At 53.5% G+C, this 121,896-nt stretch overlaps 9 protein-coding genes across 20 annotated transcripts; 6 read left to right on the plus strand and 3 right to left on the minus strand.

Moving 5' to 3' along the window:
* Positions 1-7,762: 7,762 nt before the first annotated feature.
* Positions 7,763-15,160, plus strand: CSF3R (colony stimulating factor 3 receptor). Of its 2 annotated transcripts, none has more exons than XM_075773836.1 (16): positions 7,763-7,906; positions 8,830-8,925; positions 9,247-9,546; positions 9,873-9,996; positions 10,115-10,284; positions 11,058-11,212; positions 11,470-11,623; positions 11,736-11,818; positions 11,906-12,131; positions 12,420-12,608; positions 12,873-12,974; positions 13,293-13,439; positions 13,652-13,792; positions 13,922-14,012; positions 14,245-14,326; positions 14,492-15,160. In XM_075773836.1, the coding sequence occupies exons 2-16, from the start codon at positions 8,856-8,858 to the stop codon at positions 14,996-14,998; spliced, it is 2,541 nt and encodes an 846-aa protein (XP_075629951.1). In that variant the 5' UTR covers positions 7,763-7,906; positions 8,830-8,855; the 3' UTR covers positions 14,999-15,160. The 2 variants fall into 2 exon arrangements, with proteins under 2 accessions (XP_075629951.1, XP_075629952.1); XM_075773837.1 differs by having other exon boundaries at positions 7,769-7,906; positions 8,830-8,922.
* A 141-nt stretch (positions 15,161-15,301) lies between these two features.
* On the plus strand, positions 15,302-22,970 carry MRPS15 (mitochondrial ribosomal protein S15). The gene is made up of 8 exons (XM_075773838.1): positions 15,302-15,465; positions 16,702-16,764; positions 17,583-17,658; positions 18,732-18,780; positions 19,577-19,661; positions 20,567-20,625; positions 21,865-22,056; positions 22,791-22,970. Exons 1-8 carry the CDS (start codon positions 15,375-15,377, stop codon positions 22,908-22,910), a joined length of 735 nt encoding a protein of 244 aa, XP_075629953.1. The 5' UTR covers positions 15,302-15,374; the 3' UTR covers positions 22,911-22,970.
* A 741-nt stretch (positions 22,971-23,711) lies between these two features.
* On the plus strand, positions 23,712-35,329 carry OSCP1 (organic solute carrier partner 1). Of its 2 annotated transcripts, XM_075773750.1 has the most exons (11): positions 23,712-23,910; positions 25,721-25,750; positions 29,443-29,597; positions 30,285-30,452; positions 31,095-31,175; positions 31,742-31,845; positions 32,207-32,335; positions 32,889-32,958; positions 33,655-33,794; positions 34,530-34,593; positions 35,190-35,329. In XM_075773750.1, exons 1-11 carry the CDS (start codon positions 23,799-23,801, stop codon positions 35,304-35,306), a joined length of 1,170 nt encoding a protein of 389 aa, XP_075629865.1. In that variant the 5' UTR covers positions 23,712-23,798; the 3' UTR covers positions 35,307-35,329. The 2 variants fall into 2 exon arrangements, with proteins under 2 accessions (XP_075629865.1, XP_075629866.1); XM_075773751.1 differs by lacking the exon at positions 25,721-25,750 and having other exon boundaries at positions 23,715-23,910.
* LSM10 (LSM10, U7 small nuclear RNA associated) lies at positions 34,533-36,532 on the plus strand. 3 transcript variants are annotated; one of them, XM_075773753.1, is made up of 2 exons: positions 34,533-34,593; positions 35,935-36,532. In XM_075773753.1, the coding sequence occupies exon 2, from the start codon at positions 35,942-35,944 to the stop codon at positions 36,311-36,313; it is 372 nt and encodes a 123-aa protein (XP_075629868.1). In that variant the 5' UTR covers positions 34,533-34,593; positions 35,935-35,941; the 3' UTR covers positions 36,314-36,532. The 3 variants fall into 3 exon arrangements, with proteins under 3 accessions (XP_075629868.1, XP_075629867.1, XP_075629869.1); XM_075773752.1 differs by lacking the exon at positions 34,533-34,593 and adding an exon at positions 35,422-35,458; XM_075773754.1 differs by lacking the exon at positions 34,533-34,593 and adding an exon at positions 35,551-35,569.
* A 1,314-nt stretch (positions 36,533-37,846) lies between these two features.
* STK40 (serine/threonine kinase 40) lies at positions 37,847-62,094 on the plus strand. 2 transcript variants are annotated; one of them, XM_075773861.1, is made up of 12 exons: positions 37,852-37,985; positions 44,891-45,003; positions 47,029-47,148; positions 48,139-48,224; positions 48,721-48,864; positions 49,796-50,023; positions 50,874-50,926; positions 53,900-54,015; positions 57,196-57,340; positions 57,710-57,829; positions 58,843-58,927; positions 59,723-62,094. In XM_075773861.1, exons 3-12 carry the CDS (start codon positions 47,037-47,039, stop codon positions 59,939-59,941), a joined length of 1,308 nt encoding a protein of 435 aa, XP_075629976.1. In that variant the 5' UTR covers positions 37,852-37,985; positions 44,891-45,003; positions 47,029-47,036; the 3' UTR covers positions 59,942-62,094. The 2 variants fall into 2 exon arrangements, with proteins under 2 accessions (XP_075629975.1, XP_075629976.1); XM_075773860.1 differs by lacking the exon at positions 44,891-45,003 and having other exon boundaries at positions 37,847-37,985.
* A 175-nt stretch (positions 62,095-62,269) lies between these two features.
* On the plus strand, positions 62,270-66,077 carry EVA1B (eva-1 homolog B). Of its 4 annotated transcripts, none has more exons than XM_075773867.1 (4): positions 62,270-62,387; positions 63,082-63,135; positions 65,060-65,176; positions 65,286-66,075. In XM_075773867.1, exons 3-4 carry the CDS (start codon positions 65,110-65,112, stop codon positions 65,696-65,698), a joined length of 480 nt encoding a protein of 159 aa, XP_075629982.1. In that variant the 5' UTR covers positions 62,270-62,387; positions 63,082-63,135; positions 65,060-65,109; the 3' UTR covers positions 65,699-66,075. The 4 variants fall into 4 exon arrangements, with proteins under 4 accessions (XP_075629982.1, XP_075629983.1, XP_075629984.1 ...); XM_075773869.1 differs by lacking the exon at positions 62,270-62,387 and adding an exon at positions 63,764-63,774 and having other exon boundaries at positions 63,029-63,095; positions 65,044-65,176; positions 65,286-66,077; XM_075773868.1 differs by lacking the exon at positions 62,270-62,387 and having other exon boundaries at positions 62,890-63,131; positions 65,286-66,077.
* A 923-nt stretch (positions 66,078-67,000) lies between these two features.
* LOC142604802 (SH3 domain-containing kinase-binding protein 1-like) lies at positions 67,001-69,998 on the minus strand. The gene is made up of 7 exons (XM_075773871.1): positions 69,738-69,998; positions 68,595-68,636; positions 68,256-68,367; positions 68,053-68,114; positions 67,654-67,975; positions 67,478-67,541; positions 67,001-67,402 (listed from the first exon to the last, which is right to left on the minus strand). The coding sequence occupies exons 3-7, from the start codon at positions 68,345-68,347 to the stop codon at positions 67,364-67,366; spliced, it is 579 nt and encodes a 192-aa protein (XP_075629986.1). The 5' UTR covers positions 68,348-68,367; positions 68,595-68,636; positions 69,738-69,998; the 3' UTR covers positions 67,001-67,363.
* Positions 69,999-71,584: 1,586 nt separating this feature from the next.
* THRAP3 (thyroid hormone receptor associated protein 3) lies at positions 71,585-104,766 on the minus strand. 3 transcript variants are annotated; one of them, XM_075774154.1, is made up of 13 exons: positions 104,646-104,766; positions 99,671-99,736; positions 94,021-94,106; positions 87,498-87,659; positions 82,603-83,508; positions 80,411-81,151; positions 79,309-79,481; positions 78,752-78,863; positions 78,455-78,539; positions 75,901-76,085; positions 75,106-75,298; positions 74,319-74,465; positions 71,585-73,136 (listed from the first exon to the last, which is right to left on the minus strand). In XM_075774154.1, exons 4-13 carry the CDS (start codon positions 87,632-87,634, stop codon positions 72,915-72,917), a joined length of 2,901 nt encoding a protein of 966 aa, XP_075630269.1. In that variant the 5' UTR covers positions 87,635-87,659; positions 94,021-94,106; positions 99,671-99,736; positions 104,646-104,766; the 3' UTR covers positions 71,585-72,914. The 3 variants fall into 3 exon arrangements, with proteins under 3 accessions (XP_075630269.1, XP_075630267.1, XP_075630268.1); XM_075774152.1 differs by having other exon boundaries at positions 74,319-74,468; positions 104,646-104,765; XM_075774153.1 differs by lacking the exon at positions 104,646-104,766 and adding an exon at positions 103,627-104,407 and having other exon boundaries at positions 74,319-74,468.
* Positions 104,767-105,453: 687 nt separating this feature from the next.
* MAP7D1 (MAP7 domain containing 1) lies at positions 105,454-121,314 on the minus strand. Of its 2 annotated transcripts, XM_075773812.1 has the most exons (18): positions 121,076-121,314; positions 113,676-114,311; positions 113,465-113,533; positions 112,612-112,775; positions 112,173-112,287; positions 110,454-110,564; positions 108,818-108,940; positions 108,524-108,666; positions 108,268-108,401; positions 107,911-108,170; positions 107,660-107,834; positions 107,434-107,593; positions 107,060-107,164; positions 106,881-106,934; positions 106,715-106,772; positions 106,458-106,575; positions 106,177-106,382; positions 105,454-106,092 (listed from the first exon to the last, which is right to left on the minus strand). In XM_075773812.1, the coding sequence occupies exons 1-18, from the start codon at positions 121,260-121,262 to the stop codon at positions 106,082-106,084; spliced, it is 2,829 nt and encodes a 942-aa protein (XP_075629927.1). In that variant the 5' UTR covers positions 121,263-121,314; the 3' UTR covers positions 105,454-106,081. The 2 variants fall into 2 exon arrangements, with proteins under 2 accessions (XP_075629927.1, XP_075629928.1); XM_075773813.1 differs by lacking the exon at positions 110,454-110,564 and having other exon boundaries at positions 121,076-121,313.
* Positions 121,315-121,896: the final 582 nt, after the last annotated feature.

Here is a 121,896-nt window from a genome sequence, read left to right on the forward strand (position 1 = left end):
TGCTGACCTGCTTGGGTGAGGATGCTGGGACCTTGCTGTGCCCTCATGGGAGGGGCAGCCCACCCAAAGCATCGCCCCTGTCCCAGGTGATCCCAGCTCCATCCTCAGTTTGGGTCTGACTTGCAAGAGGACAAAGTAGTGGTTTATTTCAGGAGTTTCCCTGGATGTCCCTTCCTCTGTGACAGCCTCCCTCCAGGTCAGTGCCCTGTTCTGGTGATTTATTTTGGCTGGTAACACACGTGCCACGCAGCACATTGATTTCCAGACACATGCATGTGCAGCTCCCAATGGGACACTGAACAAGCTCCCTGTGCATTTTGCTCTACGTTCCCTGCTGCCTGCTCTCGTTGCTGTAAAATGGGTGACGGCAGCAGGATTTGCCCCAGCAATGCCGAGAGATGGCCGTTCCACTTGGGAGAAGATCACCCGACAATTGCACGGTCCCTGTGGGTGCCCTCGCCCCCATCCTGCCCTGTTTGCCTTGCAGGGCTGCTGGCAGGCAGCGTGCGGTTTCTGTGCAGGCAGGGATTTTGCCAAGGGATCCGGGCGCAGCAGCGAGCGCTGGCTGGGCTCAGCACGTGCTGCCGGGCAAGCGCTGACGTTGCCCCTGATTGCCATCAGCCCCCCACCGCAGCGTGCAGTTGTGTCGGCTCCCGCCAGCCCCGTGGTCAGTGCAGTTAACAACCTTTTTAAAAATTGACTCCCTGGGAACATGTTATTCCAGGATTCCAGCCATTAAGGGCTTGTTAATATTTATGAAATAATTAATAGATGCACCTATGTTCTTTAATAACTCATTTAAAATTGTGCTATGAAGTGCAATCTGCTCAGAGGAGGTAACGCGCATTCTGCAGTAGAGTAGCTAGGAGCATGGAGGGGCTGTTAATTATGTATTAAACATACACATATATATTACACAAAGTTATGAAAAACTAAAGGCATTTAATTTAAGAAATAATGAGGCAAGTTCTGCTACCTGGAGACCTGTTTTAAAGAGCCAACTGGCTTTGGAGCTCTCTCCAAGGAAAACCATTCCCAGGGGGCACCTGGCCCCATTGCGGTGGGGCAGGCAGGGCCCCCCGCGGGTCTCTGCCGAGGCCGCCCGGTGCCGCTGTGCACGCGTGGTGTACACACACATACACACAAAGCTTTGCAGGAGCTTTTTGGACAGCGGCTCCTCTCCATCAGCATGAGATGCTCTTTACTCCGGGGACCCACGTGCAGCCGTCCCCACGCGTGGGCTGAGGGTCCCTGGAGCTGCAGCGTGCCGGGCTGGAGGCACCAGCAGTGAGCACGCGCTTCTACCCAAACAGTGATCTATATTTTCAATTTTCCAAAAGATTATGTTTTCATCTTAAAAGATGTTGTCTCTTGTTTTTTGACCTGAATAAAGTGAGAGATAATAGAATCCAGATGAAATATATATCTATATTAATCTTACACAGAAAGAGCTTTCTCTGAGCTTCCAGGTGCTGCAGCAGGAGTGGATCCGGTGTGTAATCAGACGGCCACCTTTATCTGAGCAATTTCCACTCTGCTTTAACAGGATTAAGTGCTGCTGTGGGATACAGCCACCCCTAGTGTGCAGCCTGCCGGCGCAGAGCGGGGAGCCCGTCCAGGTATGATGGCGTGTAAAACCTCGAGGGTGCATGTTCCCACGCACGCGGCCATGGGGGGTGCGCGCGTGACCCTGCCACCTCCGGCCACCCAAAGGTGACACTGGGGGGTTGACGGCAGCTCTGCCTCCAGGCTGGGGCCCCGCGGGGTGATGCTGCGCTGAGCAGGGTGATGCTGCGCTGAGCAGGGTGATGCTGTCTCAGCACTTGGAGGGCACTTTCAAGGTGGTTTTTGGAGCAGAGAAAGCTGCTGGGAGCTCGGCGGGGGCTGCCCCATCCCCAGCTGGGTTAGATCCTAACTGCCTTCTCAGTGCAGGAGAGAGGGTTCACATTGCCTTGTGTCTGCTCAGGTTCCTCCTGCAATTTGCATTTCAAAGCATCTCCTGCCTGTCCTACCTGGGCAGAGTGTCCCGGATGGGCAGGCTGTCGTGCAGGCGCTCCCATCCCCACAGGTGGTCGGGGCGAGGGGCACCCCGCACCCATCGCAGGCACCCTTTCCTGCCGGGGACGGCCTTGGCTCCCCCAGCCCCAGAGCAGAGCCAGGCATGGCGGTGGCTCCGGCCAGCAGCGAGCTGCAGCCGCCTCCTTCACCAACTGGGAGGGGGAGAAATTGGATTCAGAAGCAGCGAATGCAGTTCCCCAGAATGGATGTACATTTTCATTATACTTATATGCTGAGTAATTGGTGGTAATACAAGAGATATGGGCAGTATCATTATAGACCAGGCTATGCTGGAGATGTATTATCATCATCTGTCATTATCTGGGCTTCCTTGTGGCTGCTAAAATTGTAGAACATGATTTTAATAACCCTGGAAGGCAAGAATCATTTTTCTTTTGTCACTTAACAACTTGGCCTCATTCACTGATACCTTTAAATAAGAAGGGGGGGATTAATTTCTAGTGGAATAAATGCAGACCTGGTTGTTTTCTTCTCTCTTCATTTGTAAAGGTGCCCCAGCGAAGCCTGACAGCTTTCAAGGAAATTGCAGATAATGGGGGCAGGCCATCAGCGTGGTGCAGGGTGCACAGGAGCACCCAGAGGCGGACGATGCTGACGACCATGCCAGCCCTGGGGCCCTCGCCTCGAGCTCCTCGCTGACGAGCAAAGAAACGCAGCGGCAGCCCCGTCCGGGCTGTGGCATCGTGCCCCTGGGCAGAGCACTGCCGGCTGCTGGAAAGCACAGTGTGAGCCCAGGAGGGTTTTCCCAGGCTCGGCCGAGGACTGAGCAGGCGCCAGTTCCAGCGGGACCGTTGCAGGTGCCTGTGGCATCCCCGGAGCTGCCTCGGCCGCTGCACTCGGGGCAGCACGATGACCCGTGGGACCCCGGCGCTGCAGAGGTGTCCCCGGAGAACTGCCCTTCCCAAGCCCCGGGAGGCAGCTCCATCCAGCAGCCCGGGGTGGGGATCGGTGGCGGAGCCCCCGGCTTGCTGCCTCCTTGGGGCCACCTCCCTCCGCTGAGTCCCCCCGTGAAACAGGTAGAAGGAAGCGAACCAAGGGGAGAGATAAGGGCAGGGAGACCGGCTCAGCACCGCCTCGACTCCCTCTGCTGCAGACTCATGGCAAAAGTGGATCGAAGGGGAAAGACCTTAATCCATCTCGCCAGAAAAGCCTAGTGAAATTAATTGGAATTGGCAGAAAACAAGCCAGCCCAGGCGTGTGACAACAGCAGCGGAGGTGACGTCCCTGGCACGCTGCTCCTGGGATAAGGCCTGTCCTGCCGCAGGGAGGGGGTGGCCCCAGCCTGGTTTGTAGCTTTGGTCCCTGTCCCCATGCCCAGAGCACTTGGCTGCGGTGACTCCGGCAGCGGGGGCTCGACTCTGCACAGGCTTCCTGGCAGGCTGCACGGCATGCCGCGGTGCCGGGGGCTCGCCGGCGGGGACGGTCCAGGCACCCCAACCCCTCGGTCTCCCCTCGCAGGGCACAAACACGGCTGGTTTTCAGGAGCCGGAGGAGCTGCGTCACTCCTGACCCGCGTGGACACCGTCGGGGTTCGCGAGTTTGAGAGTGTTTCATTTGTTACTCCCCTTGGCTGTGGAAAAAGCCAGCAGCAGGAGAGGGACAAATCAAATTACAAGCCAGCTAATGAAAATAATGGGGAATAAAGCACTTTTGGAGGCTGCTTGGTTGGATTCCTATTTCCGTGTGTCACTGGATTTAAATCAGTGATGTTTATAGCCCTGGAGAAGGAGTCATTTAATTGCCCTTTGTGATTAGCTGCAACTCAATTGACCATGAATTTCTTGCTCTTGCAGACCTGAGCCTTTTGCAGATGAGAGGTGGCCGGCTCCGAGCTGGGCTCCAGCCCCACGGCTGCTCCCACCCCCCCCTTGCTGGAGCTCCCAAAGCCCTCCCGGCCCTTGCAGCTTTCCAAGCGTAAAAGGGACGGGGGATGCCGAGGGTGGTCCCGCAGAGCGCAGCCGGGATGGTGTATTTATACAGTGGGAGCAAGCGGGGATCTGTTGGGAGGGGTTTGCCCCGTTCCCTGCAACGGTCCGGCCGCTCCGACTGCGAGCGGCTGTCAGCGCCTGCCTGGGCTAACGGCCTCCCTTTGCAGCTATTGACTCTGAGTAAATAATCTCCAGCTATATTTTTCTCCCGATAAAAGCTGGTTTTTTTCTATTATTGTCAGGGGTGTTTATTAGAGCAGAAAAATAATCGCGCTGTGCTCGCAGCCTGATTGCTGGGAAGTGTCAGAAGTCAGGCGTGCAGCCCTGGCAGCTGGGATCAAACGTGCTGCTGGGTGCTGCGGTCGTGGGGGGGTGAGGGTGCAGGGGCGGCACGAAAATCCCCCTGCCCGGCTGGTTTGATGAGGGGCAGCATCGAAGGGAAATTTCTTTTCAGCAATGGTAGAGGGAGAAGACGCTCTGCACGTCTGAGCTCTGGAGCGTCTCGGCAAAAGGGAGTGGGAATTTCCAGGAGTGTCGGGGGATCAGGGGCTGGTACAGGACTCGACCATCAGACACGGAGAGGTTCCTCTGCTGCAGACACCCACGACAGAGCCAGTAATTTAGGGACATGCCAGTTTTACGTGGTCCCAGGGAAGATGTCTCCCCCATCCAACCGAAGGACCGCTTTCCCACGCTGGAGCTGCAGCCCCTTGGCATCCTTTTGGCACCTCGCAGATTAGAGATGAATAATGGCAGGCAGCACAGGCAGCTGTCTGCCCCTCTCGCCCTGTCCTCCCCCTCCCTGTGCCCACCAGGGACTCCCCAGATCCCTGCAACACAGAAAATTAATCCTCCTGCCTCATTAATTACAGTAATGTGTCAGGAGCCTTGTTCAAGGTCAGCCTCTCAGCCCTCTGTAATCAATTCTCTCCAATTTGCAGCCGCCGCGCTGGGGAGGAGCTGGGTGGCAGCAGCGGGAACGAGCACCATGGGTGTCCCCAGTGCCCCCCGGGGACCGGGTGACTGGAGCCTGCGGGCACAGGAGGGTCCCGGCCAGGTTCCCCTCCCCAGGGCAGCTCTGTGTTGGCAGCCTGGGCTCCCTGTGTCCCATCGTGTCCCCCCCCCCCCGTGCTGCCATCCCGAGCCGAGGGTCTCCTCCCTGTCACCTGGGCGGTTTGGCCTGGAGCCCTCTGCTCCCTCCCCATTGCTGATGGCTGAACAAGGCGGTTTGTTTGAATTAATCATGTTGGATGGCAATTAAACAGCTCTCCTTATCTGTTAGTGGCTGCAGCAGGCTTTGCACTTAGATCTTGCACCTTACATGACTGGCAATATTTTATTTTTTTAGGGAAGAAAAGAAGAAAGGGAAGATCTCTTTTGGGAGGCCAGTTCTTGCTGACAGCTGAGCTGATACAAACCGGTAATGTACTTTATTCTGCTTAATAGCAATGATCGGCCCAGCAGGGATTAAATCAGAGGTGCTGATAACACGCCTGGGAAACGGAGACATCCCTGCCTGTGGCCTCCAGTGCTACCTGTGGATTGCGACTAGAGCGGCCCGAGGGGTCTGGCCATGCCGCTGGGCTGCTGCCCGGTGCCATCGGTCCCTGTCCCACGCGCTGCAACCCGGGAAAAGCCCTGTGGCCGCTTCCCCTTTTGCCTTCCCCCTCGTCAGGCGGCCCTGGGCGGAGGGCGGGGGGGTCTCTTGCGCCATGGGCTGGGAGCCCACTGCCCCGCCGCTCACCCCAAAACGTGCCCCATCCGGGCCACGAGCGCCCACCCTCCCTCCAGCCTGCGCTCCCCGGTCTGTCCCGTGTGGCCCCGTGTCACCACCTGCCTCTGCACCGTCACAGCCTCATCCCGCGGGACCCTCCGTCCCAGCCAGCTCTCACACCTCCCCCTCCCCACGCATCCTCCTGCCCAGCCCCTCCGTGGCCGCTCCGCCGCGCTGGCCGGGACCCCGTGGCTCGGGCTGTGGGTGCCCTGCAGGGATGGTGCCCTGCCTCTTGTCCCCTGTCCCATCCCAGGGACGGGATCTGTGGGCTTGTGAGAGTGACTCAGGGCCGAAGGGGAACCAAGAGCTGGTAACGGCAGCAATGTACTGTCATGGGCGCACGTCTGCCCCATCCCTGATCTCGGGAAGGGGCCGCTGCCCCGGGTGCAGAACAGGGAGCCGTGCCGAGAGCCGTGCGCCGACAGTTTGGCTCGGAGACTCCTCAGGGACAAACCCTTTCCCTGCGGAGCACGGGCGAGGTGAGCCCGGGGGCAGGCGTGCAAGGGGGTGGGATGCACGGTCCCCTCCGCACACCAGGATGTGGGATCCCATCGCACGTACCCCGTGGCGGGGCCCCATCGGTGGCGCAGGGAGGGCAGCGCTTGTTTGTGTCCAGCTGGGCGTTTGCAGCTCCGCTGCCCTCCTGTTCCCACGGAGATGCCCACGTCGCCATGGCTACCTGCGGATATTCCTGCTCCGGCTGGTAAACAGCCTGCAAGCCACGCTTCCGTCCCAAAATACTGGGGGTTGCTACACCCCAGGGAAATGTTGCAAGGGCAGCTCCCCCACCCCAGGCCAGCGGCTGTGGGAATCGGCCCCGTGCCCCAGCCCGGGGAGACGTGCCCCCACACCGCCCCTGCGAGCAGCCCAGCCGCTCCGGGCAGGGGGCTGCGGCCCCGGGCTGGGGAGTTTTGGTGGAAAAACCTTTGCTCAGACTGTCAGGCCATCTCCCTCCGGCCAGCAGCCCGGCTCTGCGGGTGGCGATGCTGGGAGCACATCTCCCCTGGGCTGTTCTCCCACGGTCGCGGGCCACCCTGTCCGCTGGGGTGTCGGGGTGGCCTCGCAGTTGTTTGGAGCATGGGGTTGCGTGAGTGCTGGGTAATGCACCGCTGGAGGTGAAACACGTGCTACAAATCCCGTAGTAAACAGCTGTTTGCACAACAGCTGCCTCCATGGTGAAGGCTGCGAGTGCGTCACGGGTTGGGCAATCCCTGTTTACCCCCATGTTCCAGTCCCATCTTGCGGGACGCAGGGTTCCCAGCAGTGCCAGCTTGGCACGGGTGGGCAGAGCTGCCCGTCATCCCAGCAGTGAGCCCCCCAGGGTGCCTGGGCAGGGCCCTGGGCAAAAGGCCGCTGGAAAAACCCGGGTTAATGGTCGTTATGGGGAGGTACCAGCGGGAAGGTCGGGTCTTGGGTTGCCCTTGGGGCATCTCACAGGGCCCCTCGTTCTGGGGCGAGCTGGACTGTGTGGTGGGACCACGGACAACTTGGGCCAAACGGGGCTTCACAGGGCAGCCCTGCCCAGGGCCGGGCTTTAGGAGATAGCCCAGGCCTGGCTGCAAGGGGCAGCGGTGCTGTCCCGGGACCGGGGCCAGGAGAGGGCTGGAGGATGGGAGGATGAGCCCAGTGCCCTGTGGTGAGCGCCCAGTGAGAACACGGGGCTGGGCTGGGGGATGCAATCCACGCTGGAAGCCACAGCTGGGTTTGCTTCCTGCCCTCTGAGTCCCACATCCCGCAGCCCGTGTTCCCCTGCTGTCCCCCCCCAGCCCAGCCCTGTGGCCCCAGAGCAGTCGCAGCAAGGAGCCGGCTGTGCCACATCCCGACTGTGCCACGTCCTGGCTGCCGGAGCGGGCAGGGTGGGAGGCTGGGTGCTGCTCCCCACCGCTGGATGTGTGTGTGCTGCTGGGCTTTCCTTCCTGCGGCGAGCGAGGCGGTCACAGCCTTCAGGGAAGTGTTTTGCAATCACCTTCTTCAGAGAGTCACAGCAATTAACGGCACTGTTTTTGAGGAACTAACGGTGAAAGCAGCATGTTAGCAAACGGGCTGAGCACGGCAAGCTGCTGGGAGCCAGAGGCCGGTGCTCGGAGCGGGTGGTGAGCAGCGGCCAGACGTACCAGGCACGGAGGTGAGGTGGGATGGAGGCGAGGTGGGATGGAGGGAGGTGGGATGGGGCATAGAGTGCTTGAGTCCGGCTGAGCACCCTGCCTGTGGCTGTGTAAGCTGCTCTGTCCTGTCCCCTACCTGCGACAGCCGCATGTGCCAGGTGCTCGGGGGTGGCTGCTCCCCCATTTCCCACAATTGAGTCCCTCGTCTTCCTCTAGATGTTGGCTCAGGGGGGAGAGCAGCTGTGGGCACCCATGGGTGGGTGCAGCATGGGCAGCCCCTCCGGTGACAAGTGCCTGGCACCACCGAGGATGCAGCTGGGACTGACCCGGGGCAGAGGGTGAGCCGGCGGCCAGGCAGGACAGAGGCAGCCGCTGCTCCCGGGGCCGTTCCCCGCAGCAGGAAGGGGGTGCAGCGGGGGGGGGGGGGGCAGCACAGAGGAGGGGGTGAAGGCAAGACCCCGAGGCCCCACAGCTCTGGCCAGCCCCGCTGCGCTGCCGTCGTTCATTTGTTTCCCCCTTTCAGCTTATCAGCCCTCTATGGCCCCAAGCCCCAGCGCTAACCCTCCCCGAAACCGCAAATCTCTGCCCGGCAGAGGCTGAAGATACCTGAGATAAAATCAGCCCGTGCCTGTGGCCAGCGACGGGGCGTTGCGCCCCAGGATCGGGGTGCACGGGGCCAAGAGCCGGTGGCAGGTTGTGCCGCAGGGGCCCTCGCCTCACCGCTGCGCTTTTCCACGCCAGCGCCTGCGGCAGCGCTGGCTGCCGAGCCCGGGGGCGGAGGTGTCAGCAGTGCAGAAGGGCTGCGGGGGAGAGGCTGCCTCTGACGGCAAAAGGACATTTTGCTCCAGGAAGCATCAGTGACAGTGGCAACACGGCCCCTCCAGCCCGCCTCATCCCCAGCCCCTTCCCGACCCGCCAGGACCAGCTGCTTTCTCCATTCCAGGTGATGCCCAAGCCACGGAGGAGATCATGGCCAGGCGCAGTGCCGGGACGCCCTTCCTGCTGCGGCTCTCCCTGCTCCTGCTCCTCTGCCCGGGTGGTGAGTGGGGCCCGTCCTGTCCCGCAGCGGCGTGCCCCGCGCCGCCCCTGTGCACCCAGCGCCCATCCTGACCGGCCGGGGCCGTGGAGCGCAGGGGCTGCTGCGGGCGGGCTGGAGCACAAGCGGTGCGGTGGGAGCTGGCAGGATGGGGCCCGGCGCGTGCCGGCAGGCTTGCCCAACGCCCGGCTCTTCCTCTCCAGTGGCTGTGGGGCCCGTCTAAGGGAAGAGGCACTTGACCCTCTGTCCTGCCTGGGTGCCAAGGAGCTGAGATGGCTTCGTCACGGCCGTGCCCTGGATGTGACACATTTTTCCTGCCTGCAGGGACCCTGGGCTGTGCCTCGGTGGCTGTGGGCTCATCCGTCGTGCCCCTGGGTTCGGCTGTCACGGCATCCTGCGCCATCCGAAGCGAGCTCTGCCGCGGCTTGGAGCAGAGAAAGGTCCGGATCACCTGGATGCTGGACAACGAGCCCATGGCCGGGAGCCAGCACAAGGACCCAGGGGGCATGGAGGTGTCCAACCTCACCCTGCCCCAGTTCAACCGCACGCAGGCCAAGCTGTGGTGCTGGGTGGAGTGGAACGGGACCAAGCAGCGCGTTGGCATGGCCGAGATCAGGGCTGGCTGTAAGTCTGCTGCCACCACGGGTCACCCATGGGTGCACACGTGCACTTGACAGAGGTGCAGCCTGGCACCGGGGTTCCCACGTCTCCTCCCCAACACACATCTACCCCAGCGAGATGGGCAAAGCCGCCGGGGCGGGAGCAGCAGCCGAGGCCGATGGCCGATGGAGGCTGTTTTGGGGCTCTGCCCGGCCACGTCTCAGCACACCGGTGCCCAGCGGGCAGGCGGTGGGGCAGGGCAGGTTTGGGGAGCGGTGGTGGGGCAGCGGGGCTCTGCGCAGCCAGGACAGGCGCTTCGCTCAGGCTCTTCCCCGGCCACTCTCTCCCAGACCCGCCTGCCAAACCCTTCAACCTCAGCTGCGTCCTGAACCTCAGCGACTATGGGCTGACGTGCCAGTGGGAGCAGGGAGCCAACAGCCACCTCCCCACCAACATCGTGCTGAAGTGTGCCACGTAAGCCTTGGGGGGTGACACGGTCCCCGGTGTCTGGCCCTCACCCTCTGCCAAACCATGTGGCAAGCCTCCTCCTCCACCGGAGGGTCCCCCTGAGCCCCCCCCCCCTCTGCCACAGGAGCAGAGCCCAGGCGGTGACAGGCTGCACCCCGCAAGGCGGCCGCAGCCGCTGCACGGTGCCACGCCAGCTGCTCCAGCTCTACCGGGAAATGGAGATCTGGGTGTCTGCCACCAACGCGCTGGGCACGGCCGAGTCGGAGCATCTCTGCATCGACCCCATGGATGTCGGTGAGTGGCAGCCGGAGCCGCCTGCCTCACGCAGAGGTCAGGGGCTGGGGAAACTCATCAGCAGTGCGAGAGGGATATTAGAGTGCCATTAAAGCACGTCGGGCTTTTAGGTCATATTTTACGGGCAGGTTCCCGTGATAAATGGCTTGCCGGGATGAATAGGTGCCAAAGCCACATTACAGATTGAGCAGCGTGTGCCGGCGGGTTATGAGCCGCCGGTTGACCTGCTGCACTCTACAACTCTCTCCAGCAATTGATTACCCATTTATTCAGGAGTTCTATTAATAATATATCCAGCTCCTATAAACTATTTATAAAAGGAACCTTCCCAGACGGTGCGACTCGTCCTCCCTGCTCCGCACCCAGGGAAGGGCTGCCCACAACCAGCTGAGCCCTCCCATGGCCGCACTGGGCTCTCACCCCCTGGCAGACCCAAACGTGTGGCTTTCCTGGCCGTGTACCGGACCCCGGGTCCCGCAGGATCTTTTTCCTACATAGGCATTAACCTGGCCCGGAGCCCGGGCTGCAGAGCAGTGCCGGTGCTGTGCTTCCAAGCATCACCCTGTGCCCGGGGCACGCACTGCCTCCCATCCCCTGCCACAAGCTGTTCTAAATGTTTCGGAGTGGTTTCTCCCCACCCTCACCTTGGGGTCCGGGCAGGCCAGCACCCTGGCTGCGGCTCATGGTGTTAACAACGTCCCCGTGCGAGGCTGTGGCCCTGCGCACCGCCTGTCACCGCGTCTCTCCAGCTTTCTCCCTGGCTCTTCCTCCAGCCAAGCTGGACCCCCCGGCCCTGCAGAGCGTCCAGTCCATCCCCTTCCAGACCGACTGCGTCACCCTGGCCTGGGAGGTGGCCCGCAGCAACGCGCACATGGAGCTGCAGTGCGAGCTGCGCTACCGGGTGTCCGAGGACCCCGCCTGGACGCTGGTGAGCGATGATGGGGCAGCGGCACCGGGGAGGGCGAGCGAACAGGAGCCAGGACCCTCCCCTCTGCTCCGAGCTCTGCCAGGTCTTCTGCAATGGCAGCGGCAGGGGTGCCCGCATGGGGGGTGGGCAGCAAGGTGCCCCCTCACATGCCCTGTGCAGCACCCACACCGGGGTTGGGCCCTGCGCTGCCTGCGCCCCTGCAGCCGGCCCCTGCTCGAGGCAGGAGCCAGCACAGCCCTCGCTCTGGCTGCCACCAGGTCACCGGCATCGTCGGCCAGGCCGGCACCACACAGTGCTGCGGCTTCCTCTTCGGCACACGGTACCACTTCCAGATGCGGTGCCGGCGGAGCTCGGCACGGGGCTACTGGAGCGAGTGGAGCCCAGGCAGGAACTACACCACCCATGAGAAAGGTGGGTGTGGAGTCACTCAGGGGGTCCCCTCTGCCCGGCCAGGCAGCACAGCCGCAGTGGCGTGGCCACGCTCGCCCCTCTCAGCTCCCTGCCCGCCCTTCTCCCGTTGCAGCCCCCACGGGGAAGCTGGACGCGTGGTGGAGTGCTCAGCCAGCCGGGGCGGCCGGGCAGCTGGAGGTGCAGCTGCGCTGGAAGGTGAGCACGGGCAGGGGTGGGGGCACGGGGGCTGCTGGGGCATCACCCCGGGGACCGAGCACCCCCGCACACCCTGCCTGTGCCCAGGCCCCACGGCGGCAGGAAGCAAACGGACGAGTGCTGGGCTACCACGTCACCCTGAGCCCCAGGAGGAGGGGCAAAGACCCCCCCAAGGACCCCTCCACCATCTGCAACACCACCCACACCCAGTGCAACTTCTCCGTGACGGCAGGGACCAGGAGGGTCTATCTCTCAGCCTACAATGCCGCCGGCGAGTCTGCAGCAACCGAGGTCATGCTCCTGGAGAGGAAAGGTGAGGGCAGTGCAGACCTCCTGGGTCCAAAACCTCCACGTGCCCCCCACTGGGGCTCTGCACACACACCCCCCAGCACCTCCATGAGCTCTCAAACTGGGTGCTGCTCCCTCACCCTGCCATGGGGGAGACACCTCCCTGAGTTTGCGACTGGGGGGCTCCCGAGCAGGCTGCCCACGGGCTGCACAGCCAGGGTGAGGAGCAGGGCAGGTGCCTGGGCAGGGGCTGGGGGTGATGCGGTGGGGATGCTCCCCTCTCCTGTCATCCCCGCTGGTTGTCTCCATGCAGGGCAGCCCCTGGCCAGGCTGCGGGCCGTACCCAGGGGTGAGCGCAGCCTCTGGGTGCGCTGGGAGGCACCGCCGGCCCCAGCAGTTGCTTACGTCCTGGAGTGGCAGCGGGTGTCCTCGGAGCCCGGCTGCTGCAGCACCCGCTGGCAGATGGAGCGTGACGGGGCTGCCACCACGGCCCTCATCCAGGGTAAGCCGGGGGCTGCTGGGGGGTCCCTGCCCTCCTGGTCGGCTGTGTGGGAGGGTTCGTACCAGAGGGCTGGCACCCCTCCTGACTGCCCCAGCACCAAACCCTGCCCTGCGCCCACGCCACACCCTCCCCCCTTCCTCTGGATCCACCCCCGGGGTACGACACAGGGCAGGCGGGCTGGGGCTGCGGGGCAGGCGCAGGGCAGCCAGGGGTTCTTGGCAGCCAGAGCCCTGAACCCCTCACCCACCCTGCTCTCTGTTGCAGATGGCATTGAGCCTTTCCAGCGGTACAACATCTCAGTGTACCCGCTCTACAAGGACTTCATCGGGGCACCCATCCACACCGCAGCCTACTCCAAGCAGAAGGGTATGTGTGCTCCCAGCAGCCGCCCTCGGGGCCCCGGGGGCTCGTCCCACACCACCAAGCCTTTGCCTTTCGAAAAGGAAAGCCAGCCTTCCTCCCACATGCCCCTAATTCAAGGGCTGTGCAGAATTGCTCAGCCCACTGGGCTGGGTCTTGGCTCACCCCCGAAGGTGCTCTCAGCTGGACCGAGCCCCACAGGGCCGGGCCTGACACCCACACCTCAGGAGCAGCACTCAGCACTCAGCGCATCCCCCCGCTGGTCCCTCACCCTGAGGCAGTGGTTCTGCACAGCGCCTGGTCACTTGTCCTGCTCCGTTTCAGCACCATCCTACGCCCCGAAGCTCCATCTGAAGAGCATCGGCAAGTCGGATGCTGAGCTGTGCTGGGAGCCGGTGCCCGTTGAGATGCAGAATGGTTTTATCACCAGCTACACCATCTTCTGGGCCAACAGCACCGCGGAAGTGTCCAGTGAGTCCTGCCCGTGCCACCACCGGCCCTGCCCTCCGTCCCACCTCGATGCGTTGGGTGGGGACATCTGCAGACTCCGAGCCCTCAGAGAGGGTCAGGGGGTGTGTGGGTCCCATGCGGGCCCCTTGCCAGCAGAGACACAAGGGGCCGTGCTGGTGAGGGGCAACTGCAGAGCAGCCCCTGCCGTGCCAACAGCCCCCGCATTTCCCCAGGCGCCACCGTGAATCCCTCTCTCAGCTCCTTCGTCATCCGGGAGCTGAAGCCATCGACCCTGTACAAAGTGCACATCATGGCATCCACGGCTGCCGGCGGCACCAATGGCACCAGCCTGACCCTGGTGACCATGGTGCTAGGTGAGGGGGTGCAGCCACCCGGGGGGTGCAGGGATGGGAGGGGACCCGCCAGACCAGCCCTGTGGTACAGAACGGCCCCAGGTGCCCCACCACAGTTCCCTGTGACCTTCCCCCCTGCCCATTTTCCAGATGACATTGAAATCCAGTTCCTCTTCCTGACCCTGGCGCTGATCTTTGTCCTGCTTATACTTTTGCTCATCTGCTTCCAGAAGAACGGGCGGTGAGTACCGAGAGCCGCTGTGGGCTGGACCGGCCCTGCAGCGGGCTGGGCTGCCCTGGGAGTCCCTGTCCCCAGTGGCCGCGGTGGCCCTGGCCACAGCCCCGCTGCTGGAGGGACGGGGTAGACGTGGGGAGCGGTGCCGTCCCTCCACGAGCTCGGCAGGAGCAAGGCCAGCCCCAAGGCTGCCGGTTTCAGGCCTCCTCGCTGAGTCTCCTCGTCCTGTGGCCGCCAGGGTGAAGCAGCAGTTCTGGCCCAGCGTCCCCGACCCCGCCAACAGCAGCCTGGGCAAGTGGGTGCCAGCAGAGCTGCAGCAGGTGAGACCTGGACGGCTGCTCCCCCGGCCCCTGCTCCCCACCCGGGCACCGCTCGGCACGGGGGACACGGCACCCGGGGTGCAAGGCCACGCTGGGGTGGGGAATGGGGAACAGGGGTGCAGGGAGCTTCCCTCGTGTGGTGCTGACCGCACTGCCTTCCCCCAGGAGCCTCTGCGGGTCGCCGGTGTGAGGGAGCCCGGCCTGGCGACCATTTCTACCGTCACAGTGCTCGAAAGGGCGGCGGGGAAGCTGCCGTCCGCCTGGGGCAAGGAGCTTTCCACCGAGACCACCGGCACCTTCCCGGCCCTGCCCCAGCCCTACGTGCGGCAGGAGGCACCGCGCACGCCGGGCCGCGGCTGGGCCGCAACGGAGCCACGCCAAGGCCCCGGCGGGAGCGGGGAGGCCGTCCAGTACGCGCGGGTGGTGGGCGACGGGTACAAGGGCCAGCAGCACGCCCCGCCTCGCCTCTACCTGCGCTCCAGCTCCACACAGCCCCTGCTCGACCCCAGCCCCAGCCCCAAGCCCTACGAGAACCTCTGGTTCCCCGGGGCAGAGCCTCACGGCTGCCCAGCGGATGGGGGCTGCCCCGAGGAGCTGCCCGCCACCTTCCCCCTGCTGCAGGGCCTCCGCATCAGCGGGATTGAAGAGCTCCACGACTGCCGGACGTTTTAGCGCCGGGGGCCGGGCAGCGCTAACGGACCCAGCCCCGGGGCCTGCGGGTGGCCCGGGCCGGGCCTGGCGCCGCCCGACGGGGGCCCGGCTCCCTCGGCCGGTGACTGTGTGCGTCCCCTCCCGCCTCCCTCTCTTCTGCCGCAATAAACGGGGACGCGCTGAGAACGGCCCAGGACGCCTCTGCGGCGGGACGAGCCCGGGGCGGCCGACGGGGAGCGACCCCCCGGCCGGGGCTCGGGGTGGCGGGGAGTGCCCGACCCGCGTCCCGCCCATCGACGCGCTCGGCGCTCGGCCTCTTCGCCCTGGCTCGGCGCTCGGCTGTTGTGCCTGGGCAAGATGGCGGCGTCCGTGGCGGCGGGGCCGTGAGGGCCGGGCGATGCTGGCGCTACGGACGGTGCTGGGCCGCTGCCTGGCGGGGCCGGCCCGCCGGGGGGCCGCCGTCCTGGGGAGCGGCGGTGGCGGGGCCGGTGAGGCACGGGGGGGGAGCTCGGGCCGTACCAGAGAGGGTCTGGGAAGGAGGGTGGAAGGGGAAGCGGGGCCCGGCGAAGGAAGAGGCGGCCGGGCGGGGGGACCGGAGCCGAGGACGGACGGGGGAGAAGGGGCGGTCTCGGTGTCGGGGTTGGCCGGGGGCAAGGCGGAAGGAGCCTGAGGCGGCCTTGAGAGGGGGCAGGGGGCTGGGTGACCGTGGGGTGCTGCTGGGGAGGCCGGGCGCGGGCACGACCCCGGGGCGTCCCTCAAGGCCCCAGAGAAGGGTGGCGGGGCGGGGCTGGGCCCCCGGGCCGGGGCAGCCTGGAGCACGGGCCAGGGCGAGGGTGGCTAGCCCCGAGTGTGCCCGCTGCCCCTGGCCTGCACACGGTGGGCACCCGGTGGAGCAGCTCAGAGGCCGGGGCTCTCGGGCAAAGGTGCTGCGAGTGGGGCCAAGGTGCGGGCTGGAGGCCTGGTGTGGCTTCTGCACGTGCTGTTACTGCACCGTGAGCACGGGACGGCGTGCGGAGCCCTGCGCTCACCGCGTGTGCCGACAGCCTGTGCGCAGCTCTGGTGCCTGACAGGTCCAGGGCGCAGCTCACGTGCTTCTCGGCCGGTTCCGTTTGCATACAGGTACGTGGACTGGCAAAGTCTGTACTCGAAAACGTGTTTGAGGCACAGGTGAATAATCTGAAGCAGGTATTGATTCCACTAGCAGGGGCCTTGAAAGAACAGTTGGAAGAGTTTGTTCTTGAAAGGTCAAAGAACGGCTCAATTTAGGCTGCTGAGGAATATTCTCATCTGTACCAAGCTGTGTCAGTCGAAGGTTGTCTCTAAGTCTTGCTGCCCCTGTGCTCTGCTGCTGGGGTAGTCCAGAGCAGCCTAACTCATACATGAAACTACTTGAATGAGGTCATCAGTTTAAACCCTCTAAATGAACACAGTTCTCTCTGCTCGGTGCCTGTAATGTCTTCCTGCTGCTCTATTCTTCCCATCGTTTGGGTCCATATCACCCTGAAGCAGCACAGCTTCGCCCATTTGTTTTAGTACCCATGTGAGAACCAACCACACTGAACTGTTCCGCATTCCTTTGGGACAAAAGACCTGACTGGCCACTGATCACCTTGGAGTCTAGGTACTCTGACCAGCTTTCTAGTACAGACTGAGCAGAATTTGATGTGTACGTAGCTAAAAAAGTGCATACAAGTCTGATAAATCTTTTGCTTTTTTCCATCAAGCTTGCACTCCCTTTATCCAGACAGCCAGATGTTACGCCAGACCTGTGAGAAGGAAGAGGAAAGGTATGTCAGGATTAACGGGACCACGTGGCAAAATGTTTTACTGTTGACATTACCAGAGTTCTACCCTAATGCCACAAGAAGAGAGGGTATTTGGAGAAATTAGTGGGTTTCACTTTTAAGATACAGAGCTCATCATGAGAAGAGAGGAAATACAATCCCTGCTGCGGGGTTCTGCAGTCCTTGATGGGTAATCACAAGGGTGAGGGAACCAGAATCTTCTTGGTAGTGCCAAATGATGTAATGAGGGGCAGTGGTCCCACCTAGCAGCTCAGAGGTGTTCCAGCTGGACACAAAAGGAAAAAGGGGTTCACTGGGAAGGCAGCGCAACGTGGGAACGCGCTTCACAGAGGGGCTGTGGAATATCCATCCCCAGAGGTTTTCAAGGGTTTGCTAGGCAAAGAAGTGGTGACAGTCCCACTTTAAAGGGGAGATTGGACTAGAAACTTCATAAGGTCCCTTTGTCAATCTTTTTGTGGTTCTGTGCTTCTAGAAATAATTCCTTGTAAGCTCAAAAGTTACTCAGAAAATTCAGCAGCTCATGAATGTGTGGGAATTACTAATTAACATTAGCAAGAGATCACTGATCTTGGTGGACAATACACCATGTTGTAATTCCGGAGTGCTGAAGGCAAGAGACAAGACCTAATTTTACTCACTCAATTCCTGTCATCTCAGTGTGATCTCTTAAGTTCTTCCTTCCTGTTTGGAGCACGTGGTCTATTTTCTTTGCAACTTGTTTCCTCTGATCTAGTTTGTAAGCACGTTCAGAGCTCTGACTTTGTACTGCTCTCCCTCAAGTGTTAATCTTCTCTTTGTAGACATCCCCAGCCATTTGGATGATCTTCCTCCCACAATGCTGAAGAAAGATTATGCCAATGTCCCAATAATAAATAGGTATGATACAGGGAAAGGGTATGACTGTTCTCTTCAGAGATTTGTATCTTACACACTGACCTGGTTTCGGCTGGGATAGAGTTAATGTTCTTGTTTTGTATATTCTATTATCATTATTATTATTATTATTTTACTTTTCTGTTATATTGAACTGTCTTTAACTCAACCCACGAGTTTTACCCTTTTTTCCCCAATTCTCTCCCCCATCCCACTGTGGGGGGAGTGAGCGATTCGCTGTGTGGGTGTTTTAGCTGCCAGCCGGGTTAAACCGTTACACACAAGCAACCACACTACATGGAAGCTGTCACCTGCTCAGTAATTAATTAATGCTCTGTGGCCACTGGTATGCAATTTAGCACAAAAATTGCAGAGTCGTTTTGAAAGTCAAATTTGCAAAAGCAGTCACTGATTAAGGTTATGTAAGATTTTTTTTTAACTTAATGTAGGATTAAGTGCTGGTTGCCCACATCTTCTGTAGACTTTGTGGTCCACGGAAAAAAGAAATACTCTTGAAATGCTAGAAATAATCTTCTTGGAAATAATCTATGTCTGTCTTGAACTCCAGTGCTAGAGAGTGTGTAGTTAACAACTCCAAATGAATGGCTGCTTCTGAAATTTGGACCTAGAGTTTGGCAGTTTTATGCTTTGATTCTGGAACTGCTCTTGTGTGGTGCATGGAGAGCCTCCAGTGGCGTAACTGAGACTTTCACAGATCTTTGAAGGTGCCAGTCTTAAAATTTATTATTTTGTCCTTGCGCAATTACGTGGGGGTTAATCTTCAGCACCCAATTTGCACATACTGTTTTTGGAAGTGATAAGACTTCATCATCATTTGAAATCACAGTACTTCCCATGGCACTACTTGATGCTTCTGTAATCTGAGCCATGATTTTTCTTAGGAATGCAAGAGACGGTTTATGGCTGACAAGTATGGGAGGGGAGGAGAGTTGCTGTAAATTTGTAGAGTAAATTGAGGTTGAGAAAAGTTAATATGTTCTGAAAACCCAACCTGATTTCTGTTGTTAAATATGCTTGGTTTCTGGTTTCTAAACTAATCTGCAATCTCCTTGCAGCGTTGACGATGTAGTGAAAAGACTATTGTCACTGGAAATGGCAAGCCAGGTTAGTTTCATTCTACTTGCATAAAAAAAACTTGAAGGTTTAGTGAGCACATTTGTGTAAGATTTGTCTATATTGTGAAATGCCCTTCACTTTATTTTTAAGTGTTGCTCAGTGTCTGCAAATCTGGGGCTATTAAATACATGAGAGTGAGAAGTCTTGTATGCTCTTAAAATTTATCATGCAGTCTTCTTTATAATAATAATTGAATAGTAAAATAAGAGAAGAAAACATTAGGCAATCACAGGGGCGATGAGCTGTGTTATGTTACTGCTGATGGCTGGCCTCTGTTCCAGAAAATAGGACACTGGACAGCAGATGTTCTTCAAATTACTTTTACTTTTTGTATGCCCAGAAAACCAAGCAAATTGTAACGTAGCACAAAAATCTTACCATTTCTTGCTGCTTACCACTTCAGCTCAGAAAGATGTGAAAAGTAAAGGCTGCTGCCATGTGAGATCAGCTTCAGTTCTCTCTTCCACCCCTGAGAGCAGCGGGGCCTCTTCAATACCCTTCTTCTGTGATCTTGGGAAGAAGGGTGTGCCTGGACTCGGTTTGAACAATGATGAATCTGTGTTCTGCTGAGATCTTTTTGTGCTGCTTCCCCGCTGTACTCTGAGCACTGTCCTGCAAGCAGTAGGTCCTTTTTTGCAGCACTCTTTACACCTTTTGTGATGGACATTGAGTAAAGCTATTAATTACAAAGCCTTTATCTGGTGGGCATTTGGGAAGACAGCCGGGGTGTCTCAGACCTTTAGCATTATTGAGAAAGTAACAAGCCGTTTTCTGTTATCCACAGAAGGAGAAGATGAAAATAAAGACACAGCAGCTGGTGGAGAAGGTCAGGAGGTCTCCCAACGACAATGGCTCCTTTGAAGTGCAAGGTAAGTTAAAAAAGTAGAAAGATATTGTTGGCAGATGATACATCTCTGCTTTTATTCAGCCATTCCCACCCCAGCACTTAGTTTCCTGTGTTGGGTAGGAGAATCTCCTTCAGGAGAGCACCTGGGAGGCAAGTAGCTGCAGTATGTCCGGGAGAACGTGTTCAGGGTTTGGGAGCGCTGCAGAGGCAGCGTGCGGCCTGACTGGCAGGTGTCTGTGAGGATGATTTCCAAATTCCTACTCCATATCCACCCTCCAAAGGCAGCACGTGCGTTGTTATGCCTGAAGTGCTTACGTGACGTGAAGCGTTGCGCTGCATTCATTACCAAAATGAACTACTCGATTTAGTCATGGAGCCCACGTTTCCCTCTGCATCAGAGAGCTCTGGCTGAAGCGCGATGTCAGGACAGCGCAGAGATGAAGGCCACACTGCCATTTACCAAGATGCACTCCTTGATCTTTAATAAAGGCGTTCAGTTTCTCAGGATGCCACCAGTGTCTTTCTCCAAAGCCTGAAATCACAAAGAGCTGGTTGCTGCTTTTAGAAAGAACGCTTAGTTTGTGTCTGTTCCTCCAAAGCTTAAACCAAGGGAAGTGCAATGAATGTAAAGTCACCAGTGAGCTCAAGAGGCATTTTACAGATAAATTCATACGATCTGTTGTTAAAATTTTAACCTCTAATTAAGCAGCTTCATAATAGTAATAGTTCTGACTGGCTTATGGAGGTTATATTTTGTGGTTTGTTTTGCCTTTATTCAGAGGGCTGCGGGGTAATATTTGCTGTGGTGCAGTGGGTACCCCTAAGAGCGGCAGTCCTCAGCTGCCAGTTCGAAGGGAATGCAAATGGTGCTGTCTCACCCTGGGAAGCTGCAGCTTTCACACGGCTTCTTATGTCTGTTCTTTATAGTTGCTATGTTGACTGCCAAGATACGCACTTACGAGGAACATCTTCAGAGGCATCCCAAGGTAACTATCAGTAATCTGAGCCCACACGTCTGAGACAGCAGCTGTTCAGGTTGTTTTCTCAGTTTAGAACAAAAGGATTTTAATTCTGGGGATTATGGCTTTCCTAAGAAGGTTTATAAAATAGTTATAACTGTTCCCTGGTGCCAGTCTGGGAAACTGCTGGTTCAGTCACAGCTATGTTCTCACCAGCTGGAATGCGGAGTGTTTTTTTGTTGAGGTTTGGTTTTTTGTTGGGTTTTTTTTGCTAGATTGGTGGAAATGGCTGAGCAGTTATCTTTGAATGGAGATTAGCTAAATTGATCCTTGCTGCAGATGTGCCTTCACTGCTTAGTTTCCAATGTAATTAATGTTACCACTTCAGCAGCTGTATTCTCTCTTCGTTCTGCCTATAAAAATCTTTAGTGGAGAGGACTGCGTTCATGTCATAATGACCACTTCCCCACCTAAAGCTACCTGGGTTCAGAGCCCAAATTTGAAACATCACAACTATGAGTTTATGAACAATATAGATTACAGATGCTTTATGCAGTGTAAAAGGTGGGAAATGGATTCATCAACTGCATTTGAAAAAAAGTGCATAATTATTTTTTAATCAAAAGCTTGAAGAGTAAACCAGAATAGAATTCAGTTTCTGTAAGAATCCAGAAGTTGTACCAAATGTTTCAGGTTTTTTTTCAACTTTTTGCAGTTACTCGGATGAAGCCTGCTTTTTACACAAATTGTATAGGATAGGGAAATTTCGCCCGTGGGTGATTGCCCTGAATGCCATGGCTCTAGCTACGCATATTCTCTTCCAAAGAACAACCCAAACGGTCAGATAGAGCCCAGTCATGGTTTATTTTCACATTTAATTTCTGGAAAAATAAAGGTAAATGCATCTGTGTTATTTCTGGAAAAATACATTTCAGGGAAGCAGAGATTTTAGCCAGTAGACCTTCCCTCCAGTCTTTGCCTCCACCGCCTGAAACTGCGTACGAGTTGAAAACAGTCTTCAGGGCTGGGGGAGGAAGGTGCAGGCACGGAATGAAGAAAGCAATTTCAGTGAAAAGCAAATTAAGTTTTCTCGGATCTCCTTGTAGTGACCTAATGTGCTTGCAGTATCTGCCAAGAAAAATTGTTCTAAGATACTGTCCTTAACCTTATTGTTTCCTTTCAGCCAGAATCTGGTCTATTCTAAGTAATTTATTGGAATGGAAGTATAATCTGTCTGCAATCTAGTGAACGTTAAGTCCTTTGCAGGATAAAAATAACCGTCGTCGCATGCTGATGGCTGTAGATCGCCGGAAGAAACTCCTTTCCTATCTTCGCCGTGTCCGCTATGACACCTTTGAAAATACCTGCAAGCAGCTGAATATCCAGTACACCCTACCCCCTCCCTACTCCAAGAGGATAACCAAGCGCTGGGTTGTGAAGAAGGCTTTCTGCCGCAAGGTATGGGGCAATCTGGAGAGAGCGCCATGTAGCTGGAGTAGGAAAAAATCCCTTTATAGAAGGGCACAATTAAGACAGTTAGAAAAGGCTGATGGGTAAGTCCTTTTAATCCATGCTTTGAATTTGAGGAGACAATGATAATGTCTGTAGAGAAATGCATGAGCTCAGCAAAGAGCTCCAGGGAGCAGTTATGTACTGGGCAGTGACACATATGCTGTGCTTCAGAACGTCAGGTTGTGCTGCTAGTTTGCTCAGAAATGTACGATTCAAACCAGCTTTCCTTCAAAGCCTGGCATGGGAACTAATATGAGACACAATTAAGTCTGATGGCAGCTTTGGAACAGAAATGTGGGTCCGCCCACTGCCTGCTCTCATTTGCTCTCCATACGTTGGTGTAACTGCTGTGCGGGATACGTCGCGGTAGAACTGAGCAGAGTCAAAAAGCTGGACGTGCCTTCAGTCTGTAAATACCGAATTTCAGTCCAGTGAAATGATGACCAAAAGACCAGGTAGCTGCGATGGAATACCTCCAAACAGCACCTGAAACAGGGCTGGCTGGAGGTCCAGAGGAAGCGCAGGGGAAGGAGTTGCCTTGCTGCGCGGCACGTCTCCTGGCCTCCGCTGCAGGAGCCGGGGTCCGTGCTGTGTGCAGCAGCAAGTGGCGGCGGAGCAGCTCCGCTCAGCAGCGGGTGGCTTTGTCTCTCCCCTTCTCTCACCTCCTTGTGCTCCTGCAGGTGTTTCAGGAGGTGCGGAAGCTGAAAGCGCCAGAGAGACTGAAGCAGAGAAGGGAGTGGCAAGCAAGAGCGAGAGCTGCGAAGGAGAAGGAGGCGCAGCGCGAGGGGACGGCCGTGTAGCGGCGCGTCAAGGCTGACACGGCTGGTCTCTAACAATAAATAACTACCTAAAGACCCAAAGCCTCTTTGCTTCTGTGCATGCGTGGTCTGCGCCACGGTGAGCACCCGGAAAAGCACAGTGAGTGGTTTAAAGTGATTTAGAAGTTTAGTTTAAAGCCGACGTGCTGGACTGCGCGGTGAGCGGTTCGATACTCGGCAGCGTTCGGCAGGAGTCTGGGCTGTGGGATGACAAATGAGGAGAGAGAACGAGGTGAAACGCGGCTCGTTTGGAACCGGAGCAGCCCTGACAGTAGCTCCAAGAGCCATCCCTTCTCGCAGGAAAACGCAGGTTGATTCTGAGTTCTGCAGCTGTAGAAATCGTGTTAATAGTCTGTAATTTCCCAGCAGACTTACGCGTTCGTATTCGTTCTCAGGCGGTCGTCCCTCTCTCTAACTCGGCGATTTTGCGTTACACCAGACCGCTGGTGATGGTGACCAAAAGAGAATCACCAACGTGATTTGGGGTTCCTTCCCCCGAGGTGCTGTGAGCTGCGGCACACGCCGTTACCCAGCGAGGCTGCAGGCAGCGCCCGCCTCCTTTTTCTTGTATCACAATTATTTTCATCGTTTCCTAATAAATTTTTTTACTCTTTCTCGCCCCCCCCCCCCGGAACGTAGGAAACCGGTAGCGTAACACTTGCCCCGGAGGTGCCGAGGGCCGGGCCGAGCTCACGCCGCTCCGCTCGCCCTCGCACGCGCACTGGGATCTCCACACCTGCGCGCACGCGCCGTGGCGTGTGCACGCGCCGGGGCGGGGCTTACACGCGAGCCTCGTCCCGCGGCCGGCCAAGACGGCGCCTCCCGATTGGTCCCTCGGCTGCCCGGCAACGGCGGGGGTCGGCGGTCGCCATGTCGGCGCGGACGCTGCCGCTGCTGTTCCTCAACCTGGGCGGGGAGATGCTGTACATCCTGGACCAGCGCCTCCGCGCCCAGAGCATCCCCGGGGAGAAGGCCCGCAAAGGTGAGCGGCGGGCGGCCGGAGCCGGTCTGCGACGGGGGTTGCACCCCCACACACACACACCCCCCTACCGCCGTCCCCGCGGGGGTCGCTCCGGTCGTCGGGGTTCCCGTGGCCTGTCCGTGCCGTGCGGGGCCTTTCCCCGCGGCCGGGGCACCCCGCCGGGCTGAGTGCGGGGCCGTATCCCCGGGAACCCGCTCCCGCGGCGTGGGGGCCGCCCTGGCGGTGCCGAGCGGGGCGCCGGGAAGTGGCGGGCGGGGGGGGGGGGGGGGGGGGGCGATGTCGAGGTGGCCCTGAGGGACGGGGGTGCCGGTGCCCGGGCAGGGCTCTCCTCCCTCCCCCGGCAAAGAGCCCTCCCTGACACACCGCGACGGCCCGCTGGCCTCTGGTGCGGGTTCTCTGGCGGTAACCCCGCGGTGCTGGCACGGAGCGGCGCTTGGAAAGTGGCGGCATCGCAGGGTCTGTCGTCGAGGGGAGTCTGGGGCCGGTGGTGTCCTCAGCAGGGTTTAACGGTGACCATTCATCGCGTGTGGTTTTTTCCTGTCTGAGATTTGAAGTAAAAGCCTGTTGAGTTAATCGGCTCGCACGAAGTTTCTGTGGTAATAACTGCCTGAAGGTATTACTGAAGCTAATTTGCGAAACGCAGACGGCAAAGGTAGAAGTTGAAATACGTTTTGGTGTTTCTGTACTTGCTTCAGAGGTTAGAGCTTCAGAAATACACTTTTGGAATCGAAATAGCTCAGGATTTGAGTGTCTCAATCCAGGTCCTGAGCCGTTCTAGGAAGACCAGATTGCTTTGCAATCCAAAGTAGTTTCCAGGAATAATTTTGTAAAGCCTATGCAGAAGAAGCATATGCAATTAAGAAAAAACTCCAAATGAGATAAATATGGCTCCTAAAACCCTTGTCCAGCTTTTATAAAAATCTATCAAGTCTAGCATTTTGTCAAAATTATTGTAAAAGTGGAGCCCTGTGCGTTCACGTGCGTGCAGAAAAAGTCCAGTTTACAGCTGAGTGCCCCTTTGTTTGCCACTTTTAAAAGCAAAGCCATTTTCAATTATAACTTCTTGCAGCTTTCTGTCATGGGATGGGGAAGGAAGCTTTAGTATTATGTAATGAAAAATCAACTCAATGTTAACTCAGTATTGAAGAGGTTGTTACATTTTTCCCTTCTGCCTATCCAATATGAAGAGGTGCTAAACAATAGCAAAGGTTTCACTACAGCAGTGCGATTTTTAATTATTCACGTGGGTCTTCAGAGAATGAGCTGACAGAAAGTTACTTCTGTTCATAGAGGTCTAAGTTTAGAGCTTAAACTAAATTAGCCATACTTGGTGGAACGTCTCACCAGGAGAGTTAGATGTGTACTACTTTATCCGCACATGAATTTTATCTTCCAAAAAATCAGGTGTTAATTTTACTGAGATGTGGTTTCGTTCATGCTGAGGCGTTTGTTAATGCTTAACACTGTTCACTCAAATATTCTATGCTTGTAAGTGCAAAAAACAGCTGAAAATTTCCCAAGCTAAATGCAAAACATGCTAAGATTCAATCAAGGGTAAAATGTTATCTCCATTGAAACAACAAGATTTTTTCCAAGGGCAGGGCAAGGTTTCATCTTTTGTGTGCTCATTGAAAGTGAAAGATGTCAAGTACCAGAAGAGTTCCTTCTTGTTAAGTGCTGAATGCTGATGAGAAAAACCAAAGTCCATTAGTTAGATTTTTTATTTTTTTTAGTTTATTTCTTTTATTCTCCTTGAAACTATTGTTCTTACTTCTTGAACTGATGTTTTTGTTTTATATGCTTCGTGTAGATGAATGGACAGATGTGGACAGGAAACGAGGTACTGTAATCTGCTAGCTGCATGCAGTAGACGACACCACTACATGCACACATGAGGCTCATCGTACGTGAACACACTGTATGCTGTTCCTGCAGCCTTCTAGTCGTAGTCTCAAAGATGAATAATAATACTCACCTGTTCATTAAAATGCACTTAACTGTAGAGCTTAGAAAAAATAGACAGTATCTCAAAATCATATGGCTTCAAAAATAAGTTGCTAATTTAACCAAGACTATAAATAGATCAAAACTTTTTTGTCATAGCAGTCTTTCTAGCCAAAATGATATTTGTATTTTTCTGGCATTGTATTAATACAAGCAAATAATTGCGTGAGCACCATGAAGGTTGTTTTTCTGCTTAAATGCAGGAATATTATGTATACTGCATTTTTCTAAAATTTTTTCTAATCCATTGCTTAGGGTTTTGACAGGTGAACTCCAGGAAAGATTTAAGGCATTTCCATCCTAGCTGCTCATCCATCTCTGCTGGTGGTCACCACCCTTGCAGCAGAGGAATCACAGAGGAGCAGGTGCCCACACTTCAGCCCGGCTCATCTTGGCTGACGTTATCCCTGAAGGCGGGTTTGAGCTGAGCCATCAGGTTGGCAGTGGAGCAGCTGAGGTGTGAGCGTGCATTTCCTTCTGGACTCTGCCTTGAAATGGGAGCCTCCAGCAAAGGGGTGTGGTAAGGAGCTGGAGGAGGAAATAAATCTTTTAAACTTTCTCAGGTTTTTTGCTAGGTGAACACGAGTAGAATTTCCAGTGTCTTTTTGAGCAGCCCTCTTTTAAGAGAGATCAGGGTTATGATTCATGTTTTTCAAAATAAGCATCATTTGTAGGTTTTGAATATTTACTGAAGGTAAATACTGATACCCTGGAGTTTGCCCTGGCTTTATTTTTTGCTACCATTATGTGCTGTTTCCAAGAACATGTTTTTGCAGCTTTTAATATCTCTTAGAAGTCTAAAAGATTCTGTATTCCTCTTTTGTCACATCCAAAATGATGACGAGTTGTAGGAAGGCCCGCTTTATCATATGTAGATGGTAGCAGCAGAGATGCAGATCCCATGGTGACCAATTGGCTTCTCTTGTGAGAGAAAACAGTTTGCCTATGCATGCCGCTCAGGGCGATCTCTGAAGAGTTACATAGAGTAAGCAGCCGAGTCTGTTGCTGATGAAGCCATGACAAGGCGGCTTCGCCTGCCTTTGACCTTGTTACAGACTATAAACCTATTGCAAGTGGAATGGGTGACTGTTTTGAACTCGTAACATTCCCTCTGCTGCCTTGAATGTCCTCTGAGAAGCATGAGCACAATCCAGGCGTAAAGACTCCAGTCTCATGTCATGCATCTGAGCCATGTTGCGCGACAGCGTGCCAGACGCTGGAATGTGTCTGTCGCCAGTGACATGGCGCACGTAGGCAAAACCCACCATAAATCCTCAGCTTCTCTTCTGTCCATTGCATTGTCTATACTTGGTTTCCCTCTCCCCATCCCAGTTGATGAAACCCCTCTGCTAAATTGCTTTTATGCTGTGTTGCTTGGCGTGCCATTTTCCCTGAGCTAACGCTCCTTTCTTTGTTATTTTCCGTTGTTAGAATGGTGTAAATACCTCCCTAGGGACTACATGTGCTCTGAGATCTCTTTGCCGTGTCGTTATCAAACATACCATGTGAGATTTGCCCTTTACCATGATTTTTTAATGTCTTTCTCAGTTCTTTTTATAGCCAATACAAGAGGTTTTAATTTCAGAAGATAATTTATATAAGGCTGGGTGCGCAGTTAACGCAGATCGTCCGATTCCATTGTGACTATCTACCAGCCACAGTCAGTGTACTGGGACATTGTCTCCTGACAGTTGTGGTTATTAGCGACTCTCCAAAGACAGAGGAGAAGCCTTTGTGCGGACAACATACACAAACAACTTAAAAATATTTTTCTTGGTAGCAGTATCAGGCAAAAGTTCTTCTTTTTGATGTAATTGATTAATTGCAAAATGAAATCTATACTACTATATTCTAACACTAATACACTTGCTTTTCTCCGCTGAAGAAGGTGAGGATTTTTGCCTCAGCCTGCAAGTAGGGATTTTTTTTTTTTTGGACAGCTTATTTGAAAAGAAGGGAGGAGGAGCAGGGATTTTTTTCCCATTTGTAATTAGGTATATTTGTAATCCATGCTGCTCAGCAGCTGAGCTGAGATCTGTCTGTATTGTTTGCATACTTAAACAGGAGCTAGTGAGCCCCGTTAGGTACGGTGCCATGGATGCTGAAACGTGTGGGTCACCAGGGATGTACACCAGTGTAGGGGAAAACCTGTAAACATCAGGTTTAAGCAGGGAGAGAGAATCTCATCAGAAGGCACCTGCCCTCAGGAAAACAGCTCTCCGTGTCCAGGTGCCTACAGCATGCCCAGCAATGTTCCCCACAGAGTTAATCATCTAAGAAAAAGTGAAGTGACTGGGACATTAACTTTCTTTTAGCTGTTTGTGTAGCTTCAGTGTGACAGTTGTGAAAAGCCAGGTGTCTAACCCACCAATGAGCAATTATAGCAGCATTTCAAATAGCTAATCACTACCACTATGTGGATGTTCACTTCTTCTTTTCTTTTCTTTTCTTTTCTTTTTTTGTTTTTATTACTTCCTCTGAGATTTTTCGAATCCGTAAGAATCAGCTGGCATTATGAGCTTCAGTAACAGTCATCTGCTTAGGAAAATTCATGCCTGTACAGTAATCTGTGTGAATTGAAATTTTTATTTAACATTTTTTGATAGAGAAATAAATGCTTGTTTATGATAACTCTGTAGAACGTATCAGGTATATAATAAAAGTATCAGATCCAGCACGAAAGCTAAGATGCTGCATCTGTTTGAATCACTGCAAAATGTTTTCTATCTTCTTTGCATTAAAAGCTCAATAACCAGAGCACAGCACTTATACTCAGCACTCCTGATCTTCACCTAGTCTTGAGTAAGTCACATAACAATTCCATGCCTAAATTTACACATGAAAGAAATGAAGCACGTCTAAGGAAGTTTAGCGTTCTTCGCTTTTGAACTGCCATAGTATCTGCAGATGTTGCAGTGTAAGAGCCCTGAACAGCCTGACACAGTGTTGTAAATGCTTCCTTAAATACTTGTCAGTGTTAATCTGTTTGAAACAAATACTTCATGGAGCCTTGAATCATTCAGGAGCTTCTGTTTAGAAGGAAAAATAGTGTCAAAGGGTAAAAAGAGAACAGGCATAGTCAGCTAGCTATAGTTTGCAAAAATCTAGTGTGATGCAAACCAGTCTTCCCAGGGAGCAGAACTGTAGCTTTTATAGATCATACGTGTCAGAGTGCCCTATAAACAAAATTATTTAAAAACTGAAAAGTGCTAGCCATAGCTATAAAAACAAGGCAACAAAACCAGTCTTATTCCCACAGGAAAATGGGGTTTGTTGTCTACAGCTCAAGTAGCATTTCTGCCCCTGGGGAGAGTCAGCAGGAATCGTGCTCTCGCTTAGACCTGGGTGGGATTGAGACAAATGTTGACATAAGAAGCGATGTTCCTCCTCCTTTTTTCTTTTGTGGCAATGTACCTAGTTTTCACAGGTAAACATTCATGTCAGTCCTCACAGCTGTCAGTGTCCAAGTTCTTGTCGGATGAGTGTGCTGTTTCTGAAGCAAAAAACAGAGACTCTTTGTCTTTGCAGTTATGAATGACATCATCACAACCATGTTCAATAAAAAATTTATGGAAGAGCTGTTTAAACCACAGGAACTCTATTCCAAGAAAGCTCTGCGAACAGTGTACGACCGGCTCGCTCATGCTTCGATCATGAGGCTGAACCAGGCAAGCATGGACAAGGTAAAAGACCACCTGCCCAGCCCTGACTGTGCTGTGCTTCCCTGCCACCGCTCACCAGTTTCTGAGTGCGGTAATTAGTAGGTGGCTTTACGTCACTGTAATTTTGAAGCATTCCGTAAGAGCCCTCTTTCCATTTGCTTTCTTTGTAAAAATTGTCCTCAGCCAAGGAAGTTTTGGGGAAATCCGTGCTGGTATCAGATACTTCAGAACTAAGTATTTCTGTTTTAATAGCTAACTGGTTGGTTTTAAGAAGTTCAGTTATCAGATTTTTTTATTTATATTAAAAATATATCCATATGTGGGTGTGTATAAATACATGTATTTCTATATTGATGCTCCCTGTTTTGCAGTTGCAGGGGTTAGAATTTTGACTGCAAACAGTATACCCAGCAGATGATTTTGGAAAAAATTGTAGGAACTGGATTACCTGTGAGAGCTCTGCCCGGGTGTCAGTGGTCTTGAAACTGGCAGTAGTTTTAAAGGCAGTTGGAAAGACCAGCAGGAGGGCTGACAATGTGATTGCAGATGTCTTATTTTTTTAGGAAACAAAGCTAAAATGGTTCTTCTTACCATAGGCAGGCACTAGCCTAAGTGTCTAAATCCCTTTCTACATCAACATGAAATTGCCTAAGCGATGTCTCTCGCTCTATTGTGACAGAACCAAAATTTCCCCGTGTTGCTTTGCAGCTGTATGACCTTATGACTATGGCTTTCAAATACCAAGTGCTGCTGTGCCCTCGGCCCAAAGACATTCTGCTGGTCACATTCAATCACCTGGACGCGATCAAGGATTTCGTACGTGATTCTCCTGGCATTCTGAACCAGGTGGACGAAACTTTCCGACAGCTGATTGAAGTAAGAATCCTTAGAAAAATGGTGGGACACGTTGTTTGAGTTTTGGTTCTGCGGGGTTTTTTTAATCTTTCAAAGCTAATCCTAGAGACCTAATACTACCTCAGTAAGTGCCATATCAAGTGTGGAGGTTGACCTGTTCTCAACCTCAGAGAACCATCCAAATAACCTTCCCCTCTTTTTAACCAGAGGGAAACAAATTGGCCTCCTGGTTAGCAACTTTTGCTCATCTAACTGCTGTAATTCTTTGGACAAAGAATGTGAGTGTCCCATTGAAAGGGAACTGGGTTCATAAAATGTTAAAAGTTCTGGGAAGTCAGGAAATGTTTCCAAAGGGCTTCTGGAGAGGGAGATGTCCACAAGTCAAGTGTTATTTTTCTACTGGCCCAGTTTAAATCAATACGTTGCTTATTCAGCCTGATCAAAGTCTCCACTGACTTCAGCAGAAATTAAATCAGACCGTTAGTCACAGATAATAATTGCTGATAATGACCAGCAGCCCCCCCTTATATAATTTCTGCTTCCCCTGCCACACACGTACCATTTTTGGCTAGCAGTATTCTGATATGCCTGTTTCCACCTTTATCTGGTGGGACACAGTACACTCGCAAAGCCTTACATGATGTTTTTTTTTTTCTTTTCCAGACGTACAGCTGTCTTTCTGCGGGTGAATTTCAGCTCATCAGGCAAACCCTTCTCATTTTTTTTCAGGACATGCACATAAGGGTAAGAGCCCAATACAACTAGTCAGTAGAACAGAAGGGAGTTTGTGGCTAGAACACGAAGGTGTCTTGTCATAATTGCACTGTAAGTTTAGGGTTGTCACTTATGTTTTTCAGTCATCTTGATGTGCTTGCAATGTCAATCTTCAGAATTTTACAAATTGACGACATTGACTACAGTAATACTCAATTCTAAAATGTTATGAAAGAAGGAATATCTACTAGTATGGATTTGCTAGTTGATAAATATGGTTTTCCTTTTAGTAGAAACTTGATATGAAACTGAGAACCTGGGCTTGAAGTCATGGGGTGTGATACTCTAAATAAATTGATCATACTCAAGGGCATAAACAGTACACTTTTTCGGTAATGTTCCATCAGTGTGCCCATCCTCTGGACCACAGTTCTACATTACTGGCTTTGGCCTGTATCGTAGTCTCCATATATACATCAAAATCTTTAGGAAACCAATCGCCATCTAGGCAGGAAGGCTGCAAGGTCAGACTTCAAAGAATTCGGATCGGAAGATACGTAATTGATTTTTCTAGAAGGTGGAATATTCTTTTGCAGGTCTCTATCTTTCTGAAGGATAAAGTGCAAAACTCTAATGGTCACTTTGTGCTGCCAATATCAGGGCCTGTTCCTTGGGGTACCGAAGTTCCAGGGCTCATCAGGTGAGTTCTGAACTGCTGCCTATATGTTTGCGGTGCCTTGCACGTATGGCTGCTCACGAAGGAACAGTCAGTCCCAGAGGTCTGATAGGAATCGAGCTAGAACTGTCACTCATGTTGCATGGATAGCTGAACCTCCAGTAAGCACTATTTAAAGGGCAGGATTTGGGACTAAGTCACGCAGCAATTAAATACTAAGCTGTTTCTGGCATTCTGTAAATTAGCTATTAGTCTATCTAAATTAGATCCATTTACCAACATACAGAATAGGGGTTTATTCCCATTTCTCTTGTACAGTAAGCAGAGGAAATACTGAAAATCAGTAGTACTACTAAATATATTTCAATAATGACTTGTTTTTAAGGATGTTTAATCGCAGTGGAGATGAAGTTAAAAGAACTGAGTTCACCACTGATGGAAATTATGTTACTCCACAAAGGGAAGGATCTTTTGATCTTTATGGAGACAGAGTCCTCAAACTTGGAACGAATATGTAAGTAGTTTTTGTCCTACACAGAAACATGAAGTAAATGTTGATGCTTGTGGATTTGTTCAGAAGCACATCTTCAGCATTGTGTATTTATTTTTGCCTCTTTCACTATTATCAGCTTGATTTCTTTATGAAGAGATGGCCTGAAACAGAACACGTGTGGATAGATGTGTATAAAGAGCTGTGGTAAAGAGCAAAAGTTTGATTTATGTCTACAGTAGAGCTGAGTAAAGTGTTCTCGCCTGGTACTGCATATCCTGTGAAATGTAATGTAATTTCAACTGTGTTCAAGAAATCCTTTCTTTTTTCCATGTTTGTCTTATGTAATTTTTCTGTTCACAGAGTCAGAGAAAGCAGTGTTCTTTCTTACAGCTTTGTCACTCATATGTTTAATGCCTCAATACTCCACAGAAGTGAACTGTAACTTCTCATTTCAGTAATTTACAGTCTTCACAAAAATATCCTGAAATCATATTTACATCCTGTACTGCTCCTTCCAGTTCCTGTATCACATACAAGTAACAGGTTGCTCTTCCTCATTTGTTCTTCTCCCTAGGTACAGTGTTAGTCGGCCAGTAGAGACACACATGTCAGGATCATCCAAAAACTTGGCATCCCATGCAAAGGTCAGTGGTGTTCTGTTCCTGTCACTGGTTAACTGGCTAACTAGTCTGATTCAGAGTCTTGCAGCCATTCACACATGGTGGCAGCGTTTCCTTTGAGCAGTTTCACCACATCCACCAGATTTTACATCCTGCTTCCCTTGGCTCTTAATAGATGGGGACACTGAATGAAACACCCACACCCATCATCTCCACATCATTTACTATACAGTTGCACTATCTTCCCCTTTGTTTCCTTGAGAAAGGAGATGAACAATAACCATCATTTTAGTCTACACTTATGGGATAAATTTGGGGGAACCTGTTCACTTCTCCTCAGAGCCTCGTCTGATCTTCCATGGTCCTCCTTGAGCTAGGGGAAGGGCACGTTGTCTTAAAGAATCTTACACACAGGCTTATGCAATGGTGTACTTGCTTCCTATTTTAATCTCTTCAGAAAACAGAAAGCTGGTTCTACAGATTTCTCAGCTGTTCAATTTAGCTGGAAAATTATCTTGTCCTGGGTCTATAAATTCAAGCAACCATTTTAAATATATAGCTGATAATTACTAGTTATCTGCACAATCTGTACCAGTAACAATGCAGAAATGTATTTATATTGCTCTGAAGAACATTTATGTAATATCAGAAAACACAAAGTTATTGCAGCCCTCATCTCCCCAGTAACCTGACCAACGAACCCACTGCTGTTTTCTACAGGAGAATATAACCCCTAACCCTCTTGCTAAAGAAGAACTGAACTTTTTGGCCAGGCTGCTGGGAGGTCTGGAGGTCAAGAAACCTGGTGGCAGCGAGACAGGATTCCGACTGAATTTGTTCACAACTGATGAGGAGGAAGAGTATGCTCGAGTCCTTCTTGGTCTGGGGTTTGTGATGTAGTGCTACCTGGACAGCCCTGGAGACTAAGCCTGGCCCCTAACAGCTTTGGGGACAAAATAGCATGTTTTAGCGTGGTGGTGTTCTGCCGCATATGGTCCCGACAGGAAGAAAAGAGGAGCCATTTCCCTGGCTTGACCTTTTAAGGCTGTCGGCAAGGAGAGCCATTTCCCTTACTGGTGGGTGGCTCCTGTGACGCACAGCACGGCTTCGTGTTCCCTCCAAGTGACACTGGCGGGCAGTAGCAGGTGACGATCTCTGCGTGGTTCTGTCCCGTGGAAGAGACGTGCCTTCAGCCCTTTTAGCACTCTTCTCCCCCAAATGCATCTACATATTTAAGATAAGAATATAACCGATGGAGGTGATGAGCCTCACAGGCTTGAACAGCGTAGCCCACTTCTGGCAGGGAGCACAAGGGTAATGAGGTTTTTTGTTAGGTGATTTCTGTGGAATGCTTTTACCTGCTTTTAATCTCAACTACAGGGATAGTCCCACTGTTCTACACTTAGCATTAAAAAAAAAAAAAAAAATCTAAGGCAGGGCAAAGTCTCCAACCTGGGGCCAATACATTAATTTCCCTAGTAGGAAGAGGGATGGTGTCCAAACTTTATGCCTACAGAAGCCTCACGAAATGTGATTTTTGTAATTCACTTGTTTGTCTCATGACATTAAGCACTCTTTTCGTGTTTTTAATCAAGACACGCGGCATTGACTAGACCAGAGGAGTTATCTTACAAGGTTATCAACATAGAAGCCACGCAGGTACGTACAACGCGTTTCAGATCTTTGATTCTCATCGTTCCTGCCTTGCTGAGTTTTACCTAGAGTAGTAACTTTAAAAATACATTTTTTCCTATTTCAGTTAATCTCATAAATAAGTAATGGCAGTATTTCCTGCCAAACCTGTGGATTGGTGACTGTTTAATAAGAGAACTTGAAACCTGACAAAATTAGAGCAAGTTTTTAGCTGCATAGGATGGAAAACTGTTACCGCATCATTTGCCTGCTGTGGTTACAGCCTAACGCCTGCAGCCCTTCTTAAAGGGGTTCACGGGCACCAGCTGGCATTGGGCACATCCCAGTATCCCCAGTGTGTCCCAGTACAGGCCCACACTAGCAGGTACTGGGGTATGTCCCAGTACAGGCCCATGTTAGCGGGCAATGGGGCACGTCCCAGTTTTCCCCAGTACAGGCCCACATTAGCGGGCAATGGGGTGCATCCCAGTATCCCCCAGTACGTCCCAGTACAGGCCCACGTTAGCGGGCGGTGGGGCCCGTCCCAGTACCGCAGCGCAGGCCCAGGCTAGCCGGCAGCCGTCCCGCGGCAGGCGGGCTGAGGCGCGGTGTCTCTCCCGCAGGAGCCGGGGCGGCGGGCGGAGCTCTCCCGCATCCTGGGGGAGCTGGAGGTGGCGGAGCCGCGTCCGGCGAGCTCCGCGAAGGGCGAGGACCTGCTGGCGCTGATGGACGGGCTCTGAGCGACATTAAAGGCCTGCGCACAGCCCGGCTGCGAGCGGCTGCGGGCGGGGCCGGGGCCGGGGCCGGGGCCGGGGCCGGGGGGGGGGCGGGCGGGGCGCAGTGCGCAGGCGGGGCCGCCCCTTCCTGCCGCCGGGCGAGCGCGGGCGGGCGGGTGAGTGTGCAAGGGGAGGAGCGGCACCGGCACGCGCCCGTGCAAGGGAGGGGAGCGGGCGGGATGCGTGTGCAAGGGGCGGAGCGGCGCGCGAGGGAAGGGCGGCAGCGCGTGAGTGTGCAAGGGGAGGAGGCAGCGGGCGCAGTGGTGTGCGGGGGGGGCGGGCGGGTGGACAGCGTGTGGGTGAGTGTGCAAAGGCGGGAGGATTGTTTGTGCGCGAGTGACTGGTGGGAGGGGGTGGTGTGCAAGTGAGCGTGCAAGGGGAGGAGGAGGAGGAGGCAGCGAGCACAGCGGTGTGCAGGGGGGCACGTGGAGAACGCGAGGGACTTGGGAGAGGGGCACCATGCGGGTGAGCGTGTTGAGGGGTGGTGTGTGCGCATATGAGCGTGCAAGGTGAGGAGGGTGGGTTTCCCAGCCGTGCGGAGGCAGGCGCCCAGCCGGGGCGCAGCATGGCGTCTCCCTCTTCCCTGCCGCAGCCGCGCGATGGAGGTCAGTCACTCGGTCAAGGAGCGCACCATCGCTGAGAACAGCCTGGTCATCCTGCTGCAGGGCCTGCATGGCCACGTCACCACCGTGGACCTCCGCGACGAGAGCACGGCCACGGGGCGTGTCACCAACGTGGACGCCTTCATGAACATGCGTCTGGCCGAGGTGACCTTCACAGACAGGCAGGGCACGGCATCCCACCTGGACGAGCTCTTTGTGACCGGCAGAAACGTCCGCTACGTCCACATCCCTGACGAGGTGGACATCAGGGCCACCATCGAGCGGCAGCTCCAGGCCATTCACAGGGTCCGCTACTTTGGGGGCCGCGACAAGGGCAGGAAGGAGTTTCCTCGCACCAAGCACAAGTGAGCCCCCGGTGTTGCCTGCAGCCCTGCCCGCAGCCCTGCCCGCAGCCAGGCCAGGATGGACCTGCCCCTGTGATGGGACTGCCAGCTGCCTCCGTACCTCGCCCCAGATGTGCCACCCGGAACTTGGGGCTCTGCTGCGCCCCTGGCTGGTGCCTGCGGGGGGAGCAGGGTTGTTCTTTTTTAATGAATAACCCCGCTTAAAAGGGTCTCTGATCTCTCAGCTCGTTTCCTGTTCCGTTAGCACCTCGTCATGTCCCTCCTCCAATAGCCAAACAAAGCTCTTTTAGCCAAAGCCATGGCCCGGCTTTGCTGCTTGGGCACAGCCTCCTGCAGCCGTCGTGCTGCCCACAGCTTTGCTTGCTCCTGCTCAGAGTCTGGGCCCCGGCTGCTGCCGGCGTCACTGCCTGCGGGAGCCCGAGACACTGGTCCTGAGCTGGGGAGGGGGCCGGTGGTGGTCTGTCCTCTTGGCTTCCTGCTAGGCAGCCACCATTCTGAAAGTGTTTAACGGGAAGAGGGTGAGACAAACGTCCATCCAGAGCAGGGCTGAGCTGGGAGGGGAAGGGGGGAGCACCATCTGCCTGGAAAAGGTGGGGGACACAGGGACTGCTGCTGCTGCCGGCTCCTCCGCCACCCTTCCCCAAAGCTCTGCAGCGCTTCCTCAGCCCACCACGCTTCTGCCGAAAGCGCTGCGCAGTCAACGGCCGGCTTCACCCTGTTTCTGCAGGGTCGCTTTGTTATCCGATGCTGTCTGGCTGCCTCCAAGATGGAGCTCGGCGGCTCCGGCCCGTGTGTGCAGTTTGCGTGGCGCTGGGCCTGGGCACCTCGCTGGAGCGGTCAGCACCTCGGGGGCAGCCCCCAGAGCCTCGCCGCTGCTTCGCTCTCCCTCGAACAGCCGCTCGGGTGGAGCCCGGGGGGATGTTGAAGAGCTCACACGTAACAAACTGCGTGTGAGCAGGGACAGCGCGTCCCACGGCCACCGGAGCCGGGGATGCCTTCAGCCGCGGTGTTTGCCTGGGCACCGGGGAGGCCGCTCAGGCAGGCGGCTCTCGGGGAGGTGCCGTGGACTCGCTTCCTGCTCAGGCGATGTGCCCGGTGACCGGAGCGCTGGCACGGGAGTTGTGAGGCCTGGCCCGCGGGGGTGGCTGGGCAGCAGAGTGCCCGGTCCCGGCCTGGGCCCCGCCGGTGGCTCCGGGGCTTTGTGGGCGGGGCTCGCCGGGAAAGCACCCGCCTTTCCACCAATCACGGCGCGTTCGAATCTCCCGCCCGCACACCAACCCTCTTGGCGTCCAGCGCCGGCCGGAACGGGAGCCAATCGGCGGAGGGAGTCATCCCGCCTCAGCCAATCAGCCTTCGCTTCTTTCCTGCTTTTCGTCTCCGCGCCTCAACCAATCAAAGTCTGCCACAAGTATTCCCGCCCAGCCCCCAGGTTCTCGCCCAATCAAAGCCGGTGCTGGCTCATCCGGCCAATCAGCGCCCCTCCCTTCTCTGCGGCCCCGCCGCCATTTCTGCGGCGGCGCGGCGGCCGCCAGGAGGCGGGATGGCGGCGGCGGGGGGCGGTGGCGCGTGCGTCACTTCCGTTGTCAGGTGGCCGCCGCCGCGGAGCGGAGCGGAGGCCGCGGCCGGGCGTGGGGCTGCGGGAGGCGCCGGCGGCCGCGCCGGCCCCGGGGCCATGGGTGAGCGGGGACGGGCGGGCGAGCTGGGGCTCGGGGCCGGTCCCGCCGTGCGAGGGGGTGGGCGGCCCGGGCACCGCGGCCGGGAGGCGCCGCCGACAGCCGCGTCCGTGCGGGGCTGGGCCAGGCGCTACGGGCGGCCGCTTCGTTCTTACTAAATCTGCACCGGGCCCCGGTGGAGGTTTCGCCGCGTGGTCCCGGGCCGGCACCCCGCGGGTGCCCGGTCGTCCCGCGGGGCCTCAGGGGCAGCGCCTCTCCCGGCGGCCTGTCCCAGCGCGGCGGGGACCGTCAGACCGGCTGGCAGGGCCACGACCGGCCGGTGGAACCCGTCCGCTGCCGGTAGTTCGAGAGGGGCCCGGCTGAGGCCTCGGGAGAGACCGCGCTCCCTGCCCTGGCCCGCCGGTGGCGGGTGCGATGGCCTCGGACCGCCGTGAGGGCCCCCGGGGCGTGTCAGCGCGGGGCCGCTCGGGGAAGCGTTGCCCGGCCGGTCTGTGTGCTCCCGGTGCACCGGCCGCGGGTGGGATTTTGCGTGGCGGGGCGTGTGTGCGCGGGTGGGGTTAACAACGGCGCTTGGCGAGCTCCTCTGGAGTTCTGCCCGTACCCCGGTGGGGTTGGGGCTTCGCTGGCAGCGTAGCTGGTTCTGCGGCGCACGGACGGGCTCGGCGCTCGCGTTTGGTCCGGATTTTGCTTTCAGGCTGGGCAGGGGGTTCTTAATTTAGTAGTTTCGGACTTCTGAGGAGGAGTCTCGTGTGTCAGCGGTGAGTAGTCGAAGGTCGTATCTTCCAGTGAGAATGAGTAAGATCATCAAGTACTACAACCTGCCTCGTCCTCTCTGCGTGAGCTCACCCGAAGAAGAAGAGGAGGAGGAGGCGGCACGCTTTGGGATTCCCTGTGTTCAGAACCCATTTCTGTTGGCTGTGGCCTGCGGGAGCTTCGCTGCCGCAATACGCGGGAGCGTTAAAGGTCTCGCGCTGCTGCTGGAGGAGCCCGTGGCACCGCGTCCCCCTGACACGAGGGGTTTGGGGCTCGGCTCGTTCTGGCCAACTGCTCCCTCCTCCTGCCCTGGCTGTGGATGTGAATGCGCTGCGCTGCTGCTGATTCAGTTCTTTGCTAGTTTAGAATCTTAATGTGTAGGCTGAACACCTCCCGCTATGTATAGGTGTGCTAGGTGTCTTAGGCTCTGGTCTCGGGCTGTATTCCCGTGTCTGGAGGGAGGTAGAGAAGTTGGAGCAGAGGCCAGTGCCCGGAGTGGTGGAGCTGAGCTACTGCGCCTCCGCTGCCTGCCTGCTGCGGGACAACAGGCTCCCTTCGGGGCAGGAGGACACGAGCTGGGTGCAGGTGGACGGTGGTTGGGTTTGTGGGGTGTAAATTGAGGGACAGGGCAGAGGAACACTTACCTGCTGCTGGGCAGTGGCCCTGGGCTGGTAGCGGTTGGGATGCAGGACGTGTTTCCCCTGTGCTGGAGTGTTTGTGCTACATCCTTTTATTGTTTCTCTGTGGCATCTGCACTGATGGTTTGGTCACATAATCGCATTACTTAAAAGCACCCTCGTGTTCAGCTGCTTTTCATCCTCAGGATATTACAGAATCATCTCCTTTTGAAACCACACAGAGGGAAGCCTTGTCAGCACTTAGCTGCAGTTTGATTAAGGACAGCCCTATTGATTTTGCCTGAACTGCCCACTGCGCTTAGCCAAAGTAAGAGATGTGTTATCTGTCTGCAGAGGCACAGCGGTGCTCCAGACTTGCATGATGTGTGCTTCGCTTGTGTAGACCCGCAGAAGCTCCGTGCCCATTGTAATTTTCTATGTGAAGTGTTCTTTTTCTGGTAGTCAGGTACACGTTTGTGAACTTATGGTGTCTGTCAATGTGCTTTCACGCTACAAATGATGGTAACGTTAGCGTGACAGTACCTGTAGATAACTTAAATATATTTCTGTTTATCTAGTTAGGACTAGATGACTAGATTATCGTTAAAAACAGCAGCCACACCTTACTGTAAAGAAAGTGTCAGCACGTGTGTGAGTCATGCGATAATCTTTGTGCGCATGAGGAAAGTCCTGCTGCAATGGATTTATGGAATATTAAGTGTACATAGTAACATAAGCCATAAAAGAAGTAGTCTTGTAATACAAAACACATCTCACCTGATGGTGACTTTAAAGGCAGTGACTGCCTGACTTCACAGGAGCAGCCCAGGGGCTGGGAACTCGTGTGCTGGGCTCTGTGCTGGGAGAGCGACGCAGTCTGGGGTGCTGTCAGAGTGCTGCAGTGGGATTTGCAGGCTCTTCTCCTCTGCCGTGCCCTGCTGTAGGTGCCCCTGCCATGAGGATGTTGGGCAGAGCGGGGATTTTTTCTGCTGGATGTGTCCTGTGCTTCAGTTTGAAAGGCTTAAGCTGAAGCTGGTGTTTATGTAACCAAACAGGGAACTCCCAGAGATGAGTCCTTGGCTATCTCATGTGTTGATGCATCAGAAGGGCTTAAAGAAAGCCCAGCTTGTTGCTTGCTTGCACTGTAATTACATTGCTGGAATCCTGTGCTTCAGAGTTTCCCTGGCTGCCTGGGGGGGGCCAGGAGGGAATTTGCTTTCCCTGATGTATGATTTGGCCTGTGGAAGCCTTTTTTGTCACTGAGAAGCTGGAGACTGGCCGCAGCCAACTGTGGGATGTAGGCAAGGTGTACTGGGGTTCCTTTTACCACTACAGCCTCTCAGGTGCTGGCTGCGCCTTGCTCACATACCTGGGATTAAACTCATCGGCAGGTTGGGCTGAGGAAGGAGGTTTCCTAGTGGGTCGGTTCAGTAGGGGCTGCCGGAGGCATTCGTGTCCCCCAGCTTGCGAAGCGCGGCTTGCTCGGTGAGCTCATACTTTACCAGGTGCCTTCCGATGGCATGGGGGTGCCCCAGCGCCTTGTGCTGTGCCCACGCCTCGGGATTCTTCCTTCTCCTTTGGACAGAGAAACTCTTCGTCTGGTTTTGAGCTAACTCCTCGCTTAGGGAGGAAGCTTGAATGAGTCTCCGCACGTTTCCAAGAAATCTCTGAGTCAAGGCTCCTCTGTTTCTGGAGAAGGCTTGCCTTCCCGGAAGGGCTCACACAGTGGTACACGGGTTGCGCTGGTGGCTCTGAGTCATCTGATGGCCTGGTTTGTTTTTTTTATTGTTACTTCTCTTACAGAACAGTTAAACTTCCAAAGCTTTTGGTAGAGTTAATGTTCCTGTACAGTGAATCCACCACAGTGCGTTGCAGAGGGAGGGGAGCCCACCTTGCCTGCACCAGCTGCTGCTGCTCCTTCCCACACCCCTGCCTTGCTCGGGATTTGCCCAGCCAATGTTCCCTGTAATCCCCCAGCCAGTGACTCCTCCACAGGCCTGGCTGATCCGAACTCCGCCTGTTCTCAGGGAAGCTTTTCCAATGGGAATTGAGTCTCTGTCCCTGGGAGCACTGATGACTCGGGTCTGAGCTGTCCCTAGCCAAGTTTGCCTGGAGAAGGCGTGTGGCAACGCTCCGGGATTGCTGCTTCTCGCAGTGATACCAACCTGCTTGTTCCCGTGCCAGAAGCCAGGCCATACTTGAGGTTTTACTCATTTAATATTAGCATTCATGTATGTTTTTAGGTCATGTCCAACAACGCTTCTCGTGAGCTGGAATTTGCGATGAGCCAGGCTTAAGTGTGAACTTTGATTAATTGTTACTGATAAAGACTGCCCAGCGTGTTGTTTAGATGGTAAGATGTGCAGCCTAATATTGCTCATTCGAATGAATTTTTTAGCTTTGTTTTTGCAAAAGCTGAGGCCAGCTCTGGGCTGTCACTGGTGATGGCTGAGTGGACGGGGCAGATGGAACAAGAGCCTTTGCACCGGCTCTCCAGCTTCGACTCAAATGCTGCAGCATTTGGCTTCCAGAAGAGAAAGCTGGGCAGAAATGCTGCTGCGTTGGGTGGCAGGTATTTTCCCATCCGGGGTGAGAGATAAATCGTCGAGTAGAGAGCAGTGCCGTGCTTCCCTGGGCAGCTGAGCACCCAGCGGGCCTGCTTGCGGTGCCACCTCTCTGCCGCGGAGGTTTTGAGCCTGATGACGAAGCCCGTGGGGAGCAGTGATTCATTTGTCCTGTGCGCACGCCCGAGCTGGCAGCCCTGCCTGCGACTCCCGCGCAGCCCCGTCTTGTTTCCACCTGCAGCGTTTCCAGGTCAGGAGCGACAGGCAGGTTTCAGGTCAGGGGTGCTGGTGGCAGGGTGAGCGGGAGCAGCCGCAGCACAGCTCCTTCGGTGGCCTGGGAGATGCTCCTGAGGCACCTGGGCTCACAGAGGCAGGCTTCCTTTACCAGTGCGAGCTCGTTGCTGAAGGAGCTTGTCCTCGATAGCCCTGAACTTCCAGCAGACACTGGTGGGCTCCGTCATCTGCTGCAGCTCCCCCCCGTTGCCATACTTGCAGAGACCAGTCGCTTGTAGCAGCGGGGTAGGATGCTTTGGGGTTCCCAGTCATCACACTAGAAAGTGTAAATACCAACTAATTTGGTTTGTCCCCTTGTTGCAAGATAAATCAACAGAAAGTGTTGCGGAGGTTGTATCAGCTGCTCCAGTGTCTTAGGTAGTTTCTGTGCTGCTGAGTAATCCTGTTAACGCCCCAAAGGTACTTTTTTTTTTTCCTGCTCCAGCTATTAGCTGTGGCTGCTGGACTGCAGGACCTGCTGGTTCTTTAGTCTGAGATGAAAAGGTCGGTTTCCTCCTCTCTTGTTTTTCTTTGTTGTTATGCTGGGCACTGGAACATCATGCAGCAATTCGGGAATTAGACCATTTCCTTAAGCTACGTAATTAAAAGACATTACGCCTAGGTCTCCGAATTATTTGATTAATAATTCTATTAGAGTTGTAACTAGCACAGTAAGAAGCTTTAGACACTTCTCCAGTAAGATGTTTGATATATTGCATGCATCGCATTAAAATCGTTAAGTAATGAATTTTTGTGCTAGACTTGTGACTTCATTGTCTGTGTGAAAGAAACCATTTGTGTTACAGATGGTGGGACAGGGAGCGGGGGTGGTTTGATTCAGTTTGTGCAATTTGGGTTTTGAGGCTGGGGGCGGTGAACCCACCACATCAGTATCTGATGTCCCTGTCTCTAGGATGGAGTGCTTTAAGGGATAAGTGGGTTTGTTCTGGTTCTCTGCAGAAATGCTGGATGCTCTCTCTCTCGAGACTGATCCTGCTGATGTTAAAATGATTATTTTTTTTTTCAGTCTTAAGAATTGGAAAGTCCCGGCTGTCTGTGGGGCTGCCTGCAGACAGAGGCTTTGCTGCAGGGGCCGGGGGATGCTCTTTGCCCTTATGAGACTCACCACCTCTCATGGAAAGGTTCTAAATTCTCAACTTTGGGCTATTTTAAATCTCAGCTGTGCTGCAGTGTAACCAGTTTGTGTGCGGGACTCTGCTTACTGCTTATTTGTCTTCCCCTTATTGTGTGCGAGGAGGAAATCCTTGTGCGATGCAGTAATCCCTCTTGTGTGCTCTGAGCAAGCCTGTCCTGGGAGGGCTCAGCCGCGCCGGTGGCAGTAGCAGCAGGACGGTGGCAGTGGCAGCAGGACGTGGGGAAGCGGCTCATTTGCTGTTCGAATGCTGGAGTAGCAGAGATGCTGCCGGTGTCCCTTGAGCCGAGCCGCGCAAGGCTGGCGGGGCTCAGAGAAACCCAAAGTGCTCATGTGCGAACCCTCTGGGTGCTGCTGAGGGCCCCTGAGGGTTTTGGTGGCTCAGCTGCCCTCGGGGTGCAGCCCGAGCAGCCCGGACTGAGTAGGGAGATTGGGTGGACAGTGCCCCGAGTGGCACGGGATTGTCTCCAATAGTTGAGTACCCATTTATGTTGGTGGTGTTCTCGCTTGCTCTTACAAATATTCTGTGCTGCAGCTGCGATGCTGAAGTCAGTGAATGTCCTTTAAGCAGCGGTAGGGTTGGGACACCTCCGCTCGCTCTCAGCGCCGGGACGACTCATACCGAAAGTGCTGGCTAGCGGGTGAGCGGGCTGCTGCGCACCATCGGCACGGGTCTGCCTGGCTGGGGCGTCCTGTTTATCAAAGTATCGATAGCTTCAGTACTCTAATTGAGAAGGATCCTCAGCAGTCTTTGCAGATCCCCAGGGCCAGGTGATAATACCGCGTTGTGTTTTGGGTGGTGTTGGGCGTTTGGCTCCTGCACCCCAAATGTTCCTTTTGCATTTTTAAGTTGATCTAACTGGATAGTGGTAAAGTAAGCCAGCGTGGATTAACAAATGTGTAACGCGTGCAGTATCTGAGGGTTAAACTTGAAGCATTTCCACTTTTAAATGGGACCAGGTGAACTATTAAGCAGTGCTGAATTTGAATTGAGTTAGTTTGATTATTTTTTTAGAGGCTGAATATAAATTTTAAAGAGAAATTAAACTGCAGTGGGGATTTAATAAGAATAAAACTCAATGTATTCTCCTTTGCCTTTCATTCTGTTCAAGTCCAAACTTTAAGCGTTAACTCTTACTGTGATTAACAGTTGTTTCCGGTGGTGAAGATTTTGTTGTGGCACTATTGCTAACTTGGGTGTATTTAAAATACTGTTAAAAACAGGCAAGTTAGTACCGTGTGGTGGAGGTTAAAACGGAGAACATGTTTGTTTCTGCTCTGCAGGCCTGTCTTGCATCACAAAATGCCTTTTGAGACCGTTGACGCTTGTGTTTGTCTTGCTGCGCAGGGCCATGGTCTGTGACTCTTTGGGGCCTGAACTTCAAGAGCCCTTTTATTCTCTCACGTGATATCAGGAGCTTCAGGCCTTTTCTAAGCCAAAATAAACACAGATGTTTCAAGCTGCAGAACTTTTGGTGCATACCACGTTATCGTAATCAAGAATAATCCAGAACCACAGCATCAAGTGTATCTCGTTTCACATTACAGAGTCCTCGACCTTTCGACCATCCAGCCTTCTCCAAGGTGATGACTACTGTCTCCTGAGACGTTGGAAAACCTAGTTTGGAAGAAGAGTAAAGATACTGTAGATGCTGAACTACGTGAGTCCTCAGATTATTTTGTTTACGATAACGCCGTTTGCACCAGCAATTCCTATCCAGCTTGGATTGCACAACGGTCATTATCTCAGAGTTTCTGTGCAGTGGGGTTTCTCCAGTGGAAATCTTACTCATACATTTCCAGCAGGGATGATGATGTTGCAAGAAGTAGAGAATTTTATAAGGTACAATCAAATATTAGGTCAGGGATGCGGAATGAGCAGAACAAGGAGCGTGTGTGGCTCACAGCTTTGTTCTGTTCAGCTCGCTGGGCCAGGTGACACTTCTGTGTCGGAGATCTGAGTGGCTGGTAGGAGACGGTAGTGCAGGGATGCAAAGTCTGCTGCAAGACTTCGCAGCTTATCTCTGTTGTTATCTCTGATCTTGGTGACAGGTAGTGCTAGATGAATTAATGCAGTGAGATCACTCCTGTGTCCACAGAAAGGGTGGGACTGCCAGAGGGTAAACTTCATTCAAAGTGTGGTGATTTATCAGTCTCTTATGTGGTGAAACACTGGGACTTTTTAAAAACAAGTAAGTACAGCCCAAAAATATTTTCCCAGTCTGCTGTAGTAACCTCTTAGGGAAGACTACCAGGGCTTGGTTTTGACTTGCTCAGAGTAAGAAAATGGGTCTGTGTTTAGTTCCTCCTCTCCACCACCCCTCTCAAAAAAAGTAAAAATCTTTGAAATATTAGAGCACGAGCATTAATGTCTAGATATTTGTGGAAGTCTTTGAAACTCTTCCAAGAGGTAAAGGTGAAGAGGAGGTGTATTGGGAAGAAAATTGCGGTTTGATGGAGCGGATTTCTGCTCGTAGTGAGCATGCAGCGTGTGAAGGCTGGCCTGGCAGCAGACATAAGAAGTTCTGTTCCTGCTGAACTGAAACAAGACTTTCCTTTGGGGAAGAAGGGTTTTAGTCGCAGAGGCTTGGATTTATTTAGCCTTTTAGGTATTGGTTCAATGCCACCTCAGATTTTCTTTTTAGATTTCTGAGCAAATGTAAATGCATGTTGGAAATCAGATTTTCTGCAATACCTGAATAAGCAGGAGTTAGTTAAGCTTTTAGTTGTTTGCACTGACTTGTAGTGGTGTGTGGACTTGGATGCAAAGCATGAGATTTGCATTTAATAGATTAAATTGTTCTTTGCACGGAGTAGTAGTGCAAGAGAGCACACGTACTGGCACCACAGTGTTTCCTTTCATTGGCGTATCCGTTAAAGGCAGGTAATAGTGTGTTAAACCCAAACAAAGCATTGCTTCCTGCACCTGGAGACTGATGTGACAGTTTTATATGCTCGACTCAAATTTCAGCTGCGTTGGATGTAGATAGATGGAGACGAAATAAAAAGATTAGAGGCTAAAGAGGTACAAAGGGGTGGGGGGGGGGAGACTTATTTTAGGACTAAAAATACATTTTTGAAAAATCATTGTTAAATTAAGTGAATCTCACGATAACTAGCATGTTTTAATCTTCAATGCCCTTGTTGGAAAAGGTGAAAGCTATTGTTCATTTTTATGCTCAGTTAGTTTTGTGTGTTCTCGGCTGTTTGAGGAACAGATTTGAGCCTTCTGAGCTGCTCGGTGAGCTGGCTGCAACGCCTGGTGGGAAGTCTTCGGTGAAGGATCGATCCCACAAAAGTCCAGGCGCTCAATCAGAAATAGACATCCATACAGACAGATAACTTCAGCATTTTCTTTCAGAGTTTTTTGGAATATGTTAATTTGCAAACTTGTTTTTGCTGTAAAACAAGCTTTAATTATTTTGACTTGTTCCCAGTATGTGTTTCAAACAACTGTTTTAGGAAATGTTGCTTTGAATAATGAGGCTGATTTATACCTTCAGAAATGCATTAAGCCTCCAACCCACAACTGGTCTATCAGTAGTGAGCCATAGCTTTTTTGTAGAAACACAAGTAGGCAGAGACACGAGTGCGTCAGTAGGTGAAAGCCTTCCAGTACGAAATAAGGGATAGTATAAGAAATTAACTCTGTTGCTCATCAAATGTGATCTTCTTTCTTTTTCAAGAGCCAAGGATGAAGCGGCGAGCATCAGACAGAGGAGCTGGGGAAACATCCACTAAGGCAAAAGCTCTTTGTACAGGGATTTCTGGAAATAACGCCAAGAGAGCGGGCCCTTTCATACTAGGTAAGCAGGGAGGGTTTTCTTCTTCAGTTTTCAAGGTAGCTACTGATTGCAAAACTGAAAATAAAAGGCACTGTAAAATGAGGTGAAGCAGATGTGTAATTTAGCGTCTTACCTCAGAGCACAATTTGCTTGATGTAGCAGAGCAGTAGCTCTTGGAGCTTCAGCAGCTAGGCAAGCTGAGGAGATTTGTAATATTAATACAGCACGGCAGGCACGGCTTTTAAGATAAATATGAGCCCTTGCTTTTACCCCTTTTTTTAATTTGTTTTTTAAACTACATTCTTAAACTTTGTTAAAGAGCAAATTAATTCAGGGGACTCTTTGGTTAGAGCTCTGAGGACCCTGCTTGCCTGGAATATGCTGTCAAATCAGCCTGTAGGCACCTTAACAATGGAGTAGTGGTCATTGTAAGTGGTATGTGCCAAGGTAAGGCCACTCTGCTACCTTGAGAGTTGCTAGAAGAGTTGTTAGTTCAAACTAGTTATATAAATGTCAAAAACATGGACTTCACAGTGGAAACCAATGGATAATTGATTGGCAGCTGATTGATTTAAACTGAAGAGTGGAGACTGTGTGTTAACTTGAAATTTGGGCCAATCTGTGTACCTGAGCAGTCCCTGCAGAGGTGGCAGTTGGGTTCAGAGGTGTGGTAACAGCAGTTGCCATGGGTGTTGCTAGTAAATGCAAAAGCTGTATGGTTCAGGCATGCAGAAATTTGAATTTCTGAAAAAGGCTGTGCCACGTGTGGCCTTTTGTTAAATGTTTCTCCAGTGAACAAATGAAACATTGTCATAAAAGGTCTCAGAGTTCAATACCATCTTTTTTCTTTAGATAGTAATTTGTGGAAACACATTTAGTCTCCTGGAAAAAAAAAAAAAGGAACTTAGTTTAAACTGATGTAAACTGTGTGACACTTGCATACTGATGTAACCCCGAATTAGTCATTGCTGCTTAAAGGAAAACAAGTCTGTTTTTGCTTTGTGCTGTTAGGTCCACGTTTAGGTAACTCCCCTGTGCCAAGTATCGTTCAGTGTTTGGCAAGAAAGGATGGGACAGATGACTTTTATCAGCTAAAGGTAAGCAAACTGCAGGGCTTCCACATCTTCAGGGCTCTTTAATGTTAGGTCTTGTGCCAGAGACACTTGCAGCAGTGTGTGGTGTAGGCTGAACAGTGCGCTGTCGGAAACGGCTGCTGGAACTTCCCCTCGGCGGGGCAGTTCTGCCAGGCGTAGATCTGGTGTCGAGATTAGCCCTGCGATGGGGCCTCTGTGGCTGCTGTGCTGCTCTCCTGGAGCCCTCTGATCTGTTCTGCTGTGCCTGAAATGGGGGTGGACCCAGCAGGAAAAATCACCTGGGATATTTGCAGAAAGCCACCTGAGCAGCTTTTCTGTGTTAATCAAGCTCATGCTATGCATTCTGCACAGATGTTACCTCAGACAGGTTTGTGGCAAGTATGCAAACATCAGAGCAATTACATCAGCTGTTAAACATGTGTGAATACCTAAAATGAGAGAGGTTTGGGGCGTTTTGGTTTTTCTGGGAACCATAAAGGTCTTTTCCCTTTTCCTGAAGATTCTCACCTTAGAAGAAAGGGGTGATAAAGGAATAGAAACCCAGGAGGAACGACAGGGCAAGATGCTGCTGCACACAGAGTATTCTCTCCTCTCCCTGCTCCACAACCAGGAAGGAGTGGTTCATCATCATGGGCTCTTTCAGGTACAGCTGGTCACCATCCAGGTTGGGAGAATGCCAGTAATCGCTATTGGCTTGAACTGCTTTTGTTTAATGTACACTTCGTGCTGACCCTGTTCTTGTGTGTAAAGAATTACCAGCACACTGCTGAGATTAACTGCTGCTGCTTCAACAAGCAAGTTTGTGGCAGGGGCTTTGGAGAGTTAAGTGGGATGTAACGGGGTTTGGCAAGTGTGAGAACGTTCGAAGACAGGTGTTCGGTAGCTTCCCCTTCAAACAGGACAATAGTCGCTTCACTGGCAAATGAATTTGTGCCCATAGAGCACCCTTAAGAACTGAATTTGTGCTTTCCAGTCTCTGTACTGATTTATGATGACTTGTAAGATGGGACAAATTGCCAAGAAACTGTTGAGTGAATTGTGTTGCTGTTAATGCCTTCAGAGCTGTTTATGGATGAGATGGGTTGATAGGAGTTACTGGTTTGGATGTTGGTACTGCCTTGCTGGTTAAATTTTGTCAACACTTTTCACATGAGGCCATCTGTACTATATCTTAAATAAGCCAGATGTCCAACTCAGCTGTGTCCTGTTTAATGTTATGGAAGAACTGCTAATTGTGTCTTAAGATTTCTGTTCTCATTAATGTGTTGGATCCCTAGTATTCAGAGTTTGTATGACTGTAGAGATTCTCTAGGCTTTATCTAAAGGTGTCTCTGGGATATAAACAGTATCAGTGCTGACTTAGCCATATAACCATAGACTTTCTCTGGCTTCTTAAGTAGAGAGCATGTATCTTCTTTTTGAGATCCCAACTCAGGGCAAAGATCAAGCACTATGATTGCATTTGCTTATTTTGAGCTCACCAGGTAGTTAGTTATCCTCCAGTGCTCTGTATGTAAGTACATATGTCCAGGTAGCTTCCGTGAACTATTGCTCATTTGTTTGCCTCCCTGTAGGACCGAGCTTGTGAAATTATAGAAGATCTAGAAGCCAACAGAATGGTCAGAAAAATGAAGAAGCGCATTTGTCTTGTGTTAGACTGTCTCTGTGCTCATGATTTCAGTGACAAAACAGCAGATCTGATCAATCTGCAGCATTATGTCATTAAAGAGAAAAGACTCAGTGAGCGGGAGACGGTAGTGATATTTTATGATGTGGTACGAGTGGTAGAAGCGTTACATAAGGTAAGATCTTTGTTATCCCTTTCAGTGCTGGAAGGCTTAGTTTTCCCACGTTAGTATAATAGATGTTGTAAAACTTCCTTGTGCAGGCAGTGGCAAGGTTACAGAGGAGGGATGGTTCAGCTGTTTCCCCATAACAGTGTTCTGCGTAAGACCTCGTGCCCCAAGCCATAAGAGCGTTCCCTTCCTTTCCCTTTTCCTCAAGTTTCCTGATGTTAATGTAGCATTTGTTGACTGTGGAGAGGGGCCAGCTAGAGTAAATGCAGATCAGGTGAATTACAGTGTTACTAACCTCAGAAAGGGGTGGTCGAAGAGAAGAGCGGAGGCTAATCAAATGCAGGAAGCACTTCAAGCTATTTCCTTTTGAAGCAAAATAAATCGCAATGTAAGAATTGATTTCTGAGATCAGAACCTCAAGCTACAAGTTTGAGATCAATGCAGGAGAAATTATTCTAACAAAAATAGATTCTGCCAATGTTTGACTTTTACCCTGTGACAAGGGCCACCCATCCTTCCTTGGCAGAGCGGTGAAGCATATATCTTCTGAGGGAATGCTCATCATAGTGATCTTACTGAGCCTGGACACTTAAGTTTCAGGTCTCTTAATTTCAATCAAGTCTGTCTGTGTGGTCAAAGCAGCAAATCTGCTTGTTCTGTCCTTCTGACCAGAATCGAAAATGAAGTGCACAAAGTGCCAAGGATGCAACTGGACTTGAATCCCTGATCTGGGTTATTTCTGAGAATGCGGATGACATGATTTCAAAAGATACTTAATGCTTTCGTCCAAGTATCGAATCTATACTGCTATAACAAATATGCTTTTGTTCATGTTATACAATTATATATTTTACAGAAAAATATTGTGCACAGAGACTTGAAACTAGGAAACATGGTGCTAAACAAAAGGTAAGTCTGCTGGAGAGCTGCTCTTCTGGCAGTTGTCTTTATCTTTCTTCCCTGAAGCAGGTTTCTGTTAGAAACGCAGCTGAAGGCAGCACTTGTTGAGAGTGCTGTCGTGTGAGAAGGGTGGGGGAAATGGAAGCAGCTGTGCAAAAATGCAAATCCAGTTCAAAGTTTATATGAGTTAATCTCCAAAAAAAGAATTGAGTCCAAACCTAGGTAGTTCAACTCTTCACCAAGCTTAGTGACCTAATATCAGCGCTTCTTTTTGGATTCTAACTTCTGAAAACTAAATTTCATAAAAATTCAGAAACCTGCAAGAGAAATGCTTATTTTTTATGTATATATAAAAAACTGAAATGTGGTAAGTGGTTCTGTTCACATAACTCACTTTCTGTCGTGCTAAAGGAATTCCCAGTGCTGCAGTCTGTACTATAATCACAGCAGTGTTAAATCTTTGACTGTTACGCTGCTGTGTTTTTGCTAGCAGTAAAATATTTACTTATCTAAACAAAAGTTCTTCTGTCTAGTTTGTATTTGTGCTTGAAATAGCTTCCTTGTTCCCATTAGCTGGTTTGATGGAAGCTTCAGTTTATAACGCGCTGATGTCCAATGTGTCTTGGACGCTGTGCAGACCCGGAGCAGAGTGAACGGCATCAGTGGGGCCTGAGTTCAGCTCGAGTGAGAGGCAGCTGGTGGTAGTGTGCCCTTTGCTTGGTGGCTCCTTGGAGTTGTTTTAGTTGTCTTGGGTTACGTAGTGACTTAGTTGGGAAGCTAGTTCCAGTTCAGATGCTCTGCTGTGTCCTTTGGTATTACATTACTGGCTAAATATTTTGCGCTAACTTTAAGAATGAGTGGAATTCATTGTCTTTGTCTGGTCTTCTGTGGAATGAACAAAAAAAACTGGAAGGCTTTAGGTCTGCAGGCTTCCAGAGTCTGCACAAAGCGTGCAGGTTCACCGTGGTCACAGCTTGCTCTCTTCTCCCCCCCTCTAATACTGTTTGAAAGCAAGCAGATTTTACCTACTGAGGTTGAACTTCTCGGTGTTCTCACACAGCAGCTGGTGGTTTTCAGGGCCACCCGTAGATTGTGTAAAGTTGTTTCTATAGAGCTACTTTAAAATAAATCTCTTTATTTTCTGCTTGTTTCTTTGATTCTTCTTCTTGCTAGGAAGAGGTAGACAAAGGTTGCTGCTTTAAAGCATCCACCCAGCGCTTCCCTTCTTTTCTGGGCAAAGCGTGCAGTGGAGCATCCCACTGATAGAGCTGCACACAGAGGCCCCCACTAGCAGGAAGGGGGGAGGTATTTGAAGCTTTGTGAACACACTTGCCAAAGTAATGCTTTGTATTACATGCTATGTTTTTGCTTTTTACTAGCAAGCCTACTTTGGAGAGGAAAAACTGTAGCCTCTACAGCAGTGAGTCATGTGAAAGGGTGGGTGAGGCGTAAGAATAGATCACCATGGAGAGGACCAGTGACTTGGGCTGATCAGAAATGTTTGTTCTGTTCCAGCCACGCTGACAAAAGACCCAGGTCTTTTCTGTCGATGGGGGAGTGAAATTATCACTGCGAAGTCCTCATCAGGCACATTACACCCTGGGCTGGTGAAGATCCCTCAGACATTGCCCCCTGCAAGACGCGGACGTTAAAGCCTTGCAAATTTTCCAATTAGCCAGCGCAGTAGTTGGATGATTACAGATTAGATCAGATTTCGGTGACTAAATAAAACCAAGCAACCCTGAACATTTTAGTGTCCTTTAGAACACTTAGTCTTTTAAACCTTTAACAAATCCTGCAAATTGTTATTCAGCCAGGGAAGTCTCTTGACAGTTGGAGCTAATGCTTCTTAAACACAAGTCTGCCTGTCTTAATAATCAACTCTCCATTGCCAACCCACACTTGGTTTTATTTCACTTGTCTGTTAGATTTGCTAGAAATACTTCTTGGTTATTTTGACTGATTTAATTCATGCTCTCAGGCTCTAGTTGTGTAATACTTTTCAAGGATATAGAAATCTTCTAGACAGTGTTTTTCTGCTCAGCCCTTAAGTTGTACGTTAAAATCCAAAGTACCTGAGTGACATGATAGATTTAATGTGGTAGTAATTTTGTAATGAGCTCACTTTCCCTGGAAAAAAATCATTAATTGGAGCTGGCAATACCATAAGGAAGTAGGGGTATCTTAATAAAGAAGTTGCGTGTACCTGCAGTTCTCACCTTTTCTGAAATACTCAAATGCAGGAGGTTTTTTGGACGTGGATTTCTCTGTTTTGTGTACTTGCATGTGCAGAATAGTCCTGCAGATCAGGTAAAACTGCCACGGGGCTTCTGCTGTGGAACTGCTGGGTAACGCAGAAGTGGTTGTACTGAATCTGATCAAAGGTCCTGTAGCTCATCTGCTTGTGATGCCTAAGCAAACAGTGCACGAAGCACGATCATGGGGCAGCCCTTCTGTTGGGCATTTTCCTTTGGCTTCCAGAAAATACTATGTGGAGAAGATGCCTTCAGAGATGGTAGTTGAGAAGCGTGGCGGAGAATCTGCTGTTAAAATATACTGCCCTACAATGCTCAGCAAGCACAGAAGTGCAGATCCTGGTGCTGCTGATGCCTGTGGGGTGCTGTGCTGCTGGCCAGCATGCTCCTAGGGAGGCTGGCCAAAAGGTGGCTGTGTGGCTACAAGGTGGGCAGGTTACGTGAGCACCCTGTGCCTACGGCCACGCTTACACGTGCTACTCAAGTTGAATGTAGACATTGTCCATAGCTGTAAAAAAGATTCTCTTACTCCCCCTGTAAGAGTCTTGCAAGCCATGTCCCATCAGGACAGAGTTGATCTTATAGCCCTGCTGGTGTTTTCCCAGCACTTCGAGCTTCCCAAAAAGCCCCATGGACACACACCTCTGTTTTGGTGTTAACTTCCTCTGTGCTGTCTGGCTCGTGCCGGATGACCCGTGTTCACTGATGTCTTCTTGATTCTCCCCAGGACTCATCGAATAACCATAACAAACTTCTGTCTCGGAAAGCACCTCGTGAGTGAAGATGACCTGCTGAAAGACCAGCGAGGGAGCCCTGCCTACATCAGCCCAGACGTGCTTAGTGGTAGGCAATCCCCTTCAGCCCTCAGTGGGAGTTCACAGCCCCCACGCTTAACCCTTGTTTCATTTATTTGTGGCTCTTGACAATAAGTGACAACCACCTAGTTTTGTTCCCATATGTAACCTACCTTCTGAGAGCCTCTTAATTAGGGTCCAATTATGAGACTTAGTCTGTTTTTTCCACTTGGGAAAGTATGGAGGGAAGGAGCAAGTGTAACTTTTTTCTTAAGACTAGTCTGAACTTCAAAGCTAACTAAAAGCTCCCTGCCTGTTCCTAAGTAAGTCTGACTGCAGACGAGATCTTCAGTTTCCCACGTCTGAATCTTGTTCACTTAAGCTGTAGGTAAATCCCTAGGCCTAAGAGGCAATCGGTCCAAATCCCACCATGATGTCAGTTTATTCCAGGCCATACACTAAGAGGAGCAGTTGCTGCAGCTGCTGCTTGCTTCCAGAAGGGAACAGCTTTTAATCTGGGCAGCTTCTCTCAGTCAGAGAGAGGAGTTACTTAAAAATAAAGGAATGATCACACCAGGCCAGATTTGCAGTCTGTTCGGGCTGTGTCTTGTCTCCAGCAGAGGACTTAAGCAGAAGTCTCTGAAGAACAGCTTTGTTCTGCAGAGAACAAACAGGACACAAACAGTGTCCTCCCACCTTTTAACTGTTTCCAGTGCATGGGACTTTCAGAAACAGATGTGGTTTCTGTCTAGCTGCTTCAGGAAGCTTCTCCTCAATGAACTCTGCTACTATGCTAGCCTTTGTGCTGGCAGTAGCTGAGCAGGCAGTGATGGAGGCATCGCTTTGGGGGGGTTGAGGGGTTTTTTTTCTGTCATCCAGGTGAGCTTGACTAGAGTGGTGAAAGGTGCATTTACAGTTGGGACTCTGCATCTGAAGCATCTCTCCGTGCATTAGCTCATGTTGCAGAGTACTCCTTGTGAGCACAGATTATTAAAATTCCCTTTGGATGGAGCTGAGCTGCAGGGGTGGTCCAAGATCCCCCCTAATGCATCCCACCTGCCGAGGGCTGTCCATCTGCTGGGCTGGGCAGCATTAGGATGATGGGAAACTGCTTAAAACTGTGGACTGTGGGTCATCAGCACCAACTGTTTTCTGGACAGTTGGCAGTACGTTGGGCACCACCACTTGCTGGTGTGTGTATAGCCAGTGTGAAAGGCAGAGTCCTCACCAGTCTGTTGCATTTGTTTGTGAGGGTAATTTCTGGAATACTGAAAACACCTCTGCTGAAGATTGGAGCTACTCATTTATGGTATCCTGAGCTATTGAATTTCAGAAATGCCCTCAGAGGGAGCTAGTCTTGGTATGTCCAGACCGACCCAGTGGACTCCCCTCAGTAAGTTTGTTGTCAAGTTTACATGCAGCAGCAATAAGTGTAGTTGAGTTCTTCCGTCGTGATCTGCCAGGCAGGTTTGAGACTGCTTCCCTTCTGGGCAGGACTAAGCCAGGAAGGGAACAGAGGCAGCCAGGGAGGTGGAACGTGTGTTTTTTCGCAGGCCTTTCCTGTTCCGCAGGATATCCTGAGGCCCCTGTAATCAGATGGATGATAGGAGCCAATTGCTCTGTAGGAGCTTGGAGCAGTTGTAGCTCAAGTGGCTGGTAAAGGCTGTGTGGAGCTGCTCCTTCCAGCTCGTCTGGGGAACTGTTCTGTCAGGAACTTCAGCCCTGTTACTCTCCCCGCCAGCACAGCTTGACTGCAAGCGCCCATGTTTCTTCTAACGGCTCTCTTGTTGGTGGGTTGACTGGGCCGTCTGTAGGTCACACCGTTGGCACTGAACTGGCTGTCTTTGCTGACTTCTCTGACAGCTGAGGCTGTTCAAGACCCTGCAAGGAGCAGCCTCAGGTACAGGACTGCATCCTGCTGTAGCACCACCTGGGCTGACCTTTGGGTGCCATTGCACTGCGCTCCGGCTCTGATGTCTCTGCAGTTAGCTCTTCCCCACAGGGCATCTATGCAGCCCCATCCTGTGCTCTTGAAAATGCTGTTCCAAAATGGCTCAGTCTGTAGTTCCCCTCCAAGCATCGAGGGAAAAGTTACTTGAGGACATTCCAGGCTTCACCACCACCTTCAGACTCTGAGCATCCCTCTGTCTGTATTGCTGATACTCCTGTGCAAGAGGAAGATAAAATGCCTGAAGAATTAATCATTGTTTTAGGTCTCCAGGAGAAGCTGTCTTCTTCTAAGACATGGCTTGCATCTTACGGCTGCTGAAATGTCACAGCAGGAAAAGCTGGAGGAGGAGGGAGAGGTGCCTTTTTTTGAGCATATAAAGCAAAGAATAATTAGTACAAATAACAAATGCTGCAGCAGTGACTCACTGCGTGAGTCAGAGGAAGTCATTCCCTCAGTCCTATGCTGTGGTACAGCACTGGAGTTTAATTTTTTGATCCTCATGCACGCTGCTGTTTGATTTATTGTGTAAGGGGCTTTAAAGCAGTGTTTCCATCGAGCAAATCCCAGGGCGTGCCGAGGCTGCAGCAGCTTTCAGGGAAGCACCTTCCCGTGCCCTCCATGGCTTCACGGCAGGCTCCAGTGCTGTCTGCTGGCTCCATTCCGGAGGCAGAGTCCCACCTTGATGGGCTCAATCTGAGCCAGGTGTGGAGGGTCTTAGTCTGCACTTCCATGCAAATCTCTGGTGCAGCCAGTGGTGAGGTTGGGGTTAGTCTTGGACCACTCTTTGCCTGAGGAGCACTTACTCTTCTCAGTGTTTCTTTCCTGCCTCCCCGTGCTCACTGGCCCTTAAGTTCTCTTCTTCTTTGACCCGGACTCGCAGCGAGGTGCATCTGTGGAGCCTGCGAGGCTCAGGGGCTGCCAGCGGCAAGTCTGCAGGGATGGCGAAGGGGAGAGTAGTGAGCTCCAGCACAGGAGCAGTAGTTCCGATTACACGATGCTTTTGGGTCACCTCAGGGCCATTCAGCAGGGATAGCCCTGCTCTGTAGGGAAAGGGAAGACGCCTGTGTGGAGATGAACAATGTGCTTATTCACAACGGGTGCACCTTTGAAAGAGGTTCATAGTGTCTTGCAGTAGGAGGTCTTGAGCGGTTTTGATTAATGCTTAGACGAAAGGATCACATGCAGAGGTTGCTTCAGTGCCTTTACTGCTGGTGGTGGGCCGCAGAGGTGAGCGGTGTCGTGAAGCCTGTTGCTTTTGTCTCCCCTTGCTCCCTGCAGGACGGCCGTACCGTGGAAAACCCAGTGACATGTGGGCGCTGGGCGTGGTGCTCTTCACCATGCTCTATGGCCAGTTCCCCTTCTACGACAGCATACCTCAGGAGCTTTTCCGCAAAATCAAGGCTGCTGAGTACACCATCCCTGAGTGAGTACAGCCTGTCCCGGGGAGGCCCTTCTCTTAGTGCCTGTGCGGGCGGTGCTCTGGGCCATACTGGGACAGCCGGAGCTGGAGGGGCTTCAATCAAAGCCCCTGAGGGTCGCAGCAGTAATGAGACCAAAGACTGTGTGCAGTAAACACCGAGGAAGGAGTAGCAGAGCTGGGACATCTTGTGCAAAGGTGAGAGAGGCCCCGTGCTGCAGGGACAGAGAATCGACCTCCCGACTAATTCTGGGGTCTGTCATTCAGAGCAGCGGTGGCTCCTCTAGTTCCTGAGCTGGGCTCCCAGCATGTCCGTCCTGCTGCTGCGTCTGCCCACCTTGTGCACTCGGGCTCACCGCGCGTTCTCTCTCCCAGGGATGGACGGGTCTCGGAAAACACTGTGTGCTTGATCCGAAAACTGCTGGTCTTGGATCCGCAGCAGCGTCTGACAGCTTCTGAAGTGCTGGATTCTCTCAGCTCCATCATAGCATCATGGTATGTGCAAGTGGAGAGACAGTAACATGGCGTCTCTGGCCACAGGCTGTGTTATTCCAGCTGCAGCCAGCAGACTGCTGCCAAACAGGACACCGGAGGATGATCTGAGGGAACTGCAAAAAAGCCTTTAAATCCTGTCTCTCAACCATTGGTGTCTGCTGATGGATACAGCCAGAGTGGCCTGTACAAATGCTTGTCATTGAGGCCAAGGTTGGAGTCTGTAAAGCAACAGCGTTACAAAAGAGTACTGGGGTACAGAGGGACCTTTGCTGCTGCGCTGCCCCTTGTGTTCCCAGATCTGATTTTTAAAGAAAGTCTAATGGTCAGGAATATCTTACATGTACAAACAGACGCGGCCGAATGCAGACGCTTCCTGCAAGCCTGTGGTTAGCACTGCATTACCCGTTCAGTAAAAGCAGGCACGAGATCTCTAGAGGGGAAGAGCAGGCAGTGCCATTGCAGGTGGGAACACTACACGTGCAGGGTGGGGATGCCCTTTGAGGGGGGCAGGACTGGCATGAACCCACTGGGATGAAATTCCAGTAGCATACTCCAGCAGAAATGGATCCTGGTGATGTTTGCTTGGTGCAGCCCTCTCTTGTCAGCCCCATGACCTTCTGTCTGTGCTGCGCAGCATGCCTGGGCAAAGTTCTTGTGCTGCCTGTTGAGTCAGCAGTGAAGTCTGTGATTGTTGGAGCTGTGGCTGTTTTCTCTCCTACCTATGCAAGAGTTACAGTTCCACATCCTGTTTTTTTATAAAAAAAACCAAAACAAAAACAAGCAAAAAAACCCCACCAGCTCTGGGGATTTTGACATGATTTCATACCAGGGAAGTTGAATTTGGAATAGCATCCTTTAGCAGCAGTAGCTGGTGTGGCATCCAGACAGCGCTGTGCCACACTGTGGTGGCCAGCCATGGTAAGCCAGGCAGGATTACCCTGGCCAGGCTGGTGGGTGAGGGTGGGTGAATGGGGGCTGAGCTCCAGGTGCCTGATGCTGTGCTTTCCCCCCAGGCAGTCCATGTCCTCGCTGAGTGGCCCTTTGCAAGTGGTGCCAGACATCGATGACCAAGTGGCTAACCCTGAACACCCCCAAGAGGTAGGCTTTCCTACTTTCCTTTCCCTAGAACTGCTTTTCTGTGCCCCCGTGCTAAGTCTGTCTTTAGTGGAAAGAGATGGCAGCCCCTGTGGCCCCGAGCTGGGGAGGGGAGGCTGGCAAGGACCCAGCTGTGGCTGCCGCTCTGCGAGGTGGCCGAGGCCCTTGCAGTCCTGTGCAGCGGAAGGAAAGGCTCATGCTGCTGGGACCGGGACTCACATCCAGCTGGCCGTGCTGCCTGGAAGTGAGCTTGACAGCCATGGAGCTGGCCCAGGGGCAGTTGCTGCTCTCCGAGCAGCGCTCACTCCCTTGCACGCAGCTGAGAGCTCACACGTGCTGGGAGAGCTGGGAGGAGGTAGCGGTGTTGGCTCAGGCTCCTGGTGAGTTCTGCGATGGGAGCGAACATCCTGTTTTCTTGCCAGTGTATTTTGTGTTGGAAATGGTGGCCAGTGACCTCACTGCCTGGGGACGGCCTTGTAAGAGCTTTTGCCTGCGATGCTGTAGTTGGTGTTGCCATCAGAAATCCCTCCGCAGCGCTTGGGGGGGATGTGAGAGCTGGGGTCAAACAGCTGCAGCCCCTGAATATCTGGCAGGGTTGGTATGAGCTGCGTCAGGACAGAGCCACTGAGGTTTCCAGACCTCTGTTCCTGGTGGCACTGGTGAGTCCTGCCTGTACGTCTGGCAGCAGGTTCGGTGCTTGCATTAAGCTCCAGTTATCCCATGGTAGCTCGGGACCATCGGAGGGGAGCTGTGGGACCATTGCTTGTTGCTGTGGCTCTGATGGGGTGCTTCTTGCAGGTGAAGGTGACGGAGGAGTGCTCGCAGTATGAGTTTGAGAACTACATGAGGCAGCAGCTGCTCTTGGCCGAGGAGAAGAACACCTTGCATGAGGCCAAGAGCTTCCTACAGAAGCGGCAGTTTGGGAACATCCCCCCCGTGCGACGCCTGGGCCATGACGCCCAGCCCATGAACCCTTTGGACGCAGCTATCCTGGCCCAGAGGTACCTTCGGAAGTAGCTTCCCACACATCTGAGAGCACAAGCACCATCCTGCAGTCTGCCTTTCACGTCGCCTACTACAGCGCAACAGCAATACCAGTGTCCCGTGATGGAGAATAATGTAGCAATTCTTCTGAGCTCTGTTCAGGGACACACTCACACTCGCTCTGGAGGGAGAAGACTTTTGAAAAAGCTAGTTTTGGAAGCAGCAACTTCTTGGCATCTTCTGGAATCTGTTTTTTAAATCGAAGCCTCGATGACTAATCTGCTTTTAATCATGACTGTAATCTACCTCTCTTGTCTTTTTAACCATGCTGTTATCTGGATCGAGCAAAGCCTGTGGGAAAGGAGAAGACTACCAAGGGTGAAGCTGGTTTGCTGGCACAAGAGTTGCGGCTGTGCAGTATGGAGAGTCGGCTGATTGCATTCGCTCCATATGGTTTGAATAAGCTTAGATTTATCAGGGTTTCTCGAAAGGAAGAATTTCTTGAAACCTCCCACTTCCCTTCATCTGCATCAAATCTTTTTCTGTCCCTATCGTGCCACCTGGTTTGGCTGTGGTGTCAGCCCTCCGTGGCCGTGTGTGGGCTGCAGTGTGCCGAGGCCTTCACGAGCAGCACAAACAGCTGCCCGGCTACCCGGTGTCACCGGGGGCTGCCTGGAGAGCCCGGCCACCGCCACGGGCAAGGGTCATTCTTGCAGGCGATCGCTGCAAAGATCGGATCTTGTCCGTGGTTCAAAGGTTTTGCAGGACTTGGCCTGGTGTGGCCTCTGACCTCTTTCCCACCTTTCACTGATTCTTTTAGTTTCATTAAGAATATATGATTTAATCTTATTTTTCAGTAGCTTATCTAAGGTGCAGTTAAAATTGCATTAATTCTGATTTAGCATTTTCACACTTCAGTTGTGGTACAGATATAATATATGAGTTATAATGTGAAAAAGCTTCCCAAAATAATCTGCCTAGAATTAGGAAGGGGCTGGCTGAAGTCTCTACTGTATTTGTTCCCTAGCTTATCTTGCCATCCCAGCCTTGCCACACGAACCTGGGGCTGCTGCCGCTGTCCCCGCGTGGCGCTGAGGCGGGAGAAGGATGTCCCGGTTTGTCACCTAATGTGCCACTGGAAGAGCGTTTGCCTGTGCTTGAGAACAGGAACGATTGTTTCTGAGCCTCATTTTGTGAACTGGATGCCTGTCTTGCCAGATAAACTGTTCTCTCACAGAGGTGCTGGGCCTTGCCGTGCCCCAGCCAGGGCGGCAGCTCTCCGGCAGCTCCAGCATCGCGCTCTCCTGCCAGCTTCAGGCTGGGCACAAGGAAATTCATGAGCAGTGACAGGAACGGTGGCCGTGGCCTTGGCTGTGGGTGCTGGCCCTGCTTTTTGGGGTCAGCTCTCCCCCCCAGCAGGTGCAGGTAGGGAGTGAGTAGCAGATGTAGTTGTAGCATGTTGCCTTCTCGTGCCCTGGGCTGGGGCAGCGGACTGTGTCTAGCCTGGGCCAACGTAGCGGTGTCTTTGTGGGGACTTAGGGATTGACCTGAAACTCCTGGGCAGCATCGGGCATTATGTCCTGCCTGCAAACTCGCTAAAGCCGCTTGGCAGCGGGCGGGCAGGGAATTGTGAACACTAATACAGACTAGAACAGTTGCACCAACCCCAGCCAGCTGAGCCAGTAGCCTCAAGTCTTAGCCTTATTTATTTTAAAGATGGCAGGTCTGTGCCTGTCCGTCCCCCCCCCCCCCCGGTGCCACCAGCAGCAGAGCAGGGACCTGGTGAGCACCCTTGGGCCCTGACCCCCCAGCTGGGCCCTGCTCTCTCTATCTGGTTTTCTCCTGTCTTGCTCACACACCTGTTTGTTTTTTTGGTTTTGTTTTTTTCCCCTCAAAGTTAAAGCAATATTCTGGGGCCTCTGCACGGCTGTATCATACCCAGTATTCCTGCGCACCGGTCATTGCCAGTAAATCACACGTGTATTAAAGCAAACTGGAAGAGGGGTGGTGGGGGGAGGGCAGGAGCGGCTGGGGGTGCGGGTGGGGGGCCGCGCTGCGGGAAGGAGCCTGTTGTAAGAAAAAAAGGAGAAAAAAAAAAAAAGAGGAAAAAGATTTGTATAAAGACATTATTTTTGTACTACATCAAAACTACTCCTGCATGTCGGCAATAAAACTTCATACCGAGACCCCGGCGCGCAGCGAGCCCGTGGGGGCCGGGAGCGGGGCGGGGGGAGCCGGGAGCGGGGGAACGCGGACCGGGGTGGGGGAGTGCGGGGCTGCTGTGCGTGGGGAGACGCGAGAGGGCGCAGCGGGACGGGCGCGGAGCGGCCCCGGGGCCCCGCAGCCCAGCCCTGCCCCGGGCCCGGCTTCCCCCGGCCGGGCGCTGCCCGCGCCGAGCCCATCGCGCCCGGTCCGGCCCCGGGCGGTTCCCCTGGGCCGTTGGGGACAGCCGTGGGGCACAGAGCCCCGCGTCCCGCAGGTCCGGCCCCAGCAGCCCCGCCGTGTCCGGGGCTGACCCGCGTGGGGCAGAGCCCCTGCCCCGCGCCTCGGCTCTGCCCCGCACCGCTCCCGAGCGGCACACGCTGCGGCGGGGCCAGGGCGCTGTGGGTGCCCCTCGCTGCCCCCGTCCCTGCCTGGCCGCGCTGGGGGCCGAGGGCGGGCGGGAGCGGGGCAGGACCCTGCCGGCCCCACACCGCCCCGGGGCCGGGGGGGGGGGGGGGGGGGGGGCTGCCCCAGGACCCCCTGCACGCCCGGTGCAACGCGCGGGGCTTCACCGAGCCGAGGCAGAGCCGCGGGGCTTGGCTGGAGTCCGGCACCGCCAGCCCGGCCTGGGCCTGGGGACGGCCAGGCCTGGGCCTGCCAGCCGGGCGATGGGCACGGCCGGGATGGGCCCTGGAGCTGCCCGCCCGCGGCCCTGCTCCCTGCTCCCTGCTCCCTGCTCCCTGCTCCCGGCTCCCTGCTCCCGGCTCCCGGCTCCGGGGCGGCTCCGCAGCAGGCCGAGCGCAGCGTCCCAGGGGAGCGGGACGAACCCCGGTCCCGCGCCCCGCTCAGCACCGGGACGGGGCTGCCATTGGCTCCGGCGGAGAGCGCTGACCGCCAGCCGCCTCCAAACTATTTCCTGTTGCTGCGACGTTAATGCTAAACAGACCTTTCTCTCTCTTCCCTCTCTCCAGTCAAAGTGCAGCGGGCTCCTGCCATCGCTCCCCGTCCCGCCTGCCCCCCGGTGAGTACCAGCCACGCTGGCCCTCGGGCACCAGCAACGGGGCTCATGGCTGCAGGGGACCGCGGGGTGGACGGGGCGTCCCGAGGGACCCCGACACCCTCCCTGCTTCTGCCCAGCCCCAATGGCCACGGCGGGGTGTCGCGGCTCTTACCCCGTTCGAGGTGCTCCAGTGTTGCGCCCGGGGTGGCGGGGTTTGGGGGCACGGGGCTCGGTGCTTGGGGACGCGAAGCGCAGGGCTCGGGGCGCGGCGGTTGAGGATGCAGGGCTGAGTGCCTGGGGACTCGGGGCTGAGTGCCTGGGGGCTCGGGGCTGGGTGCTTGGGGACGCAGGGCTCGGGGATGCAGGGCTGAGCGCTTCTGGGGCTGTGCCCGCAGGAGCACCCCTATCCCAGGGTGACCCCACTCTGGTGCCCCCGGGGGGTCCAGGGCAGCCCCGGTCTGGCAGTGGGGACTCAGCACTCTCCTGCCCAGCACGTAGCACCCACCGGGGCCCAGCTCCCTCTGCCTGTCCCTGCTGTCCCCGGGCTCACTCGCACCCTGTGCCTGCCACAGCCCAAGGCCGTGGGCGCCCAGCTCTGGGTGCTGAGCACCTCGATGGCCCTGGAGCCAGCCCGGCGGTGCCCTCACCAGCAGCCCTGCCGCCAGCGGGGCTCTGCCCCTCCAGCCCCACCGTGGGACTGTGCAGCTCCCAGCCGGCCTTGCAGGGGCTGGCAGTGGGGCTGCTCCCTGGGGAGGGCACTGGGACCCCCCCTGGAGACGCCACTGCCCGTGTTTCAGGGTGTCCCACTGAGACGGGCTGCCCAGCCCCGGGATGTGCGGCAGCCCCGCAGCACTGGACTGTCCGGGGATGGTTCTGCTGATGTGTCACATTTTCTGCATTTCTTTCCTCATTCCTCCCTCCCTGGAGCCGTTTCTGGGAAATGAGCTCGTCCCTCACCAGGGCCAAGCGCTGCATCACCTCCACCCTGCGCGCTGCCCAGCCCTGAACCCAGCCCCGCGCCTTGGGGGCCTCGGCACCCCACAGCTGAGGGGGACTCGGCCCCACAGCAGCATTTTGGGGCAGCGAGGGGCCGTGGGGACAGGCAGCCAGGGCCGATGCTCAGCTGCTTGGAGCCACATGGGTCCCTGGGCAGGAGGAGGTGGGTGCTTGCCCCTGCACCCCAGCAGGGGCTCAGACACCCCGTCCCCTCCCCAACTCCCAGGACAGGTTCCTGTGGGACCTGTGGCTGGCCCCGCTGGGAGGGCACGGCAGCATTTCCTGGGCCAGCACCTGGCCCTCATTCATCCTGCTCCAGGGCTGTGGTGGGAGCTGGGGGGGGCGTGGGGATCAGCCCCGGCTCAGCGATGTTCCCTGCTGCCTGGCGGCCTTTGCCCCACGGGCCAGTCCTTGCCCCTGCGCCGCAGGGCCCCGCGGCTGGATCTGGGCTGGGAGCAGCACGGGGACACGCTGTCCCAGAGGGGCTGTGTGGGGAGTGCACGTGTGCCTGCACGTGTGCACAGGCAGCGCCAGCTCCCACGTACCCCATGGCCCTGCCGGCGTGGGCAGGCTTGCAGGGCTGTGCTGGGACCCTGGCCCCGCTCGGCACCGAGCCCAGCCCCACGGCCCGGCCCCATGTCCTGTGCCTGGGGCTGGGGCTGAGGCGCGGGATGGAAAGCCTGGCCCAGTGCCGCAGAGCCGCTTGACGCGGTGTCTTGGAGGAGCCGTATCCGTCCTAGTCCCACAGGAAGAATGGAGGGGCGGCGGGTGCAGGACAGCTCCGGTTTGGGACCTGGTGGGGCTCAGCCCCGTCTGGAGCAGCCCAGACCGGGTACAAGTCCTTGCACCAGCTCGGGGCATGGTCGCACACAGGAATGGCCCGAGAGGGGACGGGGACTCCGGGGGGGGCTCCAGCCCCCAGCCCCGCCTTGCTCAGCCCCCGTGTCCCACAGATGCCGAGCACGTGCTGTCCCCAGAGACACTGAGTGTGACCGGGCGCAGGATGGAGAGCCGCAGGCGGGACATGGAGCTGCTGAGCAACAGCATGGCCGCATATGCGCACATCCGAGGTGAGCCTGCTCAGAACTGGTGGGGACACGTCCCAAGGGGACCCCAAGGCCACCACGGGCCCTGCAGCAGGCACAGACCAGTCCTTCATCCCCTCTGCTCTCCCCACAGCCAACCCCGAGAGCTTTGGGCTCTACTTCGTGCTGGGCGTCTGCTTCGGGCTGGTGATGACCCTGTGCCTGCTGGTGCTGCGCCTCTCCTGCCGGCCCGCCGCACGCCCCCCACCTTGCCCAAGGGACCTCAGCGAGGACGAGGAGGAGGAGGACGATGAGGAGGACGAGGAAGAGGACACTGTTGACCATGCGGCATCTGAGTCGCTGCTGCCAATGACCGAGATCCCGCTGGAGAGCCATGGCCCTGGGGACGGAGCGCTGGCCATCAATGTCTTCGCCTCGGCAGAGGAGCTGGAGCGGGCGCAGCGGCTGGAGGAGCGCGAGCGCATCATCCGTGAGATCTGGCGCAATGGGCAGCCCGACATCCTGGGCACCGGTACCGGCACCCTGGGCCGTGTCCACTACTACTGAGCCCCGGCACAGGCGCAGCTGCCCCGGCACTGTGCCACGCTCCCCCGGTCGCTCAGCTGACAACGTGTCACCCCCAGGAGCTGCCTAGGACCCGGTGTGGGGCCAGGAGATGAGAGGATGGAGGGGGGAGGGGGCTGCTCGCTGCCCCTGGGCTGGAGGAGCTGCCCTGGAGCATCTCTGCACCACTGCCAGCCGACCCCGGTGCCACAGGCACCCCCGGGGCCAGACTCACCCCGGCCGTTGTGGGACACAGTGCACTTTGAGCCATTGGTACGACTGCTGGCACCAGCCCCAGGACCCTCCAGGGACGAGGACAAGGCAGACCTTGCCCAGCTCGGCCGTGGGCACTGGCCCCAGAGACTTGGCACCGGAGGGAGACCCCCCCCCTCCGTGGGTCACGGTCGGGCCATACGTCGGTGTAAGCTGTGGGGTCCTGCCCCAGAAACATGGTGCTGTTAGAGACTACCTGGAGCCCAGTGTGGCGGGGGGGGGGGGTGTCCTGCATGCCGGGGTGGCCATGGCTGCAGCAGCCAAGTGAGCTGCAAAGTAGCGCTGGGGGGGGTTGGTGTCTGGCCATGGCCGCCTCTCCGGGCCAATTTCCCCCACCCCCACCCCCCCCGCCCCACTAAAATTAGCCGGGGCCCTTTCCGGCACCGCCTGGCCCTGACCCAGCGCCCTCCCGGCGGATGTTTCCCCGCTGGGCTCTCGGGGTGGTGGGTGCTCCCTGGGGACGGGGGCTGCTCCCCGCAGCGCTGGGCTGCATCCTGCCTGCGCTCCTGGCACCCACCCGGCATCGCGGGGTGTGGGGGGCCCCTCGCCCCCTCCCCAGCCCCCTCCCCGGCAGCATTATAAAAATAGCTCCTTCCCAGGCCGGTCCCCTGCGCCGCCAGCGCCAGCAGGATCCAGATGTTTTCCAGATGTTCTCCCAGCCCCATGCCTGTGGCTGGAGGCCAGGATGCGCCGGGGCTGGAGCTGGGAAATGGTGCGGGGGCTGGAGGAGGAGGAGGAGGAGGAGGTGGTGCTGTCCCAGCACTGCTGCAGGCCCCAGCACGACACCCCAGCTCGGGATGAGGTGTGGGGGGGGTGGGGGGCACTTGGCCCCCCAGGACTGGCTAGTGGAGCCTGCAGCCCTGCCCTGACGGCCAGCACATCCGCTCCTGGGGCTGAGCGCTGCAGGCTCTTGCCCTGGGCTCTGCAGTGAGCCAACCCTGGTGAGACCCCCCCCCCCCCGTGCCATGATGGGCTTCCCCCTGTGCCATGATGGGACCCCCCTGTGCCCCGGTGGGTCCCCCTGTGCCGCAGTAGGACCAGCCCAGCCAAGCCCAACCCTGCAGGGATGTGTCAGCCCACAGCAGAGCCCGGGGCTCTCCCCTCTGCAGCACCCACAGCCCAGCAGCACTCCGTACCCGAAACAGTTTATTTTAAACAATATCTATATGTTGCACAGCTTTGGGGGCCGCACCACAGCGCAGGGAGCAGTGCCTGGGTGCAGGGTGGGCATTCGTGCTCGTATTGGCGCACACCCGGGATGGAGTTGGGGGCAGCGGGGCCGGGCCGGGGGGGCACTGGGCACGGCACCGGCACCACGCCAGCAGCACCGCGTGCCACCCACCTGCCCCACGTCCCCAGGGCCGCACTGCCGCCACAGCCACAGCCCCCATGGCACTAGCATGGCAGCACCTTCTTCACCCGCTCAATCTCCGCCTGCAGGGAGAGGCCGTGAGGGTTGGGGGGCAGCGGGGACCCTGGCACAGGGGCAGCCCCTTGCCCGGGACTCACCTGCAGCGCCTGGCGCTTGGCACGCTCCTGGCATATCTCCAGCCGCATGTCCTCCAGGTCCCGCCTGCAACGTGCCGGGGACGGCTCAGCCGGGGCCAGATCCAACAGCGAGCAGCTGGGAGCTGCTGGGGACCCCCCCACCCCCCCCACCCCGTCCCCACCCCGTCCCCACTCACAGGTGCTGGACTCGCATCAGGTCCACGAGGATGTGCAGGGACCGGACCTCGGCCTTCAGGTCCTCCAGGGCCAGCCTCTCCTCCGGCCGCGGCACCGCCGGCACCTCCATGCTCCACGGCGGGCCGGATGCCTGCCCCACGCTGGGGAGAGGGGCACAGAGCCCAGCACGGGGCAGCCCCTGGGGGTGGTCTCCCCCGCAGGGACCCCCCACGCTCCCCAGGGTGAGGCTGGGGGGCCTCTGGCCGGGCACCCGGGGGCGCGCGGCGGTGGGGTGGCTTAGCCTGGCCGTGGTGACCGGCACCGCGTTGAAGCCGTCAGCATCTGCCAAAGAGAGAGTGTCAGCGCACGGCATGGCCCCGCCATGGCTGCAGCACCCAGTGCCGGCACCAAGCACCTACCTGGGTCACCAGTTCTGCCCCGCTCTGCGTCGGCCAAGGCACAGGGCTGGGGTCCACCGGGCCTGGGGACAGCAGAGGCGGTACAGCGGCACAGCCGGGCTGCGCTCGGCCCTCGTGTCGGGGAGACGACAGCCCCACTCCTGGGACCGAGCACTGGCATCGGCACAGCCCCAGATGCCCCAGCACAGCCGCACGCGTCTTACTTGCTCACCAGCACGGGGGCCGGCTTGGCCTTGGCAGGGACGGGGGGAGCAGGAGCCATCCTCTTGCTGGGGGGGAGCTTGGCCGGCTCCATCCTCAGCGGCACCGGGAGCTCTGGGGAGAGGAGGCAGGAACGGGGCTGGGGCTGAGACCGGCACAGCGAGCACCGTGCAGCATGGCTGGGTGAGAGCAGGGTAGGAAGCTCTTCCCGCCAGGGAGTCCCCACCACTGCCATGGCCCAGCACCAGGGACCTGCCCTGGGCACGGGGGTCCTGTCCTGGGCATGTCCCTGTCCCTGTCTCCACCCCTCCTCCCCCCCCCAGCCCCAGTGCAGGACTCACCTGGGTGCTCCCCCTCCTCGCCCGCCTCGTCCTTCACTGTCACTGCCGGGGAGCAAAGGGGCTCGTCAGGCGCTGGGGGAAGGACCGTTGTTATGGCCCCTCTCCCAGGGACCCTGCAGCTGGGTGGGACAGCTCCCCCTCACCCACACTCTCTGCAAGGACATGGGGGACAGGGGACCACCCCAGCCCCGACCCCCCACATCCCCACACTCTGCTCCTGCCAGGGCACCCACGGGCAGGACGGGTGGGAGACACGGTCCCACAGCGTTCCCGGGCTCCCAGTTCCCACCAGCACTGGCTCCTGCACCCGCCCAGGCGGGCAGCGGTGCTCGGCAGGACCCAGCCAGCTCCATGGCGGCTCTGCCCCACAGGCTCTGGCACCATGTACCCAGGGCCCTGTCTGCCGCTTCGGGGACAGCTGCCCCTCCCGCCAGCCCCACACCCAACCCTGCACCCATCCCCGCACCTAACTCTGCACCTATTCCCGCACCCAGCCCAGCACCCGGCCCTGCTGCGGTCGGCACTTCCTCTGCCTGCGGCAGAGCAGGCGGCTGCAAACCTCGCTCAGAGCGCGGCACCGCGGCACAGGCAGGATGCTGTCCCAGCACTGCCTACGGCGCAGCAGCATCCCTCTCCCACCGAGCCCCGGGGTCCCACTGGGACAGGCCCCCCGGCAGAGCGGGACATGGGGCGTCAGGCCACAGGCATGTGCCCATAGACCACCCTGTCTTCAGAGTGGGCCACCCTGTCCCTGTGGTGGGCCACACCGTCCCTGTGGTGGGCCACGCTGTCCCAGTGGCGAGCCAACCTGTCCCCATGGCAGACCAGCAGCCCTGATGCTGCCTGGTCCCTGCTGCCACCAGCGCAGCCCTCGCCACGGTGACCTCGCAGGCACCTGCAGGTTTTATCCACCCAGACATGGCCGCAGCCACAAGGGCCGTGGAGACAAGGACGCCTGGCCCCAAGAGCGCAGGGAGCTGCTCTCCAGGCCCCGGGGCTCCATCGCTCCCAGCTCCTCCTCGGCAGCTGCCCCGGCTCCCAGGGCACGGGCACGGCCCAGGCGCGGCCCGGCCCAGTGCAGGGGCTGCCACCGGGATGGTCCCCAGGCGCGGGACCCCCAGAGCTGCAGCCGCTCCATCCTACCTGCTGGCGTGGGGCTGCCCACGAGGCCGTGCAGTGCGGTGCGGTGCCAGGCTGCCACGGCCCCACGCTGCGCACGTGACGCCAGAGGAAATCGTCTCCGCACGGGGAAGGAAGTCGAAGCAGAGAGCACCTCGGTGCCAGTCCACAGTGTATCCCTGCACCCCACGGAGCTCCTCCTGCCCCCCGGCAGGGTCAGCCCCCCAGCTGCCCCAACCCGCCTTGCACCCGGCCATGGGACCACCCAGCCATCCCAGCAGGACACGAGTGAAACGCTGGTGCGTGGCGTGGGCTGTCGCTGCTGGATGGGGGATTTAGCAGAAGCAGCCAAATCCAGCCACCGCTGCAGGGCATGGGGGTGACTCACGGCCCTGCGACCGCGACCGCTTTGCTCAGACAGCCGGGGCGGTGCCTCACTGCGAGGTGAGCCCCCCGAGACCCCACGGGGCCAGCAGCAGCCCCAGGCCACCCTGCCTCACCGGCAGCACCCAGAAGGCAGCCCACGGTGTGGCACGGCCATGCCCAGCACCAGGGCTGAGCTTCTGGCACCGCTCACGTGGCGACAACCTGAGCCGCACATGCAGGCAGCAGCCGAATGGGCCGGCGCAGGCTGCCAACGCAGGGAGCGAAGCAGGAAGGCAGGAGTCACACCCGGCCCCGGACGGCAGCTCAAAGCCGCCCGCCTCTCCCTGCGCGTCTGTGGCCTTCGGTGTGGAGGGGGAAGTGAAACCTGAACCACAGAGGGGCCGAAACCACAAACCGCGAGCGCACAGGGCTGGTGCGGCCGCACCGCCAGAGTCCTGTTGCAGAGCGCAGCAGCCAGAAGGGCCACCAGCAGCCCCAGGGCTCCCCAGCTGCCACCATGAATGTTCCATTCGACATGGCAATGCTGAACCTCGGGGGATCAGCACCGGCAGAGGGGGCTGGCCAGGCCACGGAGGTTTCCCTGGGGGAAGCTCTCCCAGGCTGAGGAGCTGGGAATGCCGGGCACCCTTTGGCTCAAGGGCTCAAAGTCAAGTGTGAGGGGAAACACAAACCTTTACCCCACATCATTGTCCCAACTGCTGTTAGCAACACCATTAACCAATGCCATCTGCACCCCCCGCAGATGTCAGAGCAGGGAGCAATCCTTCCCTTTCCTGCATGGCACCAGCCAACACGATGACCACCTTACTCTGCCACACTTGACCAGCATTGGGGTTTGGGGCCAGTGTAGAACCGGGCTGCCTGGAGCCGTGTCTTCAGCCAGAAGGTGGGTTTGGAGCATGGATGGAGTGTTGTTCCTGTTCCCGGGGGACACAATCCCCACTGGCAGCAGGGTTGGAGAACGTGGCCCGTGGCCCCCACCCCCCATGCAAGTATTACTACCACAAAGGGGCTAAAAGGTCTATTAACTGCTTAAAAAACAGCAGTTGCTTTAGCAACTAAATGAGGGAGCACATCAGGCTATGGGTAAAACAAACACCCCCATGGTGCCTGGCTCTTGCACCCACAAACTCCACCCGGACCAGCTCCTGGAAGAAGAACATCCTTGCTTGGCCAGTGCAGTCTTCTTGCTTCCAGGTGCAGCACTCCCCCCCTGGAGAGCCGTATAAAACAGGAACACGACAGCAACTGCTTGTGACTGCTGCTTCTGAACAGCGGGGGCAGCCCCAACCAGGTGGAGCTTCCTCCTTCCTGTCTGCTGTCCGGTCCCATTTCTTTTCCAGGACCACCGTGTTTTAAAACCTCCTTGCCCAGGAGCTCTCCTGCACAGGGGCTGGCCACCAGCTTTTGGCTCTTCTGGCCTCCCCAATTAGTTCAGAAGGCAAGTCTGAAGCCCCAGACTCAGAACACAAAACAAAGCAGAGTTACACCTACTACTTCTTTTATTGTATTTTATTTGCATAAACAAACTTCAGGGCTTTGCTAAACAGGAACTGTTCAAGTCAAAACAAACCAAACTCTAGTTGGTGTGTGTGTGGGGGGAAACAGCACAGCAATCCTGGGAAGGGAGGGCAGAGATGGAGAGGAGGGCGAGCGGTGGCTGTACAGCACGTGCACACTCGGCGCCGGTGCGCGGACATGCCTCTCCTACGAAGGCTCACTGACTCAGCCAGAGAACTATTTGCAAACTTCTTCAGAATATTTTTAAGTAGAAGATAAAAAGAAATACATCATAACGGCCGTCCTTAACCAGCACAGGAGGGATTTGCCTTTTGTTTTTATAAAAAGATTAATAAAAAATATTGAAAAATTCTCATCTCCTTTTATATTTTTAACCTAGTAGAATTCTGAAGTTTCTTAGAAAACTATGTTACCTTGGAAAGAGCACTCGAGTTCACAACCAGCTGCAAAGAGGATACACAAAATGCCTACAAGCAGTTTGGGGCTCCAGCACACACCAGGCCTAACAGTATACACAAACAGTGGTGAAAAGTAGGGTGGGTTTGTTTTGTTTTTTTTTGAAACCATGCTAACTTTGTTAACTTTCAACATAAAAGGAAAACAATTGTTTTTAAAAGGCCCTAAACTCAACTGTTACATTAAAAAAAAGATTTTAAAAAAAATCATAGCAGTTTGGTCCCAACAAGTTAACATTTAGATGTTTATTCACATGCTTCATTGTTTTCTTATTTATAAGAACCAAAAATAGTTTCCAAAATTATCGTTTAATTGATGTTACTACGTACGTAAAGGCCTAAAATAAGTAGAGTATGAATTTAAAAAATTGAATACACAATAGGGGAGAAAAATTTGAACTGATGAGTTAATCCCGACCTTTACTATTTCAAATTATAAAAGAGAAACAAAAATGTCAAGACTACTGGGTTAAGATGGGCACAAACCAAAATCCACATTGTCTTTGAAGCCTGTTGCCAAAAAAATAACCGACCATTCAATAAGGTCACAGACGAGAGAAAATCTAGGATCTCACCCAGTACTTGACCTTATTCAGTCCAGAAGGTAAGTCTTTGGGAAGATCTACTCCACGAGTGGATCGGAGCATAAAGGATTTATCAGTTCTAGTCCACACTTAGGGAGGTTGAACTCTGGAGATGCAGTTAACTTCAGGATGGTTTCAGAGCTCCTCTCCGGGGCTCTCTCAGCACTTCAGGATCGCCCTGACAACCTCAGCACCAGCACCGTGCTGAACCCCTTCCTCCTGCCAGGGCTCTCGGAAACACACCGACGCTGCGGCTATTCAGCCGTCGTCTGTAAGGTGTCCTTTTCCTCTCGGTTTTCTGTTCCGCTTTCGTCATCTTCGATTTCTCCTTCTTCGCCACTGAATTTGTCATGAGCCCACTTTGGGCTGGTGCTTGACTTTCGGAACATGAAGCGACCTCTTCCTCGGGGGAAGGCACCCCGGCCACGGCCTCTGTTCACCCACTTGTCCGCACCTTCACCCTCCCGGTCATCGTGCTGCACGGGAGGAAGCCAATGACACCAGGTGAAGCAGACCGACTACTCGCAACGTGAGAGCAGGAAAACTTTGGCTTGTGATACACAACCCTCCAGCATGAACTGGAGTGCCATGTGAATACTGCTATCTCAAGAGAAATGCTGGCTCGTTTTGGGGAAGAAAAACAGCAGATGAAGGCAGGAATACACAATCACTACACAGGCTTTGCACATGGCAGCCTGTCCTCCCTGACAGGGAGCTCTACAGAATATTCAGGGTGGGCAGGGGATGGGTGTGTCTAGGCCTGGAGCACCACTGCAGTTCTGCAACTCCATCATTTAGATATTCTACACATTTCCCCTTTATTTTCTTGCCAATCAAACCACTTTGGCAGCTTCAGTCCTTACTGGTGGGTACTCGGGGAGTTTGATAACACGTGCTGCTTTCAGGAACGCTTTGCATGAGCTGAGGCAGCTGCTGATGGACCGTGTCACTGGGCTCACACCTATCCGTTTCTGTACGGAAAGTGCAGTGTAGGGACTGGATACCCCAAAAATTACAATTCTGCCTTCGTTGAGATCAGAGAAAAAATGCAGTAAAAAAAATAATCAAGGCTTTCCTGTTTGAGGTACAGGACTGAAACACTGCATTATTTGATGAGAGGATTAGGGATCTCAAGTAGTCCAAATCAGGAAAAGAAAAAGTGAGTTAGTGTCTGTTTAAAACTACCCCTTTTTCAAAGCACACAGTCAGAGAGGCTTCTCCTAGATTAATGCCTGTTCGTATGGCAGACTGCTATCACCAGCAAGGAACAGTACTAACCCATCCAGGAAGCTGGATGCTTTACGGGGACAGAAGAACCAAAAAACGCAGCCCATCTGCAACACAGACTAACAGATTTAAGCTGTGTTTTCCACAGTATTGTGAAACACGTGCTCTTAAACAGCCTTTAGGATTTCACTTACTGGCAAACTGCTCTACAATGAACTGAAACAAGTTCTCTGTAGTCATAAGCCAGAAGCTTCTTGTGAAGAAGTGTCACATGAAGCCTTAACCCGGTGGATTAGGCAATTTAATGCCTAATTTTAATGTCTATGGTAATGTTTTACCAGTTTAATGATAGCTGGTCTTTCACCTCTAAAGTATTTAAGACCAGATATACCTGGAACGTACATACGTGTTTTGGTACTTAAGACACATACCAAGTAGTACTTCTTGCTCTTAGGTGTGTACTCTGGATCCCACTCTTCATCTCTGTTTCGCTTCTGGAAGTCATTGTTGCCACCACTGTTGCTGTTATTGTTGCCTGAAAAGTTCCCTCTGCCCCATCCTCTCCCTCTTGCTCTGAACTGCTGCAACAGCAAAACACGGAAGACAAATAAAATGGTTGCAGTAGCAGCGCCCTCCCACCCTCAGACAGCTTCCAGGGCTACAAGAGATACAACATCACTTCTCTAACCATCCAAGAATACCTTTAACCTATCCTTAAAATAAGAGCTCACTATATTTTAGTGTTTTCTAGCTCACCTGATCACACAGTTTCTATAAAGCTGTTTAAGATCACATAGAGACACTTCCAGAGCACCCAAGACAAGCTACATAAGACACCTGTGTAGCTAGGGCATTAGAATTGCAAACAGTGAGCGGGGTTATGACCAGATGAGTCACTTCGGTAAACCTAACCCAAACTGACTGATGCACACCATGCTGCCCATCAGGGCTGGTCAGCAACTATTAACACACAAAAGCTTCCAGGCTTGATTCTGCTCCATACATCTTGAGTTCAACTGCCCAGACTATATTCTCAGCGCTCTGGTTTGTGCTCCAGACATGGAGTGGTCATATTCTGGCTCATCATCCACAACCAGACAACGTCTTTGGGGTTTCTCCTTTACAGTATGCTTTAACTGTGAAAGAGCAATAGACAACGGCCACTTTTTGACCACTTTGGGAATTGATACTTGGGGCAGGGGGATGGAGAACACTTACAAAGGTCCCTCTAGCTCTTCCTCTCTCATTTGGACCAGTGAATTCTTTAGTCCCAAGTCGGGACTTGTCAAAGCCTGTGGTGCTTTCCTCCCTCTCCTCAGTCTCCTCAGGATATTCCTCTGCTTTGACCGAATGGGAGGACCGTGAAGACGATGAGCTGGATCTGGATCTCTCACGTACCCTTCGGTGTTTCCTGTTTCAGCGATAGGAAACGGAGGTGAGGGGGACACCAGCAAGGTTAATAAGTCAGTTGTGACTTCTTTGCTACAGAATCGTTTCGTTATCGCTCCCTTATGGAGCGATGCTCTCCTCTCCTACTATGAAAAGGAAAAGCCAGAGTAAGAGCTCAGGATCAGCTACAACACGCAGATCTAATACAGGTCCCAAGTCTTCTCCAGAAAGAACTTGTTGCTTCTAAGGTGTTTATACCATCTACTACAAGATAAGCATGCATCTACAGAGTTTTAGTGAGACAGAAAATTAATCTAATAGAAAACAATTAAATTAACAATAAAGCAGTCGTTTAAACATTGCTGTTCTCTATAATGCAACAGGAACAAGAAGGAAAAGTGACTCACCCATTCTGACACATGGAGCCTTCTCATTTACCTTTAACAATTATTTAGTGTTTCAGATAGATATAATGATATCAAGAAGACGCGCAGAGGAATAATTCATGCCACTGGAGGAGTTTATGTCAAAAGGTGTACAACTGTATGTACATGATGTCGTCTCCAACCTTAACAGCAGAAATACGAAAGGCGGAAGGAAATGGCTATTAGGTTTCCTACATACTTTTTCTTTGAGCCTTTGTGACTTTTCTCCGTTTTCTCAGTTGATCTTTCCCTTGAGTGACTTGAATCTCTCGAGTCCACCGATTCTCTGGATTTATCGCGTTTAAGATCTCTTTCCTTATGTTTTTTACGGCGTTCAATATCAAGGCGCAGGTCAACAGGGTCTTCCTTATATTTCCCTTCAGCCTACAGACGCAGGGAAGAGGGGAGAGTTTACTACAAAGATTTACAGTGCACTAGTTCAGCACCACTACTTTGCTATTGTCTGCACAGACTTCTGGAGAATAGGAGTTTATCAGAATACTAATCAATAATCCATTTTAAGATGTAGAATAATGCGCTACTAAAATAAGTTTTTGTTTGTCAGGCTTCAATTTTCCTACTGCTTTTTATCTTTTATTCTCCTCTTTTAAACAGCATTAGAATAGCCTGGTAATAGGGGAGGGAGAAACACAGAAGCTGACACTTTATGTACACCACAGCCAGTGAGATGAGAACAACTTAGAACTCCAACGCAACTGATTATGTATCACAACTACAGCACGTCAAAACCATCTAACAGTCCGAGGACATGTGTCACTGAACAGCAGCATGCTCGCTATTCTGCTGACAGACACCATCTAGCAGGGTGGAAGGAATTTTAATCACCAGATCTGGAAACAGCACTTAAAGAGAAGTAAAGGCTGTTTGCTGCTCGCAGGTACCTAAGATAGGGATTACTGATCAAAGTGGTAAGAGATGGAGGCCACTGAAACGCAGCAGCCAAGCACATCTGGGAAATGCCAACATCCCACTGATACGCAGCCTGTAATAGGTCTGTCAAGAAGATTTACTCTGTGGCAGACGTCACCTACAGCGCTCCTTCCTCCTTGACTGGAAGGCGCTGTGTGAAAGGTGCCAAAAAGTCACCACAGACGGAAGTATGTGTTTCTCCACACAATTCTAGCAAGCCTGCCAATGCAAGCTCCCCCTGGTGTTTCACAGAGCAAAAACCAGCCAGCTGTATGAAAAACACTCAACAACTAGCTTTGTTTGTTTGTTTACATAGTTAATTTAAAAAAAAATCTGGTAATGCTTGCTTTGAGTTTTATTTATAAAGCTGCTTAAATAATGGATTCAGATAGTTTCTTTGAAAAATGAGAAGTTGTGTTACCTGCAAATACTTTAAGACCAGCGGTACCTGGATGAGATTCTGCTGACTGCACACAGAGGAGCAGCAAATTGACAGTGGCTGTGGTTCTGGCAAACATTAATGAGCAGCAGTACGTCTGCAGGAAGCCTGTACACGATGTTGCTATCACCAACATACGGCCTCCAGGGCTGTGCTCAGCGATTGCTACTTTATTTACACAATACTTATCTTGGGAACTGTATCACTTGATATGCAACATACATCATATTAATCGTCTTGAATTAAATACAAAAGGATTAGTAATTCTCTAGCTATTAAATTTTTTACTTACATGAGTTTCTAAACACTTTTTTGTTTAAATAAATATGTCAAATAACGCAGGAGTGAGAGCAGGCGTTTTGTTTTGGTATTTTGCTCTTCTACTTTCCCCAGGCAAAGAGCTTTAATTTCTACTCTGAGAATAAAACTGCTCCCAACACGATGGATGACAGATAAGTGACAAAATCAGCAGCAGCTCCCTTATGTGGTACAGCAAACACCTATTTGGGTTTGTGAGGGCACGTCTGTTTCACGGAAGGCTGGCGAGCTGTTTGGAAACCACGTTTATAATACACTCTGCCAAGCTGATGCTCAGAGTTCAGGCCCATCAAATCCATCTCACCATCGTCCATGTCAAGCCACAAGTGTGTTTGGAAAAAATCGAAAACAAATATGAAACAAGTAAGGTTTCAGCAGGACTGTTTAAAATCTCTTCAACGTTCAACGTAAATATGTATGAAGGTGAACAAACAAAGGTTAAAATCCCAAACATTTTACGTTAAGCCATTTTTATGATTGTTTACAGTGAGCACGATGGCTTAACATTCAACTACTCAGAAAAGCTAATATACTAAATTCCAAATTGTCTGGATCTACTAAAACAAGTGCTGAATGTTAAAGTAACAGCAATCAACAGAAATGGTACAGTAAGTTGTTAGAACAAAATTTATAATCTGCTTAATAGTGTATTTGGTTTAGATAAGTATTTAGTTTTACTTTCCTCTTTTTCTCATGCATGTCTTTTTGAAAACATGGTTGGAAATATTGCACGTATACAATTGATTTAATAATACTTACAAGCAGAAAAATATCACAAAAAGTCTCTTCTCTCATCATGGGCACTTGTTCCAAAAATCCTCTCTTTTTTCTCAAGCTCACCTCAATTGACTTTGGGGTCATTTACCATAGTCTAACCACTTCACAAAGGTTGTTGATACATTTTTAATAAAAATTAACCCTTTGTAGTTCATTTTTAGAATTATGCCCATCCTTAAAAGAAAAACACAAACTTAAGTAGAGAGTAATTTAAACAAAAACATCACTGTTAAGTTCATGCCCAATGCACTCATTTTGTTGAATTAAACTAATCAGAGTAACAGTTCACCTTGAAGCCAGGATCTCTGGAACTTTTCGTTTCCTCTTGAGAGAATCCATGTTTTCTAAAAGTACTGGGAGATATATCTATCCTCCTAAAAGTAAAGAAAATAAACAGATATAATCTTGCTCATTTTTAGATCAAAGTCATTTAAAGCAGATCAATTATTTCCAAAGGTACTTAAAACTCCCCATATTCTTCCATTTTTTTTGCTGAAGCTAGTTATATACTTGAATTATTCCAGAGTTAAGGAGAAGGAAATCTGAAATACCCCTGAAATGTTAGACAGTGTCTAATGGCACCAACCTGTGGATTTCAGGGCTCTTTTTGTTTTTAGCTGCATCTTGTTCCATGCCTTTCTTTAGATATTTGGTAAAGCGTTCATTCAGTGTCATTCCTGAAGACCCAAAGTGATGCTCTGTTGGGGGGTTGAGTAAACAATGCCAAAATATTAATACTATTTTTGTAAAAAGACAAAGCGCATCAGTCCTGCAGCTTGGTCAAATTCAGCTGCAGGACACACAAAGCACACTGGTGATGAGCTCTAGCCAATGCTGCTGACAGATTTCAGTTTCAATCTTGAAATCAACAACAAGTGAGTCACAAATTCACTAGAATACACCGATTCTAAGTCACAGCCTCTCTGAGTAGTGCTCAGGTAAAAACAAGAATGCCTCTTCTGCCTTTCCAGAAAAAAAATCATTTATGGAAATAAAGACAACCCATGATCGGGCTGCTGTTCTCATCTACAGCCTATCTGCTGAAAAACAACTCTTTCAGCATTAACTAGAGTGCATGAACTCACTTATTTGGGCAAGGGAGGAGTGAACCTTCACCTGAGGATACATGGACTTCTGACCTACCTCTTACATGATGGACTATGGTCACTATATGTTGAGCAAACAGTTCAGAAGGACTTCGCTGGGACTGAGCAGACTGAATATGATGGAATATCGAACGAAATTCTTGCTCTTTTTTGTTGCTGTGCACAAGGTCACGACACAGTTTGCGTTCCTGAGCCAATATGCCACTTGGACTAGAAAAAGAACAGACCATATGAAATAGAACAGGGTCAAGGGAAGCAGTTTAAGATGATTAACGTTTCAGAAATTGGAAGCCAACTGCATTTTTATGTAGTATTGTGAAGGCACCTAAGAACATTCAAGCATGAACAGGACGCTTATTTAAACATCCGTATAATACACTGATCTAGGTTACTGTAATAATTCAGGTCACTTGTTATTCTGTATTTGGAGGGCTGTGCAGGTATTAAACCCTGACACCCTGTGAAAGACAACCCCATTCTTACACCACTAGCTGGCTGTGATCTTTTGCTGCTATTCCTAACTTCTAGATTAACCTCTAACATCCCACAGAGAGTATTAACACTTCCTCGCTACTGCTGTACAAACGTATTTCCTGGAATAACTTTTTATTGTCTTAGGATTTCCTGAAGCAATGCTGAAGTGGCTCTCAGAGCTTCCTAGAGCTTCAGTAATGCTATGCTGAGCATAAGAGTAGTTAAACACACTCCAGAGAATCAAATGTCATTTAAGCGGCACTGTAACTTGACCATACCACTAGGATTCTAGCAGCACGGAGCCATTGAGTACCTAACTCTTTCCAGAGCCCAATGTAACACGGAACCTGATGCAGAACCATTTACATTCTAAACTAATCTTACATCTAGTCATAGAAAAGATTAGGAAAAATTGTTTAACCTTCATGCTATACTTTCACTATCTGCAAACTGGTAACTCCTCTAGCCTCCCACCACACACAAAAAAAAAGGCCACACAAGTATTATAATGCCAGAAAAAATTTAAGCCCTATCTCCCAAAAAGTGCAAATTGTGATGCAATATTACTTATCCTTCCTCACACTTGGCAAGCATATGAGGATCTCAACAGAAGAAACAGGCAGAAAATAGCTATCTAGACTTCTCAAAAAATAGCAAATACGTACCGTGCAAGATCTTCATCAAAGGAATCCATTCGAATATTGACCTGGGCCTCACGAGTAATGGAAAAGGAGGATTTGCCAGGAGTGAGCCCCTCTCCTTTGGTGCCTGGTTTCTCCTTTATCTCAGAAGCCTTCCTTGGTGGGGGAGAAGAACTTTTTTCCTGGCTTGATTTGTAAGTGGTCACTCTAAAATTCTTTTCAGGAACAAACCCCCTGTGACCTGGTTCAACTCTCTTGGATGCTGGTCTCTCTTCTTTTTTAGATCTTTCAGAATAGCTTTCCTCCTCCATTTCATCAGGTTTCCTTTGCTTCTCTTTTCCAGGTGGCAAGAACACCACACCTTCCCATTTTCCTGGCCTGTCCTCCTCCTGACTTTTACTTGAAGTTGCTACGACTTTAGACATAAATTTGGGCTCATCATCAAATTCCGAATCTTTTCGGCCCTTTGCCTTGTCTTTCTTTTCCTGCTCATCTGCTTCCTCTTTGCCATAATGACTTTCCTTGTGGAACTCCGGGACCTTTAGCTTGTCAAAGTCATCCCGGAACTTGTAGCGCTTGGGTGACTGGCTGCCGCGGTATCCCTTCTCGGAGTCCGCTTTGGATGCATAGGAGTCAGATTTTGCCTTTCCATCTGTTGACCCCAACTCAGAGAAATTCCCTTTTTCTTTATTTTTTTCTTTTTCAACATTTGTTACTTTCTGTTCTTTGTCTTTCCCATTCTCAGTCTTCTGCTCCTCCAGATACCTGTTCATAAAACAGACATTACAGTAGTGCTCTTATTAAAAATCAAAAAGGTTAACACTTCAGTTGAAATCAGTCAAAAGTTTGAGAACATCAATCTATGCACGTACAGAAAGCTGTCTCTAGGCCCTAAAACAGTTAAAATGCAAAGCCTGGATTTAGACTTTTAGTTCTCAACAGATTCAGCAAATATAGAAGAAAATGGATATGCAAAACTGATGAAATGAGGCTTAAGAACAAATAAAAAACAACTTACCCACAGATTCATTTTAAAAAAAATAGTAACATCTTACCCAATCGATTTATTTACTTACAAACCTGGTTCAGGAGAACAACACATCAAAATTTTCAAATTGGGCTGTTCTGCTTTAAACAACACACTGGAAATAAAAGCCTCAAAAGCTACTTCAAATTTTGGATGCAAGTTTCATAGGTAAGCTAAATATTTCATGACAGACTGTAAATACAAATAAAAGCAAAAAGGTTAACAGAGGAGAATATTTATTTTGCTGGGAGAAGACAAAACACTTCTAGTGAGAACAACAGTTTATCATAATTTAGTTTAAAGCATTGGAACTATGTTTTAAAGCATTCATTAAGCAAAACCCTAGCCTTGAGGAAACAGCAGTAAAGCCCGAGGACATTAGTTGAGCACTTTGAAAAGCCCAAGAGTTACAGCTTCTTTTTTATTTTCATCCCTTTTTAAAATTTCAGACATCCTTGATATGGAATCAGTCCAAAATAACTTTAAAAATAATAAAGATTTAGAAGCACTTCTGAATGCTACTCTATCTTTTAAAACAAAGTGTCACCTTCAGGCATGAATCTGCAGTGGAGTAACCAAGCAAACAGAAGCATGGCAAGCTGACGCCTTCTGTGTGAAGGATGCCTTAATTTTAGTGATGATCTTTGTGCTTTAGTTTCTCATCCTACATACACAGGCACAAGCACTGCAATACACCTGCCTTAGTCTGCTTGCAGCAGGATTTAATTAAATTTTGCTAATTTATAATATCTAATGCCATTCAAGAATGCAATACTAAAAAAAGCATCTTTAACCGAAAAGTAACTAACTTAAAAATGCAAGCTTCCAGCGTGCACTGTTAGGTTGCTAGGAAATCTCATCGGGCACATCTTCACTCCAAGTGTTCATGAGATAGGAACATTTTTGCAGGGAACCTATGCAAACTTTAGAACTATCCAAGTCAGAAAACTAACTCCAGTTTCCTACAACACAAGGCCAGGTCTGTATTTTGCTCTATAATTTAGACAGTACCAGGCCCAAACAGCTGGCAGCTTGCTAGCATGGCACCCTGCACACACTGGGGCCTCTTTCCAGCTGGAGCCTGCACACACACTGAGAACCCCCACGGTGCTCATGGAGAGCACCAACACACCAACGCATGCAAGCTGGCCTGTCAAAACACCGCAGCACCATAAAACGCATCACTTGCCTCTTTGAGAAGGCTCCCCCTCCAGGAGCTGTGGCTTCCTCCTTCTGAGATGTACTGTAAATTGAACTGATTGGCGTTGGACTTTTGCACACAGGGCTCTTCCTTGTTGGGCTCAAACCTGCCGAGCCATGGTCAAATGGACTCTGATGAGAGCCTGCCTGAAAGGAGGTGCTGCTGCCTTGTAAAGCAGAGCTCATCTGTGATGGGTTGGACAGCGGAGGGCTCGACTTCTGCAATGGACTTGGCCGAGGAGAACGACGCCTCACCACAACCGACTGGAGAGGGCTTTTTAATGCAGGACTGCGTTCCCTTGGGCTAAGTTCAGACACAGAAGCTCTCGACGCTGAACTTGTACCATAGGTGGTCATATCTTGCCATGGTTTTGATCCCTCAGATGCCTTGACGTCTTGAGCCACTGCTCCTGAAAACGGCTGCTCCTTAGATTCATCACCTTGATTATCTCCTGCAGCCTGAGATGCCCGGGCATCCTTGGAAGATGACTTTTTCTCCTTTCCAGATTTACGCTTGGAAGACTCAACTCGGCTATGATTTGAGGAAGACCGGGAAGAGGAAGACCTCCTTGACCGATCAGAAGATGACTTATCAGAATTTCTAGAATGACTTCTAGACCTTGGTGAAGGAGATCTTCTCTTGGGTGAACGAGAGCGTGACCTCCCTCTACGAGGGCTATACGCTTGGCGATAATTTTGCCAGTTTGACCTGTAATTCCCATATCCTCCTCGGTTATACTGGCCCCATGGATAAAACCCTCGATTTCGGCCACGAAAATAATACGGTCTCCTGTATCCTCTATTATGACCTCTGAAATCCCGGTTCTGATAGACTCTCGGATGGTTCCTTTCTCTGTTATGAGATGGAGAATATGATCTTGAACGAGACCTAGAACTGATAAAGGAAAAAATTACACAAATATTCTAAAGTTTATTCTTCAGTCACAACTTTTTATTTGAAGTCTTATAAAGGAAAATTGGAAAAATTAATTTCTAAGCCTTTAAAAAGTAATTTATTTTGTTTATCTTCATCCAATTGAAGTATTACACTTTGCCCTCAAACTGCAGTGGAAATAACTTGTATTTGCAATAGTGCCAAACAAATATTTAACTTCAGGATCACTGCAGAGACCATGATGAGTACACGTTGCTCCTCGTTTTCCTAGGATACACAGCTGCTACCCAGCTTCAGGAAGTGACGTGTCAAACTTCCAGGCCTTTACAGTTCAAGGCCACAGTTATATCTCACCTTAGATCTCCTCCGCAAAGAAGTTATTTCTTTATGCATGTCATGCTACCATTATTGGAACAGATTCAAAATCTTCCTCTAGTGTCCCTCAGCCATCTCATGCGCTTATGAAATTCTGATAAGATGAAACCCCACTTCTTTGCCAGGTGAGTTAAATAAATTGCTACACCTCAACAGGAGAGGAGCAGTACTGGAGCAAACTGCACACTGCTCTGTGGTTTTAAGTTTCAAAAGGTGCAGCCTTTGCCACAATTCAGAAGCTGGAGCTCCAAACAAGCAGGACAGTAGAGGGATGCGCTTGCTCTCCAGCCTGACGCCGCGAGATGGCACTGTTCAGCGTCCCTCTGCTCGCCTCCACGCCGTGCAAGAACAATCATAAAGAACAGAACTGAATCCAAGACAAGTACAAAGCCTGTAACAATACAGATTTTAAGTAGCAAAACATTAAAGGCTAATTGTTCCAATACTCTCTTCCATTACAATTTTGGAGCTGCAGTCGTGTAACCATTTAAAAGCCCCACTGTAGCTCAGGATTAAATGCCAGCTGTACAGTAAGTATTTCACAGGTGCTGGAAAAACAAACTTCTGATGAAAGTCTGAGATTTTAGCAACTTTGCATTAGTAAAACAGAGGAAGCGTCCAAACTAGTAAGTTTGAACAGAAAAGAGATTTTTCCAAATGGAATTTTAGTAAATAATATTAATTGAAACCATTCTCACAGTCCCTTCTTACATTAAGAGACCCCCAGCCAGCTCTAAAACACTCATTGGTCATACTCCCATAGACATGTACTACTTTTACAGACTGGCAATTCACAACTCACTGCTGCCCTCTCTCTGCTCACACCTCAAACCCCCCCGTAACACAGGAATACAATGCTGCCAGTTAATTTTCTTTCTAGTAGCTGGTATAGCGTTATAATACATATAGAGAGAATAATGTTGATAACACACATGCTTTTAGTTGTTGCTAGGTAGTTGCAGTGCTTACACTAAGTCAAGGACTTTTCAGCTTCTCATGCTGCCCTGGCAAGGAAAAGGTGGGGGCACCAAGAAGCTGGGAGGGGGCACAGCCAGGACAGCTAACCCCAGCTGGCCAAAGAGCTATTCCTTACCATACGGTGTCATGCTCCGTATATACCTGGGGGGTTGGCCAGGGGGCGGTTCGGTTTGGGAACTAGCCGAGCATTGGTTCTGAGGGGTGAGCAACTGTGCTGTGCATCGCTTGGTTTGTACATTTTTATTATTATGCTCTTCCTTTTCTGTCCTATTAAACTGTCCTTTTCTCAACCCATAAGCTTTACTTTTTTTCTTTTCAATTCTCTCCCCCATCCCGCTGTGTGGTTGTTTTATCTGCCTGCTGGGTTAAACCACAACATCATACTATAGTCATTGCTAGCAAACAGTTTAATGATAATTTTAACATATGCTTCTTTGTTTACTTCAAACAACCAAAAAACCTACAACAACGAGAAGGAAAAGCACAGAGGCAGATAGCAAGAACCAGTTGTAAGGAGGAGTCCTCAAACGTACTAAGAACACATACGGTCCCATTTTCAGACAACTGCTGCATTTGTGATCAATTACCAGCAAGGGACCTGTTGCTTCCAAAATCCCTTGTACCATTTTAGAGAGGCTTACAGCAGAAAATTTCACTCTAAAAGTTGCAGACTATTTCCAAGAAATCTTTTTAGAAAAATACAGTAAATGTTATGCAAAAGAACGACTGCAAGTAATAAGTCTCCCAACTCTCCCAGCCCCTGTTGCTAGCCAGCTAATATACACTGCTCCAGTTCTAAAGCACCCACCGTTTTACAGTAGGTAAAAATGAAATATCAAGTCATAAAGCAAGAAATATTAGGCAGACTCCAGTATGGCAACACAACCATTTTTGTGATGTATGCTGAAGTACACAATAACGGATTTTTATGCCAAGATACCACACGAGACCTACCTCAGAGAATATCCTAATGCCATACCAGATGGCTTGTCTGTACTAATCCCCTCCATTTTGATTCTTTTTTAAAAAAAGGAGTTATTTACAAAGCGCAAGTAGATTCAGCAGCAGCACAGAAGAAACGATCATGTTTGCACAGGGTGCCTTTGTTTTCAGCTGACAAAGTTCCTTCGCAGCTAGGCAGATATTCCCAAATGACCACGTATCTTCCAGTATTCCTGCTTCCTTCTGCAAAGAACTCTATTTGACTCAAGTCTCCGCCTCTAATTTAGTTTTGTCATGTCCTCCTCTGTCCAACTGTACATTTATTAGAGCCTCTGCATTTCAAAAATCTCTTTAATTGTTAACAGTTGCATGTGTTTACAGCCTAATGATTTTCAGAATATAAATTTAAGATTAGTGAAAAAGCAGCTGAATATCATTATACCCAGTCCAACTCGATTGTCTTTGCCAGATACAAAATGCTTAGCTAAAAGAAAAGGAAAAAACTGATACCCTGATATCCAGGGAAGAGATGAGCCTTTAACTGACCTGATCAGAAGCAATTCAGGGTGATAAGAACAACTATTACGCACATTACTGACTTCTCAAAATTAATTGCAGTGAAATTACCTTTATCTACTTCACCCATACAGAACTCTCATTTCTGATAACTGACCCCTGTATGTTGTGCAGAGGGGCAGGGAAACAACAACAAAAGTTACCCCCTACCTTTCACAGTAGTATCTTAAACTGTCAGTAAAACTTGTTTGAATTCATTTCTAGAAAAGAGGGGAAAAGCATGCAACATCTGCAAAGGCCCCTCAAGTCTGGGATCAATTAAATCAAAAGCTTAAAAATAGCCAAAGATGTTTAACAAAACAAAGGAACACGTTTGGCTAAGGACCTTCCCAACTCTTTTTCCCCACTCTTACTATGGAACACACACTTAAACTCTCACAGCAGTAAGGCAAATGTCTGATCAAAAGCATTTCCAATCTTACAAAATAATCTCAGGTCAGGATAAAGAGCTATGATTTTTTTTTGCTTTGTCCTGCTTTGGCAATTTCAAACATCATCATTAACCATGTGTACCTTTAAAATAGGAAACTGGATCTCAGAGTTTGCGTGTACTCAGCATCAGGAAAAGCACAATAGGCTATTCCATTACATACAGCAGCAATTAAGAACTGCAGAAGAACACAGGGAAAAAAACCCACATGCATTTTGACACAGGCTTCTATTAATAACTTTGAGGATAAACAAAGTACAAAGGTCTGCTCTAAGGGCCCAGTATAAAAGGCTGTCACAGCTTCACTGTGGACTGTATCCCTAACAAAACGAGCTAAACTAAGAAAACCACCTTCCGATTTAACAGTACGTTAAAGTATCTGATAGTATTCATATCGGGGGAAAAAGAGCTGCACAGAAAAGTAAAATTACATGCTACAGAGACCAGGTTAAAGGCTCAAAAGAAGTATCTTGACTATGCTGAGAAAGAGTCACAATTTATTCTCCTAGCTTTTTGAAAACACTTCAAAACAGCTCAGGTTTGCAGGAAACAGCCTAAGACACCGGACGCTATCTGTCCTAGAATCTAATCAAAGTCTTTCCCTGGAAAAGAACTAAGTGACAAACCATCTGAACAGGGCAGAGAGGAAAATGTTACACCCTTTGGCTTCAGAGCTGCACGCACTTACCTAAGCCTGCGTTTTCTTGATCGTGAGACAGAACGAGAGCGGGAGCGAGATTTGGAGAAGGAGCGTGAGCGTGATCTTGATCCAGACCTCGAACGGGAAGAACGGGATCCAGATTTTGATTTGTTAGTTTTAGACATCTTTGCAAGCACCTGTAAATTGTACCTGAAGGAAACAGGGAAATAAACATATTTGAAAAATGAAGATATGTGCCAGATTTGACAGAACAGGCAACATCTGGCAGCCTGACAAACTACAGAGTGACATGAAGCTTGATAAGACTGGCAATATGAATGTTTGAAGTGGCTGCCTAATAACCCATGAACAGTGTTGGGCTCAGAATAAAAGGCTTATTTCAGTCTAAGGAGGAAATCTGCAAAAAGAATAAAAGGCTTTCAACCCTGAGTAATTACAAATTTGAGTGCTACAGTTGAAGGCAAGTTAATGCAAACGCCAGGAGCAGGCAGAGGCCATGCTGCTAGCTTAAGCAAGAATACCTTGAAAGAGACAAGTAATTTCATTTCACTCACATCACTATCAATACAGTCAGCTGTCACTGGTTTAAACAAGGAAAAAATAAAAAGGCTTACCATCAAACCCCCCCCCCCCCAAGCCTTCTCTAAATTTTCAGAAGGAATGACAAACAAGAATAATAATCCGAGACACACAAATATAACCCTATTTGCACAGATCTGCCTTGCCATGAACGCTCAGGTTAAACCCTGGACGTACGTGTCCTGCCTGCTTGTGCAGTTTATGCAGTTGCTATGATCAGTTACAAGCGTATATCATCCAGTAAGGAGTTGTGTTGCAGCCAAAATAATTCAGACGTCCTTCCAAACATTCACAGAGACAGAAGAGATTACGTTGTAGCATTAAATGACTCGAAATAGCCATCATTATGAATTACTTGTGCTATTTTCAGGCATGTATCCAGGTAAAGGTAAGAGTCCCTTTAAAGATGTTTCAGGGAATACAGTTTGACCACATAATTGTTTCAGTTACACCCTACCTGATCTGTTTTCTTGCAAACATCAACTCTGTCTCAATGCACAAGATTTTCTAAATGATTGTCATCATCTCTTACCAGGGAAAGAAAAATATTCAGGACTATTAACTTAAAAGGGTTGAGTGCCGTATTGTTTACATTTGAAGGTTGGTGCAAATCTTGATAAAATTCAAGATGCTGTATTTCCTTCAGCTGGTCAGATTGTCCTGTCAGTGTCCAAGAAAGTCAAATGCACAACACAGTTCTGTGGCTTCTGACAGGGACCTTCACAAACTTTCCCCGTCGTGCTACCAACACCCTCCTTTTGCGACCTCCCTCCCACGAAGCGCTATGGAAGCAAACCCAGCACAGCAGAGACGGCTCAGGAGAGCCCCAGTGCTTTTTCTGTCCAGCCGTTACAGGGCTTCTCAACTGTAGCAATAGTTGACCTATTTAATCACTGTATCCAGCCATAAACAAAATTCCTTACAATTTAAAATTCGATCATGCTGCAAAACATGCTCCAGCTTTTGAATCCCTGTTGGTTCCAGTATAGTTCTTCAGCTTAAATGGAAAATGCTTTGGCCCCTGACTTGGCCAGGAGGAAGGGGACTCCGCTCTCTTGCTCCTCAGATTAAATTCCCAGTCTCCATTATTTCCATTCCTAGAAACTGGAGGTTCCAGCAGTGGGCTGGAAAAGGGACTAAAGGCTAGTTTGAGTGAAGTGTTTGCATTGTCAAGTATTCCACATTAGCAGTTGGTATCAAGATTTGAACTCTGCAATTCCAGAGGTAGCTGACGAAGCTGAGAAGAAAACCTGCTCTCTTTAAACACATACATTTCATTCACAACATCAGAAGCAATTTATTTATTACTTAACAGAATTCTTTAGGAATTTCTACAAGAAATTACATTTTGTTCTCTCAAATTTAGTAAAATATTGCATATCTCTCACGTTACTTACAGAAGCTCAAAACACACTAGAGCCACAAAGAAAAAAATAAGATTGCTCTGGGAATTAGGACAAGGATTGTAAAGACAAAGTTTGCCTTAACTGAGTACCGCATAAGAGTTATCAATAAACTTTTCTGAAAAGGTGACTAATGAATCAGAGCCAGAAAGAAAAAAGGAACTATATTAGTACAACTTTATTTTTAATCAGTAGGTGAAAAAAGGGATAGAGACATTTAGGTATATAAACACAACTGATCTGCTGCTGTATCCATTTTAAGCTAATTCTGTGGACTGACTTGCAATGTCTTCACTTTCAGTCGCTCTCTAAAGCCAAATTACATATATGGTTACCAAACACTCCAACTACTGCCAGGGCACTTTCAGGAACAGCACAACACTCGTCACAGGAGCAGCTGCTGGGAAAGTGGGTTGTTGTTCATCATGAGACCTCGTACTTTCCAGAAATGGGAAGCTGACTTTTATTTTAAAAATCATGTTACATGTTCCCATTCTTCCCTTTCACTGTACTAAAGATGCTATATCAATTCAACTGAAGTATTTTAATGTATTCCACACTAGAAAGTATGTAGAAAAAAAAATATTTTAACGTTTCCTGTTTTGTTAGGAAAAAAATAAATCGCACCAGAGATGAAAAATTAAAACTTCACTACCATTGAAGAAGCAAAGTTCATTCTTATGCATGGTCATTTTTCAGGGAAAGAATGTGTGAAAGGATCATTTATAAATATTTCCTTTTAATTTACTAAATACATCTGTTGAAACGGTAAGATTTCTTAGTCTGTTAGCCAAAACAATCGAAAGTTTAGCACAGTAAACCAAAACATGGAAGAGAAGCAGAAGAAACAAATGGTAACAGGAACAACTAGAAGATGACTAAATCACCTCAGAATCAGAGCTGCTCCCAAATGAATCCTGAGGGGCTTTGATACATTAAACCTGGGGAAAAAGCTACATTCTGTGAGGAGATTACAAACATCCCATAAACTGTAATTTCAGGATAGCTCTCTATTAAACAACAAACCTGTAGTTCAAGAACAAACTACACTTCAACATACTATCATCATCTGTAAGTTACCTTTATTTACACTGAACTCCATACTGCTTGAAATGTTTTAACAGACTAATATAATTAAAACAGCTTTCACCACAGCTCTTCTCTGTTGTGTCTCTTCTGAAATAAATCATTTTCCAAGAAAAAACGCATGGTTAGAGCTGATGGACCAAGTAGAGTAAAAGTGGCAGTAACTCAGCAAGTCCTGAGAAGGCCCCAAAATAGAGATTTTACAAGTATCACTTGCTACAAGCTGTTTAAGAGTCTTTGTATTTTGCTTTGATCCGCCGCACTTACTAGCCAAACATTAGTTTGGTATGTGTGATGTGTGCCAAAAGCTCTCTTCTCTTAGAAGGTTTTTTTAACCTTTGTCAATATTTTTAAAGTTGATTCATTCCTAACATATGAGGTAACTCCTACTAGAATAGAAACTGAGTTGCTATGCTCTATCAGCACTCAAAAGGTTAAACAAACTATTGGAGTAATTTCAGCTCCCCTGTGTAATAACAGCAGTTGTAAGCTTATTGCGATATACATTTAGTTGTTTTAAGAATTAATGACTGACTCCAATAAAATGTGTTCAGCTGGTAAGCAAAAAAACTGTTCTGAAAGAATCTACTCTCATAAAAGATCCTAAGGATTACTCTGATTTTAAAGAGAGAGATGCGTGTAGTGAACCAAAGGTAAACTGTGAAAGCAGCGGAGGCCACTCACTTACCGTTTAGATTTTTCCACTGACCCACAATGCTGTGCCCCAAAGCCCAGACATGCCCACAGCCTCACAGAGCTCACAGGGGGATGCTGCTTTTTGAAACACCAGAAGGTAAAACATTTCTGGTCCTGAGTGGGGACTGCAGTAGAATCATTTACACAGCGCTATGGAGACTGAGAATTGGCAATCTGCTCTGCCAGAGGTCACGTTTCCTTCCTGCTTACAGCTACACACCTGCCTTCCTGTGACACCGGCTCTACCTCTACCTTGAAAGGGACACAGTTGATCCCTGCTGCCTGATCTGGGTCTCATCTCGCAGCAGAGACGAGCGTGACTGTACACATCTGGTGGAGATGCACTCCTGGAAACACTGCCAGGAGTTTTCAAAATTGTTCTTTTTTGTTTGTCTTTTCTGAAGACCCAGTTAGAAGCTGTCCAGCAGATCTTCCCAACTAGCATAGTCTCACATCCAAAAAATATCAGCACTGATCCTGAGTGTGCTGAGTTTAAAAGTTCTGGTAAGGTGTTATCCTATTGGAAAATGAACACTCGACAGCTTGTTTGTCTGCTGTAAAACTACACTGTATAACATAACTCATAACTCAACACACACCAAGTCTGAAGAAACAATTCATATTCCAAATCAGTTTGCTAAATTCACTCATACCATACAGATTTAAAATTAGATACCTTTACTGCAAGCCAGATCTGAAATCACTGAAAGAAATCTAACAGCTAGCTGTTTAGTCTGCCAAAAGTACATTGCCAGTACAAATTATTAAGCATTATAAATTTTTTTAGATTCTTATTGTAAGAAACATGGACATTTCAGCAGAAAACATGAAAATCTGCTGACTGCCACGTGCTGTGAGTATCACCAACTCAAAACTGTAAACTTCAGTCTTGTTTGAAAACGATCAACAGCCAATGCTTCACTGAACAGTACGGCAAACTGGCAAACATCTCTTACTGGAATAAACCGTTTGGAATCCTCCTTCCATAGTTTATGGAAAGTAAAGGCAGAGGGTTTGCTCAAGTTGTGAAAGTCTTTGACCGCAATCAGTAACTCAAGTGAATTTGATTTCTCACAGGAGAACATTGCCACATTACTTATATCCCCTTCTTGGCTTCAAAGATTTCCCACCTGAACCCCAAAGGCATACACCTGGAACTCTTCAAACTTGCTTCTTGTCAAGGAAAGCAGGCAACACAGGCTGATCACTTCTGCATGTAGTTTTAGTAATATTTATACAAGCTACCTCATTCTGGAAGCTCTTGAGCTGCTTTAAGATAACTTTTTTTTTGCCATGCTACAAACAGCGCCATTCAGAAAGGGAAGATTCTTACAAAGACGACTAAGGCAGTAGAGAAAATTCTGGTCAAGAACTACAAGACTTTTGTCTTTACAAAATGGTTGTGCATCTTAAACATCTACAAAGAAAAAGCTATAAAAGCCTGGTTTCTAAGGATCTTACCCAAATAGGACCCGTACTGTGAACTGTAGGCAACTCAAGTCATTTACCATTGAATGCAAAGGCCAGAGTCTACCCTCTTTGATGTTTAACAGTAACCTTTGTGGATGGTTTTCTGCAGAGATCCACTTCTACTTCTTGAAGAATTAGAACAAAAACTAACATCGATGTCTCCGACTGAGGATATTTCTGCTGGTATTCAGTTTGACTAATTACTACCTTAGCAACAAGGCCCACATAGAAAGTTCCCATCCTGCCAATTGTTCAACTACATTCTAAACTTAATCCATTATGACAGAGGTTACAAATGTTCTGTTTTACAAGAATATTTTTCATTCAGACCAATTCTGTGACCCTTTTCATATGAGCCCTACTGACAAATAAGGAGCGTTCTGAGATTCAGAACCAGCCTGGAATCCTCTCACTCTCAAAATAAGTGTTTCCTAAAATCTGGAGGCTATTTCAAGAACCAAAGTTTGCCATCTCCCTTTCTAAATCCTCACATCAATCCACAATACCACTCAAAGAGATGAAAACAATGGAAGAGCAAATGCTCCTACTAAGTCACCACAATGGACTTTGCCCAGAAGACAAACTTTTGTCATGAAACAGTGTCAGGAAGTTAATGTTTTACCTGGTTTAAGTCTCCTGGCAGAATTCAAAAGAACAGCTCAACTCTGTTGAGCTCCACAGCAATGAAAAAAGTCACTGTCAAGAGTCTCTTAACTGCTATAAACTTCCACTAGCTACCAAAGTTTCAGAATTTAATTACTCAGAATAGTTAAGCAGAACTTTTATGTCACCTGATTGAAATCACTGCAACGCTTTGGCAAAAGAACAAATGTTTGGGCAGGGGGAATATGGGGGTTTAACAATTTAGATCAGTATGACATTTAATAATCTGGCCAATTAAGGTATATGGGTGGGAAGCACTCCTTTTCTCCCAAAAGCCACCAGGGTGTAAATCCAAAAAGCACTCAACATAGCCTTAAAAAAAAAAAAAAAAAGAAAAAAAGAAAAAAAAAAGGAGGCACTTGTTCTTCCAAGACATCCAACATTATTTCACAAAATTGTTGTATTTTACCCTTATATTTACCAGCTATTTGGAAGACAAGCCAAAACATTCCAAGATCTGGGTTTTTTCTTTAAAATCTGTTTAAGTAATATATGACGCAGTTCTTTTTGCACAGCAACATTAGCAATGAAAAAAGAATTCAACTGATAGTTTAACTTGCAGTATGCCCAGGCTAATAGTGATATAAGAAGGCATATTCCGAATCCCAAGACAGGCAGCTTTACCACTTTTGAATTTTCTATTGTGTACCTACCTGCTTGAGCAGGTTCACACCTTGCACCCTTCAACAGTCAGGTCTCACCGTCTCAGCTTTGTCAATTATGAATTCAGGAAACAAACCTGAAATGAGAAGAAAATCTATTGGAGCATCTTTGCATGTACACTGTTGTACTTACTGCCACCAGTGATCTACAGGGGCTTCCTCAAGCCATTATCCAGTGCTGTACCCAGAACATCCATCGTAAGTATTTCAACAGAGCACATACATTGCACAAGTTCATCGTCCACTTCACTATGAATTCTTTCATGTACTTTTATGAAGACTGTAGTTTCTAGAATGGTTATTTGAGCTTTCAAAATTTTAAGACTACTTATTAATCCCTTCCTCCCTCCACCTCCCCTGCCCCCCATCCCATCTCCTGTTATATACATACTAATCCCTGTCATTACATCCATAGGGCCCTACTGAAGTAACTTCTCTCAGCTCATTTGCATGGTCTTACTGGATTCAGGGCTAAGTATTTTCCCATGTTAAAGAGAATCCACAAGCCAAGAGAAACAATTGTTTTCCTGTCAAATTCATCCATCGGCATATCACTGCCTTCAAAGGGTGCCACCAGTCCACTGCCAGCTCTTTTGACAGGTCTGCAATTACATTTCTGTATCCTTCCATGCACTGCAAGAAGGGTGTAAGTTTTAGAAAAGAAACCACTAAACACGACCTCATAAATTACTCTGTATTATTAAACCCCTGATGTAGCAGCAGGAATGTTATTTAGTCTGTGTTAAACCATAAAATAAACTTGTTTAAAGCTATTCATTTCTTCTGTTTACTTCATTGAAAAAGGGTTTCAAGGCTACTTGAAGATTACACTTTCTCTGAAATAGCAATTGAGTTTTACTCTCACCCAAGAGGGAAGGTTGTATTGCAAGGCTTAGTGTTTTCTAAATCATACTCACCAATCTTTGAAAAAAGCCAAATAAAGAACACCACACCACAGACTTTTTTAATTTTATTTTTACTGTTGTCATGTCTGTGCGTCTAAACGTCTGTGAAAGAGAGAAATCTTGCCTTTTACCTTACAAAGACCTTTGACATTCAGCCTTTCACAGTGGCTACCAGAAAAAAAAAAATAGTAACACCATAACCATTTTTTCTTGCTTTGTGATGAAATGCTTGGGTTTTGTTTGTTTCTTCACCTATTCCCCAAACACCAACATTACCACAAACTTTTGGTAGAATCCCACTGCACAGAGGTGTCATCCAGATAAAACACTGGCTGAACCATCTTGTGTAGAAGAATACTGTTTTCATATTTAGAGGCCTACTACAAAAAAATTAACCAAGACAACACACAACAAGCAACAACAGCTAATCTTTCTTCCAGATATGGAAAGGAAAGTAGGAAACGTGCTCAATGCTCTCTGCTGAAGCAGAAATCATAGTCCAAGAGTTTTGTATTCCAGAACACTGTAAAGAACATTTCTATATGCCAAGACATGGGTCAAATAAAGAACATTTCTAGTTTTCACAATGTCTTTTTCCAAGAATTTGTTTCCTATTTCCAACTGGCCTGTATCACACTTCAATGACTGTCTCTTTCCATCCTCGACTTTTTTTTTTTTTTTTGAGGTCTTTCAAGCAGTAGTCATCATTATTTCAGACCTTTCACAGATGTTAAAGCATAAACACCACAACCCTGTACAGAAAAGCCACCTAACAAAATGTTACAGCTGAAATCACTCCATCAAGGACTGCTATACCACGTAGCACCACAATTTGCCAGCTTAGAGAGGAATACACAGCAGATATGTCCCCACTAAAAGAAGCACCTATTTGTCTTCATATCTGTCTATAACTGAGCATAAACACTAAGAACATTTGGAAACAAGTGAAACAGCTCACATACATACCTTAGAAGTGTGCATGGCACTGCAAAACTCCTTTCAGTTTGTTACAAAACACTAACTTGCAAACGTTAAATATTTTGTAAAAGCATGTGTAGAAAGGTCTATATAATTGCAGTAGGAAAACAAAAACTTACTTGTTCCTTTCTGCCCAGTATTTAATAAACCAGTTACAGTTTATTTTACTGTAAGACCCAAAGCAAACGAGATAGCATCTCATTAGTGAAAACATTCCTGCCTGGGCATCTTGTCATCCATTTAGTGTTCACTAGCACAAACATTTGGTTTGGGAAGAAACAGCTGAACTGCTACTTTATTTGTTCACAACAGCCTTCATTATCAGGTAACAAAAAAATTAATTCTCCTTCAGCCAGCTCTACAGCTCATAATCCTGAGCTCCAAAACCCAAAGAAGATTAGTTAATTCTTAAAAAAAAAATCATACAAAATCCTTACACAGTGTACTTTGTAAAGTAAGGCAACAGCAATCACTACAGAAATAAACTTATAGTCACAGAACCTCATAGTAAAACATTGGTTTCATGTCCCACAAAATGAGCTTTTTAACATCCGGGTAAGATACCTGCAAGGCTTATGTCAATTTAAACTGTGGCAGCCTTTGTCCTAGACAAGAAACTGCCTCTTTACAACTTTAAAACCCCAGAAGATAAAAATTATTTATTGCTGATTGACCCTATATCCCAATTAGTACTCTACAAAGATATGAAAGATATTAGAAAATGCTGACACGAACAGAAGCATTGGCATTGTGCTCTTTTTGAAAGCTTTGAAAATAAGGAAGTAGATAAAAAACAATAGTAATCACTTAAATCCAAGCCTAACAGAGGCAGAAAATCTGATCAAGCAATTAAAAATCCAGTCATACACATGATCTTGTAATTCACAACCCTGTAAAAATCACCACTTCTGTGCCTTTTAATTCATCTGATTCCCAGAGAAGCAGAGGAGGTAAGTGCACCTGTAGATAGATCAGGAGACTTGGGTAAGAATACTGCCATTAACAACTGCCAAGTGTTAGTTACAATGACAAACTACGGGAAATTAAAATTGTGTCAAAACCCCCACAACAGTAGCTAACAACTATCAGCATCTTTTAAAATTATATTCAGTCTGATCTTGTTTCAATTTAACTATCTACCTGCAGAATAAGAGTTGCAGTATGCCCAATACCAAATTGCTACTTGAACAAATTGTTTAAATAAACCAAACTGAGCTACTAGGCTCACATAAAAACACACTTAGAACTGTAATAAATTTGGTCCTTAGTACTTCCTCTTGCACTCGGGCTCAATACACTTAGTAAAGGCAGCCTGACATCAGTGTCAAATCAGACACGTATCTCATAAAGAATAGAAGAGCTTTTTTTTTTTTCCTGCAGCAAGTGCCCCAAAGGGTATTTTTCAAGCCGTGCATTAATTCCCTGGAAAGACCTGCAGTCCACGCAGCACTGAGTTTGTACCTGTTGAAACTGCTGTGGAGATCGCAGCGCACTGGCAGCCAGGGAACACCCCAAAACCCACTGCCCTCAACCCAACCCTGGTCAGCATGAAGACATGACACCTGCTCTTGCCCTGCAGCTCCCAGATTTATGTTTTATCAAAGAGCAAATCAAAATAATGACCATAGCAGTTTGACTATCGCAAATTCCTACATTAGATTAGAAGTTGAAAATAATATTCCTAAATCAGTTAAGTTTGACAACCATCAATATACTGAAGTGAACCAAAGCTCCTGTACTAAAAGAGCAGTTCAGAAGCATGACAGCTGTGAACTTACTTAAAGTGGAAAAAAAGCTGCAGCTATCCACATGTCAGAGCATACTGGAAGTGCCAACAGTAACACACAGAGCACAGAAAGCGCACACTGGCTTTGCTAGTTCAGAAATCAAAGTCTAATAATCTCACTTTCTACTTGAATCTTTCTTTTCAAGCTAAGGTTTGGTCTTCCACCAAAAATTAAGTACGCTCTTGATATCAACACAACACTTAAGGGGAAGAAAAGAGCCACCTGCATAGCTGCCACTGCCAGCCTGGTGGACTGCAAATTAAAATGCTATTTCTAATCATCCAGTTCAAATTTCATTAGGGTAACAAAAAGCAGAACAATTCCTCCTTCTAGATCAAGTATCCAGTGTATGCTTTCAGGAGATTAATGACACAAGTTAAACTAAAGCCTACAACTACACCTACCAACCTCCTCAACAAAAATTTTCCTGGACAGCACTGCTAAAAACAAAACCAACAAAAAACCCAAAGCAGTGTGTTCTACTTTAATACATACCAAGCACGCTTTGCGGGGAAAAAAACTTCAGATTATTCTGCCGTGGCAAGAGAAGCACTAGTTTGTCAACAGTGGTTCCAGTTTCTCTCTAGTCTATATGATTTTAAAATTAAGATTTTCCTTCAAGCATGTTTGGGTTTTCACACGATTAAACTAATCTCTAAGGAAGTCTAATATTGAGCTCCAGCCCTGGTTTCGGATAATGAGAAGTAGGTTCTGTAGAACAGTTGGAAGACTATTTACAGGTTCTTCCAAAAAAGACCGCTTCTGCAGATTGCAGTGCTGAACAATCCCCTTCCAAATAATTTGACCAGCTATAAACACCAATCAGTGACTTTAATTCTGAAACTAGTTACTTGGCTAAAAACTATTTTATATATCTGAGATTAACAAGTCTTATGTTGTTATTCAGTCAGTTTAGTGACAGGGAGCTCAAAGAAAACAAATCCAAGAAAAAGCTGATTAGAAATCTGGATGGTTTTGTTACAGAAGTCAGGCAGCTGAATTTTCTGTTAAACTGGGAAGAAAGCCATCTATAATTTAAAAAAAAAAAAAAAGGTAAAAACTATTTTATCAGCTTTTTGCTTCCAGAGCTACACAACCTGGGAACAGACAAGCAGAGAAATCAGATCTTTCTCAAAACTAATGGCTTCCTCACAGTGCAGCCCTACTATTCTGAGCAGTTTTTGGATGTGAACTAAACCCTCACCAAAACTGTTGGAGGTCTGTGAATCCTTGTGCCTGTAGTTTCAAAGCTCCCAAGAGAAGCAAAAAAATGATCCAATTTACATAAGAAAACTATTCACAAATCAGTTAACCAAAAGAATTCAAGCTTGTGCATAACTGACATTATTGGGCTACTCCCCACGCAGCAATGGAATAATAAACTGTGACCTCCAGCAAAGTTTTCAACCCTCTCAGGTCACTGCAGTTTGGAAACCAGCAGACTCCGCACACCAGCATTTCCTTCATTGGAGTCACCACAATGCACTTACAAAAATGTGGAAGTTATCCTTCCAAAGAAACAGCAAGTAATATAAATAACAATCGAATCTGGGGTTCTTCAGAGTATCTTCTGAAATAGAGAGTACTGTTACAGCCAAAACTGAATCTGTCCTAAAGGATTACTACTCTTCATACATTTAACCCATGAAAATAGAAGCTCCAGCAACCTTCACTTATAAGCTGCAAAAAGCAAACCATTCACATATTTATGCTCAAGCCAGCCCTTGATTTATCTCTACCTTAGTTTGAATCTCATTACCTCAGGGGAAAACAAGGAAAAAAGATTTCCATGACTTAGTATAACATTAAAAGATCTTTAAAAAAAAAAAATCATGGAATTATTGTAAGCAAAAGCCATCACAAGAGGCTCTCCTAGGCTACGAAACAGAGGTAAATGCTTGTCCACAGAAATCTTGTATCTATGGAACAAGCTTATTCAAACAGATAGTTTTCAGTGCTGTGTTTACATACCTTGTATAAGTCTCCCATCAATTATGTTTCTGAATACTGCTTTATTAGAAGCGATTGAGTTGTCCCCTAAGTAAAAAAAGGGAAAATCAAATTTAAACCAATCAAGATACTGGCAAATCGTCACATTTTACAAGCACAGGAAAGGATTCTGATTTTAGCCGTTCATCCCAGCACCGTTTCCCAGTAAAAAAAGGCTGCCAAAATTACTTCATCTAATCAGATAGTGCATACGCAGATCCTTAACTCAGGAAGCCGATCTCATCCACAGCCTTATAGGAGTAATTAACTGTAATAATTCACACAGATACACAGGGCCTAAAATAATCAGGTACGCAATCCCCAGCAGGTATCATGTGGACAGTCCTCTGTTACGGCACAAGTTAACATCATTAATACTGAGCCTAATTCCCTTGAGAACAGAATTCCAGCTTAACTCCACACACACCCCCCAAGCCATCACCTTTTGTGTTCTCTGAGCAGAGAAACCTCTGGGGTCACTTGCCAGGCTTTCCTTTCTTCCTCTCACTCACTCAACCAAAGGTAGAAGTGAAATGCAGGGAGCAGTGGGAAGGACAGACGCTGCCTGGCTGTGCAAGCTACAGCACCCCTCACATTACAGCAGGGGCTTTTTTGGGGTTTGTACAGCTACCTTACGCTGTAAATCATGACAGGCTAAAAATGGCCGTGTGACGAATTTGGAGATGAAATTATGAGCAGCCCATTTGCTCTTGTATGAAAGCAGTAGCTATGAGCAGCGCTTTGCAAAGAGGCCTCACTCTTGTAAAACTGCAGAAACGTACAAAGTATTTTCATACGTGAAAGGAAAAAAGGGCACTGACAGAAAACTCTTCCTTGAGTAGGAAACTACACCCCCAAGGACCCAGCGCTCCAGCGTTCCTGCAGCAAGGCTGGGTGTCATCTCTGTGTGCCATTATTATTTTTTAAATGGACACGACAGCTTCCGGTTACCATGGAGTGAAACAGCGCAAACACAATTCTCAGCTGGCATGAAATGTAATCCCGTGATTTTACTATTCATAGCTCTGACATGGTAAAGCTAAATTAAGCAGGAACTCTTAACTTTCTCAAACCTAACAGCAGTGACTACCTCCATCATTTGGCCTCTGCTAAAGCTCTATTTCACTGTGAAGAGGGGAAGGATATTTTCCTTTATGGTAAGAGGGACTCCAGATCTACAAACCCAGCCTGTCATCCAGAAGCAAAATGGCATCTACTTGTTCCCAGGCACCACTTCGGCATGACTCCAGCAACAACAACGGAGACAAGATGAGCTCTTGTGCTAAATCTAACACCTTCTCCTCATCCTGGGATCCATTACAGAAACCAACAGAGCAGTTTTAAGCCACACTCCCAGGCTTGCCCAGCAGCGTGTGTTTGCTGAACAACAGTCTAACAGCAGAGGAGCAGGGGTCAGCTCAATGCACAAATAAGAGATACGCTATGCACAAGGTAAGCCAGCACAACCCCAATGCCTGTCGTTAGCTGTTTATGCAGCCTCGCAGGACTACCTTGCACAAGCTCCCAGGCACCCAGAACAGCTTTTGCAATTAAAAACACTATTCCTCTCTCTTCCAATGCCTATGGCCTAAACTACATGACTCAATATACAGCAGGAATCCTGCCACACAGAGGAACTCTCTGTACCATCATAATACAGAGGAAACCATACGACCCAAACCCCACGTTATTGTACTGGCACACGCATCCATTAAACACAGCGCAGTATGTTGCGAACTTTTCCAGATATGGAAAAAAGTTCACGGGCTACGTAGCTGCTTAAACAATTAACAGTTCTGACATGGCAAACTGTCACTTTGCAAAAGACGAAGCCAAGTGAGCTACAAAAAAAATAATCGAGCTTCTGGCAAAACTGCGCTATTCTTTTAGGGAGGTAGTGATACAACTACAAAGGGAACACCACAGATTTACAATGAAAAGCATCCTCAGGCTTAACTCATCCAGCTCAGTACTTCCTAGGCTGCTCAAAGCAAGATTTCTTTTACAGTAGAGAAAGTGGGAGCAGGTTAAAAAAAAACTTGCGTGACCTGCATGGATTGTCACCTATTTTATATCCTGGTGGTTTATACATGTAATGTTTTTGTTTTCCAATAGCACCAACCATGTTAGAAGGTGTTCATGAGCTTTTCTGCAGCACCTGTGAACCCACAGAGCACAGGCTTGACCCAAACGGCTACTTTTCTTACCTGGCAAAAACACAGGCATGACTTCTGCAGACAAAGAACTACACGAAGAACATGGGCATGGATTCATCGCAACAGGCAGCTGCCACTGCCAACACACGGTCCGTATGGACACGTTACAGGGCAGCCCGATCTGCCACTACTCTAACGCGTTTAGAGCAAGCACCTCACAAAGATACCAGGTGGACCATGCTACAGATGCCTCCTTACCACGGCCAGGTTGTTTCTTTATAATAAACTGGCAGGTAAAAGGTTTAACATTTTGATCCCTAGATAAAAAAGGATGTAAAAATGCAGACATCCGAGTTAGCAGGCGGCAAGGCCTCCTGCAGCCTTGCTGGTGGCGGCATACTGCCCCGCACCTTCTTCCTTCCCACAGGCAGGCGCCCCAGCTGAAGGGGAACGGTGCAACGCTGCAGCCATCCGTTCAGACTCCAGAACCCTGCAAACCCCCTGTGCTGAGATCAAACTGTTTACAGATCACATGCTCTCACGTGTAATCAAAACCAGTTTTGAAAAGACATCCTGGGACAATAAGGCCTATCTGCTGGAGTACTGCCTCCACAGCAACATTTTTAATCGGCAGTGTCGGCTTCTTAAGGACCTCGGAGATAACTCTTAAAACTGACTTCTCATACAGGCCCACCCTCCCCTCCCCCCGCATTCCTGCTAAAGTAGGAACAACTAATTCACATTAGGGAGGATGCAAACCAAAAATATATAGCAAGACCCAAAGAAAATGTAGACACAATCACAAGGCCCTAGACTCTACAGAGGATCCTATGTCACAAGAATGTGCATTTTAGACAGCTCTGTACAGTAACTGCCTTATTTTATCCTCTTACCTGCTGTTAAATTGTGTAACCAATAATGCAGTTCACAAAGTCAGCCATTTCCTCACTCGGTGCTGGGCACCTGCAAAGTGCCAGAGCAAGTATACAGATGAACCACTAACCGCTCCAGTAGAAGGCATTGTTGCGACTACTCATTTTTCCTCTCTAGAACATACTCTATTAAGGAGAATCTGAGAGGCTGAGCTTCAAAACATATCTTTTTAAAGGAATGGAAGTCAGGTTATGCAATACAAACCCAAAGAACAGATCTCCTCTTCAGCCACAGCACTTGAGGGCAGCGTCAACACAAAAGGCACATTAAAAACACACCTAAAATGTCACATTGGCCTTACCATAAACACTGACATAACTATCTGCCTTTGCTACTAGCAGGAAGGAACACCGCAGCAGCCCTTTGCGGAGAGTAATTGGATGATTTAATTGTCTGTGCTCGTAGGAAAGGACATCCTGAAAACATCCATTTGCTGATGTGACCCTGCAGCCTCACACACATGCTCTGTGCTGACACTGCCGCAGAAGCTGCAGAGAAAGGCTCTTCTCCTTCTACCCATCAGCTATAAGACAACCTATAACATTTTCCAAACAGTTTTACAGTAAAAAAATCTATTCTTATGCCACAGCATCAGACACTTCACCGTACACTTGAAAAACAGGAACAAGTACCCCACCTCTGACAAGCCCCACGGAAATGCTGCTGCACACACACCACCACCACCCATTCCACATCTACGGAGTCCTCACGCACCGAGCAGACAGAAGCAAACCTGCACCTCCCAAGGCTGCTACATGGAGTACTGCTTATTCCAAAGGCATCACGTCACCTTCTGGCACACAAACGCACTCAGAAAGCCATTCAGAAGGCAATTACAGTGACAATTACCTTGTGGAGACTTTGAAATATATTTATGGAAACCTCAAACACATTAATCTCCCCAAACCAACAAGAGTGAGGGAAACAAGCCTTTGTCAGCCTGGTGAAAAAGAAGATTCAGGGCTCACACGTGCCTCTGTGCCACTGCAAAGCCCATTCCACCGCATCACCTGAGGTTCTACCAAACTTCACTTTTAAACAAGAAGATACAGAGTGAGGAATGCGAGTGAACAAATGTATCCCACTGCACTGAGAAGCACACGGTGCTGAGCGCCAGTGCGTGAGCCCTGCGAGAGCTACACGCCATCAGGGGTTCAACCCCAGCTCACAGGGTCACGGCTGCGGCCCGGACAAGCTGCTACCCCTGCAAGGTGCCGCTCCCCCCAGTCCCGCGGGCCCAGCTCTCCCGACCGCCTCCCTCGGGAATACAGGCAGCGCCTCCCGTGGCCAGCGAGCATGCGGGAACCCCCGGCCACAGCCCGTGACGCCGGCGAAGGGAGGAAACCTCCGGGGACAGGCCGAAGGCCCGAAGCAGGAAAGGAGTCTCCGGGGACGGGGCCTAGAGGCCCGGGCGGAGGACGGGAATCTCCAGGAATGCGCTGGGCCGGAACAGAGGGATGAGTCTCCGGGGACAGGCCCGGGCCGGAGCGGGACAAGGGCAGCCTCCGGGGACAGGCCCGGGCCGGCCCCAACCGGCCACGGGGACGCGAGGAGGCGGCGCGAAGCCTGGCCCGGCTTAGCCACGAGGCCCCGCTCGGCCGGGCCCAGGGCGGCCCCAGAAGCGCCCCGCGCCGCATTCGAGCCCCGCCCGGGGGGGCCGCGGGGCCGCGCCCGGCACATGGCGGCCACCGGGGGGGCAGCGCCGCGCTGAGGCCCGGAGTTGCAGTGGGGGGACAAGGCCCGGCCGGGGTGGGCAGCACGGCCGCAGAGGACCCTCAGCGCGAGGCGGATGGAGGGTAGAGGAAGAGAGGAGCCCGGTGGCGGGGGGCAGGACCGGGCCCCGCCGGGCAGGGCCTACCCGCACTCACCGGACCCGCTCCGCCCGCGGCCTCCTCAGCAGCCAGGCGCCTCCACCTCCTTCTCACGCACTTCCGCTTCGCGCCCGCTCGGTGCCCGCCCGCGGGGGCTGCTGGGAGCCGCAGTCCGGCCCCCCGCCGCACTCATTGGATGGCGGCGCCAGGTGGACTACAGCTCCCAGCGGGCTCGGCGCGGGGGTTGCGTCATTTCCGTCTCCTCCCCAGCCCGCCCCTGGCGCCACGGAGAGGGCGAGGCTTCCGGTGGGGAGGGGCGGGGCTACGGGGACCCGGCCGGGAAATGGCGGCGGGGCGGCTCGGGCCTTCGCTGGGCGGGGACGATAGCGCAGCGCGCCCGCCCGCTCTCCCTTCCCGGGGTGGGCTGAGCCTCCTCCCGCCCCGCCCGGCTTCCCTTGCCCAGGATGGGAGCGAGAGCGCAGAGCAGCCGGTCGCTGAAAGGGTCCTGGCGGCGCAGGCCGCGGCCCTCAGCAGCCGGAGGCCCCGGGCTCCCCGTGCCCGGCGGCGGCTCTTCCCTGTTTCTTCACCCGCACGGGGCCGGTGGCAGCTCCCCAGGGCCCAGCTGCCCCCCCCGGCTCAGAGCCAGGCCAGGGAGGGCACAGCTCTCGGGCAAGGGCCCTGCCGAGGTGCGGGCAGGGTGAGCCTGCGGCGGCTCGGCGGGGAGCAGGGAGCAAACGGTGCCGGGGGCTCCGGGGGCAGCCCTGGCACGGCGGCAGATCAGCCCCCCTGCTGCCGGGAGGGGCCAGGAGAGCTGCCGGCCCGGCCCGGCGGTTCCCGTTCTCCCCCCGGGACACGGCGAGGCGAGGGCAGTTGTCCACTTTTATTGTTCACAAAGGTTGTCCGGATGCATAACACTGTCACAACGGCACGGGGAGCAGCGCGGTGCCGGCGGGGCCCTGGGTGCGGGCTACGGGGGCACCCAGCGCACGCGCAGACATGCGTGGGACGGGGAGCGACCTTCCCCGGGCCGGGCTGCAGTCCTCCCCCCGGCCCGAATCCTCCTGGCCCACGCAGGGCCGGCCAGGCGAGCGTCCCCCGTGTCTGGCTGAGCTCTATTTACAGTATTCACATAAATTGTACCCAGCTAGTTAAATAACTACATTATTACACCACACGTCTGGGGCGGCTCTGGCAGGCTGCTAGGGTGGGGGTGTCAGTCTGATAAGGTGCATATTTAAAAAAGAAAAACAAAAAAACGAAATAAAAACAAGAACAAAGAGAGAAACCAGGCGTCCCTGCAGCGGACAGAGGGCCGGCGGCCGCCTCGCCGGGGTCCCGCACCACCTGGGCACCCCACGGCAGGGCCAGGAGCGCGTGGCAGGTGGAGGGGAGCAGCGAGGTTTTTCTTCTGACAACAGCTACGGTTCTGCGCGGGTGTCCGGAGTCAGGACGCGTGCGGCGGCCCCGCGGGGACGTCTGCCAGGGCCTGGCCCTCACAGCACCTCTGCGGAAGGAGGGAGGGTGCGGCAGTGAGATGCAGCAGCCGTGGCAGCGCCCCGGCCCCCTGTGCACCCCCCCCATCTCTCACCTGTCACCTGGGGGGGCTTGACCACGGCCTGCTTGAGGAAGGGCTCCTTGTCCCCGAAGGGGATGATGCTGCCGGGGCTGCTGCCGTGGTGGGAGAGCTCCAGCAGCTCCTGCGACCCCTCCGTGCCTGAGAAGCCGTTCTCATGCTTGCTGGGCTGTACGCCGTTCACCAGGGATGCCGGGGACGCCACTTCCTTGGCCGGGGAGCTGTGGGGTGGGAGGGCTGCGGTCAGCCAAGTCCCTGCCACCCCCCCAGCCCCCCCGGCCCACCCCCCCACTCACCCTGGCTGCAGCCCCTCGCCCACCAGGCCCTTCGGCCCCCCCAGAGTCCCAGCGCTCGGCGTCTCTGTCTCGGGGAGTTCCTCCTCCTTTGGCATCGGCCCTGCACGCTTCTCACGGCCTGGGGACATCGGCAGAACCCCCGCTCAGCCATGACCCCGGGCAGGAGCATGGCTTGGGGGGGGAGCAGGATGGGGTCATGGCTCCACGGACCCCAGGCACCCCAGAGGTGTGTCAGGCTGTGAGAAGGGACCACGTACTTGGGACATCCTCCTGCTCGGGCGCTTTCCCATTCACCACCTTCTTGTCCTCCTTCTTCTGCAGGGAGAGGAGAACCGTGAGGGGGGCGGCTCCAGGCAGGGGCAGGAGGGCTCTGTGGAGTCCCCCATGTCCCCAGGTGCCTCAGAACAGGGGACAGGCACCCACCTTGGCATCCGCTGTGTCTGACTTGCGTGTCCTCTTCATGATCTCCTCCAGGCGCTGTGGGGCAGAGAGGGGCTTGTGCACAGCCCTCGCCAGCAGGACCTGCCCCGGGTGCTGGGCAGGACCCCTGGCAGGGGAAGCCTCTGCCCTGCCACATGCCCAGGGGTGTCCCCAGCCCTCACCTTCTTCCTCTCCAGCCGCTCCTGCTCCTCACGCTGGAAGTGCTTCTCCCGCTCCAGGCGCTGCCGCTCAGCCTCTTCGCGTGCCCTCGCTTCAGCCTCTTCCCTCTGTGGCAGAGCAGGGTGGCAGGGATGGATGAGACGGGGCAGGGACAGCGGGGACAGGCTGCCCAGGCAGCTCAGCACAGCCCTGCCCCACGTCCCCTCCTGCCACCCTGGGCATCGAGGGGCTGGCTGGTCCTTGCCCCTGCATCCCGCTGGGGTGGGAACCACAGGAGAGCATCCCTGGCTTCCCCCGCCATCCCTGCCTTCCTCCCCCGACCCCTCCACCCCACCTCCCCTGCAGCCCCTTGCCCCCACACCCCGCCACCCCAGACCTGTCTCTGCAGCCGCTCCATCTCCTCCCGTTCAGCCCGTGCTCTCTCCTGGGCCTCGCGCTCCTCCTGCAGCCGCCGCTCCTCCTCGCGCCGGCGTGCCAGTGCCTCCCTACGGGACTGCTCCTCTGCCGCCTGCTGTGCCCGCTCCTCCTGCAGCCGCCTGCGGGGAGGGGGCCCTCAGCAAGGTGGGGGGCCAGGGCCAGGGGCCGGAGGGGGCAGCACCCACCTCTCCCGCTCCTCCTGCTCTCGGCGCTCCCGCTCCTCACGCTCTCGCTGCTCTCGGGCCTGGCGCCGCTTCTCAGCCAGCAGCCGGGCAGCCTCCTCCCGGTCCGTGGTGCCGGCTGGGGGTCTGCTTGCGGGGGTGGCCGGCGTGGGGCCGGGGGCTGCAGGGGCTGGGGGGGCTGCAGGGTGCACGCAGCGTCAGTGCAGCTCCCGCTCCCCCCAGCCCCGCTGCCCTCCCAGCCACCCCGTACCCACCTGCTGTTGGCTCTGTGGACACCTTGGGGGGCTCGGGGAGGGCCGGGGAGGGTGGACCCCGCTCCTCCTCCTTCCTCTCACGCGCCTTCACCTGGCCCTCCTGCTCCCCCCGCTCCTCCCGGGCCCTGGCCCGCACCTTGGGAGAGGAGTGGGCGCTGCGGGGCAGGGGCGGCTTGTGGGGAGAGCCAAGGGCTGGGCTGGGGGACGCCGGACGGGCTTTGGGGGTGGCAGGGGATGAGGGACGGTTCTTGGGGCCGGGGCTGCAAACGGAGCAAGAGACAGTGTTAGTGGGGCTGGGGCAGCCCCCGTGGTGGCAGGGTGGGGGGCCGGGCAGCCCCTGCAGCAGCAGGTCCCTACCTGCCGTCTGCTGCGGGCAGGAGCCGGGGCTGTGCCGCTGGCAGGGACTGCCGCTTCTTGAGGCTGCGCTCGCGGGACAGGGCGCTGCGCTCCTTGGCGTTCTCCCGCTCCTTCTCCTTCTTCTCCTTCTTCTTCTGCTCCAGCCGGGGAGACACAGAGACAGTGTCAGCGCCGGGTTCTCTGGCTCGGCCAGGAGCTGCACTGTGCCCTGCAGCCGCCCTGGCACTAAGGGGTCCCCATGGGAGGTGGCACTCACGGGCGAGGACTCGGTCCTGCGGCGCGGCGTCACGTCGGGGCTGCCGGTGGTCCCCTTCCGCCTCTCCCAGCAGCGGTGCTGCAGGCGGTGGTTGTGGCAGGGGCTGAGGGGGCTGGCGGAGGCTGAGCGGGGGCACACGGGCACTGGGGGTAGGAGTGACCACACCATCAGGACAGAGCCAGCACGGCACCGGCACGGCACTGGCACCAGCTCTCCGCTGGCTTCAGGCTCCCTCATCCCAGTCCCTTGCCTGTGCCAGGACCCGCGTGGCCCCGCACCCCCCTGGATGCTCACCCTGCTCCTTGCCATTCCCAGCCAGCGTCACGGCGCTCCGGCTGCGCGCGAGGAAGGACAGGGTGGGCGTCATCAGCCGGTCCACGATGCTGCTCTCCCACGGGCTCAGCTGCAAGCTCCGGTCTGGGGAGGGAGAGGGCCCCTTAGCACGCCCCCGAGCCCCCAGGCATCAGCCCTGGCACCAGCCCTGCGGCCGCCCGCCGGGACGGAGCAGCCTTGCGGCAAGGCCGGGGCACGTGTGCGGCCCCCAGAGTGCCCGAAGCTCGGCTGCGCTGGGGAGGGCTCCTCGCTGCCCTGCATGGCCGGCCGAAGCAGGACAAAGGGCTGTGCGGGTGCAGGCATGGGCGGGCAGCGGGGCACCCACAGGACAACACTGTGGCATGATGACAACACTGTCCCCGTGCCCCGCAGACACCACAGCTGTGGTGCACCCACAGCAAGTGGCACCTGCAATGCCAGGGTGCAATCCTGCTGGCAGCAGCCCCTTCCACCCCGGCCTGCTCCTCGTGTCCAGCGCTGATGTGCACCCTCCCCATGTCCCCGTACCGATGTGACTGAACCCCCAGCATGCTGCAGCTGCCGCAGGCACACCGCAGAGTGCCCTCACCCCAAGGGGGCTCTGCCGAAGTCGCCGGGCATGCCACGGGAGCCAGGCCAGGCTCATGGCACCTGAGGAGCAGCAGTCCCTGGCCACGCTGCAGGCTCAGCACTGGGCTGCCACTGGCTGCCCTCCAGTGCACGTCGCCAGCACCGAACACCCCACGGGCGCACAGGAAGCACCCACAGAGACAGGGCCCCTCTGCCCCTCTCCACTGGAGCCCCCGGTCAGGCCGGGAGCAGCACACGCTGCCAGGAAGGGAGAAAACAACCATGGGAGCAGCAAGGGGGGCAGGGTGCTGCGTCCAGCACCGGTCCAGGGAGATGCTGCTCCCACCCAGGTGGTGCTGACAGCCCCTGGGTGTCTCTCCCCAGGCTGAGCCCCCAGCGCAGGGATGACGGGAGCCGCCTGCATCACCACTGCCTGCAGCCGCCCGCGTCAGCTGCTCCGGCTATTTATACCCGGCCGGGAAGGCGCGCACCCATCACCAGGCAACCCCGAAACACAACAGCAGCCCCGGCGCTGGATGCATCCCTCCAGCATGGCCAGCAGCCTCGGGCAGCTCGCCCAGGACCAGGACGACCTTGCAGCACCCGACGCAGCACCGCGCCCACGGCGCTTCGTGGCACCCAGCCCCGGGTGCCTATGGGGACAGGCGTCACGGCGCCGGGCACCGCACCATGCCCAACCCTGAGGAGGGTCCGGTGACAGGCAGCCCCACTCTGCAGCTGCATCTGCACCCACCGGAGCTGCCCCAGGGCAGGGAGCCAGGGCTCCCAGTCCCCATCCTGGCGCCCCATGGGGCTGCCACCACCCAGCCACTCCTTCTCTCCTCCTCCCAGCCTGCACACAGCCTGGAGGAGCCTCCAGCCGGCTCCAGCCTCCTCCCACAAACACCAAACGGCTTCTCCTCTCTCCATGGGCACCGTGCTGCAAGGCAGGGCCTGGGGATGGGGGACCCTGGCCTTGGGGGTCCCCAGCGCTGGGCGGGGGCTGGGCTGCACCCCCTGCGCTGGGGCAAATGCAAAGGGCTCTTACTTCTACTGGGAGAGTTCCACAGGGTGGCGGAGGATTTGGAGAGCCGCTTGTTGATTATAGAGTCGACGTGTTTGGGGAGGTTTACAGCGGACACCGAGCACCGGCTCGCACCTGGAGGAGGGAAAAGACACAAGGGCATTAAGGTCCCGGGGCTGGGGCCGGGCCCCCCACATGCAGCATGCACGGCTGTGCCAGGGCACAGGGGCAGGAGGACGTGGCACAGAGAGCGGGGCCGGGAGATGCTGGTGTCCAGGGACATGACACACAGCGCTGCCACCCGGCACGGTGCCAGAGCCCTGGAGGGGTCATGCTGGGATCATGCAGGGATCTCATCCTCAGGGATCCAGGGTGGCTCCTGGGCCCCACCACACCAGTCTCCCCAAAAACAGTCCTGGGAACCAGGAGCCAGGAGGCCAGGGACCTCGGCAGCACCAGACGAGCAGCCAGCCTGGGGGAGCAGGTTGAGGGCAGCAGGTCCAGACAGACACAGGACAACGCTCACACCGGTGCCGGGTCACTACGGCAGTGCCAGGAGGGTGCTGGTGGCCGGCAGCACCTCCACGGGGTGCTGGGGTTCCTCCACCCGGGCCGGGCTCCTCCAGAGGAAATGGCCGGGGGAGCTCGCTGCCGGCGGAGGCGGCAGCCGGGACATTGGTGAGTGAGAGTGCTGGCGGCAGCTCCGGCAGCACAACCCCGCGGGAGGTGGCAGGGGGAGGTGTCTCCTTGCCCAACCCTGCCAGGCGCTGCACCATGGCCACACGGGTCTGTCCCTGAGTGTGCCACGAGCCACAGCCGGACGCACAGGACCCGGACGCACAGCCCAGACAGGCGTAACCAGAACACGGCACCTGGACACGCAGCCTGGCCAGGCACAGCCGGGCACACAACGCCTGTACACATGTGGTGCTGGTACACCCAGCGTGGCACACGCTGCCTGTACGCACAGCCCGGCGAGGCACAGCCAGGGCTGCCACAGCCGCCCCACGGCACAAGCAGGGCAGACAGACGCCGGGGACACAGCGCTCCCCTCTACACCATGAGCCTGCCATCAGACACACCAGGCAATGCCAGTGCCCGCCGGCGCAGCCCTGTCCCCTCAGCAGTCAGGGACAGGGAAGACCTCCACACACCAGCCCCGGTGCCAAACCCCACAGGGTGTCCCCGAGGACGCCCAAGGAGAGGGGCCAGATGGGCTCAGTGCTCCGGCTGTGGGGCAGTGGGCACAGCTGAGCCTCCGGAAGCCGCCACAGGAGCACAGCCATGGTCACCCCCACGTTGGCACTGGAGGGGCCAAGCACTGCTCCCTCCCAGCCGGGGGACAAAGGCACACACCGCAGCACAGACCCCAGTGAGATGGCGACGGCCTCGCACGGCTCCACAACCCATGCCCAACTCCTCCTGGCTGCTGGAGAGCCGGGCAGCATGGCCCCGGCATCCCCGCAGGCAGCCAGGGTTGTCCCCAGGCACATCCCTGCACAGAACGGTGACCGTGACGCGTGGCGTCCAGCTTACACCCAGCCCCACAAGAGCAGGTAAAAGCCAAGGGACTCCATCGGGCCCCGGCACAGCCCGGGGTGACGTCAGCACGACCCCACTGCAGAGTGGGGCTGCGCCGAGTTCGTGGGGTCTCACCCGCCTTGCACAGAGCACCGCAGAGCCGTGCCCAGCCACCGGCAGAGCCGCAGGGCCCCGGGTGCCCTCGCCCAGCCTGGCACTCACCGTCCTTGTGCGCGGGGGAGCCGTGGTGCAGGGCCCCAGCCCAGGACCAGCGCTGCTGCCGGATCTCTGCCCACGTCTTCTTGGCCGACCGCTGGATCGCCGCCTCGTAGCGCTCCTGCCCGAGGGAGAGGGACAGCGTGAGGCCAGCGGCTGGGGGAACGGGGACGGGACCGGCCAGAGCCCCCCGGCAGAAGGCTATCGCAGCGACAGGGATACTTGGAGGGAGACGGGGCAGTGATGCCCACCCTGGGCAGGGCACGCGTGCCCAAGTAGCCGGGCACCACAGAGACTCTGCACTACGAAGGATGGGCACCGCGGAGGACGGGCTCAGCGGGCAGCTCCCGAAGGGCTGCTGGAGCCCCCAGGTCTCCCCAGGGAGCGCATCCCCGGCGTGCAGCCCCGGCCCCCCGCCCGCTGTCCCCATGATCCCCATCCCCACCTTGTTCTTCTCCAGCTTCTGCCTCTGCCGCTCCTCCAGGACAGCACGGCGCTTCTCTGCCTTCAGCCGCTGCTCCTCCAGGCGCTTGCGGCGCTCCTCCAGCTGCTTCTCCCGCAGCAGCCTGGCCTTCTCCTCCTTCTCCAGCCACAGCACCCGCTTGGCGGCTGCAGGAGGGAGCCGGGGCAGCAGGGTCGCACCCAAGGTACAGCTTCGGCCCCGGCAAACCCCGCAGTCAGGATGCGTGCCCGTGCCGGCGGCGTGGGGCCGAGGACCGGCTCCGGCTGTGGCACGCGGCTGGGCTCCCTGGGCGCGCGGGGCAGGCGGCATCGCGGCCGGCCGGTGAGGGAGGGGTTTGGGTGAGGACAAAAGGGAGGCCGGGAGCCCGCCGAGCCGCGCCGGCAAACAATGGGGGAATGAGGGTGGAAAGAGCGCGGGGACGAGGAGGCCCCATGCACAGCGCAGGGGCCCTGCTCGCCCGCCACCCTGAGCTGCTGTGGGGTTGCCTGCAGCTGCCTGCTGCTGCCTGCACATGGGAGAGGGCTGGGCACCGGGCTGGTGGCACCCACACAGACCAGGGAGCACCCAGGCACCCGGGGGGCACCTGGACCGTGGGGAGCAGCCAGGGAAGGGCAGCAGCGGGGACAGTGGCGTGCCGGGGGTGCAGCGGCATGCTGGGGGGGCAGAGTCACCGGCACAGCAGCTCCTGCCCGGGCTCAGCTCATCGCAGCTAATGGGATTGCCCATGACCCAGCAAAGCTCCTTAGCTCCTGCCTCCCTCCATCCACTTTCCCTCCCGGCGTGCGCCCGGGGGGTCACCGGCCCCGTGTCCCACCCTGCTCCCCCAGCCCCATACCCAGGTACTTGGCGCGCTCCTCACGCCGCTCCTTCGCCTGCTTGTGCCTCGCCTGGGCTTTCTGGGCATCTGCAGCGGGGAAATACCGTCAGAGCAGCGCCCGGACCCCAGCCCCTGCGCTGTGCCGGCATCAGCTGGGCACAGAGGCGTCAAGCAGCGCCCGCAGAGTGCCGGCATCCCTGGAGCATCCCCGGTCCCCCCGGGCACCCACCTTGCTTGGGCCTGGGGCTGGCGGCAGGAGCTGGTGAAGCTGTGGCTGGGGTGGTGCGGTCACTCCGGGGGGGAACGTCCTTCGAGGGCCCAGCCGTGCCACCCGGGGGGCTCTTGGCATCGGAGGGGGCCCCTTCACCAGCAGCTGGGGCCAGGGGATCGCTCCCATGGGGCAGTGTCTCTGCCGGGCAAGGGGCAGCAGGGATGGGGACCGGTTGGCCGGCAGCATGGGGAGATGCCTCTTCTTTGGGGTGCTCCGTCGCAGGGGGCCGGGGGGTCCCAGGGGGGGACCTGTCACACCACGGGGGAACGCTCTCTGCTGAGGGGGCCATGGCTGTAGGGATGGGGGAGACGGGCAGTCCTGACGGCAGCGCGGCTGGAGGGACGGGTCGGTCACGCTGCGGGGTGCTGCTCTCGGGGCAGGACATTGTGTCTGGGGGGCCGGGGCAGACGGGCTGCCTGGAGGGGGTGACGGCTGGAGGGACGGGCGAGACGGGCTGTCCGGAGGGGATGGCGGCTGGAGGGACGGGTCGGTCCTGCTGGGGGGGGGTGCGCTCTCCCTGCAGGGCGTCCCCAGGCGAAGGGGGTGGTGAGGTGGTGGGGGGCACGCTGTCTCCCATCAGGGATGGTGGCTTCCCTGCAACACAGGCAGAGCAGAACGGATGGTCACTCAGAGGGGGAGCCTGGGGCAGCCCCGTCTTCCCCACACACAGCTCTCGGGGGTGCAGCCCTGTCCCCCCCAAATCCAGCCCTCAGGAGTAAGGCTGTCCCTGGCTGCAGGGGCCCCAGGTCCCCCCGGGGAAGGCAGCGGGACCCCCACCCAAGCCCTGCTGCTGCCCTCATCTTGGGGGTGCCCATGCCGCCCCACGCCGGGTGCCAGGCGCTGGGTGCACAATGCACAGAGGGACCGGCCGGAGCTCTGCCAGGCACCACCACCACAAAGCCGCCCTTCTTCCCCCCGCAGCTGCCGCCCTGGCCCTGCCGAGGGGGACCGTGGGCACAGGGACCCACGCGCTTCCCCGACGCTCTCCCCAGAGGATGCGGGGCCGCTTCCGCCGGCGCTCGCGGCATGGCCGGAGGCAGGATGGGCGCGGGCCCCGCAGCCTGACGTCACTGCTCCGGCCCATGTCCCCCAGCGCCGCGCCGTGCCGCGGCCGGGCCCGCACACAGCCATGAACTCATGGCCCAGGAATGCACACGAGGCCGCCACTGCTGCCGCCAGCAAACAGCCCCCTCCCCGCGTGGGGCACGGCCACTCACTGCCCCGCCGTGGGGCAGGTGGGGGGCACGGCGCCTGCTCTGTGCGCCCCGAGGGGAGCAGCCCGGGGAATCGCCCCCCGTCCCAGCCAGCCCCAGCGGAGCCCAGTGGCCAGAGACCCCGGAGGTGCCCGCTGCACACCCTGGTGCTGGGGATGGAGAGTCGGTGCCAGCTGCCCTGCGAAGCCACAGCACGTGCCCTCTGCAAAAGCAGATGTGCTGGGACTGCTCGCGGTGTTCCCTCCTGGCCCCCATTAACCAGTCCTCTGCAGAGGCACCTTTGGGTGCACGGGGGATCACAGCCCTGACACCCACGCAGCGGGCAGCACTGTCACTCCTGCCCGGGAATGATGCCTGACCCACCTCAGCGCCGTGGGCACCTGGTTCCAGCGCCACAGGCACCGCTGCAGCACGTGTCCCCAGCTCCGTTGGCGTGGGATGGTGGGGACATCAGCGACCAGCACCCGCTGGCTCCGGTGAGCGGCTCTCGCCGCGGGGTGATGTCATGTGCCGGGCTCAGCCGTGTTTGCAGAGCTCTCCACAATCTTCGGCAAGGGGCAAAGTGTGGGCTCTGCAAACACGGGCCGGCGCCGCTCCTCCACCCCAAGCTGGAGCCAGCCAAGCCCGGGGGCAGCCCCAGGCTGCCAGGGAAGGTGCCGCCAGCCCCCCCCATGCTGCAGGCATGGGTGCACCCCAGGTCCCATGGTCCCCCAGCACCCACACCGGGGCACAGCACCCACAGCAGCACCCGCCTGCCCAGGGAGGGGCTGGGTGTCCTGCTGCGGCACCCCATCGGGCCAGGGCTGGTGCCAGCAGGGTGCACCCACCCTGGGCTCCACGGGGGACACAGCCAGCCCCGGCCCCCCCCACAGACCTGCGCAGCCTTCCGGGTATTTTCTGCCGCAGGAAGTCAGCCCGTCCCCTGGTCCCGATCCTGCACATCCCACATCCCCATCGCTGCACCCGCGACGTGGCCGTGAGCCTGATGTGCAGCGGGGAAGGTGCCAGGGCCCACCCCCCCAGCGCTTCCCCAGACCAGCACCTGTGGGCAGGGGGGGTTGGCAGCCCCCAGGCGCCAGCTCTGAGGACAATACCCACGGTGGCACCACATGGGTCCTGGCTGGGAGGGGTGAACCCCCAGGAGTGCTGCCATGGCAGAGGCAGGCTCTGCCCAGGGGGGGCTGCCAGCCAAGTGAAAGCTTCAAGGGCAGGCTGACCCCCCCGAGCAGATGGCTCCCAGAGCCCTGGACATGTGGGGAGCGGTGCGGGGGGATGGCGGGTGCCTCCTGCCCCCCCTCCCCGCGCTGCCACACACGGAGCCCTGGGAACAGCCCTGGGCAGGATCCATTCTGCCCCACCGGCCGGAGGGACGGCAGTGCCCGTGGCCAGGGCAGGGCTGCCGGGCACGGCCAAAACCCCTGCGCACGGCCAGGGCCAGCCCTGCCGCCATCTGTCCCTGTCGCTGCTCCAGCACAGCAGCTGCCCTGAAACCCAATGCTGCCTGCGCCCAGGCGGTGCAGGCGTCCCCTCTCCCCCAGCCGAGGCATTCCGCAGAAGATTAGCTCCCCGGCCCCCCAGACACACAGGCATGGCTCCCCCGCAGCCCCTAACCCAGGCGAGCCTGCACGGCACCAGCACCGCTGCTGGCACCGGGACAGCGCTGCACCCAGCCGTGGGCTACGGCCACGGGGTGAGGTGCTGCCCCTCAATGCCAGGGTCACCCGGCCCATCCCGGCTCCTCTCATGGGTCCACGTGGCACCAGGCGCCCGCACCACCAAGCAGCGCTGCTCCACAGCCAGCACATGGCTGGGGATGCTCAGCCAGGCAGAGGCAAATTCCCCAGTGCCATGAAGCGAGAGCACATCGAGGCCCCGCGGGGCGCTCCGGTCGGAAGGCGAGCAGCCCTCGTTAACCGTCCACTGAGCATCCCCGCGGGGCACTTCCCACGAGGGCGGGGGGGGGGGGCACCCGCCGTGCTTTAACCTCAGCTCCCCCTGTCCGCCCTATCCTCACGTACCCGCTGTGCAGCATGGCCGCGGCTTGCAATGGGCTGCTCCACGTGCTGCTCCTCTCCGCCCGGGGCTGGGGGTATCAGACAGGGCTGACCCCTACCCCGGGAGGAGAGGAGGGCAGGGCTGGTGGGCACAGCGGGGACCTGTTGGTGGCCACTGCAAAGCCACCCGAAGGAGCTGGTGTGACAGCACCTGGCCAGCGGACCTTGGCCACCTTGGCCACTGCACCAGTCCCTGTGATGCCCAAGGACGAGGTCCAGAGAGGAACCCCAGCCCCGAGAGCCACTGCCAGCTCTGCAGGGCTGCTCCCCACAGCCCGTGGGGACACCCGCATGCCCAGTGTGTCCTCAGGCCCTTCCCAGTGCGTCTGGCTTCCAGCTGCCTCCCCCAGCCTCAATGGCAGCCCCATGGCCGTGCCAGAGGAGGGGGAAGGATGGGTCCCCAGGGTCTCTCCTCATTGCCAGCAGGTCCCAGTGCTGAGCCGGTGGCCAATTGTGGTCCCAGGTCTGGGATTGCCCTGTGGGTACTGGTGTCCGGCAGGGACAGTGGCTGGCCGAGGCCACAGGAGTGCCATGGGGTGCACGAGGCTGCTCAGAGCCCTGGTGCTGCCCAGATCCCACCCCATCTCACCACATCTCAGATGTGCTTCAGACCTGAGCCCTGCCCTGTCCCACCCAGCTCCCAGGATTTCCCCACGCTGCAGCACCCCTCACACCTGGATGACAAGGACAGTGAGCAAGCATCCCTGACACATCCCCGACACGTCCCCTGCACGTCCCCAGCACGTCCCCGGCATGTCCTGGCCGTGGGCACGGCGCTGACACACACCCTCAGCCCCAGCTCACATGCATGGGCAGGGAGACGAGGGCGATACTGCAGAACAAGCGCCAGCAGCCCCGCACCGCAGGGGTGGCCAGTGCCACCCTGGCAGCCACCGACAGCAACGACACCTCGTTCCCCGTGGGGGGGTCCCGTGGTGCTGCTGCCCGCGGCCACCCGCACCCTGGCCCCAGGCAGCACGGGTGCTGTAGCCTGAGGTTGGCTCCTTTCCCCATCGGCTCAGAGCCAGCAAAACACAGCCGGCAGCGCCAGGGCAGGTCAGGCATCGTCCCACGGCGCCCCACGTGCTGCCTGCAGCCCCACTTCAGGGACGGGCTTCCAGGGCCAGGCAGGAGCAGGGCAGGAGGGGCACAGGCAGCAGGGCAGCCAGCATGGCACAGTTGGATGCCTGCAGTGGGTACCGGACAGGAAGAAGGGACACGGCAGGGCATCGTCCACCCGGCTGGGGCCACGCTGCCTTTGCACCCGCTCCTGGGAGGGCTGGTTTGGGATGGGGTGCACCTGCTGCAAGGCACCGGGATGGGGGGGGCGTGGGAGCAGCCATGGGGGAACTGCGCCTGCCCCCGGCAGAGGCCGCCGAGCTGCTGCGGCTCAGCACCCAGCCGGCGGTGACGTGCCAAGCCGGAGAACAACAAGGGGAACTTGGGAGAAAGGATCTCGTGGCCAGAGTGGGGCCAGAGCCGGGGGGTTTCCAGGGTTTAAAATACATGCGGAGGAAGGAGCCTGAGCTGCTGCTGCACCCCGGAACCCTCACGACAAACTTTCCCTTTGGCTGTGGTCACAGCACAGCCCCCAACAGACCGAGGGCAGGAGCAGGCAGCACCTGCCTGCCATCCATCTGGGCAGCACCGGCAGCAGCGACAAGAGGTGCCCTCGTCCTTGGGGCGACCCGTGCGGAGCCGCCAACGCCGAGGGCAGCTGGCCCAGCCGCGCTCCTGAAAACCTGTCTGCTAGCATCACACTGGGAAAACAGAAACGTGGCTCAAAGGCAGGGCACGGGGCTCCGTGCCTGCTGGGATCTGGCCTCTTGGGGAGCAGGTGCCCAGCACCTCCAAAAAACATGTCCTGAGCCTCACAATGTGGATGCGGGCACCTACCAGGGCCTGGGTCATCAAGGATCCGGCCTGTGCTGCTGCCTGTCCCTGCTTGGAGCCCTCCAACGAGTGAGAGCCGCACTATTTTGGACATGGCACCACGGGACTGTCACATCACCGCTCTGCACGTCGCATCACATTGCTCTGACGGTTTTGCAGCAGCGGCTCTGCTGGCGTCCCTGCGCCGGGAGAGCTCCGGAGCTGCCTGCTCCCAAACACAGGCGCTGGCTGGCTACCAGCTCGCCCTGCTCCCTCCCTCTCCACCGTGCCAGAGGGAGAAGCGCTGGAGAAATCAGGGGTCACCCGGATAAGAACAAACCCCTGTCTGCTCCCTGCCCTGGTCCTTGCCCCTCTGCCCGCCTGCAGGGCAGCATCCCACCCGGGGAAGGTCCCTGGGGCTGCACCCTGCCCCATCTGCCCTCTGCGAGCTTGTGGCCCCCCAGGTGCCACCGGCTGCCCCACACTGTGGCGGGTCCGGGTCCCTGGAGTGCAACCCCGGCCCCGCTGGCAGCCAGGACGTGGCACATCGGGGGGGGGGCGGGGGTCTAACCCATGCTGGGCGGTGAGATAGGGAGCAGCCTGGGCCGCCTGGCCCCACGGGTCCCCCAAACGAGAAGGGTTGGGGACGCTCCCCGGAGCGGGACATGCTGCAGAGCCACTGGCACTCCCCTGATGCCGCCATCCTCCTCCACTGGCAGCAGAGCGGCAAGTGCCTCCCCACACCGGGGAACCGAACCGCCGGGGGGGGCCGGGGGCCCAGCCGGCCGCAGGAGAGGCCAGCGTGGCCGGGAGCAGCCAGCCCCCTCCCCGGGCGGCGAAGGGGAAGGAGAGGCCGAGCCGGGCGGCGTGCTGGGCGGGCGGGAAGGCGGCGAACGGGACACAGACAATATGTCTGCAGCGCAGGACGCGCCGGTTGGGCAGCGCGGCCGGGGATCCGCGGCCGGTTCTCTCGAGAGCCGCCGGTAAAGGGCGAGCGGCGTTTCGGCATCGCTGGGAGCCGGCGGCGATCCCTCCCCGCCTGCGAGGGCCCGGGCGGCCGCGGCTGATGAATCACGGCGGGCACCGGGGACGAGGGGGAGGGGAACTGCCTCTCCTCTTCCTCCATCGGTGGGAAGCGGCTCCGCCACCGGGCCCTGCTTAGTCACAGCCCCGCGCCCAGAGCGAGCGGCCCGGCGGGCCCAGAGAGCGCTTGGCTGGAGCGCTGCAGGGCTGAGCCAAAACAAACCCGAGACTCGGCCCCGCCAGCCGCCGCCCTCCCCAGTTTGCCGAGCCGAAGGCCGGCGGCAGAGTTCATCCTGGGGCAGCGCCGGGGCCGGCCTGGCTTGGGACCCCGGGTCCCCGCGGCGGGGGTGAGCGCCGCCGGCCCCGGGCAGGCGGAGGGTGGGGGGGACACAACGGCTGCACCCCCCAATCCGCCGGCAGCGGCCTCTGCCCGGGGCGGTGCCGCCCGCCGCCTCTGCTTGCCCCGGCCGCGGTCGGCTGCGGCGGTCACCCCGCACAGCCGGGGCGCGGACCCCAGGGCCACCCGCGCCCCACGGCAGGAGCGGCGCTGCCCGGGCAGGCGGCACCCCCAGCCGCGCCGCAGAGCGGCCTGCCGGGCCAGCACATGCGGCAGCAGGGCCCTGCCCGCCGGGACCCCCAGCAGCGGCACCCGGGGCGGGGGGGGGGGAGCTGGGGGCCAGGCCGGCATCGCCCACCGGCTGGCGGGGAAGAGCCAGGACAGGGCCGGGCGCCGGCGCCGCCGCCCCGGACCCTCCGCCATGGCAGGGCCGCCCCCGGGAGGGCTCCCCAAGGGCAGCTCCCCCTGCACCCCCCGCCTGCCCGGGGCCGGGGGCTGCGCGGCTCTGTCCCACCCAAGATGGAGGGGCCGAGCCCAGGCTTTGTCCCTCCCGGGAAGACACCCCCCCCACCTCGGCCGCCCCGGCTCCTCCACCGCCTCCCCCGGGCCCCCGCCCCGCTCTGCCGCCCGAGCGGCCCCGCCGCATCCCCCGGGCCCGGCGCAGCTCCCCCCTCCCCGCCGGCATCCCCCCCGGCCGGATCCGGCACCCCCCGGGCCGGCTCCCGCTCCCCGCCGCGGCCCGGCTCCCGCCTCCCCCACGGCCGCATCCCGCACCCCGACTCCGGCGCGGCCCCGGGGTGTGGGAAGGGGCCCGGGCGCCCGCCGCTGCCGGAGCCGGTCTCCGCCGCGGAGCCTTACCCTGGGCCGGCTGGGGCTGGGGCTGCGGCTCCCGCCCGGCGCGGCTCCTCTCCATGGCGTGGCGGGGAGGCGCAGAGGGCTGGCCGAGCCGTGCCGTGCCGAGCCGTGCTGAGCCGCGCCGCCCCGCTCCCCCCGGCCCGGCGGGGGAGGACGCACGGCGCTCCCCGCCCCGGCCCCGGCCGCGCATCCCGCCCGGCCCCGCGGCCCCGGACTGGGGGGAGCGGGCGGGCAGGGGATGCTCTGCCCGGGCTCGCCTCTCCTCTGCCCCGAACGCGGCCCCGCAGCCCCGGCGCGGCCCCGAGCCTCTCCGCAGGGCTCCCACCACGGCGGTCTTGGCCGCCCTCCCGCAGCCAGGGCTGGGACCCCCCGCCCGTCCCCTCGGCCTCAGGCCTGCCCTGCTGCCTGTCCCTGCCGTGCCCAGCATCCCCCAGCCTTGCTTGGGCGCTCGCCCCTCTCCAGCCCTTCCTCTCCCAGACTTTGGGGCTTGCACCCACCCTTCCCACTCCCCACATTTTATGATGCTCTGGTCACCTGCAAAGCACTGGCCCTGCCGCAGGCACCCCTGACCCCCCGGAGGCTGGAGCCACTGCTCGGATCAGCTGTCCGATTTCCAGGTACCCCAAGAGACACTGATTTTCCGTCCCCGAGACCCACCTTGGCTGCTCGCGAGGCGTCACAGCTGCTTCCCCCACCACCCGCCCGTCACACATGAGCCTTAGTCACCGCCAGCAGCCGCCCCCCACTCCCACCGCCACACATCCCACCCTGCCTCGATAACAGGCAGATAACGAGAGGCCTTCCCCGCTCCCCGGACAGGAGCA

This window comes from Balearica regulorum, chromosome 22 (assembly GCF_011004875.1).
Source record: "Balearica regulorum gibbericeps isolate bBalReg1 chromosome 22, bBalReg1.pri, whole genome shotgun sequence".
Taxonomy (NCBI): Eukaryota; Metazoa; Chordata; class Aves; order Gruiformes; family Gruidae; genus Balearica; species Balearica regulorum.

What these genes read in the sequence shown, in the direction of transcription:
- THRAP3 (XM_075774152.1), bottom strand. Translation starts at nt 87,634, where the DNA reads ATGTCTAAAACTAACAAATCAAAATCTGGATCCCGTTCTTCCCGTTCG. An exon ending in AAGAGCCCTGAAATCCACAG is followed by an intron (nt 78,540 to 78,751) that starts GTTGGTGCCATT and finishes CTTTACTTTTAG; the next exon opens with GAGGATAGATATATCTCCCA. An exon ending in CCAGAGATCCTGGCTTCAAG is followed by an intron (nt 76,086 to 78,454) that starts GTGAACTGTTAC and finishes CTGCGTCTGTAG; the next exon opens with GCTGAAGGGAAATATAAGGA.
- STK40 (XM_075773860.1), top strand. Translation starts at nt 37,850, where the DNA reads ATGGCGGCGGCGGGGGGCGGTGGCGCGTGCGTCACTTCCGTTGTCAGG. An exon ending in AGCGGGCCCTTTCATACTAG is followed by an intron (nt 47,149 to 48,138) that starts GTAAGCAGGGAG and finishes TTGTGCTGTTAG; the next exon opens with GTCCACGTTTAGGTAACTCC. An exon ending in ATCATCATGGGCTCTTTCAG is followed by an intron (nt 48,865 to 49,795) that starts GTACAGCTGGTC and finishes GCCTCCCTGTAG; the next exon opens with GACCGAGCTTGTGAAATTAT.
- LSM10 (XM_075773753.1), top strand. Translation starts at nt 35,942, where the DNA reads ATGGAGGTCAGTCACTCGGTCAAGGAGCGCACCATCGCTGAGAACAGC.
- OSCP1 (XM_075773750.1), top strand. Translation starts at nt 23,799, where the DNA reads ATGTCGGCGCGGACGCTGCCGCTGCTGTTCCTCAACCTGGGCGGGGAG. An exon ending in AGATGTGGACAGGAAACGAG is followed by an intron (nt 25,751 to 29,442) that starts GTACTGTAATCT and finishes TTGTCTTTGCAG; the next exon opens with TTATGAATGACATCATCACA. An exon ending in ACCAGGCAAGCATGGACAAG is followed by an intron (nt 29,598 to 30,284) that starts GTAAAAGACCAC and finishes GTTGCTTTGCAG; the next exon opens with CTGTATGACCTTATGACTAT.
- MAP7D1 (XM_075773812.1), bottom strand. Translation starts at nt 121,262, where the DNA reads ATGCGCGGCCGGGGCCGGGGCGGGGAGCGCCGTGCGTCCTCCCCCGCC. An exon ending in CAGCCCCAGGCCCAAGCAAG is followed by an intron (nt 113,534 to 113,675) that starts GTGGGTGCCCGG and finishes TCCCCGCTGCAG; the next exon opens with ATGCCCAGAAAGCCCAGGCG. An exon ending in GGCGAGGGGCTGCAGCCAGG is followed by an intron (nt 106,383 to 106,457) that starts GTGAGTGGGGGG and finishes CCCACCCCACAG; the next exon opens with CTCCCCGGCCAAGGAAGTGG.
- MRPS15 (XM_075773838.1), top strand. Translation starts at nt 15,375, where the DNA reads ATGCTGGCGCTACGGACGGTGCTGGGCCGCTGCCTGGCGGGGCCGGCC. An exon ending in GAGCGGCGGTGGCGGGGCCG is followed by an intron (nt 15,466 to 16,701) that starts GTGAGGCACGGG and finishes TTTTCCATCAAG; the next exon opens with CTTGCACTCCCTTTATCCAG. An exon ending in ATCTTCAGAGGCATCCCAAG is followed by an intron (nt 20,626 to 21,864) that starts GTAACTATCAGT and finishes AGTCCTTTGCAG; the next exon opens with GATAAAAATAACCGTCGTCG.
- EVA1B (XM_075773865.1), top strand. Translation starts at nt 64,966, where the DNA reads ATGGTCGCACACAGGAATGGCCCGAGAGGGGACGGGGACTCCGGGGGG. An exon ending in CGCATATGCGCACATCCGAG is followed by an intron (nt 65,177 to 65,285) that starts GTGAGCCTGCTC and finishes CTCTCCCCACAG; the next exon opens with CCAACCCCGAGAGCTTTGGG.
- CSF3R (XM_075773836.1), top strand. Translation starts at nt 8,856, where the DNA reads ATGGCCAGGCGCAGTGCCGGGACGCCCTTCCTGCTGCGGCTCTCCCTG. An exon ending in CCTGCTCCTCTGCCCGGGTG is followed by an intron (nt 8,926 to 9,246) that starts GTGAGTGGGGCC and finishes TCCTGCCTGCAG; the next exon opens with GGACCCTGGGCTGTGCCTCG. An exon ending in CATGCTCCTGGAGAGGAAAG is followed by an intron (nt 12,132 to 12,419) that starts GTGAGGGCAGTG and finishes GTCTCCATGCAG; the next exon opens with GGCAGCCCCTGGCCAGGCTG.
- LOC142604802 (XM_075773871.1), bottom strand. Translation starts at nt 68,347, where the DNA reads ATGGAGCCGGCCAAGCTCCCCCCCAGCAAGAGGATGGCTCCTGCTCCC. An exon ending in GCCCCCGTGCTGGTGAGCAA is followed by an intron (nt 68,115 to 68,255) that starts GTAAGACGCGTG and finishes TGCTGTCCCCAG; the next exon opens with GCCCGGTGGACCCCAGCCCT. An exon ending in CCAAGCGCCAGGCGCTGCAG is followed by an intron (nt 67,403 to 67,477) that starts GTGAGTCCCGGG and finishes CTCTCCCTGCAG; the next exon opens with GCGGAGATTGAGCGGGTGAA.